At 37.4% G+C, this 144,179-nt stretch overlaps 7 protein-coding genes, 3 long non-coding RNA genes and 1 pseudogene across 39 annotated transcripts; 7 read left to right on the top strand and 4 right to left on the bottom strand.

The window, feature by feature from the left end:
• The first annotated feature begins 48,812 nt into the window (after positions 1-48,812).
• LOC147499259 (autophagy-related protein 18g-like) lies at positions 48,813-56,315 on the top strand. Of its 2 annotated transcripts, none has more exons than XM_086561089.1 (9): positions 48,813-49,188; positions 50,457-50,908; positions 51,234-51,677; positions 52,542-52,787; positions 52,872-53,690; positions 53,782-53,957; positions 54,682-54,815; positions 54,978-55,565; positions 55,771-56,315. In XM_086561089.1, exons 2-9 carry the CDS (start codon positions 50,861-50,863, stop codon positions 55,773-55,775), a joined length of 2,460 nt encoding a protein of 819 aa, XP_086417215.1. In that variant the 5' UTR covers positions 48,813-49,188; positions 50,457-50,860; the 3' UTR covers positions 55,776-56,315. The 2 variants fall into 2 exon arrangements, with proteins under 2 accessions (XP_086417215.1, XP_086417214.1); XM_086561088.1 differs by lacking the exon at positions 48,813-49,188 and having other exon boundaries at positions 50,488-50,908; positions 54,978-55,208; positions 55,473-55,565.
• Positions 56,316-57,978: 1,663 nt separating this feature from the next.
• Positions 57,979-60,073, top strand: LOC147499258 (histidine-containing phosphotransfer protein 1-like). Of its 4 annotated transcripts, none has more exons than XM_086561085.1 (6): positions 57,979-58,739; positions 58,847-58,977; positions 59,087-59,155; positions 59,274-59,345; positions 59,486-59,558; positions 59,642-60,073. In XM_086561085.1, the coding sequence occupies exons 1-6, from the start codon at positions 58,680-58,682 to the stop codon at positions 59,693-59,695; spliced, it is 459 nt and encodes a 152-aa protein (XP_086417211.1). In that variant the 5' UTR covers positions 57,979-58,679; the 3' UTR covers positions 59,696-60,073. The 4 variants fall into 4 exon arrangements, with proteins under 4 accessions (XP_086417211.1, XP_086417210.1, XP_086417213.1 ...); XM_086561084.1 differs by having other exon boundaries at positions 59,480-59,558; XM_086561087.1 differs by lacking the exon at positions 59,274-59,345.
• A 696-nt stretch (positions 60,074-60,769) lies between these two features.
• On the bottom strand, positions 60,770-74,014 carry LOC147499257 (nucleoside hydrolase 3-like). 3 transcript variants are annotated; one of them, XM_086561081.1, is made up of 12 exons: positions 73,700-74,014; positions 67,871-68,050; positions 67,414-67,527; positions 65,893-66,225; positions 65,590-65,766; positions 65,186-65,470; positions 64,708-64,830; positions 64,274-64,471; positions 63,543-63,796; positions 62,531-62,735; positions 61,906-62,211; positions 60,770-61,476 (listed from the first exon to the last, which is right to left on the bottom strand). In XM_086561081.1, exons 1-12 carry the CDS (start codon positions 73,874-73,876, stop codon positions 61,159-61,161), a joined length of 2,670 nt encoding a protein of 889 aa, XP_086417207.1. In that variant the 5' UTR covers positions 73,877-74,014; the 3' UTR covers positions 60,770-61,158. The 3 variants fall into 3 exon arrangements, with proteins under 3 accessions (XP_086417207.1, XP_086417208.1, XP_086417209.1); XM_086561082.1 differs by having other exon boundaries at positions 67,414-67,524; XM_086561083.1 differs by lacking the exon at positions 73,700-74,014 and having other exon boundaries at positions 67,414-67,498; positions 67,871-67,985.
• Positions 74,015-90,817: 16,803 nt separating this feature from the next.
• Positions 90,818-93,046, top strand: LOC147499256 (uncharacterized). Its single transcript, XR_015194554.1, has 4 exons — positions 90,818-90,916; positions 91,964-92,034; positions 92,611-92,750; positions 92,847-93,046. It is a non-coding gene; the product is annotated as an uncharacterized LOC147499256 (long non-coding RNA).
• Positions 93,047-95,594: 2,548 nt separating this feature from the next.
• Positions 95,595-98,540, top strand: LOC147499255 (uncharacterized). Its single transcript, XR_015194448.1, has 2 exons — positions 95,595-97,139; positions 98,237-98,540. It is a non-coding gene; the product is annotated as an uncharacterized LOC147499255 (long non-coding RNA).
• Positions 98,541-100,210: 1,670 nt separating this feature from the next.
• Positions 100,211-101,910, bottom strand: LOC147499254 (glutamine synthetase cytosolic isozyme 2 pseudogene; annotated as a pseudogene). The gene has a single exon (XR_015195763.1). The product of XR_015195763.1 is annotated as a glutamine synthetase cytosolic isozyme 2 pseudogene (transcript).
• A 4,288-nt stretch (positions 101,911-106,198) lies between these two features.
• LOC147499253 (uncharacterized) lies at positions 106,199-106,836 on the bottom strand. Its single transcript, XR_015195764.1, has 2 exons — positions 106,660-106,836; positions 106,199-106,551 (listed from the first exon to the last, which is right to left on the bottom strand). It is a non-coding gene; the product is annotated as an uncharacterized LOC147499253 (long non-coding RNA).
• Positions 106,837-109,881: 3,045 nt separating this feature from the next.
• LOC147499252 (uncharacterized) lies at positions 109,882-111,703 on the top strand. Its single transcript, XM_086561080.1, has one exon. The coding sequence runs from the start codon at positions 110,172-110,174 to the stop codon at positions 111,363-111,365; it is 1,194 nt and encodes a 397-aa protein (XP_086417206.1). The 5' UTR covers positions 109,882-110,171; the 3' UTR covers positions 111,366-111,703.
• A 2,297-nt stretch (positions 111,704-114,000) lies between these two features.
• On the top strand, positions 114,001-116,267 carry LOC147499251 (uncharacterized). The gene has a single exon (XM_086561079.1). The coding sequence runs from the start codon at positions 114,167-114,169 to the stop codon at positions 116,057-116,059; it is 1,893 nt and encodes a 630-aa protein (XP_086417205.1). The 5' UTR covers positions 114,001-114,166; the 3' UTR covers positions 116,060-116,267.
• Positions 116,268-117,001: 734 nt separating this feature from the next.
• LOC147499250 (transducin family protein / WD-40 repeat family protein) lies at positions 117,002-125,131 on the bottom strand. Of its 4 annotated transcripts, none has more exons than XM_086561078.1 (9): positions 124,891-125,131; positions 124,295-124,781; positions 124,082-124,201; positions 123,593-123,670; positions 120,824-120,901; positions 119,245-119,430; positions 118,972-119,132; positions 118,524-118,584; positions 117,002-117,465 (listed from the first exon to the last, which is right to left on the bottom strand). In XM_086561078.1, exons 2-9 carry the CDS (start codon positions 124,754-124,756, stop codon positions 117,283-117,285), a joined length of 1,329 nt encoding a protein of 442 aa, XP_086417204.1. In that variant the 5' UTR covers positions 124,757-124,781; positions 124,891-125,131; the 3' UTR covers positions 117,002-117,282. The 4 variants fall into 4 exon arrangements, with proteins under 4 accessions (XP_086417204.1, XP_086417201.1, XP_086417202.1 ...); XM_086561075.1 differs by having other exon boundaries at positions 118,972-119,130; positions 119,234-119,430; positions 124,891-125,130; XM_086561076.1 differs by having other exon boundaries at positions 119,239-119,430; positions 124,891-125,130.
• A 962-nt stretch (positions 125,132-126,093) lies between these two features.
• On the top strand, positions 126,094-139,540 carry LOC147499249 (pentatricopeptide repeat-containing protein At2g30780-like). Of its 20 annotated transcripts, none has more exons than XM_086561070.1 (5): positions 126,094-126,589; positions 126,673-127,914; positions 134,808-134,917; positions 137,394-137,601; positions 137,730-138,231. In XM_086561070.1, exons 1-2 carry the CDS (start codon positions 126,152-126,154, stop codon positions 127,795-127,797), a joined length of 1,563 nt encoding a protein of 520 aa, XP_086417196.1. In that variant the 5' UTR covers positions 126,094-126,151; the 3' UTR covers positions 127,798-127,914; positions 134,808-134,917; positions 137,394-137,601; positions 137,730-138,231. The 20 variants fall into 20 exon arrangements, with proteins under 20 accessions (XP_086417196.1, XP_086417193.1, XP_086417188.1 ...); XM_086561067.1 differs by having other exon boundaries at positions 137,150-137,601; XM_086561062.1 differs by having other exon boundaries at positions 135,157-137,601.
• The last annotated feature ends 4,639 nt before the right edge of the window (positions 139,541-144,179 follow it).

The following is a 144,179-nucleotide window of genomic DNA, read 5'->3' as shown; positions in this document are numbered from 1 at the left end:
ATCCAACATTTAGTTTTCTGATTCATACAAAGTCAAAGACAAAGTTGTAATGGGAAATGGCCAAGGTCTGCAAATTCTTAATATAGGTTTTTCTTTACTATTCCCTAAGAATTCAAATGCCTGTTTTAATATGAAAAATATTCTTCAGATCATGTTCCCAAAATGACACATAATCTCTTGTCTGTTCACAAGTTTGTGACTGACAACAACTGTTCACTTATTTTTTATTCATGTGGTTTTACTGTGAAGGACAATGTCACCCAGAGGGCTCTTTTCATAGGTCAAACTGAAAATGGTCTCTACCCATTCATATTTATTCATTCCACATCATCTACATTATCTACTCCTTCAGCTTTTCTGAGTTAGAAAACAACCTTCTCAACCTGGCATCAAAGATTGGGACATCCATATACTCAAGTGCTTCATCATGTTCTTAATCACAATAAATTGATTATCAAACACTCTGACAACTCAAGTTCTTTTTGTAATGACGGTCAACTTGGCAAGAGTCATAAAATACCTTTTCATGCTTTTGTTTGTAAATCAAAGGATCTTTTACATATTTTGTACATTGATTTGTGGGGACCTTCTCATGTTGTGTTTACCAATGGATATAGATATTTAATTTTGCCATAATTGTTGATGATTTTACAAGGTTTTGTTGGATTTATCCATTGCATTGTAAATCTAAATTTTATGATATCTTATTTGTTTCTTTTAAAGTCTTTGTGGAAAAACAACTTACTTTTTTCAATCAACTGTGTTAGGACAGATTGTGGAGGGGAATTTGTTAGTCATAAGTTTTAGTCTCTTCTTACAAATTCAGGAATTCAACATCAATATTCTTGTGTATATACCCCTTAACAGAATGGGGTTACAGAGAGAAAACATATGCATCTTCTAGAAATGACAAGGACTCTTTTTGCTCAATCTCATGTTCCAAAACAATATTGGTTGGATCTAATTCAAACATCTACCTACTTAATCAATATATTACCATCTCCCTCTCTTAATAATGTTTGTCATTGACAAAAGATGTTTCATCATGATCCTAACTACTCTTTTCTAAAAACATATGGTTGTAGTTGTTTTCCTTGGCTTAGGCCTTATTCACAACATAAATTAGACATGAGAAGTAAACATTGTGTTTTTATAGGGTATTCTCTTGATCATAAATGATACAAATGTCTTGATCATATTACAAATCATATTTTTGTATCTAGACATGTTGTTTTTAATGAGTGTGAGTTTCCTTTCAACACTAAAGTTTTTCTTTTTTCTCTTTGACAACTCTCAATCTAATTTCAGTTGTTCTTCTGACATGTTTCAATTCTTTCAAAAATCTCTTACTCATACTCATAACATTTCTTCAGTTTCCACTTCGATCAGTTCCTATCTCAGTTATTACTCAACCATCTTCAGCTCATACATCAAATTCTGTTAGTCCTACGTACTCCTTCCGTTGAATTTCAAAATTCTGTTAGTCCTATTTCTTCAGTTGAAATTCAAAATTATGACAGTCCTATTCCAGTAGTTGACATTCAAAATTCAGTTTCTAGTACTCATGATATGAAAACTAGATAAAAAAGTGGCATATTCAAACCAAAAGTTTTCATCACTACAAAACATCCTATACCTATTGCTTTATCTACTTCACTTCAAAATTTACCTCCTATTGCTACTACATATAAACAAGCAGTGAAAGATCCAAATTGGAGAGATGCCATGTCAACTGAATTTAATGCTCTTACTAAAACAAAGACATGGATTTTAGTTCCACCAAGTGCTTCTCATAATGTGTTGGATAATAAATGGGTTTTTAGATTAAAGCAAAAGGCTAATGGTAAGATAGACAAGTTTAAGGCAAGATTAGTTGCTAAAGGTATACACCATCAAAAAAAAAATTGCTAAAGGTTTCAATTAGCAGTCAGGGGTTGATTTTACAGAAACATTTAGTCCTGTTGCTAAGCCAACCACAATTAGAATGGTTTTTTCTATATATAGCAGTTCAAAGAGATTGGGATGTGAGGCAACTTGATGTTAGTAATGCTTTTCTACATGGTCACCTAAAGGAGGCAATTTACATGTCACAGCCTATGGGATTTGTTGAATTGATACAGAGAAGCCAAACTATGTTTGCAAATTTACAAAGATCTCTTTATGGCCTAAAACAAGCCCTCGTGCTTGGTATAAAGAATTAGTCAAAGTTCTTCTTTCTCTTGGGTTTGTCACAACACAAGTTGACCCCTCCTTGTTTGTTAGATGTGAGCAGTCAAGCCTTACTTACATCCTTGTATATGTTGATGACATCCTTCTTATAAGCAGTTCAACATCCTACTGCAAAATTCTTATTTCTCAGCTGAGTAAAGCATTTGCAATGAAAGATTCAGGTTTTATTCATTATTTCTTAGGCATGGAAGCTAAAAGAAATTCACAGGGATTGTTCTTATCTCAGACCAAGTATACCTATGACTTGTTAGAAAGAGCTAAAATGAAGGATGCAAAGTCATATATGTTCTACTCCCTGTTCTACAACAATTAAATTGGGTCCTTATTCTAGTGATTTTCTTGAAGATCAAACAGAGTACATATCTCTTGTGGGAGCATTGCAGTATTTGACATGGACTAGACCAGATATATCATTTTCAGTCAATCAAGTCTGTCAATATATGTACAAACCTACTGTACTTCATTTTGCAGTTGTTAAGAGAATTCTGAGATATCTCAAGAGTACATACACTTGACAAGGGCATTTATCTCACTAAAGGATCACAACTTCTTACTACCTATTCTAATGCAGATTGGGCTGGTTCCCCTGCTGATAGAAGGTCTACTAATGGCTTATGTGTTTACTTTGGATCAAATTTAATCTCTTGGTGTGCAAAGAAGTAGTCTACAGTATAAATGTCAAGCACAGAGAGTGAATATAGGAGTCTTGCTTATACTATTGTAGAGATTTATTGGACATGTATTTTTCTCAAAGATCTTAAAGTTTGTCTGTTACAATCACCATTGCTATGGTATGACAACATAAGTGTTATATCTTTGTCTAGTAATCCCATATTTCATGCTAGGACTAAGCATGTGGAAGTGGATTATCATTACGTCACGGAATTGGTCACAAATCAGCTTTTGGTCATCAAATATGTCTGGACTCAGGATCAAATAGCTAATGTTTTCACTAAAGGTCTTTCAAGATAGAGATTTGAAGACTTAATCTCCAAGCTTTCAATTCAAACATCTCCTTTCAGCTTGAGGGAGGATAATGAGAGTAAGAGTTCAAGCACAAAGAGTTCATGAAAGACAACGTACACTGTTAGTTATAACATGAATGTGACAACTCAGCAACATTAGTGTAAAGGCGTGTTTTTCCTTTACATACAAGTGAGGAAGAGGAAGGGTTTGGATTTAGGAAAGATCGAGTTCCCTATGAAGCAAGCTGCCTACGTATCTTCTCTTGATTCTGGGGGGAGAGAAGAATCAGGTCTCATGTAGTTCATGCAGGTGGTATTTATAGGCACAAGAGAGTGTTGATCTTCGAGACACATGTACTCTCTTGTACATATTGTTTCGGCAGTAAACTGCTTCAACACAACGAGAGCAATGGTAAAGAACACACTAAGAAGCAGAGGAATTTGATGTTGGGGAGATGAAACCAGAACCAAATAATGGCTGCCATTACCAAGATCTATTCTATTCTAGGGATCAAGTTTCCCGTAGTTCCTTATGAAAAATAGTTTGATATTTATAGAGGTAGAGTAGAGAGTCCTTGTAGCTCAAGTAATCTTGTATCTTGAGTAATTGTGATAGAGTATAAGCGTTGGCGATAACTATCTCTTTGATAAGAAATGAATACGGACATAAATCAGCGTATATTGGTGGCAAGCCATGTGACTAAGGTTGACCTTAGACACATGAGTTAATGGGCCTTTGTACATTGATCCATGATATTGCGAATTGGGCTTTAGCCCGTTGGTAAACGAATAAAATAGAGGCCCTTACTAATGGGCGTTTACCCGCGTATGTGGGGTCGAACACGCCCCTCTTTGTCATGCGAACAAAGTTCACATGGCAAAGAAGAGAAGAAAAAGCAAGGAAAAATGGCATACGAAAATAGTAAAGCGAAATGTATAATAAAGTGTCGCGTGTGAGCGTAAGCGATAGGAAAATGGATAATCGGAAAAAATTAAGTGAATTATCGGAAGCGAAATAATGTCAAATTAACGGTATGCGGACGCAATGACGTAGTTAAATAAAAAATGGCCGAAAATGCAGAGATAAAATAAAAGATGCACATAAATAAAACTTCAAAAGAAATTGAGTGTCGAACACTGTACCGAACGCATTTCGTAACAAGGCGAAAGTGATGTTGATGACGCGTACCAGCGGAATAGCAATACTAGGATTAGACCGTTGAAAACTGTGGAGAAAAATCCACGAATTATCCGACGGAACGGACATAAATCGGTAATGCTGTGAGCGAAATAATTGGAATTCGAAAATGTAAAATGTACAAGAGTCAAAAATTTGTTCGAAATATGAATCACGAGTAAGCGTGATAAGTGAGCATAAGGAAATATAAAAAAGTGTACATCATATAAAACTAGGATGCTAAAATAAATCGGATTGGATAAAGGTTAGTTATCCACCTTAAGTCGGGTTTATATAGTAGACTTACAAAAGGACTTAGACACTAGACCATAAGTTTCGGAAAAAGAAACTATAAAAGCAGATGGTTAATCTTGTACCCCACGTTACCACAAACCTCGAGAGAGAGATATGTGTGATCGAGGTAGCGATGTTAACCGAGAAGAAAAAGACAAGCAAACCATAGTGAGAGTGATCGATCGTCCGTCTTTATGGCGTTGTCGGGTGTCGAAGGCGAAAAAAGGTTAATCTTGTGTTTATCCACCTATACGCTCCTATGGTTCCAGGTAACTCCTCTCCTCATCGTCTTCATCTATTCTTACTATCGCACCAGTAAAAAGGTGATCGGAGTGACCACGAAAAAAAACCCGCGTATCGGCAAAAACTCAACTTTATTCTTGGGATCTTTGGAAAAAAAACGTTTTGCATCTTGCACGAAAGCGGCAAGATGTGAGAGGCGTGCACATACAAGGTCCTCAAAGGAACCAGCGGCAAACATGCGAGAGAAAAAAAAAAAAATGACAATGGCTCATGTTTCAAAGCCCGATATCAAGAAATATGATTGATTGCAATGCTAGTTAATAAAGGGCACCGTACTGCTCTTTACTAATATGGCGGGTGCATCGAAATATGAAATAACAAACAAGATCACGGTGCAACACCAGAAAGGAAGGGAACCTTTTGTGTTACATTAATCGGCCCGATGAACCGGTTTTGAGCTTTCGACCCGATTTTTGACCTATTTGACCCGGTTTTATTTGCTTTTTTTCAGGTAGAAACTACCCAGTACTATCACGAGGCGAAAAACACTCTAGAAGAAAACTTCGATGGCGATCGCGAGACTTGGTGAGGTGGAAAGAAGGTGGCGGATCTGACTATCCGGAACCGGCGTCGATCGTTTTTTAAGGAAATCTGAGAAAATACTAGGACTTCGAGAAATTTGAGATGGATGAAGTGTGCAATTTGAAGCGAAAGTCGAAGAAGATGAAGTAGTAATGGCTTACACACAATTAAATTGCAAAAGTGCAATTCCGTTGAGCAAAGAAATAAGTATAATTATGCGGAGTGGTGGCAAATTGCGCGGGACAATTGCCAATATCGTTCGGTTAATCTTACGAGCGCACCATTTACAAAATGAATTTAATGAAGGTTCGGGGCTCAAGAAATCTTTTGCGTTAATCTGACCGAAAGCCATCTTGCGAAAAGGGTACATAAAATTTGAAGTTGAATTCAATGATTCAAGCGAAGTTTTAAAGGGTTTCAAAAGTATACACGGATGGGATAGATTTAAATGCTTGCGAGGAAGTGGAATCCGGCCGAGTTTAAAGTGCGAACAAATTTCGAGGTAAGCCAAAACATAAGTATTGAAAATAGTACTATGAGTAAAGCTGTGGACTAACACGAGTTATTTTGTGTCTAATGAGGAAAAGCGAAAGTACAACTACCGGATATTGAATTGGACAAAGAAGTAGAAAACAACCTTCATTTCTTCTTTCATGAATGCTCTGACGAAAGATTGGTAGATCTGAGCTACTTTGTGATATCGTTGATTTCCGACATTATGGGGGTATCGAACAACAGCCCGATAGGTCCAAAGAGACACATAGCAAAATGGCGAAGAAGAGTAAGAGTCTAAGAAATGCAATATTCGGCAGCGACAGCGATAGTGAAAAAGAAGATGGAACGGAGTTAACACAGCGAGAACTAGTGCTGAGTTTGCCAAGCAAAAAAAGTGAATTGTACAAAAGAAGATGTGTCACAAGAAAACGGGCGAACGGAGACCAAGAGAGATAACCAACGTTACAATATATGATGCCTCGAGGGACGAAACTACAATGCACCAAACATCCCAGACGAAATATAATACATACACAACATCAAGAGGAAAAGGTATGTGCCGTAGAAAACATAGATATGTAAAAGTGTGGTGAAATGTAATATCTGGATTACGGTTTGGTATATCTGAGGAAAAAGAATGAAGCGATTGATACTTACAAAAGATAGTGCGGAGGAGAACACAAAGTCGGTGAAGGTGAAAGAAAATAAGCGGCAAAGCAAAATCACGGAGCAAATAATCCAACAACCAGCGGCAAGTGGCGTCGGGTAATACTACTCATGGAGGAAAACCACGAGAATCTGTTAATGGTAAGTTGGCGTTGATTTTTACTATTGCGTTAGGGCGATAAAAAGAAATTTGTGTCCAACACTAATCCGATGAAATTGGTAGATGAAGCGAGAGATGTTCAAGTTTGGAAGGCGAAGTGAAGGGATCGCCCCGGGATTACGCCAATGGAAGGGCTCGAAAAATATCAAAATGTGTGACGAATCTGAGGAGAACATCGGAGAATATATAGCCGAGGCGATTGTCAATGATTTTTGATAGTATAAAACAGGTATGATAGTATTTTTTTTATTAGTTATTGCAAACTTGTGTTTAAGTCCCGAAAGATTGATGAAATCGGATATTTTTCGCCCTTGAGGTTAAAAGCGGCGGTGAAATGCAGACCCAAAGAAATTCATGAAAAAAGTCGCGAAGAAAAATATCGTTCGAATGAAGTCAATGCCTTAGAAGAAATAGAAAGTGAAGATACTCAACCAAAATTGGAAGGGGCAAACAAAGCGTTAAAGCGGAACCATTAGAGAGTTAAAAGCGAAAACAAAAAATTTAACCAAAGCCCGGATGAGGAAGAAGCGGAGGAGAGATCGTCTGAAGAATTTGGGAAAGCACGTGAGGCAATTGAGGAACACAAACACTTAAAAGCAGATGTGATAGAATTGAAGTCACTTTCGTGGCGACCAAAGATCAGGAACTTAAGCGTGCAAAAAGAGGTAGAAAAATAACAAGCGAATGATGATTTAAGCGGCGGCTCGGCCAAGATCGCGTGCAAATGGCACCTTGTGAATCGTCCGTAAGACAATGACGCCGAGACTTTAATAGAAGCGGGCGATGAACTAGAGCGTGAGAAGATGAATTACAAAGATTTATGCGAGTTGTATATGCGAAAGGTTAAGAAGAAACCATTGGATTTTCCCAAACTAACGATCATGTGATTGCGGTATGTAATACAGTAGAGCTAAAAATTCTTTTATGAAAATAAAAAATAAAGTATGTGTTGGCTATTGAATATCATTGTGATGTCGGATAACATACGTATAAAACTTAGTGTTGTTGATTCTGAATGTAAAAGAGCGAGGCAGCCCCATATAGAGAAAAAAAACCTCCCAATATAGAACCATTGGAGAAAATTATTGAAAGGCAAAGGGGACATGATTGTCTCAATGAACCTAGCTATTCATGTGTTAAATTATTTGTACCGAGCGTGAATCAAGGCGACAACTGTTGGAGTTATCCACGGGTTCAAAAGTCGTCACCCGTAATGGGACCAAACTAAAACACAATGCTATTGCCTTAGTAGTGGAATCGGCCGCGGATATTGTATTGTGGGAGTATTGCAATAATTGTTCGAGCAAGAATAACTATCTTATTTACTTGGATTTCCGTCAAGTAGGCATGAATGCGACTTACTTTGACCGAAAAAGGCATAATATGGATGACCTTTACGGAATGAGCGTTAATGAATGACATTGTTGAGCGTAAGAGTCTGGGCGAATAGAGTAATGTAAAAGCGACAACCAAACTAAAAGAATGGAAGTTGAATGTCTTTATTGATGGATAAAATAGAGCGAACTACATAGATGGATAGATTTGTTATTGATGGAGTAATGTAAAAATGCAAAAAATTTCCTAACGGTAAAACTTGCGCGGTGGTAAGCATTCCATGGCTTCTCTATCATTCTTTCGAAATAGTACGGAGGAAATATGACCCCTTAGATCTTTGGGCGATCTATGATGTAGGGTCCTTGCCAATTTTCTCAAACTTTCTGATTCTACAAGCTTTGGGTTTCTCTGAGAGAACCCGGTCTTGATAACAAAAGACTTAGGACGGATCTTCTTGTCGTAGTTCCGTTTCATGTCAACTTGATCTTGAATAAAGTCATTGTAGTCCCTCGAGCGAACCTCATCAATAAGAGCTTTTGGTGAGCCAAAGTAGTGTCATTGGAACTGTTTCAACCGTGGCGGACCCGAGATGTCTTGGAAATCAGTTATGTAGGTAAAAGGCTGCCACCACCATATGCAAAGGTTAAAAGGTGATAATGCGGTTGAATATTTTGGCGTTGTCTATAAGCCCACAAGGCGGTGGCAACTCCTTGACCAATTTCCTTTGGCCCGATCAAAGCGCCTCTTTAGGTTGGCCAAAATCACCTTATTGGTGGCCGCCCGGCCTGCCCATTAACTTGCGGATGATAAGGTCGCGGAGAAGTTATCTTTGTATCTTCAAATTAGCGCGAAGCCCGGCGAATTTCTTGACATCAAATTGTTTACCATTATCGATACAAGTGTGCGAGGGATACCAAAGCGACAAACAATATTTCTCCATAAAAACATTTTGATGTTGGAAGCATGGATTTGGACCAAAGGCTTTGCTTCTACCCATTTGGTAAAAAAAATGTCGGTTGCCCAAGAAGGAATCGTATACTACACGGAGCTTTAGGTAAAGGACCAACAATGTCTAAGCCCCATTTGGCAAATGGCCACGGGCTTAGCATGGGATCAACTTCGATAACAGGTAGTTTACTCATATTATCGTGCTTTTGGCATGGCTCACACCTCTCGGATAGGTGTTTTGCATCCTTTTGCATCTCGGCCACCAATAATACGTGTCATAGCCTTATGAGCTAAACTTAAGCCCTTGGGTGGCTTCCGCGATAAGCCGGAGTGAATCTCTTCCAAAACTTGAAGTCCTTCCTGTTTTGAGAGGCATCATAACATAGGGTTTAAGTCCGAGCCTTTCGCGATATAAGTGCAAACTTCCGTCGATGACGGATATCACCAAAACTTCCATGCATCGCGTTTGATTCTTTTCGGTGAGTTTTGGTTAAGGCGGGAGCGAAGAAACTTGCAAGTAGTCTATATAAGGTAGGCGCCAATCTTGCGTCGGAGATTATCAGCAGCTCGATAGTATCATATCGGGAACTTCGGGACTATCATCTGCTTCATGTACCAACTCACTATCTGTTTTGAGAGGGAATTTCGGAGGAACAAATGGATCTACAAATTCTAATGGAAGATCCAAAGTATGGTCATGTTGTGAATTTTCCATCTCCCTTTTCCGCTTCCAGGAGTCATGATTGGTGCGATTATCGTGGGGTGGTATTTATTTATTTAAGGCGTACAAACAAAACAAGTAATTGCTTTCGTGTACATACAAGTCATGCAATTCTTTTTCGGTAAAGTCAATGCTTGGCTCTTTCTAGAACTCCACAGTGATGTGTCTTGACTCTTCGCTTCTAACGGCGGATAGATAAGCCAATGAATCAGCATGGCGTATGTCATTTTGAGTCTTTGAGTGATAGAGATGCTATCAAATTGTCGAGCAAGGCTATGTATCAAACCAAGATAAGCCGCCATACGGTCATCTCTTGCTTCAAAAGACCATAAACTGATTGGCTACAAAGGCGAGAATCCGTGTATAAGCTGGAGCTTTTCGCCCCAGTTTCAAAAGTTGTTCTCAAAGCCACAAGCGGCAGCCTCATACTCGGCCGTTATTTGAAGCGGCGAAGCCAAGTCGCCGCAGATTTCTCAATCTTCCCTCCGCCGGGTTTAACAAAAGCGCATCTAATTCGGACCAGATTTATTATGGGAGCCATCGAATAAACAATCCATAAGTCAATTGGATTAGGAATTGCGTTTGCAAGTTGGTCTTAAATTAAGCCCCGGTTATTGGTGGCAGAATGTCTTCCATAGATTCTTCTTGGCATAAGAAATCGTCAATAGGAGAATCATCAATCGGGAAAATCAGCTATCAAAAAGCTAGAGCATGTCCTTTTTCAGTGATCGACTTTCAAAGACAATGCTATATGCACTAAGATAACTTTCCCATTCGGCTAATCTGCTTGATTCTTGTGCATTCTGAAAGATCTTGCGTAAAGGGATACTCGATTATAAACTCGACCAACCTCCACGGAAGTATGATTTTAACCGGACGGCGGCATGAACCAATGCAAGTGCCATTTTTCCATCTTTGAATAACGAGACTTCGGCTCCGGTTAGCGTCTTCTTGATAAAAAGGGCGGATCTACCATCATCGACGAAAAAAACAGCACTAATAGCTTGAGTTGTAGCTACTAGGTACATGCCAATCGGTTGACCCGTTGAAGGACTTGTCAATATAGGAGGGTGACCAAGTATTTCTTCATTTGTTGCAATGTCATCTCACAATCAATGTTCCAAGTTGCAGCCCCTTTAAAGTGCGGAAGAAGGGATGACAACGATGAATATTTAGAAATAAATCTATGAAGAGCGGCAAGCCGACCCGGTAAGCCGTTGAATTTCCTTCTTATTTTTTGGTGATGGCATATCAATAGCGGCGCGTATCGATCGGGGATTAGCCTCGATACCTCTACAGTCATGAGGTATCGAGAAATTTTCGGAGAAAGAGGCCAAAAGAACATTTGGCGGGATTGAGTCTCATGTTATACTTGTTAAGCCTATCAAAAACAAGTTGAAGATCGGAAAGATGATCACCCGGTAAGCCGATTTAACGACTATATCATCAATATAAGCCTCCATTATTATCCCCGGATCGGAAAAATTGTATTGACAAGCTTTTGGTAGGTTGCACCGGCATTTTCGGACCAAAAGGCATAACGATATAGCAGAAAATGCAATTCGGTAATGAAAGCGGTGAACTCTTGGTCATCAACATTCAAAGAGATCACGGTAGTACCACGAAGAAGCATCCATGAAAGATAGGCGTTGGAATCGAAGTGGCATCCACTAGTTCGGAAATTCGTGGCAATGGATACGGATGAATCGGACAAAGGCTGCGTTAAGGTTTGTAAAATCAATACAAATTCTGATTTGTCCGTTCTTTTTGGCAATCTGCGACGACATTAGCAAGCCATTTCGGGTAAGTAACTTCGTCGGATAAAGTTAACCGCAAGTAGCTTATCAATCTCCTCTTTAACTTTGAGCTTCCGATCGGGTGCCATTCTTCTTGGTTTTGGCGGAACGGAAACTTGGATCAATGTCAAGTTTATGACAGGCAATGAAGGGTCTATTCGGCATTTCCTCGATTTTCAAAAGCGAAGATACGCTTATTTCATTTGTAAAGGGAAACCAACTCTTGTTGTTCATTTCGAAAGTTCGGCGGAAATAAAAGTGGTTTCTTCCGCTGAATCTCCTACTTGCACTTCAAAAGTCGATCCTTTGTCGGTGCCCTTACCCGCATGAGCCTCAATATTATAGATGGAGGGCCGCCCGCTTGGTAGCTGTAACTTAGGCGGGGCACTTGCAAGGATCGTATTACCTCGAACTTGAGATTTTTATAGTCATCCATTGCTTTGTCATGACGGGGAATGGGCGGATACCAGTCACTACTGAACCTTGCAAATATGCCGAGAGAATGGGAACTTGACACTTGATGAAATGTGGAGACTACAGCCCCCATGGAATGTATCAATCTCTACCCAAAATTGCGTTATAGTGGGATCGACAGATCCATCAATAAAAATCGAGCTCAACTTCTTTGTTCATTAATTTGATTGGTAAGGTAATTCTTCCAACCCGCTGAAGATGTTGTCGATCAAAACCGATGATAGGATTGTCTTGATGATGATCACACCCTCGCGAAGTTGCATCGAGAATAACATCCATCCGAAAAATGGAAGTGGCCCTGTGTCGATCATTACCCGTTGAACACGAGAAGCACCTATAGACCACGAAATTATAAGCTGCGTCGTAGTGAGGGGTGATATACACCACGGAGATCATCATCGATGAATCGGAGGGCTCTTCTTGAAGTTTGGTGCGGATTCCTTTGACAAAATCGACTTTGTTGATACGGTTAAACTCACCAACATAACTAACTTTCAAGCGCTTTTGATTCTTACTCGACTTTTGGAAAGAGACTCAACATGAGAATGGGAAACATTAATGACATGCTCATAAGTTACAGCAAGCTGCTGTTGAGAGTTTTAATAAGATATTCATTTAAAAGTCCTTTCTCCACTAATTTCTGAATCCGACCCGGGAGAGCGACAAAGTTCGTCTCATGGCCATAGTCATTATGGAATTTACACCACAAAGCTTTGTCCCTTGTCGCTTTGGTATCTTCTTGAAAGTGGATAAAGGGGGAAAGAAGATTCCCACTTTTCAACTTCTCATATATAGCGTAGTACTTGGCATTGGCGGGGTCGGTTTTAGCTCGGGTAAAGTTTTTCCATCACGATTGAAATTGACTTGCTTCTGCCTGTCATTCTTTCCATCGTTATGTTGTTGATCTGACTGTCCTTGCTTTGGCTTAAAATTTTTGCTCTCAGAAAAATCTTTACTCCGAATATCTTTGTCCCTTGCTGCTTTCGCCGATAGGTTCTTCTCGATACGGATGTGTTGTTCAGCCCTAACATATAGATCGTATCGAGTTTTAGGGACATCTTTAATTAGAGAGTGGTAAAGATCCCTTACAATGAAGTTTGAACTTCTGTCTCTTTCATAATATAATGCTTCTTTAAAGGCGAAAAGAAGCATCCCATCAGAAACTTCTGGAACATCTGCTGTTGCCTTTCGGAACCTAGTAACAAAAGTACGTAACTTCTCGTCACGTTGTTGCTTGATGTTCAGAAGTGAGTCGACATCCTTTGGCGTCTTGCAATTATGGCGGAAACGATTAACAAACTGATTTTCTAGTTCATTGAATTGGTGAATTGATCTTGAAGGCAACTCACTAAACCAGCGTAATGCTTCTCCCTTTAGAGTCGATGGAAAAAGCTTACATATGAGCGGATCATCTCCACCCCATAACACCAACTTATTTTTGAGCGATAGAACACATGCAAGCCGGGATCTCCTCCGACTTATCATAAAGTTCAAAATCGGGTTGTTTGAAGTCGGGATGGTGGTAAGCTTCTTGAATGTCGACCGAAAACTTATCAAGTATGCCATCATTGACTGTCAAGTTTTTCGTTCTTACATCCCTTGACTCTCTATCGTTAAGTTCTTTTGCAATCAACTCTTTCATTTGTTGTTACATTAGAGTTAAAGTATTGGCTCGAACAACTAGGCGCCCCGGTCGTGCCCATGTGGAGGCGGATACCTTCCATTATCTCTTATTGGGTTAGAGATCTTTGGCGGTACCCACGATCAGCTCCGACCGGTGATTGTCTTTGTCTATCCCTGTAACCAGCCTGTCTAGGCCGGTAGTCACCCTTGGCCGGGTGGTCGGAATAATTATACCACTTCTCCATGTTTTGTTGCTCTTGTCTGGGATGCCCGCCTTCCCAGTCGTGTCGGACATATCTCGGATGGCGGTCTTCCCTAAAATTGCTTCTCAGAGGTAAATCTTCCCTTTGAGATCGGACATGTCCAGGGTAGTAGTTATCCCTGCCAATCCGATTCTCCCGTAAGTAACGGGTAATAGGGTGATTACTCTAGGGCGTGCACTGGTTGATTGTGCTTGAGAAATATGCGCGTTTGAGGGCGGCGAAGTGGATCGTCAAGGCGGTCCCATACACTGGAATGGCCTGCGTCCTTTGTGGAAATTCGCCTTGATGTTGTTGAATTTGCAACATCGTCCCACCGCCTTTGCCTCTTTGCCGGCTTCCTTATCAAATTCCTATTTAAATTTTTGACTCGTCGTAACTCCCATTTCAACCGTATTAGGGGTGAATTGGTTGTTACTATCACCTTTTCCGCTAGTTGGCGTGAGAGTGATGTCCCGTCCATATCCATGTCAACCGGAAGGATCGACATGGACGGACGGCGGACCGCATGGAGGATTCTTGACTTGTCGATTTTCTTGTTGCAAATTTTGTTAGGGTTGGTGCCGGCGGTTGTACGGCCTTTTCGCGATGGCGGGAGGCGGTGGCGGTTCTACCGCTTCTTCTGATCGGATGTTGAAATTGATCCTACCACTAGGATCAACTTTGATTGATTCAATGGTTCTTGCATCCGATTTGAATTCGAGGGTTCGCGAGTATTATTAGTAGGAGGAATATGTCGACTATTTGGTCTGCTTCTTGTGCTTACCATCTTGATTGTTTCCACGTGATAATGAATTCTCTATTCCCCACGAGGGCGAGCCAATTATGTTTTGCGGTATGAAAAACTGCTTCAACCACAACGAGAGCAATGGTAAAGAACACACTAAAAACAGAGGAATTTGATGTTGGGGGAGATGAAACTGAACCAAATAATGGTTTCCTACGTACCCAAGATCTATTCTCTAGGGATCAAGTTTCCATGTAGTTCCTTATGAAAAATAGTTTGATATTTATAGAGGTAGAGTAGAGAGTCCTTGTAGCTCAAGTAATCTTGTATCTTGAGTAATTGTGATAGAGTATAACTGTCAACTAATAACTATCTCTTTGATAAGAAATGAATCTGAACATAAATCAACGTATATTGGTGGCAAGCCATGTGGCTAAGGTTCAGCCTTAGACACATGAGTTAATGGGCCTGTACATTGATCCATGATATTGCGAATTGGGCTTTAGCCCTGTTGATTAAACGAATAAAATAGAGGCCCTTACTAATGGACGTTTGCCACGTATGTGGGGGTCGAAACACATATGTAGGGTGGAGATTATGAATGTGTATTAGGTTGGTTTTGGTAGGAATTATGTGATGATTGGGAGTGGGTGCAGTAGCTCATATTTCACGGTGATTGGAAGTACAGGTAAGGCTTTGATGATGATTACATCTGGATTAGGGATGGTGTCTTTATTCGAAGTGTTCTCCTTTAGGTCGTTCGTCCGTCTTGAGGTATTCTTGAGCAAGCTGAAGTGTACCACCTACATGAAGTGAGCTGCTTAGGACTCGATCTTGGAGGTCGATGATACGAGTTTGTTATGATCTCTGCTTATGCTTATTTCATGCTTAATATTCCTTAATGAGAATATTACTCCCTTACACAACCCCCTCTCAGTAGATTGTGTTGTACATTGAAGTGATCTGCTGAGAGAAAACGGCAGTGCGTGTTTAGCATGAGCGGAAGGGCGAGCTAGTGTGAACGGATTCGACTGGCACACCATAGAGCTCGAGTCGTACTATATGACTTCTTGTCAGGAAATTAAAAATGGCATGTGGCTTGCACGTGATAGAATCATAGCAGTTGATAAAGAAACGTGTTGCCGCATTTTTCGAATTCTTGAAAAAATAGGTCCTTGAGACACGTGTGTGGGCTAGGGCGTAGGCTGTAATCATAACTCCTTGGTAACTGAACGGGCGGTTGCACAAAATCAAATTTTGGACAACTGAAAAAGTTATTTCCTGTTTTCTTCTTCAGCAAAACGGCAAGCTAGGGTTTCTCAGGTGAGTGTTTCTGCTGCCGCTACTTTTCCATTTCCAGTTTTCTTTCTTCTTGTTCACGTGAAATGTGTCTATTAAGTAGGTCGGTGTTAGGTTTTGTTGTTTAAGCTTGGGTGTTTGATAAGAAGAAAATGTAAAAATGTTTGACTCTAACGATACTCGATCTGAAGAGGTTCGAGAGGTCTCTTTAAGTTGTGGTGAGTATGAGGAAGATAAGGAAGAGTTAGTGAGTCCTGACAGTCAGTCTGAACATGGTGAAGTTAAAGTTAGGGAGGATGAAGGTAGTATACGATCTGGCTCTGTTGGTGCTGTGGCTAGCACGTCAGGTCGTAATGAGGGGTCGTCTTCAAGTGGGTTGCCCCCTAGGACGGTGGATCGGCTCGCTGCGAGTGTGTTCCCCGAACTTAGGGCAGCTTACGGGATAGATGTACCCGACCTGGAGATATACGAACCAGGGCCGCATGAAAATGTGCGGAGTGAGGAATATAACCCTCCAAACGATGGGATTATAATCTGTGAAGGTCAACTGAGAGCGCATATGCAAATACCGTTCTTGAAGCTGGTTTGTGATTTTTAGTTGAATGTTGTTTGTTGGTAACACTTGGCGGCTGTTCAAGGTGTTCGACCTACTGAATGCGAGTGGTGAATACCACATAGGGGTATCTGACATTACTGAGCACTTCGTTGTAAGGCGATCTGGTAATTTCAATTTTAGCTTGCAAACTATGGTGAAGCGTTCCAGTGTGCTGGATGGTGTAAGCAACGAGGCTTGGAAAAAGAGGTCGTTGCAAACTAGGATTTGCAATATCTCCGAGTGGGTGGGAGCGTTTTGCTCATGTTGCTTTAATGGGTGGTCTATTGTTATTTTAGTTGACCCGTATTTTTATTTTGTTTGCAGATTTCTTTGTAAAGACACGAACGAATCGGCAAGAGATAGAGAGGTTTGCGCGGTTGACTTCGAAAGCACGTAAAAAGCGAAGCGAAAAGCTGAAGTAGCTCATTTCTTTGTAGAAAAGGGGGGGTCCAGCAATCAGAGAGAAAAGAATAGTTCAAAAGGACCGGGATCAAGGTCAAGCTAGGGGAGGAGTGATGGAGAAATAGACAAGCGACTTGGTAACCCGGGAGGATAGGAACCGAGGTCGTGGTAATTCTAGACGACCGTCCGGATGTGTTGGTGCCTCAGGGGCTGGTGGGTCGGGTTGGCGACCTGAAAGGGGGTCGATGGACGCGCCTGTAGAGCTGGAGAGGGTGGTTTTCAACCCTCGTGAGCGAAGTAGTTTGATGAAGAGGAAAGCAGACGCGTCCGAGCAAGACGCTGCAAAGGCTGCCAAAGCTGCAAAGTATGCACTTGGGGACAGCTCCAGTACGGGGGCGGTTCTGGTGGTGGTCGAGTTGGCGGTACAGCCACTCGCAATACTCGGTCAAGGCCGGAACAAGTTTTAGACCTGGCAACTTTTGGGGCTAGACCGAGCTTGTCCCCTCTGTTGCAAGAGCCTAGCCCGCTGTCGAAGGTGAAGGGTCCAAGTAAGGCTAGTGGGAAGTCGCCTGTTACTGCTGATGACTTGGAGTCGTATCTAGTGTACTTGGATGACCAGGGGATGCAGCGAACTGTAAGGCGAACTGATTGCAGCTTCAGGTCGAGTAAGGTATCGACTTGTTTACTTGAACATATAGTTCTGGATGGCAACCGTAAGGAGCTGGATGCTAAGGGGCTGGCTGATAACCTGAGGCGGATGGAGATCGCACAATATCTGGTACGTGAAATTGTCCAAGTTTGGTTTACTTGTTCGCTTATGCAAATTGTTTGCGGCTGATTGTTAATATATGTGATTGCAGCTTGTGAGTGGATTTTAGAAGCTGAAGGAGATTGCACAGTTTGCTGAGTTAGATAGAGAGACTATGGTGAAGTTGACAGATGATAAGCTGAAGAATGTTCAGGACGCCGCTGGTATGGAATGTGAGGAGCTTGAGGAGCTGAAGAAGACGCATCAAGCTCTTAGTTTGGCGAAACTACTGAAGGATACTGAGGCGAATGAACTAAAGTTGAAACTACAGGCTACTGAAGAGAATGTTCATGCGGCTACTATGGAAATTGGTAGGTTGAATGAGTACGCCCTGCACTGCAAAGGGGTTGCTCAGGATGCTACGAAAGCTTATGACGTTCTAGATGCTGAATTTGTTGATCTGGAGGCCGCTTACAATGCCTTGAAAGAGGAGCATGAATGCGGGGCTCTTTGTACCTTAGTGGTACAGGTACAGGGAGGTGCGAGTGATGTTCCTACTTCTACAGTCGTTGCCCAAGAGGTTGTTACACCTCGAACTAAAGCTGATGTGTCTGATGTACTTGTGAGTCTAGATGTGGATGGTATGTCCATTATGGTCGAGGGGAGGGATGCTGAAGTTGAAGACTCAGCTGGTGGCTTGGAGATTTGGTTGTCCTTCCAAGAGCTGGCGAGTTATGAGATTATTTTGTTGATTTTAAAGTTTGTAAGTTGTGATACAATAGAGCTGGTTTCCCAGGGTAACCTGGGCAGTTCGTTTTTCTTGTTTCTGTTATTTGACATGTTGAACGACTTGGTACCCCATATTGGTCTGGGGTGCCAATATGACGATGAATGGTGGTTAGTCGAGCTGGATTTCATGAGTAGACTCAGCAGCTCAGCTATAATGCGAACTGTGGTATGGGTTTGTCCTACCAGTTCAACTTTTGCTTATATGCTATGTTTGCCACTTGTGTCTCTACGTTGCGTACCTCTTGCATGGTTGAATGTATGAGTGACAATGTTGTTATATTTGTGTAGTTGCGTAGACGATTACTTGTAAAAGTAGGTGAGTTTAAGTAACATGTGGTCTTGAATGAACGTCCTATCTTTAATTGGTCATTTAGCATTGTAGGTCGCATGTAGCGAGAGTTGGTGACTCGTGAAGAACTGCGGAGATAGTAGGACGTATGCCTAGATCTACGTTCTGGAAAGCTGAAGCATTTCTGCACATGCGTGACACGTGTAAGCAAATGAACGGTTAGAGATGTGCAATGATGGCTGCCAGGTGGTCTGACATTTGGCGTCTTGATGTAATTATGACATGCCTAGGGAAGATACGTTATTTGAGAATAAGTAGAACTGTTCCTAGAATACCAAAGGCATTTGCTTGTCTTGCTGCTGCATCTCTTCTTCTCCAAACCATTGTGCGCCATTTTCTTCGCTGCTTACCCAGGTGTGTTTGTTTCCATTTTCAGCTATATCTTTTGATCGGGAAACTGTGGTTTGGTTGCTAACTCGCTTAATGTCAGTTTTGCTTGTAGATTTCACTATGGTCAGGTGCCGTAAATACACTAGGGGGGAGGGGAGCTTGAGGGAAACCTCCCCTATTATAATGGAGGAAATGGAGTTTCACCCGCATGTGCATGGTGATCAAGGTAAGAGAAAGGCTGTTGCTACAGAAGTTAAGGGGAAGAAGCGACCCAGGAGTTCAGGTCGCTCGACTGGTAGCATTATATTTAGGTCTCATCGGCAGATGGATGAGACCGATCGGGCTGCTGAGGAATGTAGCGACCCGGGTCGAGGCCACCACGTCGCTAGTGAGAGTTCGCCTCAGCATCTCGGGGATGTGGGGAGTGAATTTTACTATATGGGGAAGACTGGGAAGAAACGTGTTGTGAAACGTTCTGACTGCAGTCTCCACTCAGCACCTATAGCAACCAGTCTTCTGAAAGGGATTGTGTTGGATGGTGATAAGGCTGAGGTTGAGGACGAAGATATGGAGACGCTTTTGGGGACCATGGACATGGCTACTTGCTTGGTGAGCTTTTCATGCATTATGTTTCTTTTTCTGTTACTTGTGCAATTTTAACTTTAGTATTGTACTTGCAGTTTCTTGCAGGGTATGATAAATTGAACGCGTTGGAAAGTGGATATCGATGTTAACCAGCGTCGAGCTGGGATGTATGCGAGCTACGTGGGGAGTTGACAAGAAGAAAATGGAGGTGATGACCAAGAAGTATCGAGATGCTGCTGACGAAAACGTTGTGCTAGTTAACGCTATGACTGATCTGCAGGGGAAGCTAGCTAAAGTGACTGAGTATGCCAAACAATGTCAGGGGGTGGCACGCAAAGCGCAGGATGCGTATACCATGGCCTGTGCCCAATATGCCGAACTGGATGAGAAATATCACCAACTGAAAAAGGCGAGTGATGGCGGGGAGCAGGGTCCAGGTATGCGTGTGGTGTTGAGATATGCCAGGCACTCCCTCGACTAGTGCTGCCCTGAAAGATAAGCATGTTGTGGTTAATGCTTGATGGTGAATTCTACTATTGTCTTTGTCAGTTGTTGAAAATTTGTGAGTATTTTGTCTGTTCTCCTCTCTTATATGAGAGTTAACAATAGAGCTGTGTTTTCAGGCTTGCCTGAGCAGTTCGCCATTTTGATATAGAGAACTGGTTTCCACGAAAGTGGCAGTTCGATGTCTTGTTAAATTGTAAGAAGTACCGATCTGGATTTCCTGGGTAGACCCAGCAGATCGATGGAACTATAGTTTCTTAGCGTTGGCCGAGTATTTCTATTGAATGTGTATCGAATGCATGTTTCTACTTGAATGCTTGTAGCTAGTACCCTGTTTATAATGCGTATGGTGTGAAATGGCTAAGGCGCCTGAGACTTAGCTTAAAGAAGCGTTTCGCTCGTAATTATTGCTCTCTTTTGTGGGCATTGCGTTATGGCGTAAGGCTCGCTGAGAGCATTCTCGTTGATCTGACCCTAAAATTAAGGGTTTTCAACTAGGTGGATTGGGAAGGCACTAGAGTGGTGTGCGCGAAGAGCGTCTTTGCTCCACGAGAGCGTAGTAGCTTAAGAAAGCCTATCCATTTCATCGGAGGCGTTCTCGAAGTCGATCCTAGAAATATAAGTCCTCTACTAGCGAGACTCGGAGAGACTGTGGAGCCTGTAAGCTCAAGAGAGCATTCTGCTCACGAAAAGCGTGTTGGCCTATGAAAGCACATTGCTCACTGAGAGCGTTCTCGCTGAGTTGATCCTAGAAGTATAGGTCCTCGACTAGTGAGACTCGGAGAGGCTGTGGAGCCTGTAAGCTCAAGAGAGTGGGTCTGCTCACGGAGAGCGTGTTGGCTTATGTAAGCGCATTGCTCACTGAGAGCGTTCTCGCTGAGTCGATCCTAGAAGTATAGGTCCTCGACTAGCGAGACTCGAAGAGGTTGTGGAGCCTGTAAGCTCAAGAGAGCGGTCTGCTCATAGAGAGCGTGTTGGCTTATGAAAGCGTATTACTTACTAAGAGCGTTCTCGCTGAGTCGATCCTAGAAGTATAGGCCCTCGACTAGCGAGACTCAGAGAGGTTGTGGCGCCTGTAAGCTCAAGAGAGCGGTCTGCTCACGGAGAGCGTGTTGGCTTAAGAAAGTGTATTGCTCACTGAGAGCGTTGAAACTTCAGAAAGTGTTGATAGTGCAAGTGTACTGGTCGTGCTTGCGATGCGAATTGCGTGACTTGTCGTCGCAAGTAAATGGAGTAGATTGTAATAATAAACGTAAGTAAATTAACCTTGAATTTACAACAAAAGAAAACATGGAATATACAACGATGTAATTTTATTGATAAAACTTCTTCAACAAGTAAGTGTTCCAAGGGCATGGCAATAATTTCCCCTCTTGGATTTTGATCCAGTACGCTCCATTGCTTACAACGTGTTCCACTATGTATGGGCCTTCCCATGTTAGTGCTAGTTTGGAGTCATCTTGAGTCTTTTTCAGAACTAGATCGCCGTGTTGAAAAGATCGAGGATGCACTCACTTGTTGTAGGACTTCTTCAGAATTTGTTGATAAGATGCTACTCTGATGGCGGCTAGGTCGCGCCGTTCTTCTAGCAAATCGACCTCCCGTGCTAGGACGGAGTCGTTGCATCTAGACTTCGACAAGTTCTGACCGAGTAGTAGTGACTATCAGTTCGGTGGGAATAACGGCTTCTGTGTCATAACACAAGGAGAATGGAGATTCGCCTGTACTTGAGCGAGATGTGGTGCGATGAGCCCACAAAATGTTATCTAACTAATTTGGCCATTGGCTTTTGTTCTTTTCAATCTTTTTCTTCAAATTTTCTAAGATTGCTTTGTTGCTGGCTTCAACTTGACCATTACTCTGGGCGTACTGGGGAGTGGAAAATGCATGATTTTTTGACTATTTTGCCCTTGAACTGGGAGCCGTTGTCCATCACCAGTGTGTGTGGTAAACCAAATATGGTGATGATGTGAGTCCAGATAAAGTTTCTGACATGTGACTCTTTGACATGTGCTAGTGGAATAGCTTCGACCCACTTAGTAAAATAATTGGTTGCAGCTAAGACGAAGCGGAAACCGGTACTTTTCTGTGGGATGAATGGTCCCATGATGTCCATGCCCCACATGTGAAATGGCCAAAGGCTCATGATGTTAATTAACTCACGAGCTAGTTGTATGATGTTATGGCCAAAGGTCTGGCATTTTACGCACTTGGTACATATGCTTTGGCGTCGATCTGCATGCGAGGCCAAAAGTATCCCTGGGAGATCACTTTGTGAGCCAAAGAGCGACCTCCCACATGGTTTCCACACTCTCCCTCATGAACTTCAGCAAAAATCAACTGGCCTTGTTCTAGGCTTATGCACCTCAAGTGAGGGCCGCCAGCGGACTTTTTAAACAACTTGTTATTGAGCATGCAGTAACGGCGCGCCTAATATGGGATTTGCCTGGCCTTAGTAAGCTCTTCTGGGAGCGTTCCGTGTTAGATGTACTCAATGATGGGCTGCATCCATGTTTGACTCATCTGATTTTCAGAGAGTGGGCACAGGTCACTGATTTCTAATACATGGTCCACTTGGTAAGCAGGTCGGTCAACTACCACAATAAGTAATTGTCTAGGGGAGCAGTTCGGTGTTTGAGTAGCCAAATAAGCTAAACTGTTTGTGTGACGGTTCTCGTCACGCAAGAAGTGGTGTATAGTGGCTTTCTTGAAAGAAAGAAGTAGCTGATTAACGACTTGAAGGTGTTTAGAGAGGTTACCTTCGTGGGTAGTGTACTCTTTTGCAATCTGGCGAACAACTAGTTGCGAGTCACTAAAGACTTGGATTTTCTTTACACCGAGTTGCAGCGCCATGCAAAGCCCCATAATTAATGCATCGTACTCCGCTTTGTTGTTTGAGGTTGCGAAGTCGATGTGAACAGATTTTTCAACCATGGTTCCATCTGGGGACACTAAGACGACTCCGATTCCACTTCCTCCAGGGTTACTAGAACAATCGACAAAGAGAGATCATACTAACTTGGTAGTTTCCTTTGTGGGTGCGATCTTTGTTTCTGGTTCCCAATTTAGGTCATCGACAGGGAAATCTGCTAGAAAATCTGCTACGACCTGACCTTTCTGAGAAGTGCGAGGGACGAACTCCATGTGGTGTTCTCCGAGTTCTTCGGCCCATACTACCATGCGAGTTGTCTTGTTTTCCTTGTGAAGAATTTTCTTCAAAGGAAGGTCGGTGAGTGACCAGCCCCTTTTGTGTGTGTAGATGAGATGAATGATGTAGATAGATGATGGTCGTTGAACAAAATAGAAGCGTATCAAAACCTAATTATCCCTCAATAAGTAAAGGATGAGTAAGGTATCGTTCCACTTTTAAGTGTATGTTATGTGAAGGACAGGACTGGAAAGGGGGTTTAAGGGATTAAAAACTATGATTATAGAGATTTAGATTCTAATGCTAAACTAAACTAAATTAACTAAACTATTGGGAATTTATAAGAGAGGGAATTCAAGAGATTATAATCCACCAATACTTTTAATCTATGACCTTCTGCTTCATGGTTGTTCTTACAAGTAGACTACAATTAGGCAATCGAGCAAGTGCCGATGCCCTCTTGGACAAAACATCGTTAACAATTAACTCTACTTAAGGTTGTTCCTATGTTTATGCTATTAATATCTTCTTTCCTTTTATGAAAGCTCGGGCAGCCATTCAATGTATTACCAAGAGCAACATCAAGGAGTACTTCCTAATAGGGCGGCCATTCAATGAATCACCACTTAAGGCAAACATAAAGAATACTTCCCCTAGGCAGCCACTCCCTGAGCTACCCCTTCTAAGGCAACACAAAGAATACTTCCCTAACTCTAAAGAACTATACTACTAGAAGAAAAGTAAAGAACACTAGCATGATATTAATATTGCAAAACATAAACCCTATTCTATACTTCCATCCCCTGGTGTGGGCAATGGAACTAATAACTAAAAACATAAAGAACTAACCTGATTGAAGAACACCATGAACCAGAAGAATCATTAAACCTTAAGCACTGGCTTCATCTCCTCCCTTGAAGAAGAAGATTAGCCTTCCATAAAGAAAAAAGAACACGAAGAACGAGAAAAAGAAGAGTCAAAGAACATAAGACTAGAAAGACTAATTTATTAAGACTCAGCTAGTTAAAACCGATCTTTTATTATTAATCTCTCTCTGCCTCAAGTTCTGGAGACAAGAATATAAGTGAATTGGTCCCATACATGAGGCACTTAGGTCCTCTATTTATAGGGGTTACAATGAGCTCTAGAAGCATTCCAAACCGTCATTTGTTTCCTAATACAAATAGACTTCTTCCAGAGTCCAACTTCATCTCCAAAACTGAAAAGGAATTGGCTACAAGAAATGATTCATGCGTGCCCTGACGCACTATTCATGCATCCAGACTTGATCAATGCATCGGATGATTTCGATCCATCGGCCCCAAACGCATGGGGTCGGGTCGTCTGACGCATGATAGTCGATCTCAAACGCAGAGAGACTCTATTTTTCCACTTTCGGGTCTATTTTTCTTTCCTATTTTTTTGCGGGTTTTGGTCCAAGAAACGAATCCTTTTGCCTTGGGCTTCCAAATAGGCTTTAAAATAGGTCCAAGTCGCATCTTTAATAGCTTCAATTCCTTGACCTTCTCCATGATTGTCCACGGGCTTCCCATGTGATCCTTAATGCTCGAATTGCTCGCTTTTACCCCTTTTTTTCTCTAATATTCTACAAAACTCTCTCTTTTGTAGTAGAATCTTAAAACATAACTTACAAACACTATTAGTCCACTAAGATGGCTAAACAAAAGGCATAATCGAGGGTTAAATTGCACTTTTTGAGCACTTATCACAACTCCCAACTAGCCTTTTGCTAGTCTCTTAGCAAATAAGATAAAAATAGATAAGTAATCAAAATCACATCCTAAAAAATAAAATCCTAACTCACTTTCGCAGGCATCACGATTGCATTTATCATATGCAACAAGGCTTTAAACCTTTAAGTTCCCCAAAAAGGACGAGTTATAGTCTCGTGAGGGTTTTCAGGTGATATACCCATAAAATCAATCAATAGCATGTTCAAGAATGATGGCATTTTTCAGAGAGGGAAATTCCTTACCCACTTAGTGCTTACTCCAATAGACGGTCTCCATTGTTGACTACATTGCTACAAAGACTCATAGATTATGATGGGAGATAGTAAAAATTGACAAAATTCTCAATCAAGGTTTATGTGTGTACTTAGTCAATCTCTTATACTCTCCTATCCAAGAAACGGAATCCCTAGTTTACCATAGGTAGATAATCTCGACTTTCAATCCTTATCGGTCATACTCTCAGAAAAGAATCTCTCAGAAGATGGTCTACTATTTTACCTCATGTATGTGGGGAAAAGAATAATGCATACGAACATCCCACATACTACCTTGAAAAACAGACTTCTGAATAAAAGTAGTCTCATGGAAAGAATGTCAATCACATATGAAGTGTCGGGTCCTTCACTTAGCATCCTCTCACCTATTCTAGACTTCGTACCATACTATAGTGATAAGTCATGGGTTGTAACTTGGCTTGGGTATTGGTTTATGAAGGAAAGGTAAAAAGGATTCTAAGGTTGTTTCTGAAAAGCACTAAGGGTTTTGCTTATTTCTTTGGAAGATTTCTTCAAATTCTGTATTGCAGAGAAAATTCTTCCTTTGTCTTAGCTTTTCCATCCATTATGTTCAACTTTTTTTTTTTTTAGTTAAAGCTCAGTAGTATATCCTTGATTAGTACTGGATATGCTTGTTTTTCACTAGCTTCTTTCACTTTGAACAGAATGATGGACTTCATTGTATCTTTCTGATATTTCCTTGTAATCTTCCTTTTGTGGTCTTTCTTCCTCTTTGTGCCCCTCGTATTCTCAGAAACATATGGGTATGGCTAATAAAGATTTTGGCTATACTCCTTGTCTGGAGTTGGGTGACGGGTAAAGGGTTTTATGAAAGAAAATGGCTTATTGTAAGGCTCAAAAGGGTTTAACATGATGGTCCTACTAGGTGGGATAAAGGCTGAATGGGTTCACTACTTGACTTATCAGTATGATACTCTGTTTCGAATAGACTACAAGACCTAATGGCTATCTCCCCAGTTGATGTCACTTCGTGATTAACCAAATCAATGAATAATGAGACTATATTACAACGACATAAAGAACTGAAAGATGTTGAGTCACTAAGACTCGGATTTTTCGTAAGAACTCTCCAAAGAATGGGTATAAAGCTCAAGTCTCACGGGCTAAGTCTAAAAATTCTACTTCTAGTTTACTAGGGGTTTAAATCTCTCTTCTAGCAAAAGTACACAAAACTGACCAAGTACTATGGTAGTGCCTTGATAAAGAATTCTATCAATAAGAACTATGTCCGAGCATAATAAATAGTCTAAGCGGTAATGAAATCAATAATATTAACTATCTATCAAACTCAACACTAAGCAGTATAGAATATATATCCTAAACTCATCATTAAAATTCATTTTTCTCATGCTACTGATATAGAAACCAAAAATATTTTTGTTTTTTTGAAAACTAATTTTCGAAATTCATTTCTCAAGTACACCCTCCCCCTACTTATGCATGCATTGACCTCAATGTATAAAGAAGTAAATGAAATGGATGAGAAAAAAGTAGGATATTACTATTGATGCCGAATATCAAAATTAGTTCAAGAAACAAATTTTTAGGTCCTTTTACGTCAGATCCCCAAGACATAATGTGAGTCTTTTAAAGTCAGATCCTTAAGGCTTTTGAGTCATTTATAGTCAGATCCTCAAGACTAGTACTCCCACCCACTAGGTTCCACTTTGTAGAAATTCTTCTGATCTCTCTCAGCATGTGATTAACAAAAGTATACCTTGTACCAACAATTTTCTCTTAATGGCTGTAACCCAGGACAAGTTTCATAATGGCAATTCTTACAGAAACCTAGCTTACGCACTCTCCTCTTATGTGCAAATGGACTTTTACTGAACCCTACACGAGCCATAGAAAAAATCTTCCTTTGAAGGTCAACAGGGAGTAAATCCTATAAACTAACAGGTGGGGAATACTTAGGTTTCCATCTCAAAACTGATCTTTCGACAACATGCTTACTTCAGTAGGCATCTTATTTCGATCTACTAGAATTCCTTGCAGCAGTATCCCTTCCTTTACCATGAAGTGACACTTTTCCCAGTTCAGAACTAAGTTGGTATCGCAACAACGTTTAAGGACTAAGGAGAGATGGTGTAGGCAATCCTTAAAAGATGGTCCAAAAACTGAAAAATCGTCCATAAAAACTTCCATGTATTTTCCACCATGTCATGTAAAGTCAAAAATACTCATCATGCATCATTTGAAAAGTGGTCGATGCATTACATAGACAAAAGGCATCTGACGGTAGGCTTAATGTTCGAAACGGACATGTGAATGTGGTCTTCTCTTGGTCCTCGGGGTGAATATGGATTTGAAAATATCCCGAAGTAACCATCAAGAAAGCAAGTAAGCTTGTCCAACTAATCTTTCTAACATCCGATCAATGAATGGCAATGGAAAATGGTCTTTCCTTGATCTTATTCAACTTCCTATAATCGATGCAAACTCTCCATCCGGTCACGAATCCCGGTTGGAATCAACTCATTATTCTCATTCTCGATCACCGTGGTTCGGGACTTCTTTGGCACAACTTGACTTGGACTAACCCATTGACTATCGAAATAGGGTAGATAATGCCGTCAAGGAGTTTGACGACCTCTTCTCTAAACTTCCTTCATTTTCGGATTAAGCCTCCTCGTGGTTGCTTAGAAGTCTTGGAATCCTCTTCCGGATGAATCCTATGTTGAACTATCATAGGGCTGATCCCCTTGATATCATTAATTGTCCAACCTATAGCTGACTTGTGTTCCTTTAAAAGTGCTACTAACCTAGATTCCTGCTCCGTAGTCAAATCTGATGCAATGACTACTGGGTAGGTTCCCAAATCTCCCAAGAAAACATACTTGAGTGTAGATGGTAAAGGCTTCAATTCTAGCTTAGGTGGCTCCTTCTTAAGCTCTTTAGGTGGTCCATCAAGCATAGGCGATTCAAGCTTTTCTTTGAACTTGATGTCATCCATGACAGGTGATGAATCCAAAATCGCATTGATTGACTCAACACTAAGTTCTTCACAATCTGAAATCATCGAGCTTTCAATAACTTCGTCCGCCAGGATATGAATGAGTCGATAATCTGTCGTGCTAACGCCTTCAATCATGCATACCTCGTTCACAGCACATACCTCCTGTGTTTGTTGTAACATATGGAAAACATTGGTCTCGACTTTCATATTACCAAAGGATAACATTATATTACCGTTTCGACAGTTGATGAGTGCATTTACAGTGGCCAAGAATGGTCTGCCTAGAATGATTGGTATCTGCCTACCGTGATGTAGGTTACGTGGTCGAAAGTACTATGAAATCAACCGGATAATAGAAATCTTCGATCTTGACTATGGCGTCTTCAATGATTCCTCTAGGTATCTTCATCGATCTATCGCTTAACCGTAAAGTAACATCGGTCGGTTTTAGATCCTTCAAGCCCAACTTCTTGTAGGCGAAATATGGTAGAAGATTCACACCGGCACCCAAATCTAATAAAGCTTGTTCCTCCAAAGAATCTCCGATTCCGCATGTAATAGTTGGACTTCGGGGATCTTTCAGTTTCACAACCGATAGATTTTGTAGGTACGATGAACATCGTTGAGCGATAAAAGCTTCTTTCGGAATGTTGGTCTTCTTCTTCACTAGATCTTTCTGGAACTTAGCATACGAGGGAACTTGCTTGATGGCGGTCAGAAATGGGATATTAATCTGTAAATTCTGAAATACATCGCAAATCTCCTTGTACTGGTCATCTTTTCTGGTATTCACTAGTTTCGAAGGAAACGGTGCTGGCGGATTCTTCAATATCGGTTCTCTTCGTTCGGCTTTAGTTGGTTTGGTAACAAATAGTGGAGTGACTGGTGGAGTCACTCGTGATGGCTTCTTCTTACTTACTTCCACGAGTTCCTTCAACTTCTTTGCAATGGTTTCTTGATGGGTGGCACAACACTAGATATATCCGGAATGTTAGAGCTGGGTGGGATGGTGGGGACATAAGTTACCTTAGGCTCGCAAAAATCTTTTCCCGGGTTCATAGACGATCCTATTATCAACTTTCTTGCGACCGACTCGGAGTGGTGACAGTAATTAACTTGGGCATTCGGTAGTAATCTCCGGGTTATCCCTGCGGGACACCTCTTCCTTTCGGATTTGGCTCGGGCCGGCTTGGTAATGCTCCTTTTGATCTCTGTCAAGGCGCGGCAATGATTTGCCCTATCGGCCTTGAATGACACTAAAGTTATTCTCCAACTTCGGGTTCTTTGATTTGTCCGTTTATTTCATTGACAATGGTGGTGATAGCATCTTCGGATGTGGGTAACCGCTTTGCTTTCGGACCGAGGCGTAGGGGCAATATATCCACTCATAAGATCCGGTACTAACTCTATGTTTGTGTTGGCTTGGTATTCTTTGGATGGTATGACTATTGATTTACGTATGGTTGCTAAGCGGTTTTGGGAACCGATCTTGGTTATTCAGAACCGGATTGGACCCGATTTGAAATCCCGGAGGAAAATTCCTCCGATTTGTATTTTGTGGCTTCCAATAATTACGTCCCCGATTGAATCGGGTTATTTCTTCCTAAAGAGTTGATACTACATGCCTCTGCATTAGTATCCGTGATAGTCTGAACACTCTTGATTGGTGTGGCCTTCATCGAACATAACTCACAAATGGTATAACAAGGCTTGGATGGTGAGGTTTAGCTTGGAAATTGTTTGGTTTGGAGGATTCATGGAGAACCGATCAAACTTCTTGTTCAAATTTTCAAGTCCTGTTGATAGGCTTGCCATAATTGATAGCATTGCTTGACGGGTCTTCTTGAATTTGGTTGCCAAATTTCTTTGGCACCCCTCCACTCTATCTACGCCCTCGTTGCTAGTACTCCATTGTTGAGTGTCTTGACTAAATTCTTGAGAAAGTTGTAGGCTTCCTCTCCATCCAATGATGTAAACTTACCTTGATACATTGAATCATCATCAGCTTGTTCATAGTAGAAAGTCCTCGAAAGAAAAAATGAGCCGGTGTGCTCTTTATCATAACCATGATGTGGACATGAGACTAGCAGATTATTGAATTTCTCCCATCTTTGATGATATTCTTCAATCACCTTCCCTTTGAAATTGCCATGGCTTGAAACTGCATGGCATGGCATCCGCATCTTCCGGGGTGGGTAGAACTTGTTCATAAACTTTGTTCTCAACTTCTCCCGGTTGTTGATTGAATTGATCGTTTGTCGGCGGATTAACCATTAGGATGCTTTACCTTCGAGGGAGAGTGGAAAAAATTAACTTGATACTCTCATCCCCGATATTACGGTTCTTGAAAGTTCAAGACTAAAAGAAATTTGTTCATGTGAACATAAGGTTGAACATTATCTAAACCATTGAACTTTGGAAGCATAGAAGATTCGATGCTCTAAGTTCAAACCGATTAGCTTCGTCTGCGGAAAAACAATCTTTTGGGTGGGTCTCCAATGATTGGCGAATAGAAATCGCCGCCTTCTTTCTTCCCTCTGTTGTGCTTGCATGGGTGGGATAGCCCGGGGATTATTGGTGTCCAAAACACCTCCATCATTCGCGTCGCGACCATTGTATTAATCTCGTCTAGTATTCTTGTGAGTCGGTTGTTAAACCTTGTCCACTATTGTGTTCTTACCGGACGATGATATGGACGACGGGGCATACACTAGAAAATGCTATGCGAAAATGACGAAAAACTATCCTACAATGCTTGAATAATATGCAACTATTCTAAATTATACTAAAATATAAAACTACTTTCCTTATTTGGGTTGGGCTTTGCGACTAGTATCTGCCCGTTGTCTAAAGTTGTCTCTTCTAAGGTTATGGTGAATCACTTGGATTGCTTAAGTACCACTGCCCACAGACGATAGTCCGTTTGTCAAGATTCAGACAAGAAACACTAGAGTTTGATGTTTCGCTGTGTTGGCTTACAACTTCAATTGTTGAAAAGGTCCTAAATGCAATTATACTAGAAAGCAATAAAACTAAACTATGATGCAACTATACTAAGAAAGCAATAAAAATAATGAAGATTCGACTAACCTGGATGGTAGATCTTGTCTTTGAGATGTCCTTCAAGCTTTTTTCTTTCTTAAAAGGATGGATGATGCGGCTAAAATTACCTCAAGATCTAAAATTCTAATCTTGAAAGAAAACGTTAAACATAAACAACTTTCCCCGGCAGCGGCGCCATTTGACCAGCCTCTTTTTGTGTGTGTAGATGAGATGAATGATGTAGATAGATGATAGTCGTTGAACAAAATGAAGCGTATCAAAACCTAATTATCCCTCAATAAGTAAAGGATTAGTAGGGTATCGTTCCACTTTTAAGTGTATGTTATGTGAAGGACGACAAGATTTGGAAAGGGGTTTAAGGGATTAAAACTATGATTATAGAGATTTAGATTCTAATGCTAAACTAAACTAAATTAACTAAACTATTGGGAATTTATAAGAGAGGGAATTCAAGAGATTAGAATCCACCAATACTTTTAATCTATGACCTTCTACTTTATGGTTGTTCTTTTAAGTAGACTACAATTAGGCAATCGAGCAAGTGTCGATGCCCTCTTGAACAAAACATCGTTAACAATTAACTCTACTTAAGGTTGTTCCTATGTTTATGCTATTAATATCTTCTTTCCTTTTATGTAAGCTCGGGCAGCCATTCAATGTATTACCAAGAGCAACATCAAGGAGTACTTCCTAATAGGCTGCCCATTCAATGAATCACCACTTAAGGCAAACACAAAGAATACTTTCCCTAAAGTGACCACTCCCCGAGCTACCCCTTTTAAGGCAACACAAAGAATACTTCCCTAACTCTAAAGAACTATACTACTAGAAGAAAAGTAAAGAACACTAGCATGATATTAATATTACAAAACATAAACCCTATTCTATACTTCCATCCCTTGGTGTGGGCAATGGAACTAATAACTAAAAACATAAAGAACTAACCTGATTGAAGAACACCATGAACCAGAAGAATCATTAAACCTTAAACACTGGCTTCATCTCCTCCCTTGAAAGAGAAGATTAGCCTTCCATAAAGAAGGAAGAACACAAAGAACGAGAAGAAGAAGAGTCGAAAAACATAAGACTAGAAAGACTAATTTATTAAGACTCGGCTAGTTAAAACCGATCTTTTATTATTAATCTCTCTCTGCCTCAAGTTCTGGAGATAAGAATATAAGTGAATTGGTCCCATACATGAGGCACTTAGGTCCTCTATTTATAGGGGTTACAATGAGCTCTAGAAACATTCCAAACCGTCATTTGTTTCCTAATACAAATAGACTTCTTCCAGAGTCCAACTTCATCTCCAAAACTGAAAAGGAATTGGCTACAGTGTCGATTCATGCGTCTGGACGCACTATTCATGTATCCCAGACTTGATCAATGCGTCTGGACGCTCGATCCATGCGTCCCAAACGCATGGGTCGTGTCTGGACGCACGATAGTCGCGTCTCAAACGCGAGACTCTATTTTTCCACCTTTGGTCTATTTTTCTTTCCTCTTTTGCTGGTTTTGGTCCAAAAAACAAATCCTTTTGCCTTGGGCTTCCAAATAGGCTTTAAAATAGGTCCAAGTCGCATCTTTAATAGCTTCAATTCTTTGGCCTTCTCCATGATTGTCCACGGGCTTTCTATGTGATCCTTAATGCTCCGAATTGCTCCGTTTTACCCCTTTTTCTCTAATATTCCACAAAACTCTCTCTCTCACCTGTAAAATCTTAAAACATAACTTATAAACACTATTAGTCCACTAAGATGGCTAAACAAGAGGCATAATCGAGGGTTAAATTGTACTTTTTGAGCACTTATCAGTGAGTACTTTGATTGGATATGCTTGAAAGTAGGACCTGAATTTTCTTGTCGAGTATAACAATGCGAGTACTGCTCTTTCAATGTACGAATAATTCTTTTCAGCTGGAGTGAGCGTCTTACTTGTAAAATAGATCGGTTTCTCTGAGTTGTTTTCCTCTTTGAAAAGAACCGAGCTAATGGCAAAGTCCGATATTGCTAAATATAGCCCCAACATTTCGCCATCCTTAGGCTTGGCCAGGACAGGGGGGTGTAGTTAGGTACCTCTTTGAGGGTGGAGAACGCTTGGTGGCATTAATCGTTCCACAAGAACTACTCACCCTTTTTAAGAAGTTGCAAGAAAGGTCGGCATTTGTTTGATGCCCTTGATATGAATCGGTTAAATGCTGCGACCATTCCTGACAACTTCTGGATTTGCTTCTTTGTTTGGGGATCGGGCATGTCCAAGAACGCTCGGATTTGGTCTGGATTAGCTTCGATCCCTCTTTGTGATACTTGGTATCCAAGGAACTTCCCGAAGGACGCTCCAAAGAAGCACTTCTCGGGATTAAGCTTCATTCGAGTTCGGCGCAACCTGGAGAACGCTTTCTCGAGATGAGTGAGGTGGTCTTCCGCTTTCTTGCTTTTGATGACCTTGTCATCGATGTAGACTTCCATGGTGTCACCTAACATGTCCTAGAAGATGTCAGTGACAAGACGCTGATAAGTTGCGCCAGCATTCTTAAGGCCGAAGGGGAGAACGTTGTAACAATAGATTCCTTGTTTTATGATGAATGATGTTTTTTCTTGATCTTCTTCAGTGAGTGGGATTTGGTTGTATCCACTATACGCACCCATGAAAGAGAGGAGCTCATGGCCACATGTCTGGTCCACGAGTCGGTCGATGCGAGGTAGGGGGAAGCTATCCTTTGGCGTTTCCTGATTGACGTTGGTGAAGTCGACGCAAAGGCGAACCGTGTCATTCTTTTTTGGAACTGCAACGATATATGTTGGCAATCCAGTCTGGATAGTCTACTTTTTTTATGAAACCGACTTGCTTAAGTTTGTCGACCTCATCATTGATGGCTTTCTGGAATCGCAGGGATAGTCGGTAAGGTCGTTGACGAACTGGTCTAGCATTAGGGTTCACATTTAGTCTATGGCACGCAACATTAGGATCTATTCCTGGCACATCGACATACGACCAAGCGAAAACATCTTTATTCATGGCCAAAAAGTTTACAAGCTAGGCTTTGAGTGTGGGGTTAAGGTTAGCCCCTACATATACGAACTTAGGATCATCTTCAGTTCCTAGGTTCACTCGCTCTCTGTCTTCATGCTGGGATGTTATCTTTGACGCTGATGCTTCCTCAGTTGGAATAATCTCTGGATATACTTTGTCAATCTGAGGGAGAGTGGAACTGGCAGCATGGTCTGGAGCGATCTCTGTGAAGCGACGAAAATAGGGGCTGGGGTGGCCTCTGTGGTCATGACAACAGGGGCTGGAGTTAGCTTTGGAATTGGTACTGGTTGTGCGAAACATGATGGTGCGACCTCTGGGGTGCTGACTGGTGGAGCAACAACAACTGATGCGACCTCTGGGGTCCTGACTGGTGGAGCAACAATGGTTTGATTGACTTCTGGGGTTGGAACAGACAAATGGACCTTCTTGCTGGAGCACCCAGCGTGCTGTGTTGATGCCTTGGCTCGACCTTGGCGACCAGGTCTTTGGCCATTGTGTAGTTGGTGGGCTCGTTCCTTATGTGGGTATGTAGGTCGGCAGTTTTGTTCGCTGAGAGGATTTGATTACAATGATAAGCTTCGAGCTGGTTGCTTCGAAGCTCCATCATGCCTCTTGGGCCTGGAAGCGGAGAACTTGATGCAACGTGGAAGGTATAGCTTGCATTTGATAAATCCAACGCCGTCCTAGAATAGCATTGTAGGACGACTTGATGTCTAGAACGCTGAAGCGTGTATTGAAGCTGACTTTGTCTTCTCTAGATCCCACCAAACTGGGAGTATGATGTCACCGATTGGGTCGGCCCTGGAGCCATTGAACCCGTAAAGAGGAGCAATCGAATCTATAAAGACTGATTTGGGTAAGTTCATCTCTTGGATGGTGTGGTAAAACAAAATGTCGCACAAACTCCCAGGGTCTATTAGGACGCGCTTGACTGTCTAGTCGCTAATCTTGACATGGACGACAAGTGCATCGTTGTGAGGGAGGCAGACCTTGTTGAGTTCGGCCTCTGTGAAAGTGATATCCCCTGCGTGGCGACCTGAACTGCGGGGGAGTATGCTGCCTGCGAAGAAAAATGATAAACTTCTTGAAGGGTGCCAACACGCCTTCATTTCTCTTTGGAAGATGTCACGGAATCATTTGGGAAAGTGATCATATGAATAGTTCTGGAGTTGTCGCGATCTGACGAGTGTTGTCGGTGTTCATGGCGAGAACGGTCACGGTCTCTAGGACATCCTCTGCTGCGGGACCAAGCTTGAACATTGTGGTGGTCATGGCGAGGTGGGGATCTACTGCGCACTCTACAAGCTATGAGCTTATGGTGTAAATCGTCGTCGGAAATGTTGGTGTACTGTTTGATATGCCCTGCTTCGATGAGATCTTTGAGGTAGTGCTTTAGCCCCCAGCATGCATCGGTCTCGTGACACTTGGCTCGGTGAAACGCGTAGTACGGTTTGTCAGGTCGGTCCACTGGTTGCCGCACATCAGGTCGGAAATATAAAGCTCGCTTGATCTTTTCCAAGATATAACTGGGAGAGCGTGTCATGACAACGAACTCTCGGTCGTTGTTCATTCTGTTTCCCGGCTTCCATTCTTGCTATCGGGGACGCTTTTTGGAAGTTGGAGGGTCATCTGATATTGTTACGACCTCTTCTTCTTCTGGTAGGCCTTGGTGTTTCAGGCCTTCCTGCAGCTTTATATACTTGTCGACTTGAGCGTACAACTCAGATAAAGTCTCGGGGCATTCTTTCATCAGCGATCTGGCGAAGTGCCGCAGGTTGTTGCGACACGACAGCGTTGGTTGAGAGATGCTTTGTCGCGGCCAATTTCTAAACAATAACAAAGTGAATATTTGAAATATAAATATCTCAAACATCACTAGGTTCACTTGTTTAAAAACCCAGACTATGACGGGATGGATACAACACATACAAAACCCTAAAAGCCATACCATAAAAATATCAACTTAAACTGCATGATCCCCATAATTATCCGCCATCACTTTATTAAGATATCATCCGTCCAAAACAAAACATCAACCAAACTCTAAGAATAAAATTCCTCCCTACCATGTTCTCATGTCATGCTAAAAAAAATGTAAACTACGTTATTACATCTTTTCAATAAGAATCGGACCTAATAAAAGAACTAACGGACTGCTCCAGGCAAGAATCCAAATCACACTCCGCGGTTCCACTGCCTTCCACCTATGTTCCCAAGAACACACCCACGTTGCCAAAACAAAGCAAACATGGGTCAGCAAAATGGAATTTGCTGGTATGAGTAGACTGACCACATACTAGCTCGGCCCAAGCCCAACAAAACCCAAAACCTCACTATTCATCTTCTTCTTCACAGCGTCTCTCCTCCACCACCACCACCACCAGCCATCTAACACCACTATTACACCCAGCGGTTTGGTTCCTTTTGAAAACCACTACCCAATTATACCACCAAATTGTGATTCCCAATCCTATGCTAGGTCACCTCTTCCAGCGCCTCCACCACCACTGCAGAACTCGCCGGACTACCACTCACCTCCCAACCTAACCGAAATTGACCTAAACTAAAACCCTTACTACTTTAGTTAAAACAAAAACCAAATTATCGATTCACCAATTCCTCCCTCAACCTGGATCGATACTTCGACCTCCATTAACGCCTCTTCCAAAGCTTCCCCTCACACTCTCCAACACCCAATCAATCCTTAATAATCAACATCAAATCCACAGTATAACATCACAGCAAATTCAACCAAAACAATCACATTCACACAAAACAAAACAGTGCGAGTTGGTTCTTTTGGCGAAAACGCGAAAGCACGTAGCCAATTCATAAGTCGACCACTGTTTTTACAGCAGCCATCATCGATTCAATACCCTCGTTTTAAGTTTTTCGGAGACAGACAATTATTCAAAGTTGTATACGTAGTTAATACTAAATAGTATACAATCTAAATCAGACTCATACAACAGTATATGAACAGTAAAAATCATATTAGTTCCATCCTCATGCAATCTACAGTAAACAACGAGAACTTTATCAAAACATAATATATCTACTCACCTGTAGCACGCTCCGACTATCAACTAGATAACAGAAAAATCTTCCTTTTCTTCTTTCAGTAAAACCCTTTTTTTCTCTATAAAAGTTTTCTGTGTTTTTCCCCTAGAAACTCTACGTGAGAATCCCCTTTTTTTTAGTTTTTAAAACCTCTCCGAAAAACAAGGAGGAAACTTATCTATTTACCTATGGGGCTTTTATCCTTAATTGATAGTTATCATATCTTTGTTTTATCTATTATTATTATTATTATTATTATTATTATTATTATTATTATTATACTAGGCCGGAAAATAAAATAAAAAGACGGGGTGTTATAATATACACACCTTAAAAGGATCTTGTTCCGAGATTCAAGGTAGAGTGTCAAAGAAAAGCTCAGGATGTATCTGCCTTATCTTATCTTCAAGTTCCCAAGTCACATCATTTTCCCTTTCACTCCACTGCGCTTTTACCAAGTTTACAATCCTCCTCCTAGGGTGTTTCACATCCCTATCTACTATCGTGATAGGCCTCACTGTAAAAGTTACATCATCGTTCAACTCTAGCTCTGCTGGCTGAACAACCTCTGTAGGATCTTTCACACATTTCCGTAGCATAGACACGTGGAAGACATCATGAATCATCACTAAGTTAGGCGGCAAAGCAAGACAGTACGCCAAACTACCAACGGAGGCTACTATCTCATTGGTCCAATATATCGTGGACTCAACTTTCCTTTCATGCCAAACCTCATAACTCTTCTCATAGGGGAAACCTTCAAAAATACAAAATCGCCTACAGAAAACTCAACCCGTTTCCTCTTCAAATCTGCATAACTTTTCTACCTACTCTGTGCTGTCTTAAACCTTTCTCTAATGACTTTAATCTGTTCAGATGTCTCTCTCACTATCTTAGGCCCAAGAAATACTTGGTCTCCCACATCTGCCCAACAAGCAGATGATCGACATGGACGCCCATACAAAGCCTCAAAGGGTGCCATATCGATGCTCGACTGGAAACTGTTATTATATACAAACTCTACCAAAGGTAAATGCTCCTCCCATCCTCCACCAAAATCCATTACACAAGACCGTAACATATCTTCTAATATCTGATTCACCCTCTCTATCTGAGGATGATAAGCAGTACTCATCGCCAAGCTAGTACCCATAGCACGCTGAAAACTCTTCCAAAACTCGGAAGTGAACAAAGGATCTTGATCTGAAACAATACTCATTGGAATACCATGTAACCTGACCACTTCCCGAATGTACAAGGAAACTAACTTATCTGTATTTCTACGCACGTCAATAGGAATGAAATGAGCAAACTTCGTTAAACGATCAATAATAACCCAAATAGATTCATTACCTCTCCGAGACTTAGGCAAGCCATCAATGAAATCCATAGAAATGTGCTCCCATTTCCATATCGGTATCTCTAATGGCTGCAATAATCCAGAAGGCCTCTCGATGTTCTCGCTTTAACGGCCGACAAGTTAAACACGAGAAATATATTCTCCTACATCTCTTTTCATTCCTTCCCACCAAAAGGTCCTCTTCAAGTCTTGGTACATCTTCGTTCCTCCAGGATGAATTGTAAACCGAGAACGATGAGCTTCATATAATATCTCCTTCTTTAACTCTGCATCATCTGGTACACACAATCTCTCATGAAATCTCAATCCTCCCTCATAATCAACTGCCCAATCAGACGGACAATCATCTAAAATATCAATGACCAGATCATCTAACCGACTCAAAAGAAATCAATCTCTGTGCTGCATGGCAATCACTCTACTGCAAATCACCGGCCTAACCTCCAAACTGCATATATACCCCTCATCTGTATCTAGTGTAGTCCGGACGTCATAAGCTGCTATAGTCTCTAAACTCTTCCACTCTTGCACCATAAGAGTGGTCAAAACACCAAGCAATCGACTAAGTGCATCCACAACTACATTGCCCTTGCCTGGGTGATACTGAATCTCGAAGTCATAACTACTTATGAACTCCATCCATCTCTGCTATCTCATATTCAACTCTTTCTATGAATAAAGATACTTCAAACTCTTGTGATCTGTGTAAAGCTCGAATTTCTCACCATATAAATAATGTCTCCACACCTTCAAAGCAAAAACCACCGCCGCTAACTCCGTGTCATGAGTAGGATAACGCCTTCTCGTGTATCTTCAACCGCCGTGGAAGCATATGATACCACCTTACGGTCTTGCATTAACACACAACCCAAACCGGTTCCACTAGCATCCGTAAAACCACTAGTTTTCCTCTAGTCGGGATTACTAGAATTGAGCGTGTAGTCAACCTCTATTTCAATTCTAAGAAAGCCTTCTCACAATCATTAGTCCACATAAACTTTACATCCTTCCTAGTTAACTTCGTGAGCGGAGCTGCAATAAGCGAGAATTTCTCAATAAATCTTCGAAAATATCCAGCTAACCCCAAGAAACTCCTAATCTCTGTAACAGTGGTTGGTTGTTTCCATTCTTTCACTACAACAATCTTCTCAGGGTCTACAGCAATCCCTTCATTAGATACCACATGTCCCAAGAAACGAATTTCTTCCTCCCAAAAATGGCACTTGCTAAACTTAGCATACAACTTCTGTTATCTAAACATGTGCATCACTATCTTCAAATGCATCTTATGTTCTTCTGTGTTTTGTGAATACACTAAAATGTCATCAATGAAAACAATCACAAATTTATCCAAATAGGACCTGAAAATATGATTCATCAGGTCCATAAAGAACGCAGGTGCATTTGTCAACCCAAAAGGCATCACAGAAAACTCATACAAACCATACTGAGTTCTAAATGCCGTCAAAGGAATACTCTTCTCTTCAACTCCCATCTGATAATAACCAGTCCTTAAATCAAACTTTGACAATATCTTAGCCCATTTCAACTGGTCCAACAGATCATCAATCCTAGGAAGCGGATACTTATTTTTTATAGTCACCTGGTTCAAATCCCTCAAGTCAATACACATCCCTCGAGTACCATCCTTCTTTGAAACAAAAATAGCGGTAGCACCCCATGGTGAGTTTTTCGGTCATATGAACCCTGGTCATACACACCTTAAAAGATTCAAACCCATATACTCAAAAGATATGGTTAAGCCAAAAAAAAAATCACTAAAACTTAAACTCTTACCCTTTCTTGAGTAATTCCTCGACTTGCACTTTCATTTCGTCCAAAAGCTTAGGCCAACCGGTAAGCCGACTTTGAAACAGTGCAGATCCCCGGTAACAAGTCTATACGAAACTCCACCTCCCTCTTGGGTGGCAACCCTGGAATCTCCTGAAAAACATCTTCGAAGTCTCTCACTACTTCCACATCACTGATATCCCTTGTAGGTATCTCTATAGAGCACAATAAACTAGACATCACCGAGTCCTCCTGACTAACACAGGTGTGAATCAACCTCGGCATACCAAGTGTATTCACTATAACTTCCCTCCTCACACAATCCAAAGTAACATGATAACGTGTCAACCAGTCCATACCAAGTATGAAATGGAAACCCTCAAACCCTAAAACGATCAAGTCTACCACAAAGACACGATCTAAGAAATATAACTTAAAACCTTTGCACTCGTCATATAAGGTAACAGAACCTCCTAACGGTGTCTCAACACACAAAGGCTTAAGTAAAGGTGTAGTTTTAAAATGTTCTTTCTCAACATACTGACGAGATATAAAGGAATGTGAAGCACCCGAATCAAACAAAACTCTAAATAAAAACTGAGATGAACTAAAGGTACCTTCAACATTCCCATGTCCTGGCATAGCTGCATATGCTCTAGCACGAGTGGCTGGTGTTGGTGCTCTGTTCTGCTGATTACCCTGCTTGGTAGGGCAATAACGAGATAAATGACCCACCTGCTTACACTCCCAGCAAGCCCTTTCAACAGGAACTATGGCTCTAAGCGCTGGTGCTAGTGCAGGTAAAAGTAATGCTGCTGGTCGGTACGGAAGAGCGGGAGCTCGACACCGGTTCGGGACCCGCCGCCATCGATTCCCCTGAGGTCTATAGCCTCCAGTCTGCCCCGGTGGCCTATAACCGCCCTGCTGTGCAAATCCTCCCTGGGGTTAAAATACACCCTGCTGATGAAATCCTCCCTGAAACCCCTGGGATGGTGGTCTCTAAAACTGACCCCTCTGAGCAATATCATAAGGCCTAAACCTATTCAGCTGCCTGCTCTCAAAAGGCCTAGGACCAACAACTGGTATCTCACCAAACTTCCTCTTCCCCCTCGACTCTCTTAAGGCCACATTTTGTTCCTCATATCTCAATGCCAAATCCAACACATGATCAAAGGTGTCCCCTTCAAAAGGAATCAACTTGCTGGACAAGTAACTCTCTAACCCACGTATGAACTTTTGGTTTTTCTTCTTGTCAGTATCCACAAGATAGGGAGCAAACCTCGATAACTCATTAAACTTGGTCACATACCCAGTCACAGACTTCCCATCTTGAGTCAACTCAGAGAACTATTGAGCCAACTGCTCTTTTATTGCCTCAGGAATGAACTTACTCTCAAATCTAACCTTCAAGTCCTCCTAAGTCAAAGTTCTAGTGTCCAAACTAGGGGTGAGAGCTCGCCACCAAAACCTAGTAGCGTCATCAAGTTGGTGAGCTGCCAACTCCTGCTTCTGAACCTCAGTAAGCTGCATACGCTCAAATACATTTTCACAACTTTGAATCCAAGACTCCGCTGCGATTGCATTCCCAACACCAGTAAATCGCTACCCACCAAGAGTACCAAACTCCTTATTGCGCTTAGCAAAAGGATCTCCCTAAACAAGATGGTTATTCTACATAACCTGCAACAACTGATTCAACTGTCCTCCTGACATTTGTATTGGAGTGTTCACTGCAGGTCCAGTAGTATTACCATTACGTGTCTCAACCATGATCTACAGTTCAAACAAAACTCCTGTTAATATTCACATATACCCAAAACTCTCAACACTATAACCCATATTCCACATCCGAGGATCACTTAGACTTTCTAAATTTAAGCTAACCTAGCCTCTGATACCAAAAATGTCACAGCCCGAATTTCTAAACAATAATAAAGTGAATATTTGAAATATAAATATCTCAAACATCACTAGGTTCACTTGTTTAAAAACCCAGACTATGACGGGGTGGATACAACACATACAAAACCCTAAAAGCCATATCATAAAAGAATCAACTTAAATTGCACGATCCCCATAATTATCCGCCATCACTTTATTAAGATATCATCCGTCCAAAACAAAACATCAACCAAACTCTAAGAATAAAATTCCTCCCTACCATGTTCTCATGTCATGCTAAAAAAAATGTAAACTACGTTATTACATCTTTTCAATAAGAATTAGACCTAATAAAAGAACTAACGGACTGCTCCATGCAAGAATCCAAATCACACGCCACAGTTCCACTGCCTTCCACCTATGTTCTCAATAACACACCCACGTTGCTAAAATAAAGCAAACATGGGTCAGCAAAATGGAATTTGTTGGTATGAGTAGACTAACCACATACTAGCTTGGCCCAAGCCCAACAAAACCCAAAACCTCACTGTTCATCTTCTTCCTCACAGTGCCTCTCCTCCACCACCGGCCATCTAACACCACTATTACACCCAGTGGTTTGGTTCCTTTTGAAAACCCCTACCCAATGATACCACCAAATCGCGATTCCCAATCCTATGCTAGGTCACCTCTTCCAGCACCTCCACCACCACTGCAGAGCTCGCCGGACTACCACTCACCTCCCAACCTAATTGAAATTGACCTAAACTAAAACCTCGACTACTTTAGTTAAAACAAAAACCAAATTATCGATTCACCAATTCCTCCCTCAACCTAGATCGATACTTCGACCTCCATTAACGCCTCTTCCAAAGCTTCCCCTCACACTCTCCAACACCCAATAAATCCTTAATAATCAACATCAAATCCACAGTATAACATCACAACAAATTCAACCAAAACATTCACATTCACACAAAACAAAACAGTGCGAGTTGGTTCTTTTGGTGAAAACGCAAAAGCGCGTAGCCAATACATAAGTCGACCACTGTTTTTATAGCAGCCATCATCGATTTAATACCCTCGTTTTAAGTTTTCAAGACAAACGGTTATTCAAAGTTGTATACGTAGTTAACACTAAATAGTATACAGTCTAAATCAGACTCATACAACATTATATGAACAGTAAAAATCATATTGGTTCCATCCTCATGCAATCTACAGTAAACAACGAGAACTTTATCAAAACATAATATATCTACTCACCTGTAGCACGCTCCGACTATCAGCTAGATAACATAAAAATCTTCCTTTTCTTCTTTCAATAAAACCCTTTTTTTCTGTATAAAAGTTTTCTGTGTTTTTCCCCCATAAACTCTACGTGAGAATCCCATTTTTTTTAGTTTTAAAAACCTCTCCGAAAAACAAGGAGGAAACTTATCTATTTATCTACGGGGCTTTTATCCTTAAATGATAGTTATCATATCTTTGTTTTATATATTATTATTATTATTATTATTATTATTATTATTATTATTATTATTATACTAGGAAAATAAAATAAAAAGACGGGGTGTTATAATGCTAGAGTAGCGAATGACTCTTTTAGACCTGTTTCCATGCACAGTAGTTCGGCTTTGAACCGACTTAGAAATTCACGAATTGTTTCGTCTTCGCCCAGTGAAAGCTGGAACAACGAATCAAGATCAGCTTTCTTACGCCTGTTATGGACGTATTGACTAGCAAATGAATCGGTGAGCTGCTTGAAGGTCTTTACCAAGTTTGGCTCGAGTGAGAAAAACCAATCGAGTACGCCATCTTTGAGACTGGCGGGAAACAAACGACAGTGGAGGTGATAGAACTCTAGTGAACTGTAGAGTGCAAAGCTTTGAATGTAGCGAGTCACGTGCTGACCAGGGCACGTGCTACCATCGTACATTGGAAACGTGGCTGAACGAAATCTTGAAGAGAGGGTTTACTAAGTACTTCGGTAGTGAATGGCAATGCGCAATACGTCTTGAGCATTTTCCGAACGATCTGGGTTGCGTCTTTTCTTACTGCACTTTGGCCGATCCTTTGCGACAGTTTGTTAATTTGTTGATTAACTTCGTTAATGCCATTCTAAGCAACATTCCCAGCTGGTTGTTGTTGTGCGTGAAGAGCAGCATTTTCCTGCCAGAGCAAGGAAATGCTCTCATTCGTTAAACCCAGCTAGTTTGCGAGGCTTTGAACTTGAGCTTCAAGGCTTGCCATGCTTCGTGGGCTTGAGATTTTTGGTTTTCGGTTTTTGATTTGTGTGAAAGTGGTTTCTCAAGTAATCAAGACCACAGACGGCGCCAATGTAAAGGCGCATGTTTTTCCTTTACATACAAGTGAGGAAGAGGAAGGGGTTTGGATTTAGGAAAGACCGAGTTCGCTATGGAGCGAGCTGCCTACGTATCTTCTCTTGATTCTGGGGGGAGAGAAGAATCAGGTCTCACGTAGTTCATGCAGGTGGTATTTATAAGCACAAGAAAGTGTTGATCTTCGAGACACGTGTACTCTATTGTACATATGTAGGGTGGAGATTATGAATGTGTGTTAGGTTGGTTTTGGTAGGAATTGTGTGATGATTGGGAGTGGGTGCAGTAGCTCATATTTCATGGTGATTGGAAGTACAGGTAAGGCTTTGATGATGATTACATATGGATTAGGGATGGTGTCTTTATTCGAAGTGTTCTCCTTTAGGCCGTTCGTCCGTCTTGAGGTATTCTTGAGCGAGCTGAAGTGTACTACCTACATGAAGCGAGTTGCTTAGACTCGATCTTGGAGGTCGATGATACGACTTCGTTATGATCTCTGCTTATGCTTAATGCCAATTAGTTAGGTGTAATAAACTTTGTAACTGTATAGTGTATAATACAAATAGAGAATAAGTGTAATAAAGATTCATTCAATTCAATAAGACTTTTTTATTTTTGAGTCAGTGTAATTTTTGTTCTTCATTTTGTTTTCAAAGTGATGGTGCTTATCATTGTTTGTCTCATATAGTTTTGGTTTCTTGATAGATGTGAAGATGATTTCTTGTGTTTCGGATTTTCCTAGTTGGTGCCAATGGATCAAATTAAACGAGTGCTGAAAAAACTTGGAGAAGAAATCAATGAGTACCAAAGTCTCCATACTATACAGACGTACTTGAATCTTATGACAGCGTTTTCAGGAAGATTTAGTAGAATAACCAAAATTATTTCTTCTGATATGTATGGATTCTCATTCCTTCTTTTTACATTTTCTTCTGAAGTTGCCATTACGTTAAGAACCTTGCACATCGAATCAATTATTTTAGCCTGAACTGTATAGAGTTGTTAACAGTAGGGAGTCCTAGACTCCTAGTCGTATTAAGCCGTTAGCCCATTAGGCCATTACGGTAGTGAAACTTTAATATGAGGTTTCTATATATATTCTGTAGAACTCTAAGTGGAATGAATGCAAATTGTTGTTCCTGAAAAAGGTCTATTTTAGAATTGGATTAATCATCATCAATTCTTCAATTCAACAAGACGACTACAACATTGAAATTGCTGTTAGGCTTGTAGATTCTAATCCAATAAATTATCTGGTTCTTAGTCCAATCCTAAATCCTAATGCAAAGTTGAAGCCCGACTCTAAAGGATTGAGCAAAGGGCCACTTAGACACCTCACATAATCGGTTATAAAAAAAAAAATCCTATCAACAAGTTGAGAAAACCAAATACCATATTTCGAGCTAGTGCAATTGTGCAATCACGTATATCCTGAATTCATGCAGAATTACAGATATAAAGATTATTCTTTGTTCAAGATGCTACTTCTAATCAACTTTTTTAAAAAATATTTCGAATGGATATATATGGCTTAAAGGCTGATGTAGAGACGTAAAGATGAACAATTTGCGAGAATGTTTTTCATAGACAACTTGTAGTGGATCCGTGTTAAAGCAAGGTTATCACGCAAATGTTTATAAAATGATGATGATGCATTGTCAATCTAAAAACCCACATGTACAATGGTTGGATACAAGCCAACTGCATGGGTGATGGGTCAACTTATCTACACATTCCTTTGAAGTACAAATTACTTGACTTGGAGTTTGTTAGCGGTTAGGCGCACATAAGTCCAACCACACGACACCAAGCAAGCAAATAGCGTCTTTTAAGTGACATGGATCTTCTCATTTGCGTATTTCTGTTACCCACGACATTAACCCTGTTACCCGTTCACTGTTTTTAAGGTCTTTTTCAGTTTTCTATATCTTTTCTGTTTCTTTCTCTTCTAAAAAAGAAACATAGAGGGTTAGTTGTTGGTCTCTTGATAGACTAATATCAGTCCACATTTGCATGCTTAGATTTGGTACACCTGGTTTTTTTTATCTATTGTAACCAGTGTTTAGAAAACCGGACCGGATTGTAAATTTTCGGTTCGGTTCAGTTAAAACTTGAGTTTATGGTTGGACCCTCAGTCTAAGCTTAAACCGTGGTTGAACCGGTTCAGTTCTAAACCGGATCATCATTATATAATTTTTTTTTTTTTTTTTTTTTTTTTTTTGATAATGGGGAGTTGAACCTAAATAAACAAGATAATCCAAACTCCAAACCAACATACTTGTATTTCTTGTATAAGAAATTTTATTTTGATATATAATACTAATTAATATTGAATTAAAACATGTATTTATTCATTTTATTATTGTAATTATTAAAAAATTTGCTAAATAAACATAAATCGGTCCGACCGAGTCGAACCATAGTTGAACCCTTTTAACAAAAAATCGGTTCAATTACCGGTTCGGTTTTCAAAACATTGATTGTAACCCTTTCTGGGGGGATCAGCTAACTCTACCATTTTTCTCATACCAAATACCGCACAATCTTGTTCGCTAGCAAAATATAACTCATTATTAGTCAACAAATCAGCTAAAATATAAAATTGTATTAACAGTCTAGTTTCTTTATTCAACAAGTGTATCAAATAAAATCAATAAAAATCGGTAAAACATTTGGGTGATGATATCAGAATTTTGGGACTCGAATCCCACCAGCATTAAAGAGTTACTAATCTCATTTAAAATAAACTTACTAATAAAAAAAAATACATATATATTTTTATAAAATTATATAAGTGATTGCTTATTTTTTGTCCAAGGTACCAATTTTCGTCAGCACTGGAGACTTAAAAAACCAAGGTGGTCGTACCAGCCCATACTCGATCTGACCTCTACTACGCAAGTAGCTGAGATGGGCGGACCTTGATCGCCCGAAATTATTGAAGCAAAAAATAAAGGATCAAAATTGAGCACAGCACTCCCAGTTCCAGCGAAAAAAACAATGAAAGAGCACAGCACTCCCTAATGACTGCATTAAGTAGTTAATCAATTAGAAAACTGATGGTGAAGTCCAAACATACAAACTTAATTTGAGATTTTCAAATCTGGTACTTTCCCAGTGTTCCATCAACTTTTCATTAGTCGAATTACAATCAAGAATTTGATTGATCCACTACAACCACAAGAACAATTTAAATCCATATATTGTTGATTGAGACTCAATGATTCTCCTAAATTCAATTCCATTTAACTAATAATGTGAAACATCAAACTTTACATTCTTATAAAATTTCACTGTAGAATTATATCAATGATGCCATCGTACATTCTTATTCTGAAATGATGAGTATGATGTTGCCATAGTGACATTTTTTTGTAGAGTGAAAAATGGAGTGGTCCAATCTCAAACCATCAAATGATTTGGTATAATATGACATCGTACATGTCATATTTCAAAGATAATGTGTACCGTGGAATTCGACACAAAATATATGTTCAAGGTTTGTGGATATGTATGTATATCTGTATTCATTAAAAAGCTTATATAAAATTATACATGAATAATACCTGATTTTTAAGAGAACCACTCAACAAAAAGCGTAGACAACAACATATACCGATATACGTCTTTCCTACTTCAACGCAATTATTCACACACAATGTTTTAAAATTTTAAAATACATCTTACGTCATCATTCAGTTACTCCAGCTAAATCTCAACCGTTAGATTTAATTAATTTACCTGATCCCAAATTTAATTAATGATTAATTAACACACTAATTAAAAAAAATTATTATTATTTTACTTGCAGTCCAAACAACAAAGCAAAGTTTTTAAAGAAGCAAAAATTAGGAAGAGGAAAAAAAATCTTTCAAGTCAAACACAAAAAAAAAAAATCAAAGCTATCAACTTTGATTACTGGATGTTATTTCTGATTAAAGGAGGTGGGAGATGGTTGTTGTTAGTGGTGGTGGTGGTGGGTGAAAGTAGTAGTGGTGGGTGAAAGAATAAGAAAAAAAAAAAAAAAAATGAAGAAGGGGAAGAGTGGAAGAAGTAGTAATGGGGTGTTGCCAAATTCATTAAGGATCATTTCATCTTGTTTGAAAACTGTTTCTTCAAACGCTAGTTCTGTTGCTTCTACTGTTCGTTCTGCTGGGGCATCAGTGGCATCTTCAATTTCTAATGATCAGGAGCAGAAAGACCAGGTTGGTTGATTTTACAACTCGGGGTTCTGTAAATTTTGTATCTTTTGGACTAGTTTTGTGTTTTTGGTGAAATTTTGATGTGGGGCATGAGTTATTTTCAGTTGTTTGTTATTTTTAGAAGTTGAAATTAAATTTGTAGGTGTAATTGATTTGATACTTATGGAAGTTAGACATATAGTGAACCAGCAGTAACAGAAATATATTGAGGTTCAAATTCTAGTTGGGAAGACAATTGTTTTCCTCTTGTGCTTGTTGGTGATATGGTGTGAAGAAGCTCATTTTACAGGCATTTTATTGATTGAGAAGAAAAGAAAAGGAGAAATGAATTGGGAAAAACTGTGTTACTTAGTGCTGTGGCAGTACCATGGCTATCATTAAATGGAAATATTATAGAAGGGATCTCTATTGCAATGTTTGATAAGTGTGGAAACCATTGATAATTTGATATTGTAGGCTAGCAAATATTTTTTTTATCAGCAAAACAATAGATTATATTATATTAGTAGTTATTGTGATGTAGTGTGAGAGATTCACACTACAAGTGACTAGCTAGGAAACAATCTCCTAAAGATAGAATCATAGAAAAGATTAGCTAAAACCATTTTTGACTCAATGGGCATTCTTTGAGGATATTATTTTTAGTCATAAAAAGCTTTTGATTGATATAAATAATCAAACAAAATTGGCTTGATAAAAAGTATGGAATTTATTGGCTTCTACTGTTTTTAGGGGATCAACCACTCTACATTTTTTCATAGCAATTACGTACTACGACAATGCATTAGTCAACTGACTAAGAGAATGTGCTGCAGACGAGATAACCGTGGGCAAAACTCTCTTTGCAATAAATAGCCATGTGTCAGGAAACACCAATATGCCATGAATCGTGCATTATATTTGTCTACTGGTTTATTAAGTTCACAGGAAGCGTTGTAAATATGTTTCCTGTAATTCCTATATCCTATATTCTTGCATTATATTTGCTTTGATTGGACAGAGCTTCCAGTTTGACATGATTTTTATTAGGATACATGAGTATTATATGCTCCTTGAACACACTTATCAAATATAAGACTCTGCAGTTTATGCATATTATCTTACTATTTGATAGGCGTGTTAGATCTTTTTTTCTGAGTTTTCTGATTTTAGAAATTTTCCTTATAGCAATCGATACAGACAGCTTTAACATTGTTTGTTAATCTACTGTCTTAGGTTTTAGTTTTATCAGATTTGAGAGTCTATGTTTTAATCTGTTTCTGATCTAATAGGTCCTATGGGCTGGTTTTGACAAGCTAGAGCTTGGTCCATCTACTTCAAAAGTGTACTTTTACTTGGTTACTCCAACGGATTTCAAGTACTTGATGTTGAGGATGCCTCTACTGTCAGTGAATTGGTTTCAAAGAGGGATGGCCCTGTCACATTCTTGCAGGTGCAACCCATTCCTGTAAAATCTGACGGCTATGAAGGATATAGAGCATCACAACCTCTACTCGTGATTGTAGCCGGGGATGAAGTCAACAGCTCCAATGGAGGCCAATCAGGTGGTGTAATCAGGGATAATAATATTGATCCTCAGCCAGGAAACTGTGTCTCATCGCCTACGGCTGTTCGGTTTTACTCTCTGAGATCTCATAGTTATGTCCATGTTCTGAGATTTCGGTCAGCTGTGTATATGGTTAGATCCAGCACTCGAATAGTAGCTGTGGGCCTTGCTGCACAAGTAAGCACTAGCCTTTTTAAGATACAATTATAGTTCAATAACTAAACTATTTAATGTGCTTAATTGTTCATTAAAAGGAATCTAGGATACATGGTGCACAATCACGAATTTTAGGACCTTTGTGTTCTTTCAAGTTTCAACACGTCAGACTAATGTGATTGGACATCTCCACTTGATGAAATGGCTTCTGGTGATGGGTTGACTGAGTAAATCCTCCACCTGCAGATGGATTTGATGTATATAATTCTATGGTCGTTGTATGTCCATTTCTTTGCTGCCGCTAACAGAGCTCTGACTATTGTTGTATTCTTTTGTTGTGTTGCAGATACACTGCTTCGATGCTCTTACTCTGGAAAGTAAATTCAGTGTTCTGACCTTTCCGATTCCTCAGGTTGCAGGACAAGGGATGGATGGGGTTAATATTGGTTATGGTCCAATGGGTGTGGGTCCCAGATGGTTAGCTTATGCATCAAATAATCCCCTTTTGTCAACCATGGGCCGCTTAAGTCCACAAAACCTTACCCCTTCTCCCGGTGTTAGTCCGTCAACTTCTCCTGGCAGCGGGAGCTTGGTGGCTCGTTATGCAATGGAGTCTAGTAAGCAGTTAGCTGCTGGCATAATCAATCTGGGTGACATGGGATACAAGAAACTTTCCAAGTACTGTCAAGAGCTTTTACCTGATGGTTCAAACTCCTCCCCAGTATCATCAAATCCAAGTTCGAAGTTTAGTAGGATTGGTTCAGCCTCAGAAACAGATAATGCAGGGATGGTTAGTACTCTATTCAAAGTCTTTAACTTTATTGGCTTTAAATATGGAATATCTGTAGTAAAAGAAAGTCTATGAGAGTAAAAGGCATAGGTGTTGTTCAACGTATGATAACACCAAGCACTTTATATCTGCCAGACTTTCACATTTTTGTTTTTTGAGAATTTGCAAAGCATTTTTTAAAGTTTCAGAATATCTTTCTGCGAACAGTTATCTTCAATTTAATTTAAATCTTCAAAATAATTATGAACTTGTGATGTTACAAACTATATGGAAAATATATGCCAGGGTTGGTGAATCTTTAGCAGGACATGCGTGGGTGTACTCGTCCAAGCTTTGGCTAAGAAAGCTAAACGGGCGGCAAGAAGTACAACAGGTTAACTCAATATAATATCACAAAGAAGATCCAAAAATGACAAGCTAATGTATTTTAGAATCCTCTGCTATAAATGGTTAGAAGGGTACAATGGCACTACTTTGTGGGAACAGATTTGGAGTTGAGTGACATTATTATCATGATTATGGCCTTTTCGTGCGTGTCTTATTAACATTTTGTTTAACAAAATTATAATAATAAATGGACATTTTGTTTCAGATGGTATTTGGTGTTGTCATGAGGGAGAGGTTGTTTTCGTTTCCAAGGGAGAGTGGTTGTTAGCGGGTTTGGGTTGTTTTTTTTCGTTTTAAAATACAAAAATTATTTCCATGGAGACCACCTGTTCATACATATTTGATTGGTTTAATATGGCTGTACATATGTATGTAGGATTGTGTCATGTGTACTGAATTCTGTCTGGAGCCTTTGCTGAAAACCGTTAATGTGATAGCTTCTTATGAGGGTTCAGCGTTCTTAATGCTTGATTGCAGGTGGTTATTAAGGATTTTGTTTCCAGAGCTGTTATTTCACAATTTAGAGCTCACACTAGTCCAATTTCTGCACTATGTTTTGACCCAAGTGGGACACTCCTGGTTACTGCCTCTGTACATGGTAACAATATCAATATATTCCGGATTATGCCATCTTGCGTACAGCATGGATCCGGCACTCCAAATTATGATTGGAGTTCTTCTCATGTTCATCTCTATAGACTTTATCGTGGAATAACAACAGCTGTAAGTTCTGGCTTCCAATTGACCTGATTTTGGTTTATCAAATAAGATATCCATTTCGCTCATATTTATTAATTTGCGTCACAGGTCATACAAGATATCTGTTTTAGTCATTACAGTCAGTGGATATCTGTTGTTTCAGCCAAGGGGACATGCCATATTTACATATTATCGCCCTTTGGTGGAGATACTAGTATTCAAATGCAGAATACGCAATCTGATGTCCCTACCCTTTTACCTGGTCTTTCTGTACCATGGTGGTCCACATCGTCATGGATGTTAAGTCAGCAGTCTTGTCTACCCCCACCACCTGTTACGCTATCTGTGGTCAGCAGGATAAAGAATGGAAACTCGGGGTGGCTCAATTCCGTGAGCAATGCCGCAGCTTATACAACCGGAAAAACTTCTACACCATCTGGTGCTCTTGCTGCTGCCTTCCACAGTTGTGTATCTCAAATTCCGCAGTCAGTTCCTTCTAAGGCCAATGTCCTGGAACACTTGCTGGTTTATACTCCATGTGGTCATTTAGTTCAACATGAACTTCTGCTATCATTGGGAGTAGAGACAAGTTATAGTGTCTCTAGAACTGGTTCAAGTTCATTTGTGCAAGCACAAGATGAGGAATCCAGAGTAAAAGTTGAACCTGTTCAATGGTGGTATGTTTGTCGACAATCAGATTGGCCAGAAAGGGAGGAATGCATATCCTGGAGTGCTCATGATAAATCAGAAACTGCAGATATGGTGATGGATAGTTCTGATTGTGAAGATAATGATATAAATTCAATAGAGTTGAAGAATAGTCTAGAGGTCAAAGAAGTAAAATCCTATGAAAGACCACACTGGTATCTCTCAAATGCGGAGGTGCAGATAAGCTCTGGGAGGGTACCCATATGGCAGAAATCTAAGGTAGTAAATTTGGATCTAAGTTTTGAGCAGCCTGTGTGTAGGTTGCTTCAGTTTGATGATTCCTTAACCATTTTTTTGCCCTCTTTGGTAGATTTCTTTTCATGTGTTGGTTTATCCGAGGGCTAGTGAAAGGATGTTTACTAACGGCTACACTGGTGGGGAGTTTGAAATTGAAAAGGTCCCTGTTCATGAGGTGGAAGTTAAGCGGAAGGATTTGTTACCTGTTTTTGATCATTTCCATAGCATCAAATCAGATTGGGATGATAGGTAATTTAATTTTACAACCTACGTGGTGCTTATGGTTTTAGGTTCATCTGGATTGAGAGAACATCACCAGTAGCTTTTGGTGTTCTTTTGTGAGTTTTGGGGCTTTAGAACTTGTAAAACCTAATTCATAAGACAAAAAATGGTATCTAATCGGTTGTCAATTCGGATTGGATGCTTCCGCGTAGATGTGATCATTTTTGTCAGCACTACTATAACTTTGTCTCTGTTAATCAGGACACTGGATTCATTGGACTTAGGTACGCTAGAGAACCTATTAAGTTCAGATTGAACTATTTGTTAGTTCTGGTTAGATTAAAAAATAATAATAAATAAATAAATTGTTAGCGATTATGTATACCATCTCATTGTGTATATCTGTTCAAATTAACCTGTACTTTTTCTCCCTTTTTAAGTCCCTTCAGGTATGATGTATAATGTGATTTCAGTGTAAAATAATCAGAGTCCAAAAATCACATGGGACTTACCTATTGTTCTGGTTAATCCAAGTTCTATATAGATTGAATATTTGATACAAGATAATCTCCAAACATCTGTAGAGAAACCGTTAAAAGAACTCTCTTCCACTTCTCAGTAATTTCTAATCTACGTAAATTAAGTGTCTTTAACTTGTCATGGCTTATTTTTCGTTTTTCTTTGTGCAATAAGCATTTCTTTACCCATTACATGTACATGTATGAGGATGCTATTTGTTGACAATATGCAGGGTCTTTGTTGGAGGACGATATCCCAGCACATTTCCTTATGGGCCTAATCGGAGTAGAGATAAATTTAAAGAAGAGACCTCCAGTTACCACTCAAGGCCTGCATCCTTTGGCTCGGTTGAAGGCTCAGATGCAGGTGAGAACAACATTTTAATTGAAGATGATGTTTAACACATCATGACCTATCATTCAATATTCTTGCATCAGTTTTCTAGATTCTAACTTCTGAATTTGTTTTTCTCCACCAACTTTGTTTACGTACTCGACTCTTCTGTTTTGTTTTTTGCTTTTCCATTAGGATCATCAAGAACAAGTGAGTGTCTACTTGATCTGGATCAGCTTACTCCTGTCAATTGTGATCCACGCACAAATGAGACCTTGAGTGTGGTTAGTTCCAGAAACAGAGAAAGTATTGTGATATCATCACCTTCAGTAGGTCCATGTGCTTGTGATAGAGATCGTGTATCATCTCTCTTGGATCATTCTGACAGGGATAAATCTCAAGTAGGGACTAGCTGTATTTCTGAAGGTACATCCTCTGTAGAGAGTAAGATAGTTTCTTCTGTAGAACCTACTGCTCAGAAAGCTTTATTCTCGAACACTAGTGGGATCAGTGAAGTCTCAAATGGAAGTTCTGGTTGTCCCTCTTCAAGTCTGAACGAAGTGATAGAGGTCCTTGAGCATGTGGATTCGCATGACCCATTAGATTTTGGGCAGTATTTTCAGGAGGGTTACTGTAAAGTCTTGGAGCTTGATCGATGTGGTGATTTGACGACAGTCGTTGGTGATGCAGATAGCAGCAGTAGCCACTGCGAAAAGGAGAAACCTGAGGAGGATGAAGAAAGTGATGACATGTTTGGAGGTGTGTTTGCCTTTTCTGAAGAAGGTAAGAATCTTGAAACTGTTCATATAATATAGGCTACATTTGTTGCCACAAAGACGAACTTTGCAAATATCTGTTGTTCCTTTGTCTTGCATGAAAGTAAATAGCCAAGTGTATGGTTATGTCTTACACAATATTACTGTTTGCAAACTTAGTACTGGCATTCCCTACTTGTGTTATGATCTCAATTACCATTTCGCTTGTGCAGGTTGATCTGTACCTTCGAATTCCACTATTATCAAGGAAAACTGATTTCATGATTCCAACTAACCATTGACACTCAAAAATCTTTTTTAAGGAATGATCTCATGCCTTCTTTGGAATAAATGTATTGGTTGAGCTTTGTATCTGTCAAATGGAGATATCGAGCTATCCACCTAAAAGACCAACTGCATGTGAAGACTCGTCATGCTGTGGTGAATCATGCTGTGTAAAGACTGAATTGTGGGAGGAGTGATGAAGAAAGAAAGCAAGCATCTCCCCTCGTTTCACTTGTTTCTTTTGTACATGTTGTAGATGGATGGAAATTTGAAGTTATATGGGGAAAGCCATAGGAGAAGTTTGAACTCTTGGTAGAGGTATGGTTTGAGTTTGCTTTCTCTTCTCACAAACTTCCTATCAAGTTTCTGCTTTGTATAGATGATGTTCAGTGTGAATTCCTCTGCTTGTTTAACAAACATTTATTTTTGAAAAATTTGAAAGAAAAAAAATTGAATGAAAAAGAATGATAAGAAAGCTCCTTTTGCTTCACAACTACGTTTGTCTGACTGGTTCGGTAGATAATCTCTATATCCTGCTGTGCTAACTTAATAAAAATTGTGGTACTGTACTGATACATGCAAAATCCATTTCATTAGAAACTATGTGCTTCAATATCTGTAAGCTCAAATGTGTGTGTGTGTGCACGCATGTGGAGGGGGGGTGGGGGTTGTATTCAAAATGGACCCTTTGGAAGTGGAACAATCTATGATTCTACGGGATATTGTCCGTTAAAGCATGTGCAACCTCTGTTTAGTTTACCAATCTCTTAATTTACATAAATCCCGAAAATCCTGCATTCTTTTAGTTTCGTAGTGCAGCCAAACGAGTTCGTTACATTGCATGCTTTCGACAGAACTTACGAAAAAAATGATAAAAATCAGAAATGTACATATAAAACCTGTATACATGATCAGATTCTGTTCATCATCCACAAATGACAAAAGATGACTAATCAGAATCACATTTTGCAAAAGCAATGGCATATCTTAAAGTTATTGATTTGGGGAATCGAACACTCTGGTCCTCTACTTATTGGTTGCTTTGGTCTTAAATGTTTAATCCATTTGACAAATTCGTATTTCCAAAAATTATGGGCCGAAACCAAGTACAATAACTTGCAGTCCTCCAAAGCAAAGGGTGTAGTTTAATTTTGCATTTGCATGTACTACCTAGGATTGTAACTTGGTGAAGAGTCTGAAATCTGAATCTGATGTCGAAGTTCTTAAAAATTGCATTGACGTGAATTAGAAACCAAAAGAACCGTGTACCAGATTCGGTAAGAAATCTGTATGTATCGTTGCTATGATGACAAACGATCACTTTTAATGTGATATGTAGTGAAGTAGGTACTTAGTCGTTAAGATCATCTTAGCACCTGTCAATCTGTCATTGATGCAAAGAAGCCTAGCTTGCTCTTTTTTTTCTTGTGTTTAATGTGTGAGTGTTCATCATCTCTGCTTGACATACAACTTTTTTTTGATACATGCACTTAACTGAAATGTGGTTGGTTAGCATAAGATTCTTGTGAAACACTTGATTTGGTTAATTTAAATTTTAAATCAACTGTATGAATAAATTTTTCACTTCTAATTTCAACAAAATGTCAAACTTCTTCTAAACGACAAACCTGATTTATTTACAGTGAGTTTTTTTGAAGGCAGTGAGCATGAACTTATTACAGGAACGCTCAACATTCTAGGACACCATTAACATAGAGTCATAGACATATGACAAACTCAAGTTCCCTAGCCGGAGACCCGGAGTCATGGACTATGATGATATGATCACACCACGTACTTTATTTTTTATGTTGGCAAGTCAGTATATGTTTTTTATTTTTGGTGAGTCAGTTTATGTAATGCACAACATCTTCTAGCTTTAAGCTTAAGTGAAAGACAAAAGAAACCACTCATATTCAATTATTCATCTATGTTACTCATTGTATAAAAATGGTAAACAGAATTTTCCTGCATGTGGTGAGACAAAAAGAATGATTTACTGTCTATTCTTTTACACCGTATTGATGACCATAAAAAGCCAAGAAGTACGGTCTACAGGTTTCTTCCAATAGGAAAGAGGAGACAATGAAGATCATGTATTGAGTGATTCCATGTCCATGTGTCACTAGGACTTACGTGTGTCAAACCAAATAACCAATAGAACAACAAAAACAACAAAAAACTACAGCTATGGCGCATGCTATGATATGATTAGATTCTTCTTTAACTTAGAATTGATTTGAAAATAGGTGAAGTGATAATGCAAAGAGTAGATGTTGGAGTGGGTCAAGAAGAGAAAGTGGTAAATCTTCCCTTTAGAAAGCAACCTTTTTTATAATACAATAATCCCACCTTCATTCATTGTACTATTCTTCATTCATTGTACTATTGTAGTGATTAAGTGAAGACCAAGTTGTCATATTGAGAGTGAAAGAAGGAAGTATAACATGATCTTAGCTTATTTCTATGTCATCACTTGTGTTGATAAGGTAAAATAAGACAAAAACCAGTCATGGCTTGTTAAAAAAAACTACAAAGAGAAAGAGACAGATATTACTGATGAAGAGTACTCACTGATGAATATGATGGAAAGGTGAGAGTACATCATCAGATCGAATTTGAGAATTTTTTAAGTTGGTCTTTGTTTGCAGATACCCAATAATTAATGGAGGGGGAGGAACTGAGAACACAGAGTCATATATATTTCACCAAGTATACTATTGTCTTTAATTAATCCACCTTTAAGGTTTTTGTAAGATCTGCTTATCAAGAATCTTGTAAAGTGGTATAAGACAAACAAGCAGAGCAAAAAACTAAAAGAGGAGGAGAACAAGAATAAGAAAGCAAGCAAGAAAGAATGGATGTGAATCAGCTACAGAGACAGCTTGTTGATTATACAGCATCTTTAGTTAATGAGGTTAGTATAATTATATTACCACATAAGAGGTATGTTTTGTTTATAGAAGTTGGTTTTGGTGATGGCTTATGCTTCTTGTTTGTGTTTTTGGTGTTGGTGATGAGAAGGGATTTCTTGATGATCAGTTCAATCAGCTTCAGCAACTGCAGGATGAGAGCAACCCAGATTTTGTTTTTGAAGTTGTGTCCGTCTACTTCGAAGATACAGAGAGGCTTCTCAATGAGTTGGGCCAAGCTTTGTGAGAACTCTAGCTCAATTCTTGTCTTTTTTCTTTGTGTTACTTGTATATATGTGATGAAGTACTTATAACTTTGAAGGAATTGAATAGAATTCGTTGCATGCAACAGTGATCAACAATCTGCAGATTTCAAGAAGATTGATGCTCATGTCCACCAGCTGAAAGGCAGCAGCTCTAGGTGTTGTACATTTTTTTAGTTCTTTCTCTTTAATATTTGTGAATCTTATATTACCACAGAAAACTTGGTTTGATATATACTCCATCTGTACTACTTTTCTACATCTGGATTTCTTTAGCATAGGCGCACATAGAGTTAAAAATGTCTGCATGGCCTTCCGTAATTGCTGTGAAGAACAGAATGCTGAAGGGTGAGTTTTGTTCAAAACCTCAGATCAAATATGGTTTTTGCTTTAGTTTTTCTTCATCTAATCCACTGTGTTAAACTCTTAATTTTTTGTTTAATACCATGATAAGGTTATATTGATCCAAAGACTGTACTAAGGTGCAGGTGTCTGAGATGTCTACAACAAGTAAGACATGAATACACAGTTGTGAAGAACAAGCTTGAAACTCTATTTGGAGTGAGTAGACAAAATTCTTTTGTTACGGGACATTAGAAAATAAACTTCAGTCAATCTTATTTTGTTTTTGTTAATAACTGTAGTTGCAGCAACAGATTTTGGCAGCTGGTGGATCAATTCCCATTTGGAGTGAGTGAAAATAAGTAAGCATATCTGCTGCGACAACAAAAAGAAGTACAATGGGGGCGCAATAGGCTTAAAAGAAAGCTTTTCTTAGCTGAGAAAGTAAGCAACGTCACTAGCTAAAGTTTCTTTATGTCTGTTCAGCATAACCTTGTATCAGATAGTGTGGGCTACAGAGTAAGAGAGAGTGAATAGAATTTGGCCTAGAATTTCAACTCTTTTGCCACCATATCAGTTTTCTAGTTAAGAGTTGAATAGACACATACTGGCTCTAGTTTGTGTAGTGAATTTTCATCATTTTACCTTACAGAAAATGTAAAGTTCTGCTAATGGATTTCGGTGTTTGGTGGGTGTGAAAAGCAAGGATAGCTATATGTTTTTTTTAGCATGGATCTCTACTGACTACTGTGCTACAGCCTACAGCTCATTATGCAAATAAACAACATAGTTGTAAAAAGAAAAATCAGCAAGAATCAACCCGAATACAAATTATCATATACTGCATTTAGACATTGGAGCTTCTCACGCTGAACATGCAGGACAGAATTTGTGCTCTGCACAATCCTTGGCTATTGACAAATATTTTAAGTGTAATTAAAAAATTATTACATATTTGAATCTTTGTTAAATAGATATTACAAACAAATGTTTATCACTTAGAAAGTGATTGTGGAATGGAAAGGAGCTCCTTGAGACGGCCGAATAGGCGATGATATCAATTTGGTTCCAGAACTCAAACCTAAAAACTGGAAAGGAATTCTTGAAACCGTTGATGACCTACATAACACCTCTGCAAAGCCACTACTTACCATTATATTCCAGAACTCGAACCTAGAAACTGGAAAAAAAAAATCTTTCTTTCTTTGCTCTATAAACGCTAATACTGTTTCACTTGTATTCCAGGACTAGAAGTTACAAATAATAACGGCTGTGTTTGGTTCATGGAATTCATAAGGATTCCATGAAAAACTAGATTGAAATAGAGTGTTAAAGAAAAGGGACAATACTTTTCTTGCCATCAAACATGCGATCTGTTTATCTGAAAAGGAAGTTGCATTCTATACTTTTCATAAGCTTGAAGAGTAGGCTTTTTCCATGAACCAAACACATATTACATGTAAACGAAGGAACTAAAATCACAAATAGTTTTGATAATCATCTAATATCCTAGTCTCTCTATTTAGTATGAGAAATACTAAATTGGCCACACTGGCGTTGGAAAAAACATTGCTACTTTTTACTATTATAAGACCAAAAAGACAAAACAACCTACAATGTGTCAATGTCCATTATAAAATCAGCTAAAAAGAGAGGTAAGCAAATTCATCTGTGATCTATTTCTTTCTCTTTCTTGTGATTATGTGAGAACTACTTATTCTTCCAAACAGGAACTAAAACCATCGCTGGTAAAGGGAACCAGCAATGGAAGTGAAGAATGTTGTATAAAAAGAATGAATTTCTGTATTTCAAAAATGTTTTAGTCTGTGGTCTCACTCTTGCTATTAGTTTCAGTTGGCGGCATACTCCATATTCTTTTCTGCTCATCAAAGCTTCCAATGACAGCAGATTGCACTTTGCTACCAAATAGCTCAGCAAAATGACCATAATAAGCCATGGGGTTCACACTTTCGATTATTTTGACAGCTCTTCCATGTTGCTCATCAATGAAAATCTGTCCATCGGTCATTATATTACCCGTTGCCAAGACAGTTAATGGCTTTACTTGGCTGCTCGGCTTTAGCTCATAGTCACCTCCCAACATCACCGCGCCAAGTATTTCTCCTAAAAATATATCCTGAAATAGAAAAGTAAAAGTTGAATCGTCAGATACTGCACATCAGCACTTGAAAATCTAAACCCCTAACTCGCTTCCAAAAACAGGAAACGGGGAACCACCAGGTGATAAAGCTTCATAGGAAAAACCTTGGCCGCATTGGATGATCAGATCATCTACCTGTCCCATTGTTCAGTGCAGTGAAATCTTGCACGCACTCCACAAAATTGAGTGTCGTATAATGTGAGGTTCAGTGAGTAGTAGGGTCAAATTTCTAAATAAATCATTTAGTTGAGACCCATTTGGGGGATTTGAACCCCTTGAAGGGACCAGGAACTGAATTCCAATGGGTAGACTACTAGTCTACTACCTTAACCTTAGGTCTAATACTAGGTGTACTTTATTCGTTCCATTTTGTTTTGGCAAATTTACCGAAAGACATTACATTACCATGTGATGGTATCTATGGTGCTTCTTTTGTAATCTGTATAGCCTTGACAGCAATTGGCGTGCAAACATGGCTTCCGGTGTCTTTCCTTTGAATTTTAAGCTTTCAATCATCTGTGGGAAGGAGCTAGTTTTACGCTGGATACTTAATGGAATCAGCGTAATATCAAGTCCTGATTCCAACACAGTCTTTGCAGCAAGAGGATCAAGAAACATGTTGAGTTCAGCATATTTATTTGAAGGAACAGTGAAAACATTTCCTTCGTCCTTGTCATCATTATTAATGTGTCCTCCGACTACATACACATGCTGCAAAAAAAACAACAACATCAACAACAATGACAACAATGATATTTTAAGAACACGCAACATCCAGAAAATACAGTAATTTATATATTACATTTCAAATAGAACTTTAATCCACTATCTACATTATTCTAAATAGTAGTTAAGGAGGCTACCTGACATTATCAAAAAACAGATTGTGCACTGGTTCATGCGTAAACAATCTTCTTTTGTTGTTTTCAGATGCTTTAACTACGGTTTCCCTTTAAAATTTTGGTTTGTACAATTTGAAGCAACATTCCCTAGTATTGATCCATTTTAAAATACAAGGAAATCAACCTACCTCAATCACTGAGCTCACGTTCTTCTCTGAAAGAATAATCTGAGCTAAATTACTCAGAGGTCCATTAGTCAAAATAGAAATCTTGGACCCTGGAAGCGTTGAATTTGTAATGGATTGCCAAACCTCCAATGCTAATGGTTGTCTTAGCTCAGGATGATCAGTATCTCTGGGAGCTCCAAATTTGACAGAATTTTCTGCTGTATACCTGCGACACAACTCCATTATGCACCAAGTCATAATTCAATGACATGAAACAGACATCGAACTCGTCTTTAGATCAGAGGAAATCTGATGATAATGTATACCAAATCTAAAATGTAACACTATGCTAGAAAGGGTAAATGCTTTATAATAGATTCTGACTTCACGAATTATATCTATAAATGGAGTAACGGACCATGTGTGTGCAAAAAAGAACTGTTTTTTTCCGTTTATGGTAAACTGAGACAGTGTGGCGCACTTTGGCTGGTTAGTATATAGGCTTACTTTGAGAAGAAATTGAAAATGGTGTGTTTGTTTGTGTGTGTGTGTGTGTGTGTGTGTGTCTGCTGTGCATGTGTCAGAAAAGCAAAACAGGGTAAAAAAAAAAGTTGAAAAATTATTAAAATGCTTCAATCTCTATCAGAAAACAAGTTGAATCTTAAAAAGAGATATTTAAAGTGAAAGATCAATCTATTATCTTCTGGAAGATCGGCATACATGATGCCCATAAGTAGTGTTTGGCCTCTTAAGCCAAACAATGCATATCTTTGCTCTCAGCTGATTCTACTTTCACAATCCAGAATTTGATCGGCAACGTTGAAAATTTCTTAGATTCTTGGAAGAAAAAATGAAATTTGTCCTATCTAATTATGTTTAGGAACTTTGCTAAGATGCTACTCCCTCATTAGGAGCGTAAAGCCTAGCATTAAATTATATAAATCCTAGAACTAGTCCCACTCATTGCCAATTGGTTTTGAGTAGGATGCTCCAAAGTGTAATAAACTTAAAGCTTAATTTGTGACTACTCTACCTTCTAGGACTTCGTGGCAAATTACGAGCGTAACCATAAAGTGTATCAGAGTCCAGAGATCCACCGCTACCATGTGGAATAGCTCTGATGTATTTGCAGTCTCCAGCAGCAGGGGAAGATGGATCTGGCTGACCCATTGCAAATACCTGTCCTCGGCCAACTGGGATATCATCGCGACCCATCATATGCAAGATATCATATACGATGTCTATTGTTGCAGAATCAGCCCAGCCAGTACCACTTACTAATATTCCCTGCAAAAACAAGGAAGGGGGAATGGCAAAAACCAATACTGTTTAAGTTCAAACAATAGTGAACAGTTGCAAATGGAAAAAAATTAAAATTATTTAGTTTTCAAATTTACATATAAGAAAACTATGTTGTGATAGGAATGTATAACATCTTATTTACACTATAACTACAGCAACAAATTATTGGTCCCCGATTTGCCATGCGTCCTCGATTTAGAAAGAAGAATCAAACATCCCATCCAAACCTTAAACTTCAAAATATAGGATACTATGTTCAACAATCAAGTAATAGCCATCCAGCAGTTATAACTAAATATTGTAATCCAACAGAATAAATGAGACGTCGTGATCTGATGTCTGGGTTAGTGGGCTATGAACCATCCAAGAGTTTAGCCTTCTATTACAGGTTCTTATAAACTAGGTATGTATTACGATACACATTCAAATGTCCAAAGCAGAATTGAGGATGAATAACCTTACCTTGACGTTGATTACTTCCACAGGTACTTTAAGCAGGTAGATCAAAGCAAGAAAGTCTCCAGCACTCATATCCATGTCAAAAACAACAGGCTTCCCCAATTTCTTTTTAACAAAATCTGGCTTGTATGTCACTTCTTTGTAGAATGGAAATTGTGTGGTGAAATTAAACCTCCCAGTTCGATGAGGAGAGTTCAAAACCTGCAGTTTACAACAGATGGTATAACCAATTTCTTATATCTTTTTACTATGTAAAAATGAAGATGATGTGTTTAACACTGCAACTTCCTAGGAGATAGAATATCCTTTGTAGATAGGCTTAGAGTACTTCTAATAATTTGCTTTCCACACAATGTACTAGCTCTCATTGATAGTGTAGGGAAAATGCATATTTCAACGACAATGGACCTAATATCTATAGCCAAGTAAGTGCTTACATCCAAGAAACTTATATAAAATTCTCTGTCAAGTCCGCTGTGGACATCCTGATTTGGTTTTGCTTTTGTGGCAACGAGAACACGCACTCCTTCTGGACCAGTTATCTCCTTTGTGTAGCCATCCTGTTAGTATTATCAAAAACTTAACTAGTGAGTTTATCTTATAAGGTAAGATTTTCTGACATCCCATGGAATATATACAACAATCACTTTCTCAAATGGAAACTATATTTCATATAAACCTAAAGCATCAAAAGAAAAAATAAAACAAAACCAGATATTTTCCCTTTTTCCATTTTGGTATCTAAAGCACTAAAAATCCTTATGTATACATAAGCAAAAATAAGATGTGTGGTGGCTGTCTCAATTTTCAAATATAACTAAAGATAAGTTTTGAGGAAGAAGTATACGTGAAAAAGAAATAAAGAAAAAGATGAGAAAATAGCTTATGAGTTCCAACACCAAAAGAACCAACTACCTCACATCTCCCTTTTCCATTTTCCACAAGGCAAAATGGATCCCTGAGTCCCATCTGCACATGTCCACTATGTACACAAGCTTTCGTCAAATTAAACTTTGGAGTTTCTAGGCCATCAAAGAGTGGATTCGAGCCATCAAATATACCATAAGGCTTATTGGAAGTAACAACAGTTATATTCATATATTCCATCTCTGCAAATTCATTTTCCCCATTGGCTTTGTGCAAGTTGCGCATAATTGAGGATGCTACACCTGATGTAAATGAGTCCCACATGAAGTAGCTCTGCAAGAAGTTGCTTTATTGTTATTAACTCATTGTTCAACACCTAGTTGCCTGGGTTGTAAGCAACAACCTCTGTATTTAGAAAGGATTAAGTTTACGAAAAAAAAATACATCTTTACCGTATAGAATTGGTTATTAAACCATGTGTCCCTGGCCATTTTTAATGACTTAAAGCAGTATTCTGCCTCATATGTATCCTGTCTCCTCTCGAATACCGTAAAGAATTCTTTGGTTATGAGAATGGTGTTTGTCGCATCTAGGGGAATAAGGGTGATTGGAATGCCAGAATGTAATACCTACAACATTGGAGAAAATCAGTACATATAGTATGCATGAATCTCATCAGACCAAATAAAGAGTACTGAAATAAAAAGCAACTATTAAAAGGACCAAGGTGACTTAACTAAGAGAGAAATGATTACCTGGTAGGCAGCAAAAGGATCTCCGAAAAAATTAAACTCTGCGTATGGGTTGCTAGTGTAGCCTGTAAACAAATTACCATGGTCACCACACTGTACAGGCTTGCAAGAACTATCACCCTTAGGGCAACAACCGGTTGGGTTTTTCGACCTTACTCCACCACCCATAACATAAATGTGCTCAATATTTTTCTTCAAGTGGGGGTTATTCATAAGAAAGATGGCAAAATTTGTATGTGCTCCAATAACAAATACAGTTGTGGGACCCTTAGATATTGTATCAATCATTACTTGCTGTATTGTAGGTTGTCGAAGAGGAGTGTATTGCCTGTTCCCCTGTTTACAATGAGCAAATGCATAAACTAGAGATAACACTTTTACGAGATAAAGTAAAAGGTGATGATGAAATACGAATGTATCATAAAGAAAAGAATCTAGTGAGGTTGGGATCTATAGATCAACCATAAAGTAGTCTGTGACATGTGTGGTTCCAACCTGATGACCATAACAAGATAAGAGAGCACCAGTGGTCTCATCAGAAAAGAATAGTGCTTATAGGAGACACAATAGATCTTTCTAATCTATAAAAGCAAATAAAATATATTGTAGTGTGTTAAAACCACAATATTATACTTTTTTTTTTATTGGCAAGCCTGTTTTAAATGAGATCAGTAACTCTTTGATATTGGCGGGGTTCGACCCCCAGACCTCTGGTATCATCACCCGAAGGTTTTACCGACTTTGCTAGTCGGCACCTGCGACAATATTATACTTAACTAAGTCTAGCACAAAAGATAACTGTGTGCTAAATAGATCAGGATTGCAAAACAGATGAGCTAACCTATCCATCCTATTAGAGAGATGACGCATAAAACCAAACTTTTTGAATTAGCAATCACAGGCATTCTCTCCACAAGTTTCAAATGAGGGGAAAGCCAGAAAGGTCAATTCATTTTTTGATTTGAGAATTTCAGCCTGACCACGGTTAAGACACGCTCAATACAATTGTCAAATAAAAACTTGGATAAAAACCAAGATGTTAGATTTTCCTCCTCGAAGTACCATTACCACTTTGGCATGCTACATTACCACTTATCCTACTCGCATAACTTTTAAATTTGACATCTGACTCTTCTGTGTCAAAACTTCCTGTAGTATTAAGTTCGACACCACTTATTAAGAAATGTGTATTAACTAAGTTTTTGAGAATTTGTGTAATTTTGATTTGTACGGGGAAAAAACACATAAGTTGTGGAATACCCTTTTTTAAAGTGTATTGATGACCTAACAAGATATATCAACATTAACATTATAATTTTGATGAGAAAATACCATTCGTTAGGCAAGTTTACTCACTCCTAATATGCCTACCGAGTATCTGATAACTCAAACTATGCCAACAGTAGTATGTCATAGCAAATGTGGGAGATCAGCACCAAACTGTTTTTCAACTGAAAATATACCTTGAAATTCATTTTACAATGTGCACGCATCAATAGTATATCATGTTGAAGAATTCAATACCTGAGGAAGGAAGCTTCTTCTAAACCCATAATTTGTATCAATATCCAATAACCCTCCAGGTCCCACGGGAATAGCTTGCCTGTACCTACAACCACCCACTGTTGAAATGCCCTGCTAAAATGATGAAGTTACAAAAAGTACCAGCAAGAAGAGCAACAAAATGAAAAGATGAAAAGATACCTATGCAACAAGATATTGCATATTTAGGCTCTCTTTTTTTCATTGGTAAAACTTGTATGAAAATTTTAGAATGTAACACAGTATTCTTTCAAACACTAAGATTTAAGTATGGCCGTTGTCGAGAACGAAGAGAAGGCATTGACATATGCTCAGGGTAATTAGTTGAACCAAAGAAAAGATAACAATGTGGTAAATAATGACGTGTGTTACAAGCAATCAATCTTAGAGATTTGTATAACAATTTAAGGCTATGGGAATCATAGGTACTCAGACGCACCTGTTCAATTATGGGAAGGTATCCACCAACATTCGGGAGTATGGTACCATTTGGTAATATTCCACCTTCACCTCCAACTCCAACTGCAATGTCATTGCGACCCATCATGTAGAGAATGTCATATACTTGATTTACAGCATGCCCGGCATTAGTCCAAGCGTTAGTGTTGACAGTAACTGCCTGCAGCAAAGTAATGAATGGTGACTTGACATACTTTGCTAAACGTATTGAAAGAGTGAAATGTAAAAGCAAGGAAAATAAACAAAAATTAAGGAACAAAGGGGACAAGAGCTGCATTCTGTCCAAGTTATAGATATTACTGTTGGAGTAACAATCTGTTATGGTATGTAGTATATTTAGCAAGTATACTGTAATCTTAGCAAGTGTATCGTAATCTTTTCCTAGATATGTAGATCTCCTATAATCATTCCTATAATAATGGGAGATCTTCTGTATTCATAGAATTCTTCTTGTATATATACCCCCTTGATATATCAATAAAGATCATCAGAATTATTCATTCAAACATCTATGACATAGTATTAAGAGCCAACTCCAATTTCCTTTCCACTACTCCATTACTATAGGAATCGGAGCCTTTTTTTGTGTTTGGTTTCTTTTTCTAGTCATATAATACAATTTGTTACATTATATCAGATTGTATTTATTACCCCCTTCTTACTTATCGTTGTTTTCTATTGATCAAGTTCATTGTTTGTGTTCTATATCATAATAACCGAATTAAATTCCAATAATGACTCCGCTGTTGTCGTGCATTCCAATAATGATTCCGTTGTTATGCCTACTCTTTATATGAAAGAAATGTCCTCACTAATAACTCCAGAACGACTTGATGGTACTAATTACATCGAGTGGTCCTTGAATGCGCAGAACAAGATCAGAGGCAGAAAGCATTGGGGATTTATTTCTGGTACTAAGGTTGCTCCAACATACCTAAATTCTGAGGAAAATGAAGCTTGGGAGGACGAGAACTGTCTGGTCAAGTCTTGGCTTCTTGATGCAATGACCAAGGACATCAGGTCAATTTTCCTTCGCTTGTCTACAGCCAAGGAAATCTAGGAAACTGCCAAACAAACTTACTCTGTCAACCAAAATGCATCAAAGGGTTATCGCCTTATCGGTTATATTGTGAGGTAATTTCTGTCCACCAAAATGGAGGTTCTGTTATTCCTTATTTTGGAAAACTACAAAAATTATGGCAGGAATTTAACGCTATTGAAGATTACATTATGAAGTATGCCAATGACATTAAGAAATATACCACAAAGGTTAATTCTCAGCGTGTGTATGTTTTCTTGGCCAGTCTTGATTCTCATTTGGATGGGGTTTGTGGTCATGTTCTTGCTATTAAACCACTTCCAGACATACAGTTTGTTTATGTCATGGTTTGTGCTGAGGCGAATCGTCAGGATGCCATGCTTGGTGGGACATCTAATGAAGTGACTGCTATGGTGGCTCGTAAACCATTTGCTCGTCCTGAGTCAAAGAAAGGTGTTCGTAAGTGTACCCATTGTAATGGTGATAACCATGTAGTTGATATCTGCTTTAAACTCCATGGCTATCCAGATTGGCATCCAAAGGGTAAGATGGTGTCTCCCATGTTTTCTAACTCTAAGGCAGAGGGTTCAAGTTCGAAGAGTCACTTAGTCACTGCTGCCGAATTTGTTGCCCAGTATAGTATGTCTAACTCTGCTCTTAGTCTTACTGTTTTTATTAGAAATAGTTATTGGATAATTGACATGGGTGCTACTGATCATATGACTTGTGATCGCTATAAATTTAGTCATTCTCCTCTAGTTGTTCAAAATTAGTCATTACTAATGCTAATGGTGTGTCATCTCCAATTGTTGGTGTTGGCACTGTACTTCTGTCCCCTACTTTATCTATCTATGATGTTTTATTTGTCCTATCACTAAACTGTAATCTTCTCTCTGTTAGCCGGTTAACCAAGTCTAATAATTGTGTTGCCTTGTTTTTTCCTACTCACTGTATTTTTCAAAACATCCATACCAAGGAGAGGATTTGCAGTGGTAAATAAAGTGGAGAATTGTACTATCTGGAGGATGGTTTTCAACAGTCCAATCGAGGAGTACTAGCTCATGTTATGAGTGACGACCAGGTTAAAAATAATAAATGAGAGATTTGGCTATAGCATAGACAACTAGGACATCCCTCATATGGCTATCTTAAGAGATTATTTTCATCATTATTTAATGGTTGTAGTCTTTCTGGTTTTTTTTGTGAAACTTGTGTAATGGCGAAAATCCATCATACTGTTTTCTATTCGAGTGATAATAAAGTTGATGCTCTTTTTTCTTTAGTTCATTCAGATGTTTGGGGTCCTACCCAACGTCCTACACATAACGGAATGAAAAGGTTCATTACATTTGTCGATGATTGCACCCGGATGACCTAGGTATACTTTCCGAGACATAAAAGTGATGTATGTACAGTTTTTCCCTTTTTCTATAAGATGGTGCTCACACAGTTTGGCATCTCTGTAAAAGTTGTTTGCTCTGATAATGGGGGTGAGTATTTCAAGAAAGAATTGACTGGATTTATGCATTCGGCTGGTATTCTACATCAAACATCTTGCTCTTATTCACCTCAACAGAATGGGGTTGCAGAACGAAAAATAGACACCTTTTGGAGGTCACTCGGTCTCTATTAATTGGTAGTCATGTCCCATCTCACTTATGGGGCGAAACTTTGAACTCTGTTGGTTACTTGATTAATCGTACACCTTCTAGTGTTGTACAATTTCGGAGACCCTTAGATGTGCTTTCTGACCATTGTACGTTTCCTCCCATTGTTCATTTAGCACCTCATATCTTTGGGTGTGTGGTATATGTTCACTTACATACACAACAACGCACCAAACTTGACCCACATGCGTTGAAGTGTGTATTTGTTGGGTATGGCTCAACTCAGAAGGGTTATAAGTGTTATCATCCATCTTCTAAAAAGTTTTATGTCTCCATGGATGTCATTTACCATGAACACGAACTTTTTTATACAATAGAGATCACTGATTCTTCACTTCAGGGGGAGAATATAAATGAAATGCAGAATCAGGATGATATAATGATCTTTGATTAATCGAGACCACGATCACCGAATGATAAAAATTCAATAGAAGAAGTCGATGCAACCTCCCCTGAGTGCTTAGGTAAAGGATGTGAAGATCAAGCCCATGATAGTACATTATCTCCTACAACGGATCCACTGATCCAATCTTCTCCAAAGGACCCATTAGAGGTATCGTTTAACTCTATTATTGATGATTCTAATATTCATAATGTTGTTGACTCTAATATACATGATGTTGTTAATATATCTAGTCTTGATTTTGAACTAGTTCAATATCATCTTCCACCTCGATCTAACCGTGGTCAGCCACCAATTAAATATGAACCTGATCCTAAAGCTAACGTAAATATCCCATAAGCAACCATGTGTCATCTCACAAGTTGTCCAAGTCATATGCATCTTATGTATTCCAATTATCATCTGTCTCTATTCCTAGTAAAATGTCGAAAGCTTTAGCAGATTCTAGATGTACCAAAGCTATGGCAAAAAAAATGGCAGCACTGAAAAAGAATACCACTTGGAAACTTGTAATCTTATCAAAGGAAAATAAGACCGTAGGGTGCAAATGGGTACGGTCAAGCTCAAAGCAGATAGGACTATTGAGAGATACAAAGTTTGGCTAGTTGCAAAAGGGTATACACAATCTTATGGTGTAGATTATTAAGAAACTTTTGCACCAGTTACCAAACTCAATACTGTGAGAGTAATTTTGTCATTAGCAGCTAATAAAGATTGGTCTCTTCTTCAGTTTGATGTAGAAAATATTTTCTTGTATGGAGATCTTACTGAAGAAGTATATATGGATCATCCCCCAGGTATACCAAAATATTTTGATACAACAATAGTTTGTAAACTAAAAAAGGCATTGTATGGGTTGAAATAGTCCCCAAGAGCTTGGTTTGGCAGGTTCACTAAGTCTATGAAGAAGTTCAACTACGAACAAAGCAACTCAGATCACACTTTGTTTTTAAAATACAGAAGAGGTAAAATCACTAGTTTGATTATCTATATTGATGATATGATGGTGACAAATGATCATCATGAGGAGATTTCCAGTTTACAACAGTATTTGGCTTCTGAGTTTGAAATGAAACAGCTCGGAGACCTTAAAAATTTCTTTGGGATTGAGGTAGCCCGATCAAAACATGGTATTTTCTTATCCCAGCAGAAATATATTCTTGATTTATTATCTGAGACGGGAATGCTCAGATGTAAGCAAGTTGATACTCCCATTGAGCAGAACCACAAATTGTTTTTGTGTTTGAATGCAACTCCAACCGATAAGGGGAGATACCAGAGGCATGTAGGAAAATTGGTCTATTTATCTCATACCAGGCCAGATATTGCGTATGCATTTAGTGTCGTGAGTCAATTCATATATGACTTACGTAAACCTCACATGGATGTTGTAGAGTGCATATTGAGATATTTAAAATCTGCTCTAGATAAAGGCTTATTGTTCTTGAATCATGATCACCTAAAAGTATAATGTACACTAACGCTGATTGGGCAGGTTCAGCCGACAACAGAAAGTCTACCTTAAGATACTTCACCTTTGTAGGTGGAAACCTTGTGACTTGGAGGAGTTAAAAACAGCCAGTAGTATCAAGATCAAGTGCTGAAGCTAAATGGCATATAGGGTACGTGAGTTGTTGTGGTTGAGAAATTTGTTGAAGGACTTGGGTTTTAAACCAAAAGAGGAAATAAATCTATATTGTGACAATACGTCAGCTATAGAGATAGCTCATAATCCTATTCAACATGATCGGACAAAGCATGTAGAGATTGATAGACATTTTATCAAAGAAAAACTTGAAGTTGGAATTATTATTTTTCCATTTATAAAGTCTGAAGACCAACTAACAGATGTCCTTACTAAAGCAGTGGCTAGCAAGGTGTTTATTGACTCTTTTGTCAAGTTGGGCATGTGCGATATCCACACACCAACTTGAAGGGGGGGGTGGGGGAGTAACAATCTGTTACGGTATGTAGTATATTTAGCAAGTATATTGTAATCTTAGCAAGTGTATCGTAATCTTTTCCTAGATATGTTGATCTCCTATAATCTCCTAGAGCTCTGATACCATGTCATAGATGTTTGAATGAATATTTATGATGATCTTTATTGATATATTAAGGGGGTATATATACAAGAAGAATTCTATGAATATAGAAGATCTCCCATTATCATAGGAATGATTATAGGAGACCTACATATCTAGGAAAAGATTACGATACACTTGCTAAGATTACAATATACTTGCTAAATATACTACATACCATAACAAATTGTTACTCCAACAATTACCATTTACAATCATGTGAGTACACAACTATGTTTGTTTGCTCATACACGAATCCATAAAGTCGAAACCTCTTGAAGATCAAAAGAAACAAAATTCATTCATGTGAACACCCACCCACCCGCAAGCACACATTGAAACATTGAATTGAATCAAACTGGTCGATAACAACTAAGACTACATTTAGAATAAACGATATAAGTTCTTTAGTGCATTACTATGAAAAAAAAATTATAGAAATCATCGAAAACTCTTCTAAACAAACTTATAGTGAGTAATCACAAATACCATTTTCTTATTACCTCCTTAAAATATCTCAAATGCTAACAAAACACTCCACAACAAGTCTACTGACAGTGAAAAACTTTCCAACAAAAAAAATAATAAAAAACGTTACTGGGGGTAGAAACAAAACCTGTAAATCAATTTCTGATCTGTTCAACTTCAAGAGATACAAAAGAGCAAACAAGTCATCAGTATCAACATCTGTGTCCAAAAGAATTCGACGAGGCAGAGCATTTACAGAGCAAAGCTCATTTCCAATCAATCCAAGCAAAACAAGTAACCAAATAACACACTTACTGTTCCACATTCTTTTACTCAAAGACTCGAACTAAAAAAAGAATACCACTTTCTTCTGAATCAAAACTAGTTCAAAAACACAAACTACTCATTCATTACTCATCACCAATAACACCAAGTGCAAAATGCAACTAAACTTATACAGACACGTAAAACACACCCACACACAACGAGAGAAAGATGAGAAAAGAGGTTGAAGGAAAGTGATCAAGAAATGAATAGAATGATGGAGAACAAGTCCGGTGAAAGTGGATCTTTAAGGAAAGACAAAAACTCAAGAATGAGTAGAGTACTGGAAGTTTTTAAAAAAACATGCTGTGGCAAAGTTTTGTCTTTATTTTTATATTATTATTATTATAGTATAATATATTTGGGTGATTGGGTCATTGGAGGCAGTGATGAGAGGAGCAAGAACTCTTTTTTAATTTTTACTACTCAGAAGATCCTTATTGAGCTTGGTGAAGATAGAAATTGTACTGACATACAGTTTGGAAAAGTTGACACTCTTTCGTGGCATTCACAATGAATTTTCTCTCTCACTGGAGATTTGGTGTAGACTTGCCGACTTGTATAGTAAAAAGTACTACTTAAAAATGCATTTTGTCCTTTATTAGTATATATATCATACTCTGAATCTCTACCAAGATGATTACTAATTTACTACAGGGTGATTTTGTTTATCAGGAATCGGAACTTAGGAGTGGAATTAACTGGAATCTTTGGTGGACCAACTCACTTTTAGTTTATTTGGAGACGTAGAATCCAATAGAATTCTCTTTAGACTCCAATTCGTTTTATTAAGTCTTTGTTTTTTATTTGCTAATCCAAAATGTGGAAATAACTATAAAATTGGTTTTTATTTCTAATCCGAAAATATATAAATGGCTACAAAACACATTAATTGAAGTAGGAATTGAATTCCAATGATTTCTAAAAGTTTGCCAAATACACATTTTGTAAGTTAGAATCAAATTATATTCTAATAGATTCCATTCCAATGGTTTCCTATTCCATTTTATTCCTAATTAGTTTCCAACACTCATAAAGTAGTTCTACATACCCCTCTATAACTCATTTGGGACTCCATCTCCTAAATTGCATCAAATCATATTTTCTCTTTCCAAAATTCAAAATTCAAAATGCAAATATAGAAACAAATTAGTTATTATATAGCTAATACAAAAAATAGTACCACATAAATAAATAAATGACTTACCTATATTTCCACAAACAAATAAAGAAATAATAAACTTTAGCACCCAAAAAATATTGAATCGGACGGGCCAAGTGCAAAACAAATCATCATATTTTTTACATTTATATACACTATACATGTTAACCATTTGTTCAAGTTAATAGATAGAAAATCATTCTAAATTAATATAAACTAAAATAAAGTGAAAAAAAAGTATAATTTTGTGAAAAAAAGTAAAAGAAAAAAAAATAGAGGATTGAGAATGCAAAAGGTGAATTTTTTGGGGCACCAATTTTTTTTTGTTTGTGGAAATATAATTAAATTTTTTGTTATTATTTTGGGTTTTAGTTATTTAATTGGATAAATTATTAGTTTTTTATTTGTTTCTATTTTTGTTTTTTAATTTTTGGAAAGAGAAATACAATTTAAATGCCACGTGAGATATGGAGTCCATAGAGAGTTATTAAAGGAGTCAAAATAGATTTTTTGTTTACTATAATGGAATAGATACTTAATTGGTTCATTCCTTATTTCATCATCTTCTATAAGATGAACTTTCCAAATGTACCACTTCTATTTTATGAGTATTTGTTGTGATGGAAACACTATGGAAAGGAAAGAAAAATAAGAGTGGTCCACTTTTTTCATAGTTTTGAAGGTGTTTGTTTACCCATGGAAAATAAATAAGTTTTTCTATAAAAAAAAAAAATCATAGAAATAGAAAAAAAAATTACGTCCTTAGTTAACCTCTGAAAATTTTGTGGAAATGAAAGAAAATAGATAGCTAAAGACTTACTACTAATGAAATATAATAGATAGCTAAGGACTTACTACTAGCACACCCAACAATGATTATTCATTTTTTTAGTTTTTTTTTTTTTTTCTCCAATTTACTAAACACATACCATTTAAAATTATTTCATTTTCATTCTATTTTATAGAACACCCATTTTATTTTCTTTCCTTTTCATAATCTAAAATTCAACAAACACATCCTATAATAAAACACTTGCCAAATGTAACACTAAAGACGTTAAGTGCTTCTCTCCATTTAGTTATTGGACACAATTATACGTTGAAAATAATCGTGACACCCACTTTAATGTATTTCGTGTGCAGCATTATGAATTTATGTTTTTGGCCTCAATCATTGTCATATTTCTATGGTCAAAGTTAGTGTATGTATACTTGTCAAACAAGCCAAAAAAGCCTTAGGCGAGAGTTTTCTTTGCCATCTATAATCACAAAAAAAAAAAATCACTATATATTCAATGGTTATCAAATTGGGAAATAAATAAAAAAATCAAATAATAATAGTAAAAAAAATCAAATTTCACAAAAACGTGAGTATTAAATGATGAATTGATGATTAACCATTTAGAACTCAAAAGTGAAGACAAATTAAACCCAAGTGAGAGAGAAAATTTTTAATGAGAGAAGTGTAATGACAACTAAGAAAATTTCGAGAGCACGTTTTATTCTTCCAATGAAACAATTTGATTAAAAGCACACTCCTACAAAAACTGAAAGATTGAGCCATTGATTAATATTTGGTCAACATTAATTCACTCCCGAAATTTAGTGCGTGGATAGAAAACTCATTTGTAAACAAATTGAGATTTTTTCCATAAATTAGGAAAAATCTAAATTTTTCCATCTTTCAAACAAATAAGGCGTCTTTGATTCAATGGTCAGATTGAGTGATTTGGTCAACGGTTGGAGATCCATACTGAAATCTTTCCATCTTTCTATGTGGTCCACAACTCCACATTCCAATCAGTTTGGAAAAGAGCACATGCTTCAAGTCGGCGTCTAATGTTTTTGTGGAAAAATAACTCAGTGACAAGATTCACAAGAAAGTTTAAAAAGTAGAATTAGAGAAGTTGTTAGAACGTGGAGCAGTCAAGTCAGACATCAGTAGAATGGGAGTTGTTAGAACAATTTAAGCTAAGACTTGAATACCATGCCAGATTGCCCAGTTTATACATTCCATAAATTTTATTCCAAGTGTATCAAACGCGCTTCTTTAGAAAACTAGAGTATTTCGATCAATCTTACTAATTTACTTACTGAAAAATCCTGCCAATATTTGGATACTTTGGAGTTTGGACAACCACAAACATAATAAAAATAAAAGCCAAAAAGAAAAACGGGGGGAATGGGACACAAAGCCATCATCATCATTAAATGGAACAGCTGACTGGACATGAGGACACTTGGAATAAAGGATCTCTTCATTTATGCTCTTCTTGTGAGGTGGGGATGTTACGCTGAGTAGACCTGGACGGAATGCAACCTATTGATCCATCTTGTAGGGGCCATCAAAAGAGTGGGGGGATTGATAGTTTGATACCATTAACGGCCATTTCATGAAAGCAATGATGCCTTATCTTAAGCTTCTAACTATAATCTAGAACAATAATCTAATAATCTATGAATATTCAGCATAAATAGGGACCACCATACTGATTTGTGTTCCCTTAACCATTGAATGAGGATGATCACTATGGATTATAAAACCCCCATGTCAACTTTCTATTGTGGAGGACCAAACTTCGTAAAATGAGATGTGTAAAAAAAATAAAAATACAACTAAAAAATATTGCTAGTAAGTACTAGTATAAGAAGATTTCTGACCAGATTTGATCTGTGGTCTTTTAATTATGAAAAGCTATTTAACTTTCTACTGCTAAGTACTGACCAACATATTTTAACTTTCCAGCCTTGACCAAAAAAAGAAAATCCGACAAAAATTTACTCCCAAATGAAAAGTGTTTTCACGTACAATTTCGCCCAATCCGGAATAAAGGACTTGCTTTAGGGAGTTTCACACTTTCACTCGTGTAGATGTATAGTCATCTAAATCCTATGGCCGGCTGGTAGCCGTGGTATCTCTAGAGTACAGCATATCACATTTTAACACTTTAATTAACACGATTTGCCCTGCCTTTTTTTTTTTTTTTTCTTTTAGTTTTTCATGGATTAAATTTACTACGAGAAGCTGTTAAGATTAGCTCTTAAGTCAAAGTTTCTACGCGCGTGTTAGAAACTTAGAATATTTGTGTCATTGTGTGGATGGACAGGTTTGAGTGTGAACTGACATTGAGATAGAAGGTAATAAAGCCGTTCCAAGTTTGAGTAGGTTATGCCGTTATGATAATGGTAATCTTATTAGAAGGTCTTTGTTTTGAATTGTTGTTTGTAATGAATTGTTTATGCTGGGAGAGAATGTGCAACTTCGGAAATAAGAGTTCTAATTAGATCTTAGCTTTGATCTGGCTTCCAAGTTTACAATTGGACAAACGGAGTTTACCAATGCCATGAGAAATGCAAGCTATGAATTTGCAACTTGGTTGTTATATTCTAACTGACATAGTGACAGTAAACGAACTTTCACAATTATGCAGCAGTAAAACAGATTCTGCACATCAAACCCATGAATGACGTTCAACTGGAAAACATGTTTACTTTGGCGCTAACAGTGTTCAAATGAATTCCTACAGCAAAATCAACACTAGGAACTCATATACGTTCCTAGATTCATAAAGAAAAAGATCCCAAGTACTTTACTAGTGCATAGCAACAAAACCAAATAAAGCAAGGATGCAAAATAATCAGCTACAGAAGCAGCAGATATAATCTAAGAACCTGCATTGCTTTAACCAGAACTGTTGCAATTCTCCCATGGTGATTCTAATTAGGGAGGAATCGTCTGCAGGTAATGCAAACAGAGAAGCACTGTAGTGGGTAAAAACACGGATCTGACAACAAGCTTCAACGCTGAATTATATGCGCTAGTTCAAAGAGCAGGTGTTGACGTGTTGTACTAAGGAAAGGCTGGTATAATCTTTGGCTTGAAGCTAATAAAATCTGCAGCTATATCAGCTTTTGCTTCAGGGAAGGTTCGATCCCTTTGGATCTTCAGGCCTGTTGGAAGGGAATGCCGGCCGAAAGAGTTTTATTACCCATTGAAAACTCATGTAGAAGCCAACTTCTCAACTAATTTAGCTGCAAGGACAACTAGGTTGGGAAGTCACTTTTGAAGGAAAGTCTCAATGAGTCTCAATGACTCCACAAATGGGCAGCACCACACACTCTGTTGGATGTGAATAAAGAAATCAATGAAGAGATAAGGACAGCGGTAACATGGAACAACCAAGGCGCAGATTAGGCTGTCCTTAAGAAAAGATTTCTCTCCTTCAATGGAGCAGAAAGGCAGCAGTGACGTTTTCCTCACAGGATACAATGGTTTAGCAGACTGACTTGCACTCGAGTAGGCTGCTCTCTAGAAGCGGTAGTATAACTCTCTCTGACGGCTATAGTAAGAAGAGAAGAAGAAGATGGTAGGACGTGAGTTTTGTTTCTCTGATGGGTTTTATGAGTTCTGTTGGAGTGAGATACCTCTATGGACGCACGGTCCTGTTTATATAGAGGTTAGGTCAATCACAGCAGTCGGTCTAGGCAATTGGTCCTAAACAAATAAGGAATTTATTAAGAACCAACAACGTAATAGAACTTGGGTTTCAAAAACTTCTAGAGAATAGGGTTCTTGGAGAATAAAAATAAAAAAGAAAAACAAGTTTAGGCAATTGTAAGTATTTTACCCATAACCACACCGGGTTGAAGTCCAAGTCGAATATAGTTTGAACTGGAACGATAAAATGCTTCGACGTAAAAATCGTTTGCATAGTTTTAACGTTTTGTTGTTGGGGTTTTAAACTCCGTTAGTTGTTGGGGTTTTGCTTTTCTTGTTTGTCGCCGGCTTTTAGAGGCGTTGCCCAAATAAAATGGCTTTGGTTGAGTCCTCCCTCCCTAACACAAAAGCATTTGTACCTATGTTTGGTTCGATTTTGGTGGTTGAACTCTTGTGCTTATGACTTTGTATTGCTTGGTTTGATGTTGGATTGGGTGGAAATTTGTCAGTGAATTCTAGGTACGCTACGGTAAGGAATTCCTCAGTATACTTCACTTAGGCCCTAGCTTGTTTTGTTTAGTGGTGGATAACTAATGTGGGACATTTATTTGGACCGGTTTAATATGCACTAAAGTGGAGATAACACTCTTTGTTCATCTTCTCCACTTTGCACAATGACATTGACTTTAAACCGTTGACTATATAAAACTTTTTTGTATACGTTTGAGCGTTGACTTTGTACTTTGAAATACAATATATTTAAGAGATTCCAACAATCCCCATTATTTCAAAATACTAATAGTCCCCACTATTTTGGAATAGAATATTACAAAAGAAATGGGTTAATGAAATGCGTATTTGATCGTTTTAAACAATTGTGAGAATATAGAAAAGAAAAACAATGCCTAAGATCCGGTGCTTTACGGGTTTGAACCGGTCATTTGGGAAACATGTATTATAATCGCATTGAAAGTAGTGATTAAAAAAATCTTTGAACCAACATTCCCTTGTAGTAAAATAGATCACATAGAACACCCACAATTTAAGGATTGTATTTCTTTCATTTATATGCTTATGGATTGTGTATGTTAGGTATAAATATATGTTTTATTTTAGAGCTTGCCTGACGATTTGCATGTTTGTTTGTTTAGTGTTGAAGAAGATTGTTCTTTGCTTGTGGTTTTGCGTGTTATATGAATGCTTTCAGTTGAGATAAGGTTATTTGCATTTTCATTTGTTAATACTCATGACTTTTTGATTTTGAAACCGACCAATGTTTTCTACATTCCGTAGGTGAATATCCATCAAGAATTCCTCATATACTTCACTTGCTAGTGGTGGATAACTAATGTGGGACTACATTGCGGTTAAAATACACTATCTCAAATTATAAAATGGATGGATTATGGATTGCTAGAGAATAGAAAAACAATGCCTAAGAAAACGGGCTGCAGTAAAATAACATTTCATTACTCATTGCAATTCAATTCAAGTTATACAAAGTATACAAAAAATCTACTAACCATAGGGTGGGGCGTCTCACAAACAAGGCGATAGCATACTAGAAGCGACTAGGTGACTTGTTTTTCCTTTTGAATCTACTTCATGGGATCTCCAATCACATAGGTGGGGTTTACATTCGTAGGTGGATATCCATCAAGTGTACATTGCCCTCTATCTTATAAAAAAGTCCCATCCCCAATTCGATATTTCAACCATCTGCCTCCTCTGCTAAAGCGGTTTGACTTGTTTTCCTTTTGAAGGATGGGATCCAAATTTAACTCTAACCTCATCAAAATCTAGAGCCTTGCCTCAACTCCAAATTCTAACCTCACAAAATCTAGAGCCACAACTTTATGCTTTATAGCTGTAGTCTCGGCGTTTATGTCCGCTTTTCCCATTATACAATTTGCTTTTTGTCTTTGCTATTGTGGCACGAGTCACAATGCATAGATACCAATTTGGAGGCGGTTTTGTACCAATAGGAATATCGGCAAGAGGTTTCTAAGTCACTTTCGACCCTCAAGACTTGCTTTATCTAAAGCAATAAGCTCGGACTCCATGGTTGAACGAGCTATCAAGGTCTGCTTAGAAGATTTCCAAGTGACTGCACCTCCACCAAGGGTGAATATATAACCACTAGTGGACTTGATATCATGAGAATCAGATATCCAGTTTGCATCACAATAACCCTCTATCGCAGGTGGAGTTTGTCTAAAATGTATGTCGTACTTCATTGTTCCTCTCAAGTACTTAGTTAGTCTCTCTAACGCACTCCAATGTTCCTTGCTAGGACAATGAGTGCATCTACTTAACCTGCTAACTGCATAAGCAATGTCAAGTCTAATGCAATTCATCAAGTACATGAGACTACCAAAATTTGGGCATATTTAGACTCAAGGACACTATGTTGATTATTTTTCTTAAGTTCATTATTTGCCTCATAAGGTGTCAACACAGACTTACTATCATAATAGTGAAACTTCTTCAAAAACTTCTCAATATAATGCTCTTGTGAAAGTATATAGTGATAAGCACCCAAAACTGTAATATAAACCTTGTAGAGACATTATATATTGGTTAATTATGTGTGTAATAAATGCAAATTAATTGTATTTTCATACTTTTGCAGGTTTCGACACATAAACGATGAAATTTCAACAAAATCGACATTTTAGCATGGAAACAAGGTGAATATGCTAATTGGAAACAAAGCCTTTTTATCAAGTCCAAAAGAAGCCCATTGGAAGCTTAAATCAAGCCCATGAAGCCTGGTCAAAATAGTCAATTCCGGGTCAACCCTGGTCAAGTCTTGCAGAAAAGTCAACAAAACTTTAGAAAATCATATCTGCTTTTGACTCCGAACTCCGTTTTGGACGTGTGACCTGTCAAAACGATCAACATGACAAGTTCTACACAATGGTTTATAGGTTATATCAATTTACTGGACTAGGTGATCATAAATGCATATAAGGTTATTACTGTACCTTAATGGAAATATGAGGTGTGCCGTTCAAAGTAGGCAATAGAACTCTCTACAAAATGGTTTACCTGTGAACACCCAGTTTAGTGCAGGATCAAAAAAAAGAAGGAAGGATCTACATGTTTAAAATAAAAGAAGAAAATGAAAGATTATTACCAGGTAAGTCGCACCATCAGGGGAAAGAGCAATGTCCCAAACTTTCAAGCCACACACCAGCCATGTAGCGGGGGAGGCAAAAGCGTGAGGACCCCCAGGAGGGAGCTAGGCGACTTACATATTCTTGTACCCAAAAAAATAAGTATACACATTATCAGTTAACAAAATTTAATTGCTTAATTTATTAACAAGAGTTATTAAAAGAAATGAGACAATTAAATTTTGTTATTAAAACTAGTATACTGCTAAGCAGTGAGCGGAAAGGGAGAGTGAGAGGGAGAAATGGAGAGGGAGAGGGAGGAATGGAGATTGAGAGTGCATGGAGAGGGAGAGGGATGAAGAGAAGAGAAGAAATGAGGACATATAAACAGAAACCAACCAAACACATTTTTTCCCGGCCCGAGCGTTTGTTTGACGACTGAGAAAATGCAAATAGAGGCTTTGTAGCATTAGTCAGAAATAATAAGAAGGTTTTTAATAGAAATAAGGTAACTTGTTATTTTGAGAGGAAAAAAACATTATAACTCCTGCAAAACAATATCATAGCAAACGTAAGTAAATAAAATTCAAATAACTATAACTATAACTATAACAAGTTGAAAAATATTATTAATATTTTGAGCCTATTTTTACCTTGGAAAAAGATACACTTTCGTTTTTTTCCTTTTCTTCATTGCTCCTTACTTTATAGTCTCTGTCTCTTTCTTTCTACAAATCTAAACTATTATAAAGATCGCAACCTCAGCTACAATCCCGCAATAGTGAAATAGTGGCGTACTCTAGGTTTTGGATTTATTATTAGATAGATATGATCGAGATAGAATACTACCTTTTTTTTTTGGTTTTTTGGCTGCATAGATCTTCAGAGAAACGGAAAAAAGAATATTTAAATAGATGAGTCGGGGGTACTTTTGTCATTTGCAATGGGATGTGTTTGTTTTGAAGGAAAAAATAGGTGGTCCACCTTTTACTTATATTACTAGAATAACTACATAGCAGTGGGGGCATGAGCGTAGCAAGGGAGGAGATGAAAGGAGGAAGATGACGAGAGAAGGCTGGAAGAAAGGAAAAATAGAGAGGGGAGCGGGGGGAGGAGAGAGATACAAACAGCCAGTAACCAAGTGACAATTTGTGCCCCTTTTGTGAACCCAACTCAAGAGTTTGCATATGCTCACGGATTAGTATTTTAATAGATTCATATATGTCCTTCACCTATGTTTCTCATGGCCTCATGGGTTTCTACCTACATATGAGATGTGACTTTTAAACTAACAAATAAACCATTAATACATACCATTAGTGCAAGACTAAAAAGGTGTTTTAAACATAAAACAGTGATATCCATCATCAGTTCATTATTTGTATTGTTGATTAAGGTATGCACACACTGTGAAGCTATAAAGAAGATAACTACATTAGCTGGTTGGATTCGATAGGTTTGGGCTAGTATTGTGCACTACATGGAAGATATTGCAGAAGGTAGTGGCTGCTAATGATGAAGTTAAGAAAAAAGTTAAACACTTACCTTCAAGATGCAGATTTTAAGCAATAGAAGGAAACTACCCCACAATTGTTTTGGGAATGCCTAGTTACTAGAGCTCTTTTGGATTGCTTGTAGAATGTGTATCATCTCAGGGCATTAGAATACATCCTTAACATGATAAATGCAGCTATGGCAAGGTGCACTCTAGTAAAATATTTGTTGGATTTCATTGGTTCTAAATATAATAGAAGCTAGAGACTTATGCTATTTTGAATAGAAGACGTGCAGACAAATGAGGCGAAGAAAGAAGTACTTAATGGAATAACATTACTGGCCTATTGACTATTCTCGGTGAAATTGTTTCAATCCCAAACAACCAAAAACTTACACTTTGCGGAGAATCAAGTTGAATAGGATGCCACTGTTTTATTCTCTGAGGAAATTCGTCAAACAAATGGCGATGATATTTTTTTCGGAAGGATTGAAGTAAAAAAAAATGACAGTCTAAATTTATGTAAATTTAAGTATCTTCACTGTTTATGTGCCACTAGACAGATTCTGCACTTTTATCCCATCAAATCCAAATAATGTATATAACTTTGACACCTCCAAATTAACATTGTGCAAACAAAATTAATTGAGCAATAAAACGAGGGAGATCAACAACAGGTCTTCCTTTTCCTAGCTTCAAAAAGCTAAAAGTTTCATGTAGTTTACTAGTAGCCAAAGAATGCAAAACATCACTTAGAGTCACAATAGATAATCAAAGAGCTGCATTGCTTTACAAGTAATATTACAAATCTAGATCTTCTTCATATTAACTCAAACTATGGAGGAACCATCTGTAGGTAACGCATACAGAAGCATCATCTGTGAGGGATGCACAAGAAAACATAAAAGAGGAATATGAGTTAAGTGTGTCGTCAACATCCTAGACATTAATTAGATACAATAATAAAAACCAAAAGAGGACTCCAGACCCTGCCAGAAGATTCAATTTCAACGGTTCAGTTCTTTCTCCAATCATAAGAAAATTCCAATACCAAATCCCTATGGCATATATCTTAAGATCCTTAATAGTACGTCTTTCATAGAAAACTCATAAATCTTTACTACTTTAAAAATCCCACCTCCACCTATAGGCTACAGTACATAGTACTTAATAATTTTTTATGTGTGACTCTTGGTCACTTTTTTCTTTCCAAATTTGTCCCTATAGAAATTTACATATTATTATTTTGTCCTTCACCTAAATTTTGACAGTTTTAAATTTAAAAATACCAAACGAAATTTCAACATTTAAAAATTCCAAACAAAAATTTTAAACAGATAATTATATTGTGGGCCCACATGCAGGTCCCACACATGGCTGTGTTATTATTATTATTAAAATCTTTAAATTAAATCTTTAAAAAAAAAGGACATAATAGCCTAAAAATACAACGTATTTTGTTGTTTTTTACGTCAAATACAATTTTTTTTTTCTTGCCCAAAAATACATCGTACTTTCAATTTTTTCCAATCGATAAAATATGTTAAGTGAGATCGGACGGAATGCGAATTAGTAGTTAGAAAAGGTGATGTGAATTGCACCCCTTTCTCAATTTACTTGTATGACTAAAATACCCTCGACAATTAATCAAATTTTCAATATGTACCAGAATAGATATTCCCTCTCACGTAATGTCAAAATATAGTGTTTCATTATATATAATCAAACGTTATGATATTGTTTACACTAGTTAACAAAAATATAAATAAATATTTATCTCACTCTAAATCATAATCCAATCTTTTTTCCACAAATCTTTCAATTTTTTTTTTTGTTTCCATAAAAGAAAATGTATTAGGTGAGATCATGAGACTCAAAATATATTCTTCTATCCCTCTTATTTCTTTCCTTCCCCGTTTTCAGCTTTGGCATTGGAAAAAAAAACAAACTATCTCACAAAAGAAAATGTTCTAAAAAAAACTTACAAATTCTGATTTCATTGGCTATTTATTATCATCAATATTTTGGTTTGTAATAGACGAGATGCAATTTTTAATTGTGTTTATGTTAGCAAATTTTTAAGAGCTATAATGAGATTTAAGAGTTTTTCTTATCGATAGATATTAATGGACGAAGTGAATACATAAGACATAAGAAACGAATTTATTTGTGAGTTTTCATTTTTTGGAAAGATATAATAATGAAAGATTTGAAAAACATAAAAAAAGCGAAAGATTTGTAGATAAAAAAATGAAATGATTTGGAGAGAACGAAATAAATATTTAGTTAGATTTTAATTAACTAGAGTTAATCAATGGTTGAGAAGACAGTGGAGATGGGCTTAGAAGACTTTTTGCTCTTAAGCGCGTAGAAAATTAATTCACACATGAGAAGTTGCTTCTTTCTCCAACTCTTCGTATTCTTCATGTAAACAATTCATAAAATCGTTATCCAACACCTCCCCAACGTAAAGCTGTATCGGGTCTTCGACGTATTCCGCCAACATTGAATCCATCGGAAATGAGACATCCTTTTCATCCATTTTGAAACCCTAGCGAGTATAATCGTAAATCTAATTAAGAAAGAGTATTTGGCGAAGAAAAGAAGGAGATTGAGGACAGACTGATTGTGGGCCAGATACAAGCACAAAGGATAAAAGTGGAATTTGGGAAGTTAAAAAACGGCTAGTGAAACGGGTCAATGTCCTTGAGCCGTAATTAGATCAGGTCAAGACATTTAATCTGAAATGATTTAGTCGGCAAAAAAAGGGGTATCTGGCCCACAATTAGTCTGTCCTCAATCTCCTTTTACAAGCCAAGGATCACTAAAAACAGAGGTATGAGCACCATCCCCGATTGTCCAGATAGACCATTAATGCACCAGATCAAAACTTTTATTGACCCCTATCCAGAAGTAAGAAACATTGGATGGTAACTTTTGTTTTGTCCTAATACCTTTTTTCGCATAAGCAACATGAAAAGTTTTAAACTAGATGGAATTCTTATCCTTTAAAGCTCTCAAACTCTATTTGGACAACAGAGTTTTGTTCATATCAGAAAATTTCCTAAAACCTAGTCCCCCAAGGGACTTAGGCTTGCAAAGTTTATCCCACTCAACAGTGTGGATACTCGTAGATTCATCATGCCCATGCCAACAAAACTCCCTATACACTTTATTCATATTGCCACATACAGATACAGGGAGGGAATACAAGATCATGGCATAAAGGGGTGTAGCTTGAGCTACAGCTTGGATCAAAACTATTTTGCCATCTTGGGATCAAAACTATTTTGCCATCTTATTATGTACAATATCCACAAAGTAATCAAAATCAGCTTTCTTGCTATTAGTGAGTAAAATAGGTACCCCTAGGTACTTATCTTTATTAGAAAATTCTCTCATATTCTAGTATTTTCTCAAAACTTTCTTATGTTTAGCATGCACATTCCTACTAAAATAGATACTAGATTTATCAAAATTAATCTTTTGGCTAGAGGCCAAACAATACTCGTGCATAATACCTTTAAGAACATCTGCTTCACGTACTTAAAGAGGCTTTAGTGAAAAACATTAAATCATCAGCATATAATAAATGAGCAATGGGATGAGCATTCTTCCTAATTTTAATATCATGTATAGCATGATCATAGTCAACTTTATTAATCATGCGAGAGCTAGAGAGAGCTTCAGAAAAAAGAATAAAAATATAAGAAGATAATGAATCCCCTTGTCTCAATCCCCTTTGAGGGAAGAACTGTTCCAAGGGAGAGTCATTAAGGAGCACTTTGAAAGAAATAGAAGATAAACATTGATTAATAAAGGTTCTCCATTTTTCACAGAAACCAAGCTTTTCAAAAATATTATTTAGAAAAGATCACTCTACTCTATCATAAGCCTTAGCCATATCAAGTTTTAAAGCTACCCAACCTTCCTTTTTCTGATAAATGTTCTCCATGTTGTGAAACACTTCACTAGCAAGGCCTATATTATCCCCTATATTTCTGTATTTAACAAAAGCCCCTTGAAAAGGGGACACTATTTTATGAATATGACACTTTAATCTATTAGCTAAATGTTTTGAAATAATTCTATAAAGAAAATTGCAAAGACTGATGGGTCTAAATTTTGAAATATGTTTAGGAGAGGAAATTTTGGGAATTAAAGAAATAAAAGTTTCATTGAACTTGGGGTTTAAGACACCATTATAGAAAAAATCCTGGACACAGTCAATAATTGCTGGTTCAACCACATCCCAAGCAGTTTGGAAGAAAACCCCTTGGAACCCATCAGGTCCAGGGGCTTTAAGAGAGTCCACTTTTTTAACTACCAACCAGATATCCTCACTAAAAGGAATTTTAACAAGTATATCATTTTCAATATCAATAATACATGAAACAAAAATAAAATCTATATCAGCATTATTCATAGGCATATCAAATTTAAAAAGGTCTTGAAAGAAAGAGTTTATGTTCTTACCAATCTTGTCCCTACCGTTCTTGAAAGAAAGAGTTTAAGTTCTTATATGAAAAGATGAAGATGATGCAAGATGACATCATCATTAATTAGTTGGGCTTAAACTCTTTTATCTTTTGTTCTTTCTGGCCCACATAACTGATGTTAATAATAAGTTGGAGTAATGTTTAAGTGTAAGTTGGAGTGATGTTGATAATAAGTTGCCCACAAAAACGACAATAAATTTGGCCACTCACCAGCTGGAACCGCGTACTTGGAAATGGTACTGATACTGACAACATTCGCACTTGCTCTCCTCATAAGAGGACTGCAACCAAACATTACTCCAACTTAGATTGAGTGTTGTCGACCATTGATTTTGTGTGTTAAGATGATGACACGTGGCAGAAGAGGTAAAAATGAATAAGGGTAGTTTGGTAATTTTACTTGAGTAGGGGTAGTAGATGTCATTTAAGAAAAATATTTGTATGCGTTGGATTAAATGCGCAGGATGGTGCCAAGTGGCAATTTGATTGATTTTGGTTTTGGAAGAGTCAGTGGGTATTTTGGTAATTTTACATGGTGAGGGGTAGATTTGACATTGCACATGCACTAACCAAATGACATCCAGTCACAGAGGGCCGACTTGGTCATGCTGTGAAATTGGAGTGGAGGTCTAATAATGGAAGAACTAGGGGCGGAAGTCTAATTGGCAAAGTTGCTGAGGGAGGAAATCTAAAAAACTATATCTCTACACTATATGATAACCGGATCTTTAGGAGGAAAATTTCTCAACCGAACTATGTATTTGTAATCTCTCTATTTTATGATTTTATAACCACTTCCCTTAATTATTCTAATCAGCTCCCTCCTTTTTAAACAATTTACCAAAAACTCTCTCACTTTATTGAAATTAGAATTAGCTTCATATTATTTAAAATAATTTAGAAAACTTCATTCACGTCACTCAAATTATATTCAACCCCTCCTAATATTTTTATATTATTTTTTAGATTATAACTAGAATTCAAAAAATCATACTATTAGAGAGATGTTAGAGCGACAGGTTTAAAGATTTGAAAAAACACCAATGCATAGCACGGTTCGCATACTCGTATATATATAAAGCGGATACCAGATTTCCCAATTAGTTCCCGTATTCCCGGTTTTATGCCAAAGTTTTAAATGGGAAGGGTATCAGAAAGTTAGACAACCACTTATTTTTTGTTCTTCATTGAAAGGGTAAATTGGTCAACATGCTTCGCCATTAAACCCCTTAAATTACAACCGCGAAAAAACCGAAAGGCACATACTTTTCTTCTTATCTTATATATAAAGCGGATATTCCCGGTTTTATGCCAAAGTTTTAAATGGGAAGGGTACCAGAAAGTTAGACAACCACTTACTTTTTGTTCTTCATTGAAAGGGTAAATTGGTCAACATGCTTCGGCATTAAACCCCTTAAATTACAACCGCGACAAAACCGAAAGGCCGCACATCTATATATATATATATATATATATATATATATATATATATATATATATATAAGCTCGCGCACATTCTCTCTCCTCACCATATCGCTCTATTTTGCACTCCCAATAATATTAGTGGCTCCTAAAAAAGAGGATGTGCTAATAATTAGAAACACCTCTCCAGATTTGTTTAATTCTCTTTCTTCTATTCTCAAATTATAATCACCTCCCTAATACATAAAAGTTTCGGCCAATTTCAAACATATCGGAGAAATATTAGAAGTTTCACCGTTTTAAAACACAAAATAACAAAAGTGTTTTAGAAATAAAAAATTCTCCCAAAAACCACCATCGAAGGGTTTTTGACCCAACCCCGGAAGCGGCAGTGCCAAAGAGAGACGCCCAGCCCACCCGCCTCTTTGATAGTCGAGCGTGGGTGGAAAGAGTGTCGCAAAAGACCGACTCGCCTTGAGAAGCAGTTGGGTGGGCGTGCTTGCCCAGAAGCAATACTTAACACCATGGAAGCGTCAGGCAAAACAACAAATCTACCCGATATCTTCTTCCTTCCAGCGCCGGGTAGAATCGCTCACTTATTTCAACCACCCCACATTAGCGATCACCGGCCAAATAAATAATAGTAGAAGTGCTTACACGCCATGGTTTTCATCAAAATGGAGTGCGATTTGTCAGGGCGAGATGGCGAAGCTTGGAAAAGGCAGATAAGGTTCAGTCATGACTCTATTCCTAGTGGCAGAAAATAAGCACATCTTCTTAATGTCTATCTCCAACACAACATCATAGTAGTAACTAAACTATGAAAAATTACCTATCCCCAGTTCAAGAACTCTCCAAATCCCTCACATTCTTACAAATCTTTACCGCCCGGCATCATTCGACCCGGTACTCCCATCTTTCCAACCAAGTGGATCATAATAACAATCCAATATCCTTAACCTACATTAAAAAATTGATTCAAATCCATTCAACATTACACAAAAAATCATTTTCAATCTACTGAAAACGAATCTCCTCTTACCAATTCTTCATTGTATTGACATCAACTCCTTTATTTCTTAGCAACTCATAATATAAAGATAGACTTCTATCAAAAGCAATTAAGACAAGACACCTATGTAAAACATAAAAAGTAACATATAAGTTAACGGGACAAAAACAAGTTAAATATTGAAGTAAATTTAGGGTGTTAAGGTGAAGTTTACTTAGGGGTCGTTTGTTTTTCTGAGCCTATAAATCTTTGAATCTTTGAATCTTTGAATGGCTCATTCTCTGAATGCTAAATCTTTGATTCTTTGAATTCTAAAAACATGTTTGTTTTCTGTTAGAATAATAACCTGGCTCAAATTTGAATATAAATCATTAGGACAATTTTACTCATGCTATCTATTTTAAACACTAACTTGATTTTTTGTTAAACAAAATATATATTATATTTGAGGAGAAGAGATGGATTATCGAAAAAAATAAATGATAAATAAATTTATTTAAAATATGTTTTCACAAATATATTTTAACAGTTTATTTTCATATTTTGTTTATTTTCAGAATATATATATGTAATTCTATTTTTAACAAAGTGGATATCATTCACCCTAAAAAATGAAAAAACCCGTGACGCCAACATCAAATTTTGAAGAACTTATTTTGAAGCCATAAAAGTCAAGGTAGGAAAGTAGATGGGTTCTTAAGATTGGGTTCTTAAGAAAGGGCAAGAAGGGACTTTCTTGTTTCAAGTATTAGAATTCAAAGATTGAGGAAGAAATTTTGGTCTTTGAATCTTTGAATGCTAAAAGTACCACTGAATGCTTAAACTACTTAAAAAAAACAAACAAGTTTTGAGCCTTTGAATGCTTAAAACTTAAGTTTAAGAGGCTCTGAATGCTGAATTCAAAAAAAACAAACAACCCCTTAAATTGTGACTTTTTGCAGATAAGATGTTTGATGAAAGGCTGCAGAGAACATGAGTAAAGGCTTGGAAACCGTATTGAGGACGGTGGAAGGTAAGTTTTTTACTGTTTTCTTTGTTTTGTTTGCTGAATCAACTATCTCTACTTTTTTTTATGTAAGGTATATGATAATTTTTAGCTTGCTTGGAATTGATGCTAAAACCTTACTTCATTTCATTCCTTATTTGATTTTTTCGATTGAAATTTCTTTGTTATAAAAATTTATTCTCTACATGAAATTGGTTGTACATATTGATTTTTATTTTAATTAATAAATTTCATTATCTAATTTGCTTAATATAGAGATTGATCCAAATTTTCCGATGAACAACTCATTTTGAAATTATCTTATATAGGTGTGAATTATTTGTTAAGATTACCAGGAAGAAATGGGAAATATAGAAGTTGTTTTATATACTTAAATTGCTTTAATTATACTAATAGATCAAACTAAGCATACTTCGTCTTTGATAAAATGTGTGAAAGACATAGTAGTTTGTGATTTTTGTATATTTAGTAATGTCCACCTAAATGTGAACGTTTATCGAATTAGTTAAATTTCATATCGTTTATCATTCTCTTAATCTCTATCAACTAATTAGCCAATATGCTTAATTTGTTTGTTTGCAGTGGGAATTTCATTTGCTATTTCAGAATGGTGGTTGTTATTAGCTATGATTAATGCAAAAAATGTAGCTATGTGTGTTCTACGTACTTTATATTCTTCTCTCGCTCTAGCTCTCTACTCCTGCACAAACTGATAAGATTAAGTGAGATTAGCACCATTTTCTTTATTTTATCATTTATCTTATTTGTTTAATTGCTTTAGTAGTTTAATCAAACTGCTACTGTTGTTGGTGTTGCAGCTTCAGTGAACTTTTGATCAATTTAAATTGGATGGTACGATTTGAGTTTATTGGAGTTCTTGACTTGAGTTTACAAAAAAATGTTAGTATTCCACACATGATATAGAATTGTTTGTTCTTGATTAAATAAAGATATGTTGGTTTCTTTTTCGTTACAAATTTAGTATGTCATTGTTGGTTGTAAATTCTTGAGCGACACTTTAGTGCTGCCATTTTCATTGAATTTATGGCATGTTTTAATGTTATATACAGAAATACCAACCTAAAAGTCAATTTTTAAAAAAAGTAAGTGTAATGTTTGGGTTCTCACATTTCATGTCATGTAGGTCAAATATTGAAAATAATTTGGTGTGACATTTTGTGTGGTTCATTGGTTTAAGTATGACATTTTCAATTAGTTTTAGGAATTTTCATATTTCAATATTTTATTTCTTAGTTGATTTATGTTTTGGTTGTATTGAGTATTGGAGTGATGGGAAGGTGGAAAGTGGTGATAACTAATAAGGACTTGCCAAATCGATTTTGGGAAGGACGATCATTTGAAAATATGCATGGAGGTCAGTTGTTAATTAACCTTTCTACAAGAGGAAATAGGTGAGATAAATTATACCAAAGTTAAGATTTTTTTTTTTTTTTTTGGTTTATTATTATTATTATTATTATTTTATTCATATCAGATTTTGCTGCAGAGAAGGTGAGGGAGTATTCCAACAATAGTTATGTAGAAGACCATCAATAATCCCGAGATGAAACATTCGTATACCATTAGTGTCATTGAAGCTTGGAAAGCTTATGAATAAAATTCACTTTACTGTTGATCCTCATATCATATTTAGGAAACAGGTTTGTCGTTTGATTGTTATCATAGATTTTTTTCATATTGCTTTCATTAGAAAGTAAAAAGTCGTTTGTTGAATGTTGGTTCTTGCCCATTGGCATTGCTTTGTTGAGATTGTAATATGATTCTTTTATTTTAAAATATGGATCTATGAGAGAAAGGGTAAAATATGGAGGCGGCTTAATTTCATAACTATTTCTCTCAAATTGCTACAATTTGGCCAAGCGTATATCTTGGTTATTTTTGCAAGCACATTTTGATCATAGGCATTTGTCTTATACATCCGTACAAACATCATGCAATAAGACAATTTCCCATTTTCCTTGCCATAAGGCTACGTTTGGTTTGCGTAATTTGGACTCCTGGAAAGTGGATAGTTGTTAACCACCTAAACCGCCATGTTTATATTAGAAATTAGAGTATCATCGCCATGTTTATAGGAGTGAGAGGGAGTATTGTTACCATATCTTCTGGGTGTTTTAAGGAAAACTTCTTTTTTGAAAGATGGGAAGTTGATTTCCTCCAAAACAGCCCAAAAAAATCGCGATAAACCTCTACTCCTCCTACAAATGTGGTGTTTCTCCTATTATCTCTCCAATTCTCATGAATTTGGTTTCCTTGAACCAAACGAACATAGCCTAAATCTCTTCACGTATATGTAGTAAGTCTTCAGATTTCTTAACCATTTTCAGTATTGTACCCTCTAGGCCTCTATGTTTCTTACACAACGGTGTTTCGTTTTTGTATGAGTTAGCTAACATTACCTCTACTTAACAGCTAAAGCATGCATCTCCTTAGATTTTGCTATTTCTGTTGTCAATGCTGATATTATGTGTTTGTATGTGTGCTATACCATTGAATTGACTTAAGGACAAGAAGAACATGATGTTTCCACTATCATAAGCTTGGAAGGCTTATGAATAAAATTCACTTTACTATCGATCCTCATATCATATCTAGGAAACAGGTTTGTCATTTGATTGTTATCATAGATTTTTTTCATATTACTTTCATTAAAAATTAAAAAGTCGTCTGTTCAATGTTGGTTCCTACCCATTGTTATTGCTCTGTTGAGATTGTAATATGATTCTTTTATTTTAAAATATGGATCTATGAGAGAACAGGTAAAATATGGAAGTGGCTTAATTTCATAACCATCTCTCTCAAATTGCTACAGCTTGGCGCAAGTGTATATCTTGGTTATTTTTGCAAGCACATTTTGATCATAGGTATTTGTCTTACACATCCATACAGACATCATTCAATAAAACAATTTCCCATCTTTCTTGCCATAAGGCTACGTTTGGTTTGCGGAATTTGGACTCCTGGAAAGTGGATAGTTGTTAACCACCTAAACCGCCGTGTTTATATTAGAAATTAGAGTATCATTGCCATGTTTATAGGAGTGAGAGGGAGTATTTTCACCATATCTTCCGGGTGTTTTAAGGAAAACAACTTTTTTTTTTGAAAAATGGGAAGTTGATTTCCTCCAAAACAAGGCCCAAAAAAATCGCGATAAACCCCTACTCCTCCTACAAATGTGGTGTTTCTCCTATTATCTCTCCAATTCCCATGAATTTGGTTTCTTTTAACCAAACGAACATAGCCTAAATCTTTTCACGTATATGTAGTAGGTCTTCAGATTTCTTAATTAGTTGACGGAGATGCATGCTTTAACCATTTTCAGTATTGTACCCTCTAGGCCTCTATGTTTCTTACACAACGGTGTTTTGTTTTTGTATGAGTTAGCTAACCTTACCTCTACTTAACAGCTAAAGCATGCATCTCCTTAGATTTTGCTATTTCTGTTGTTAGTGTTGATATTATGTGTTTGTATGTGTACTATACCATTGAATTTACTTAAGGACTAGAAGAACACGGTGTTTCCGCTATGAACGGGTGGAGTTCTTGGTAATAGAAAAGACTATTCGTTAATAAGATTACAAATATCGATTTCATATACCAGTTTTTAAAAACTTATCATGATATATTTCTTATGCCATGGCTATACTTATCAAGAGTTGATGGCGGCTCAATAAAAGATATGCTAACTCTTTAGCATCCTGGAGGCACTGAACTTTTTTTTTACAATTAAATTTCATTTGTATCGTGCACAGGGGCGGATCCAGGACTTGCAATCAAGGTGGGATGCTACTAGAAATTGTCGCTACAAATTTTTCGCCCCTGATCGTGCACAAGTTGTGTTTTGGGATTTATGCATAACTTTTGAAGGATGAACTTTGAGATGCTTTTGCATGCATTATTCAGAGGAAGAAAAAATGCATGAATTCCATTTTTAGTTTAATTATTGATCATGGATTCCACTTATTTCAAAAGTTAAAATTATACATGTTTTGGTGATCAGAAAGTAGATTATAAAAATTTCAAAATGTGTGCCATGATTTTATAATCTAAATATACCATTATAATCAATTCCAACATCTAAGTTTGCTTCATGATCCATTTTTCTTATATGTGCAAGTCAAATAACAGTTAGCGGTGAATATTCTTAATGTAACTTCTTAAAGATTCTGATCCAAAATATTTCAGGTAAGCAGTCAACTGAATTTAGTGTCACTGCATGCCTGCAGTAGCATTGTGAGAAATGTTGGTTTTAACATTTCTTTGTCATCTGCTTCTAAATATGATGGAGAACCCATATGGGAACAACTCGAACATATCCCCGGCCCAACACCTAATGTTTTGTGTATTTACTGGGACTTGACTTTTTTGCTATGGGATCTACCAATGCGCACTTACTATGGTTTGTAGCAATTCTTTTGCCGTTAAATTTTTTTTAAACAGGTCTGTTGATCATCATATTTTCTGTTTTGTTTTGCTTTTATATTATTTCTACTTGATATACCCGTCTCTTCATGTCGGACCAATTCAGAATAATCATTCAAAAAGCTTCGACTATTATACATAGGTATAAGATATGTAGTGACATACTTTAATTTATTGTAGCTCATATTATTCTTTCTTAATACTTTGAGAATATTAATTGCACCTTTTGCAACATAGATGGCCAAGTCAGATTCCTACTACCAGTTGAATACCGAACTCAAGTTACTTACAATGTCGACAACTTTACTTTGTTATTAACTATTTCTTCCTTTAAGATGGATACATTGGGAATTCTCCAAAGGTTTCCATTACTCTCATATTGAGTTTCTCCACTGCATGTTTGGGGGGTTATATCTGGGTCACTTTCATTTAGTGGAATCATCACGTGCAAGTAATTTCCCTTACTTTTCTACTGTTTTAATTTGACTGTTTTGTTCATGTATGAAACTGAAATTTTACTAAAAGTTTCTCTCTGTAGTCTTTTTAAAGTTTGATTTGTAAAGAATATGAGCTTAATTTAGTTTTGTGAAAGGATACTAGCCTTATAGAGCTGGATTTCATTGCATACTGATATTTGAAGGGCTACATATCAACTCTCACTCCTACAGGTTAGTATTGATGTTCTTAGAGATTGTTTGTTTTTTAAATGTTTGAATAGTTTAATGAGTTTTGTTGAGTGTTGTGTTTGAAATGTTGAATAGCTAAATGGGTTTTGTCCCTTTATGTTAGAATTTTTTTGTGAAACCTCACGTGCTGGATCAAATAAGCAATATGGAAAGTCGTTACATACTGAATGCCTCTATTTAGATTACTTTTAGTTTTTTACTTGGATTGTTGGAATATGCAATTTCAGTATTCTTTGTGGAAGCTTGCATATTATACATGGATGAAACTAAAAGGGAATTCATGTTACCCTTGAATACAACCATTCCCATGGATAATATAGGAACCACACGTGCATAAAAGGTGGAATTATTGATGTTTCTATGTGATTGCATGAAAAAAAAATGCAATTGTTCTATAAACTACAAACAAACTTAAAAACTATATGAGAGTTCATAGTCAATTCAATAAATTTTTAAAAGCTTTTGCATGTTTTAATTAAAAACACAAATACATGGTCAATGTCCCTTGCTACTTACCAAATATTTAGACTAATCCTTTTTTTTTTTAGATCACCAAGTGAAGGACTTGGGTATCTATTACAACTCGGTCTTAATTTGCTTTAACATTTGTTTTAAGTTTACCAAGTCACGAGAAAAAACGCCAAAAACATCTAACTTGAATAAAAATCAATTATGTCTTCCCTATTTTCACTTTCGAAAAGTGAAAGCATTTGCCCTAAAGACTTTAAAATGTGTGGAAATAAAGTATTGTACTTACTCAAATATATTAACGGGTGTATCTTAGGTCGTGACTTCATTGCCACAAACTGGAGAAATGGAAGAGAAGGGAAAGAAGTCGTTAATTCACCAAGTCAATTCCATAGCACAACATCCTATTGTGCCTCCCCATCGAAGATATACTATGCCCCCTAATTTGGTATATATATGTGCCTCCTAATCAAAGATTTACTCTTTCTCCATCTGTTGTACTGGAGAAAGCAAGAATAGAGATTATTTCTTTTTGAGAACCATCTCTTTTGTAAACAAAATGCTAAATGTATCAAGTCTAAGAAAATCATGTGTATGTGGTTTGCTTGCAGGTACCAAGTTAAATTGCCAAAAAATTTCAACGACATGCTTGCAGTCATTGCTCCATGACACATTTATCTATAGGGTAATAGAATGGTGTGCAACCATCGTAAGTTGTTATAGGAGCTCCTAATCAATTTAAAGTTGGTGAGTAGTATGCATAGAGGGGAGAATGAGAGAAATGAGGAACTCAATCAGTGGGCTTGGAGTATTTATTTTATTTAATTTTTCTCTTTCGTTACTAGAATTAGTCCTAAGTGAAAAATTATGCAAAGTCTTCTTGAATATTTAATGAGTTGTCTTTTAGTTTTAGAAGTAATTTGTGTTATGTATAAATATGAAGTTATATATCTTAGTATGGTTGATCTATGAGAATTGTATTATTTTGATTTTCAGGTTCTGACAGGATTTAAAATTGGGGTTTTTAGATAAAACCCCCCAAAGTTTGGTACACTTTGTAAAGAACCCCCCATGATTTGAAAACTCACACTTAACCACCCACTCCGTCCCAATTCTGTTTCTCTCATATCCCTATTTTCGTTATTGACAACTCTACCCTTTGGGGCCTCTATAAATTCCACCCTAAATTCCCCAACTCCAAATTCCAAATCAAGTGAGAAATTTAGGGTTTACGCATAAGATGAGCAAAATGGGTGGTACCATACTATGTAGCATACCATTTTTTGGATAATACATACTATATAACATCCTGTTGAGCCCCATTATCACTTGGTTCTCACTAGAAGTTTTGGACTGCCAAAGTAAGGATGATACATATTATATATCATCCATTATTTGGAATGCTACATACCATATACCATCCTTTTGAGCACCATTATCACTTGGTTCTCACCATTCTTACTAGATCTGATAAAATGATATACCCATATTCTTGTAGGAGCAGTGATATATATATTCATGTATACTTCTCACAGTCCTTGATTGAATTTCAATAGCATAGAAGCCATGTTACCATGATAATTGCATCTCCATTGGGTACATTGTTTTATAGGGACACACATAGGGTAGCAGATTTGTTAACATCTTAGGAAGGAGTATTATTTGTAGCTATATCTAAACTAGAGAAAAGTTTAATATTGTTTGCTCCGTCAGTATTTTTTGCTTTTCTTCAACAAGACGCTTAAAATTTCATATTCTAATTATGAATTGTTTCCTTGGACTTGAATACCTTGGACTTTAATAGCTTCACAATTCTATGGGAAACAATATATATATATTATGTCCTTTCTGCGTCACAATTGTTGCAATATATATATTGAGTTTAATTAAAATTAATGCTTAAAATATCCGTTTTCTGGAAAACTTGAAAGAAATTATTTTGTAAAAAAAATGTTTGTAGTATTGAGTTCTTGGTTTGATATATTTTGATGGGGGTTTTATGTTAACGTTTGCTTCTACAGTTCTTCCCGCATTGATTAAGTTAAGTTTTATTTTGTTGATTCACTATTTTTTTTGGTTATAAGATTGCTATAACTTTATGGCTATACTATAATAATCTGGCCATGCAAAAAAAAAAATGTTTAACTATTTTCATATTTCTACTAAGTTGTAAGGCCAAGATTTATGCTCATGATCAATAGGAAGATTAGGTCAGTGCACAATAACTATACTACACCACTAACGTATGTCTTGATGTATTCTGCTTTGGAGGGAATCTTAACTACACATGGAAGGTTGAAGGGTAAAAAATTCTAGTAATATTACGTCTTCTGAAGTGCTGCATGAGTTGGTTTGTCCATCTTCATGAAATTAAATATGACCATATATGACATAAGATATGTGTTATTGAGTATTAATTTGCACAATTGTTTACTTCATATGTATTTTGTGCATCTTCAACAATTTTATAATATGCAGATTGCATTCTTTTAATGATTGTGAGATTTTTTCGGTCCCCGTTCGTTGAACGGGTCCAAAAATCTAGTATATATAATATAATAGATATAACATATTTGCCCATCATCTTCAGCACAAAGAAATATAGATGTCTTATAGAATTTCACACAACCATCTAACTAGAAATTGAACTACGTACAAATTAAGTTCTGATATAGGGAACAGTATTAATCTTGGAAACAATACTTAAATATGGCCAACAGTTCATACTAATGCCATGGTAAGACAACTTTAAGAGATGAATAGATCTGCTGGATTTCTAGAATGGCTTCCAAAGGATAGTGGTCTCAGCAATCATGGATGTAACCATATAAGGATCCATGTTGGATGCAGGTCGCCGATCTTCAAAATAACCTTTCCCAGCCTTCTCAGTGTCACGTCCAACACGAACTGAGGCCCCTCGGTTTCCAACTCCCCACAAGAATGTATTGAAATTAGCTGTTTCACATCGCCCAGTGAGGCGACGCTCATTTCCTTCACCATAAACAGCAATATGTTCATTGTGCCTCATACCAAGCTTTTCAATAGCCTTCTTAATTAACTCATAACCACCATCATTTCTCATCGAATTAGTACTGAAGTTGGTATGAGCCCCTGATCCATTCCAGTCTTCATGGATAGGCGCGGGGTCAAAAGACACAATGACTCCAGCAATTTCAGCGACTCGTTGTAAGATGTACCGCGCAACCCATAGTTCATCAGCTGCTGAGATGCCTACCACAGGGCCTACTTGGAATTCCCACTGGCTTGGGGCCACTTCACTATTGATTCCACAAATGCTAATTCCAGCATAAAGACAGGCCTTATAATGTGCATCGACAATGTCACGCCCAAAAACCCTGTCAGCGCCGATGCCACAATAATATGGTCCCTGAGGACCAGGGGAAACTCCAGCAGGCCAACCAACAGGCCATTTAATATCTTTCTGTAGAAGGGTATACTCTTGTTCAATACCAAACCAAGGTTCTTCAGCAGCAACATTAGGATCATTAAAAATCTTAACTGCGTTGTAACGTTTATTTGTAGGAATTGGTTCACCTGTAGGTGTATAAGTATCACACATGACAAGAATATTATTACCTCTCCTGAATGGATCTTTGAAGATTGCTTGTGGATACAAGAGGACTTCACTATCTTCACCGGTAGCTTGACCAGTACTTGAGCCGTCGAAGCTCCACTTGGGAAGCTTTTGAGGACCACTTACTGGTCCAGAAAGAGTCCTTGCTTTGCTTCTGAGGTCCATAGTACCCCCACCAATCCATATGTATTCAGCAATTACTTTCTCAGATGAACTGGAGAGATCCATATTGACAAGACTAGCAAGCAATGACTTGCCTGAAAACTTGAAGGATTGTTGAGAAACTTCACCCATTCTAACTTATAAATGTGGCTTGTTTCTCCTATGATGGAAATGGTGGTTATATAGCAGAGTAGGTTAGGAACACGACAAGGGGAAGAAATGTGTGATTCACAGAGCACACCTCATGCTATGTTGGGCTTACACGTATACTTGCATGCATGAAATGGAATCTTGTTTGTTACATTAGGCATCAGGAAGTCAGCAAGATAGGATTACTAATTAAACCGTTTCATAAACAAAAGATGGGCGGAGAAACAGCATATACTCCAGCTTCAGGGGAATATCTCGACTCAGTGTGGAGCGTGGAGCACTTCACTAGTGAAACTCAGAAGCTCGACATCAAGGATGATATCCGGCTTATAAATGTCGAAAAGGTAAGCACATAGGTGTGCATATGCAACACGAGGGTTGATTAATGAACCATAAAACTTTTAACAACTCTTTGATATGTATATCATACAGACCAATCTCGATGACCATGAATATTTTGACGTGTTTCAGACCTGCGTCTTGACGTGTTATAACCGATTTACATGGGATTTTCAAAAGTTTCAAAAACAAAGTAGGAGACAGGCATGTGCATTCTATATCTTATGCTAGCTCATAGCTCATTTCTTATTCAGAGATGCATGTGGTAGACTGCGGCTAAGACATTTTGACCCAATGCCTGGGTCTCTACAAGAGTGACGGAGTCTAGACATATTTGCTGCAGGAACTGGGACTGCTTCACAGACAGGCCGCAATTTTGAACTGTTCTTTTTGCTATACATCTTTGCAGTATTAAAAAGTTGGTAGCACGACACGCCCAGTAGCAATTACCTCTCCATTATTATTACAGGATGGTTAATATTGAAAAATCAGAAGTAATCCCTTTTACCAATGTCTTACGGTCTTACCATAGCACATCATCTTCAGTACTTCTGTTGCATCTACAGTCTAAAAAGTTGAAGGGTGAACTAGTGTTACCCCCACTAGATGAGCCAATTAGGATTTCCTCCTAGATGGGAAATTAGAGTCTCCTCCCTAAACACACAGTCAACTGGATTGTGTCAACTGGGTGTGACCGTTATTTCAAGTCAAACAACTGAAAATGACATAAATGCCCTCATTATTTCAAAAAAAAATGTTCAATTTTAATTAGGTGGGGGTATTTGTGTCATTTTCAATTGTTTGATTTGAAATTTAACGATCAAACCAAATTGACAATGTGTTTAGAGGGGAGACCCTAATTTCCCATCTAGTGGGGAAAAATCCTAATTGGCTCATCTAGTGGGGGTAATACTAGTTAACCCAAAGTTAAAAAACTGAAATAAGCTATAAAAGACCCGTTTCGTTCTACTGGAGTATCAGAGACGTTGACCCTACAAACTTGATGAAAAAGAAAACCCCTATAATGGTAAGCATTTTTAATCTACTTATCAGCATTCTAGACTTATTGTGTCTTTAGTAGGTTTCTGGTCAGAACACTGAAAAAAGTAAAGCAGCACTATGCTTTCTGAACTAGTGAACTGTACCTCCTATTCAAAAATTACAAGTACTCTTTGACAAAATTAAGAGAGATTAGGCCTATATCTCCCCTACTCTTAGGCAGTTTTGAAGCATTCTAAACATCTCAATACTGCACAAGTACTCTTTGACAAAATTAAGAGAGATTAGGCCTATATCTCCCCTACTCTTAGGCAGTTTTGGAGCATTCTAAACATCTCAATACTGCATATTTTTTCTTACTAGGTATCTTGTCAGTCGACATCACCTTCTCAATTTGCAGCTAATTTTTTTGCTAATCCTAGTATTACAGGATGTAACAAACTGTTCATCAGTTTATGTTGAATACTTGAAATCTTGAATATATGAATGCGCAGTGCAAGACATAAGATTTGGCATTAAGTGATATCCAACATACGAAATTCAATTGCTAAAAACCGACCAATAGTCAGATTTCCCCCTACCCAAAAATTGACTAAAGAACATGAGAGATGCACCTTTAACTAGGAGTGTTCATTTGGACCCGAAACCTGACATAAAAAATTGACGAAAAACCAACCCGCACCCGATAAACCACGAACCCGACCCTTACTTTTAACCTTAAACCGACTCCACAACCCGACCCCAAAACCCGATTGAAGCTCAATAATCGCACAGGCAATAGCATTTTCAATACAAAAGACTCTCAAAGTCTCCTCAGTCTCTTCAAGAGATTTGTCAAACACTCTAAACAAATTCGTCAAACACCCAACGAAATTTTAGGTGACAAAATAATAACAATGTCAAAACTGAACCTGAAGTTGAAGCTATTGAAGAACCCATTTCAAAGCCTTGGAATTTGAGACCAAGGAAACGATGGCGATGGCGAAATCGTTGAGGTCAAGAGGACAAAATACTAGCAAATGGAGTGAATTTGTATCTTAAATGATACTAGAAGTTTATCCTCTACTAAACTCTCAAAGTACCACCCAAAAACAAGAAATGAACAGAATAGACAGAACTCTCTTACTATTTCTTTGACATGATAAAACCAATACTAAAGTCCCTCAACAGTTGGCCTTGGCAACATGCTCAATCCCATCTTTCTTCTTGATGGCATAACTGTTGGAAGAACCCTTGGCAGCATTAATGAGCTCATAAGCCAAACACTTAACAATTGTCTTGATGTTCCTGAATGCACTCTCATGACTCATGACTCACGAGCACCAGTAGTAAGAAGATATATTGCCTGATTAACACGCCTCAGTGGAGAGAAATATCAACAGCTTGACGCTCACAACACCAGCAGAACCAATACGAGTGGCTTCTTATGATTAGCACGCCTCACAACACCAGCACAACCATTTTCCACGCATGTTAAGGTGTGAGTTCGAGCCACCATCTTCCCCCTCCTCTTGTTCTCTGGTTTTTTTGGGTTTTGAAGAATCGGGTTACCGAAAACCAAAATCGATAGAGTACCCGACCCAGTCGGTTATAGGGTAGGTTTCGGTAGTTGTTTCCCTCTTTCTACCCCAAACCCGAGACCGAACCGAAATTGTCGGTTAGATTTTCAGATTACCCGAACCTGACAAAAACACAAATTTTCGGTACGGGTAATCTGACCCAACCCGAATGAACATCCCTACCTTTAAAACACGAATGAACACAATTATATTTTGTTATGCCTACCCTTATTTCTCTCCTCTGTTATATTTTCTTTCAAATAAAACCATGAATCATTAGCCCACAAGGTGTAAGCCTTTTACAACCACCTACATAGTCCTACTTTATAGATGAGTTTCTGTTGTGAAACACCGAGACTAATGTTTAGATATGTAACAATGCAGATGAGAACACAAAGACACAGACTATCCTTACACTAACAATACAACAAAATTGCAGTCCTATTTGGAACTGTAAAGTTGGTCTGTAATTAGAAGAGTTCGTAAGGTGATGCTATGTTCCCTCGCATAATAAAGTAAATAAAGTACACATGTATAACAGACGAATGCCTATATAAATGACCACATTGCAGTGATTTTAACGTTATCATGTCAGACATCAAATAGCCAACTACACATCAAGAAGAAGAATTCAACTATGGGTTACACCAAAAAGGTAACTTGGTCTAGCTTCCATTTGGGTTCAGAGGCCCAAGTGACTCCCACTTTATGCAATTCCTTTTTTAAGAAAAACAAAACAACATAATTTCATAGGAAACCTCTGAAGTTTACACATCCTCTTCTAACTGCAAGAAGCGAAAACCATACACAATCACTTATTAACCTCATCCAAGATTTTAAAATAGGCAAACCCTTTTTTACAGTATGATCCCATTACCTATATAGTTCTTTCTTTCTTTTTTACATTCTCTCTTTGCAAATGCGCTGGGGTTAGGCAGACCCCTACCAGTTTATGAATCAATAAATTAAACTCAAGTGTACATAGTTCCATTGGTATCACTGCCTACAAGGTTCCTTAATTTCCTCAAATGAGAGAGGTAGAAAACACTTAGTTAGCATTTACCAACAAACAAACACCGTTCCACTCTAACCCGATTCTATACTCCAATATAGCCAACTGGTATCTAGTTGTATCACTCACTTCCTTTGAACAGATAATTGACTAACCTTTCATGAGCATAGTGTTGACCTATCACTGTACTGATTTAGAGTCAGCTGTCTAGAAATCTAATACCTACCGACCCCATAACAAGAGAAACAACAACCAGTCTTCGAGTGCTATAGAACTACAGTTCTTAATCTTATTTCTCTAGCTCTTATTATCTACAACATCTTCCTTCACTAACCAATTCTACACACTCTTTTCCATCTGTAGGTTGCATTTTTATGGCCTGGCTAGTAACATTAAGACAATACTCAGTACCAACTACAGCACTGTCAAACATTCAGCCCTTCCATTTTTCTTTGGAAAAGTAAAAGCTGTCAAAGGAATTGCATTCAAAATTGCCCGCTGAGTCAATATATCAACTCTCATTAAGAGAAGTAATCACTAATCATCAACAACCTTGTTTCCTCAAATTTCACTAATCCTTTCACACCACAACTGTATAACAAAGTAACACTAAAAGCCACATCTGTGACGTACTTGACGCACGAATTCTATACAAGTAAACCTACATTCGCAACAAAACTTTCATGAAGCTCCAATTAAAGGTTCCAAACAGAAATGACACCAATGTAGAGCATTCCAATCACTAATAACAGAACAATTTTCAAAGAAACAACATCAAATCATTCATATAATAAACTTCAATTTGCACTAATTTCATACTAAAAACAGCTGTCTAACCACAACTAGATTTCACCAATTTCTCAACACTTGCGTGTTAACTTCATAGATCTAGTCATTTTTACATACTCAAAAAAATTCACTAATCTCATAACAAACAGATCTATCAAACAACAACAACAACAACAACACAAAATTTTTCACCTCAAAGAAGCTTTCGATTAACCGATCTACCAACTTTCTCTCTACTCTGATCTTCAATAAACCCAGAATCTGACTCATCAAAATACCACCCAACTGTTTTCTGTGCTTCTAGTACAAATTTCGATATACCTAAAACACAAATTCAAACCATATCTAAATAAACACATTTCAAACAACTACTCAAATTAAAAAAAAAAAAAAAAAAGAAAGAGAGAGAGAGAGAGAGAGAAAATAGACCTTGTTTAACAGTTTGTTTGTTGTCGTGGATTTCATGTATAGTTTCAGATAGTTTCCAGTAAAGTGGACGACCCACGTAGAATGCAATGAAGACAAGTAGTAAAATTAGTGCTACTCGAAATGCTAGTTTTGCTGGTGATGAAGAAATCGCCATTTTTAGTCCAAAAAAAATGAGTCAAAGTCTCAAGTGTGAACTGAGTGTGTTTATATAGTGTCGGTTCTGATCCGTTGTGAAACGGCGCGCTCGTCTAGTTATCCCACGTGGATTAATGAGAGTCTGCCACATATGCTAAAAAATAATTAGTTCAATTGGTCCACTTCTCACAACTCACAACGGCCTCTTTGCCCATTGCGAAGAAAAAAACCAAAATTAAACTATTAAATAATGAGCATGTCTTCAGTGCGCAAGATATATGGTGCGCAGATAATGGGAAACAATATTTGGATCACTTTGTTATCTTTTTTACGATAATGGAATGGCAATACGCAATGGTGCCTTTGATATGAAGTCCAATGCAGATTTGATAAAGATATACACCTTGCCAAATTAAAACTCATTTATAGATTTAGCCTTAAATAATTTGAGTTTATTTAATTTCATAAACATTGCAATGGAAAACGGAATAGAATAGGCTGGCAATGGTGCTATGCCGGGTAAGACATGAAATCCAATGCATTCCCGTTATGGAATACACTACACTGTATACACCTTGCCAAATTTAAAAACTCATTTACACACTAATTTATATGCCCTAAGAGGTATCATGTTTGAGTTATCCCCATTTTAGTAAATTTTTGTTTGAGTCTATGGGAACCCCTAATTTATTTTGAGGAATTCAACATATATCCACATTCTATAGTTTCCAATGGAGAGAAATAAAAAAAAAATAGATTGTAATCTCGATTGTTATTTGGAGTGGCGTTTGAGTTTAATTTAAATAGAGACGTCACTCCAAGTGACGTCCGACAAACTTTAAATTCTCAAGTGATGCCCGAGCTTTTTAATAACTTGTATGCGGGTGGAGAATTCCCCACTTGCTCTATTAGCTTATTAATTACAGTATACAACCCCATTGGAATGAGTTTTTTTAATTTAGGAGTGTAAACTTTACAATTTATAAGGTTTACACCCCCATTAGAAATGCCCTAAGAGGTATCATGTTTGAGTTATCCCTCATTTTTACGATCTATTGGGAACCCCACGATTATTTTTACGATATTCTAGATTGGAGATGGGCAAGGGTGCCCACTCACCTAGCCCCCAATTTAAGGGCCACTTTTGCACCTAAGGACATCGACGGCCAAACTAGCAATACCTTGAATCCCGATCAAAAGTACGCATAAAGTCATAAGTTTTAAGTTTTATATTGTTACCATCGAAAAATTTGATACTCGTGTGAAAGTAGGGTACAATAACATTTGAGCATTCTCCTATCACAACCTTCATCAATCTTATTTCTTCTCTTCTCAAGCAGTCTCATCCTTGCTACCTTCTCCATAACAATAATTTTGCTCGGATCTACTTGAGTCATGAGAGTGCTTAGTTTTTCTTTAACATTTGTCATCATGACATGTTTGGAGTGCTTTCTTCTACAGTGTGTGTGTGTGTTATTGAATAAAAACTTCTAAAACATTAACGACACTGGATAACAACTATCATGTTCGAGTCTATTGAGAACTCCTATTTTTAATGAATTATTGTTTGATAGATGGACAGGGATGTTATAAGTACATATATTCATCCAGCACTCATCAACCAATCACAAGGCAACACATACGTGGAAGGCAAGTTATCAATATGTCTATGTACATATCCTACATCCTATACTTATATACTCTACCAAAGGAAGACATCTTACGCAACCAATCGGACTACATTGTATGTACATCTCCTCACTCAGAACATCCTAAGCAAAATCCAAAATGTTCTCCTTCTCCACCTGCATAATAGTATGACTCCATCCTCTACCATCTCTGCAGTAGAACACCTATGCCTCACCAACTACCATCATTACACTCTTCCACCAATTGCAACAACCAGGGACGAAACCAGAATTCAATATTTAGGGGTGCAAGAGTATATGCAACCTAGTGTTCCATCATACCCTCAACCATGACTCATCTCTTACTATCATCATTACTTATCAACTATAAAAAGCCAACCCTAGAACCACTCTGGTTTGATTCAAAATCCTACACTCTAACCGAATATGTAGGCATTTTCCACTTAAAAAAACAACCATTAACAAACACCCAAAACCTTCTCCAATTATCTACTTTTAGCATAATCATAATAATATTTGGTGTAATGTTAGAGTGAGTCCTAAATAGATTCATTTTAGTATTTATAGTGCCAACCCTCCAATTTAAAGTCAAGCCACACCAAATTCTCTAGCCATTGTTGGCTTGTTGCCATATAAAATAAATAGTGCGTGTGTGTTTTTTTCCATAAATGGCATGGTGGACTGGTGCCTAAAGGGAAAATGATATATTATCTTGATTTTGATCTAGAATTGAATACTATTTTTTTTCGATAAACATTTGTTTTTCTTTGATTGGTTTGTACAACCAAATATCAAGACCAAAATATACATGGAATATTAAAGAAGTCCACACAACAACAAAAACCAAAACAGCACCCATGTAATCTTGAATTGCATGACCACTTAAATCCACCAGCAAGCCCATATAGTACTTGTACCACCCAAAATTGAATGAATATCTGTGTACCAACCAAAATCTGAAGTAGAGATTTTACTATAAAATTTGTTATCAGAAAGAATTCAAAGAAGGGAGTCCGTCCCCAGCTTTAATGTTCTCTATCTTAAAATACTGGTGTCTATCTAAAAAATATATCTGAAAATATTGGTGGTGTACGTGCCCCTGTGCCTGAGCGGTACAGGTCCAAAGAAAAAGACCGTTGGCTGCCTCTCTTTACTGCTCCAGATACCAACAGGTCCATCAATATTCTTCATTTCTCCACACAACAACAAGACAAATAAACCCTGACATTATGTCCACCACTCAACAGACGTGGCATTCAAAAGACTTGGTGGCATAACAAATGTACGAAGTCATTGCCACTCAATCACATGACTTGGCATCCGAACCTCAGCTTCGGACAACCGTTTGCTTTCCAAACCTCAATAACACAAAACTAAAAGTAAAAAAATTGACCTGAGCTTGCTTTGTGTAGTTGCCGCACTAGCCAAGTAGCCATTACTCATTTTAGTCACTACAACTTGTTTGAGAAGCCAAAATAATGAAAAGTGAAGAAAAGAGACTTCTCCTCAAAGCAAAAAACCTCTGCTCTTCTCTCACTCTCAAGTCTCAAGTGTTCCACCCATTAAAGCTTATTGTTTCCAACCACAACAACTCACTCAACACGAGAAACCTGTAGGTCTTCTTCACGAAAAAGCTTCAAAAACCAGCTCATTCCTTCTTTTCTTCATTTCTCCCCACCCCTTTAAAACTCAACACACACTTTTCCTCAAAACTCAACAAAACAAGAGATGGGGAAGCATAAATATACTCTGTTTCTAATTTCTCTAATTTTCACTAGCTTATTCACAACGCCATTCGCTATACTAGACCCAATAGATTTTCTAGCATTACAATCTATTCGCAAGTCATTAGAAGATATGCCAGGTTCAAATTTCTTCTCAACATGGGATTTCACATCAGACCCATGTAAGTTCTCAGGTGTTTATTGTGATTCTAACAAAGTTATAGCATTAAATCTTGGTGATCCAAGAGCTGGTTCGCCTGGTTTATCAGGTCGTCTTCATCCTGCACTTGGTAAACTTTCTTCCTTAGCTGAATTCTCTATTGTTCCAGGTAGAATCATGGGTTCTTTACCACAAACTCTCCCACAGCTTAAAAATCTTCGTTTTCTTGCTATTAGTAAAAATTTTATTTCTGGGCCCATTCCATTTTCTTTATCTGAACTTACTAGTCTTAGAACACTTGATTTGAGCTATAACCAAATAACTGGTTCCATACCAAGTTCATTTGGTTCTTTACGTTCGTTAACTAATCTCATTCTTTGTCACAACCATCTTTCTGGTCCACTCCCATCATTCTTCTCTGAATCGTTGACACGTCTTGATCTTAAACATAATAATCTCTCTGGGCTACTTCCTCCTTTTTCTTTACCTTCTTCTCTTCAGTACCTTTCACTTTCTTCTAACAAATTCACTGGGTCAGTAACTCGTGTGTTGAGTCAGTTAACGCAGTTGAGTTATTTAGATTTGAGTTCGAACCTGTTTACGGGAAATATTCCAGGGAATTTATTTACCTTTCCTATTAATAATCTTCAATTGCAAAGAAATGTTTTCTCTGGAAATATTTTACCGTTGGATCAAGTTACAATCTCGACCGTTGATTTAAGTTATAATAGATTGACTGGTCAGATATCACCAATGCTGTCGGGTGTACAGAATCTTTTTCTTAATAATAATAAGTTTTCAGGGCAGGTACCAGGGAGATTTGTTGATAGTTTATTGTCTAGTAGTACACAAATTTTGTATTTGCAGCATAATTATCTCACTGGGATTCAGATTAATCCAACGGCTGAGATTCCTTTGAGTAGTTCTTTGTGCTTAATGTATAATTGTATGGTGCCACCTGTTCAGACTACTTGTCCCATTAAGGCTGGGTATCAGAAGACCAGGCCTACAAATCAGTGTATGGAATGGAAAGGGTAAGGAAATATTGGGAATGTATGGAAGAAGGAAGTCAAGAAATGAAGTGAAGAACTATATAATTTTGGATTTTTTTTTTGATGGGTATGGTTTTATATTATTCTTTTATTTATTTTGGTTAAATTTGTTGTGAGGTCATATTATTATGGTACACTACATTATGTGGAGAAAAATATACATAGAAATAAGTGGTTGGTTGTTTTATGTGTGAATAGATGTGGTAGAATTCTGCAGTTATAGATGTGTTTTCGTGTTAATTTTGTATTGTAGTTTCCTCTGAGTATGAGTGTATGTCATATTTATTTGGTTAATATGAGATTCTACAGACTTTTAGCATACAATGATCTCCCTGTGTATTTTTTTTTGGTTATTGTAGATACTTTCTTGGGACTCATAGTGTTACTTTATAGACACCATTTTAGATGAGATGAAATTGTCGAGTATTGGCAGTGCGAAAGAGAAATTTTGACATGTTTGCAATGATAATATTGGTACAAAACTACAAATTGTCCATGCTTCATGCTTGTATTTGCAGAAATGAATTTGATTAATACACTCACATTAGGCCCCTACCCGCTGGAATAAATTTCTAGGTCCTCCCGTGCTAAAATAAACTTCAAAAATTACTAGACAATCAAGGTTGGCAGTGTGTGTGTTTTTGCCTTAAAAAATTACTAGCCTTCAACTTTGATCGCAACACAAAATGAGGAAGTCGATCATTTCCCCAAAAATTGCAATGCAAAAAGCGTACATAGTTGATAATAGAATCATGATGAAATGAAGTCAAGTTAAAACCTGAGAACTAAATTGGAAATGGAAATCAATACCATATATAGAAACAAGAGGGTAGTGTTGAAGTGGTGGTTGCAAGGGATAATGGTTACTTTGTATGTGGGGTTTGATAATTGAAGCTCTTTTGTACCTTTTAACAAGTTGATTATTTTTGTTCACTGGGGCTTGTTCAATTACTTTAGTTAACCATGTATCATGTGCTCTTTTTTTGTTTTATTTTCTTTACCAAGTTTTTAATCCACTGCCGGATGGGTTAGAGTGTTAGACTAAACTTTACAAACTTTAAACCCCAAGTGATCGGAAAATCAGGAACTTATATTATTATGAAAGTACAGTTCAATTGGCATTGTATGTAGAGCTAAGAACAATATCAAATCCCAAACTTGCCTGAAAGCAATTCTCTAACATTGAGGCACATGCACCACTCAAGACTATAGTCTTTTTTTTTTCCGATAATTCACTCAAGACTATAGTCTTTTTTTTTCCGATAATTCACTCAAGACTATAGTCAACCATATCTTTTACTCATTTTTGGTCTAGACTCATGAGCGTCATGTTCTGGATATTTGGTAAGAGTACTCTTTTGGTAAATAAAGGTGGTCTTCTTAAATCTCAACTGCTCTCAAAGTCTCAAGTTTGAAAATACCACACTAACTACGTTAGCATTGTTACAGAAGATGATGGTAAGGGATTTCTTGGCTTAAAGGATAAGCAATGTTATCTAAAGTTCTAAACTAAATCATGGAAAGGTCAGTCATCGGTGGGATATCAATACCTCTAAAAGCACTCAATTAAAGGGATGCTCGATACACAACATGACATGAAGTCGTGAACTAAAGTCATAGAGAACGAATCCCAAACTGAAATAAATCATTGATCAACAAACCAACTCTTTTGATGAAGAATATGATACGTGCCAAGCAGGGCCGGCTATGGGACAAGGCCAACTAGGCGGTGGCCAACTAAAGCACCGCCCCAAAGCCTAAGCTTCATCCAATCCAGACCACAACTAGTAAGATTTTGTTGGTATGAGTCTGGTTAGTTTGTATTTGGTTACGCCCAAACTGCAATGACTCGAACCCACATACTTCCACCGAAACTGAATATACAACCACTACACCACTCAATTGCTTATGCTATAATTTCTGAAAATTATATATATCACAAGATATAAAATGGTGCATAAAAGAAAATAAAATATTATAAACTTTTTTATATTTAAGAGCTCGCCTAGGGCCTCCACAATCTTAGAGCCGGGCCTGGCGCCAAGCTAGGATCATAAGATGAATGGATGAATGAAAAATGTTTGGGTCTAATTTTGTGTTTTTATTCCCAAATTTATTTGGCTTTACACTACAGTCGCACTACACACTCATATTTGAAAATGAGTAGTACTATACGGACTTACATTTTTAGACCTATTATTGCACTCACTATTTGAATAACATTAGTTTGCATTGCAATGTATATGGACACGTATCTCTTTGTAAATCAATGATTATGACTTTTGACATATCAGTAAGTCCAAATAGTATGTCAAATAAGTGTATTGGTATAGCTGTCATGGAAATTTTGCCATATCACGATGGTTTTTCAATACAGAAAATGATCTTTGGGCGTTTCAAGTTTGGCAAGATCATCTTTAGCATTATTAGTTCCAATTCCAAATAATAGGAATCACTGAATGACAATCATATCTTTATCTCTCTATATCTTAAAAAAAAATCAAGACAAAAATTAATTTGTTTTGTTTTAGCTTCCGGATAAATTATGCACGGAAACTGGGTTGCCACTTTCTTAAATGTAACACTAGTCCCACTACACTGTTTCATTGAATAAATACACACAAATTCCCAAGTCCCACCTACTCACTTGGAAACCCTAAACCGTTTCAAGTTTAAAATTTGAAACACGCACTCAAAAACAAGTCTCTCTCTCTCACACACTTATCTTGAAACGTTTTCTCTACACCATTTAAAACCCTAAAAAAAAACCCTATCCTCAAACACAAAATGGCAAAGAAGAAACCTCAAAACCCAAACATGGAAGAAAACCAAGCAGATAAGTTAGCGAGTTTGAAATCATTAAACAATATTTTACTTAAAGAAACTGTTGAAAAAAGAGACCATGTTAAAAACCTTGAGTTAGAAATAGATGTTTTAAAGAAACAACTTATTGAAAGTGAGATTCAGAAGAGTGTAACTGTTGAGTTTGTTAATCAAGAAATGATGCAAGAGAATCAAGTTTTGAAGAGGGATTTTGTTAGGTTTAGAGAGGAAGTTGACAAGGAGAGTGAGGTGAAGACAAGTGAGGTTATGAGGTTGGAGAAGAGAGTTGAAGAAATGATGGGGGAGAAGGTTGAGGTGGAGATAAGATTTGAGGATTTGAGGAATGAGATGGAAGGTGTTTTGAAACAGAGGGGAGAGCTCGAAAGGGAGGTAGTTGAAGGAGGTTATAAGGTTAGGGAGTTGGAGGAGGAAGTTGAGCGTGGAAGAGTTGCATTGGATGGTGAGATTCGTGAGAAATTTGAGGTTGTGGAAAGATTGAATGTTCTGGCTAAGGAGATGAAAGGGTTGAAATCGCGAGTTTTTGAGTTGGTGGAGTGTAATGCGATTAATGAAGAGGAGATAGTTCAGTTGAGGAGTGAGTGTGGAGGGCTAATGGGTAAGAAGAAGGAATTAGAGAAGAAAGTGGAATGTGTTGTGAAAGAGAAGGTTTTGGTTGAGCATCAGTTGGACAAGGCTTTAGAGATTATTGATGAGTTGGATAGGGATAGTAAGGATATTGCGAGAGAGAAGGAAATAATTGAGGAAAATAGGGGTGTACTGGTTGTGGAGATGAGGGAGTTGAAGAAACAGGTACAACAGTTTGAAGCAATTGTGTTCAATCTAAAAAATCATGAAGGGCTTTTGCGTCGTGAAGTGGTTGTGTTTAAGGAGCGTAATGATGAGGCTGTGAAGAAACAAGAGCAAATGCAGTTGGAATTTGGGAAGTTGTTGGATGAGAAAAGTGAGATTGAGATGAGTTTTGAACTGTTAATAGAAGAGAAGAATTCGACCTTGAGAAATCTGGAGAAGACTCGGCTTGAGTTAGAGAATGGGAAGAGGAGGATAAATGAGTTAGTTTATGAGAATGATGACATTCAGGAGGTGAAGATTGGTCAGGAGCTCGAAATTCAAAAGCTACTAAAGCAGTTGAGTGGTCTCAAGGCTGTTGTTTCAAAACTCGAGGAGTCATGTGGTAACCAAGTTAAAGCAAATGCTGAACTCCAATCTGAAGCTGGAGGATACAAAGATGCGCTAGAAAGTGTTACTGCTGAAAGGGACAGCGTTAGAAAAGAGTTTGATATGTGGAAAAATGAGGAAGAAAGTTTGTCATTGGAACTCCTTGAATTGGAGAAAAGCAATGGAGAGAATCTGAAAGAGCTTGAACGTCTGAGGGTTGAGCAATGTAAGCTATCTGAAGAGAAGAAAGAGATGAAGAGTCGTATTGACTTGTTGATAGAGGACAAAGGGGAGTTACAGAGGAAATTAGTGAAGGCTGAAGGGAGTATTGAAGATGTTAAGGCGAAGCTGAAATCACATGAGATGTACATTGAGCAAGCTCTCTTGATGTTAAAGAGCACTGTTGAAATGTTAGAGAATGGTGATAAGGAAGACTCGACATTCAATGCTGAGAAGATAGATGAGTCAGTCAAGCCATTTGCGGAACAGCTGGAAGCGATCAAGAGGGCTTTTGAGAACAAAAAGGGGAAAGTGGAAGACATGAAAAGGGAGTTCCAGTGCCTGAATCTATCAATGGCTGGAGAAAAGAAGAGCAAGAAATTTTTGCAATGGCTCTCTTCTGGTACAACAATTCTGGCAGTGGCAGCTGTGGCTATGTCCTATGTTGGAAAAGGACGCTGATCGTCTAATCTCTTTCAAGACACTGCAACAGTTTTGTAGCAACTTTATGGGCATCAAAGTTTTCTTAGCTGAGAGATAAATGGTGCATTGTAGTTCTTTTTGAAGTACTTTTAGACACTTGTGTTAGTTCGATCTACTTTTGTTTCAACTAAGAAGATTAGCTTCTCTGCCTTTCATGCTGTGGAATCAAAATTTACATTTATCTTAACCTTTTTTAGTTTTGTTTAGTATTATGTTCGATTTCGAAAATCTCGATGGCCTCTTTTGTTCTGTCTATCTCTTGTTGTTCCATTACGAACATCAGTTGTAGACTTTAGACGAAAAGACTCTTGGCCTTAATGTGTCGAATGCCATCTGTAACCAAGTGCAGATTTTAGAATCACCCCTAATACCATAAAAAGTTGAGATGGTGGAATTCTGACATCGTCTCCTCTTATCAAGGATCCAGTATAAAGAATAATAAGGACAGTTACCGCACTACCCTATATTTGGATATCATTAGGAGGTTAGCATCTGAGTTCTGTGATTTAAGATCAAACTGTCCTTGAATCTGCCTTCTTTTATGATGAAGAATGCACTTCCATGGATGAAGAGAATCAGGTGATGAGTGGTGCGTATCATTATTCCTGAGTGCTCTGTTGTAAACTTGTCTATACTAACAAGTTGTCTATCTTTTACAAAATTACTACAAACGTTCACTGGAGGGGAACTTTGTTTGCTTCTTGATGGATTAGTTAAGGAATGTATATGGATATGGTTAGCACTTAGTTGTAGCAGTAAAAAACCACTTTAGGAACCAAAACTGATAGGAAGATATGACTCTCTTCCTTGGTTACAGTAGAAGCAAACGTAGACCTAGCATTCACACTAATGTGCGGTTATCAATACTTCGGGTAAACGACCCCGTAAATAAACATAAACAATACGATCTCATTCGTAACATAAGTGAATGGAAAGTATAATTTGAATTGTTTCTTCCAAACCCTGTATTGATGTATGATACAATGAGAAATTGTACAAATACAAAGACCGCTGGGTTCAACAAACCCCCAGTACATACCAAATAACTTTTTACAATTTGTGCAAGCATTATTTATCATTTCTTCTATTATACAATCAGCTTAGAATGCCATCACAAGAATAAGGCAGAGAGAGTAGTATAAGCATCAAGAGCATACCACTAATTTTGTTGCTCAAATAACAGCATATGCCGTTTGAGATGGTCAATTTTCATATTTCCTCCGAATTCTTTTTCGGCGGACTTTTTCCCCAGTTCCAGGAAATTCGCCTCTGGCAATGACCCCATCCCATGAACAGCTAACAAGCATTGGATTGAAAGGGTGCCAACTACAATCTCTCACAGTCTGCGAATGATGATCAAGGCGTGCAACTTGGTTTCCACTGACCTGCAAAATTAGCCAAAACAAGCATTATCAAAATTTCGTTTCACTTAAACGAGTAGAAAGTACTTTTGCAATGACCTATATTCAGGTTCTCAAGCTGTCCAACATAAAAGATTGCCCCGGAAAAATTAGCATTGAATGTTAAGTAAACACTACTGAATATCATAATGGGCACAAAAACACGTGGTCATCTGTATGCACACATAACGGAGAGGAGTGTGTTGTGAAGTGTATGCCTGCCGTTGGCAATGTTAGGAGTGTCTGTCGCTTGTTAGACCCACAGTCCTTTTGAGTTTTGAGTATAATATTGTGCCTCCTTCCAACAGCTTGGGGTATGGAGTAACTAGTTCTTGACATGGTATCACAGCAATAACCCTTCCAGACTGCGTGTTCAGGTCCCAAACTCCTTTGTTAGCGCTTAAGGGAGGGGGGAGAGGTGGAGAGAGTTTGGACCATGTGCCTCTTCGCAATGTGTATGTGTTGTAGTTCCTCTGACAGACACCGTTCTCAAATAGTTGAGGCTTCTATATTAACGTGGCTGATGAGGGCGGAAAAGCAAAAAGTCTTTATACTCTGAAGTAAGGTAGCAACTAGAAATCAGACGAAGAAACTTCATCTTGATATAAGCTGATGTGGTACCTTGCTAATTCTCTTACATATCAAAGATCCAAATTTTGCAGCCACATACAGTATAACAAAATTTTGGTGCAAAAGACTATCCTAATTGCGATCATGACGACTAAAAGGCAAGCAACGTATGAGACTATCCTAGAATAGGATTTGAAACATTCTTTCAGTCCCAAGAATATATGTTATGATCATTTACTTGATTGTATTCTTTCCCAGATAATTCCATGTTGAGAACCTACTTATTTTGAACACAGCTAATTTCCCCACTCCAAATGTATATATCATAGGGCAGAAGTTTGTGTCCACCACTTTCCTAAAACCCCACCAGGTAGGACCAAACTAGCAAGGGTAGTAAATGAAATCATAAAATACAAGGGTAGTATATGAAATCATAAAACTAAGGGTAGTATAAGCATGATAAATGTACATACCAAATCGTAAATATAAACGCAACCATCATTTGATCCGGTGTAGATATACTTCTGACCAGTGCTGCAGCAAGAAAAAGTGCATCAATAACATTAAATAAGGCTTGCAACTTGATACTTTTACATGGCTAGAAGTCAATCTAGTGAACTGATCCAAAATCTTGAAAAACTAAAGAAACCGGATGATCAAAATTGCACAAATTTTAAAATAGAATGAGCACACTCTGCAAGCAACACCAAGAACTAAGAGCCAGTTATCATGCATACAAGCTGTCTGACCTTCTGTCTTTCATGATACACAGAGATGTGGAAAATAAATTATTCAAATTTTTGCAAATTTTAAAATAAAATGAACACATTCTGAACTGAGAGCCAGTCGCCATGCTTACAAGCTGTCTGACTTTCTGACACAGACATATAAATGAAATAAAATGTATGGCAAAAGGTCTACCTATACGCCGGAGAGAAGTAACAACGTATGAGAGTACGCAAGACAGAGTGGCCTCTGTATGTGGATAAAGACTGATCACAAGGATGCTTCATATTTCTTGCCCTAGGTGGGTACTCCATCCATCTGTAATCCCATTCATAGTTTCTAAATTGCATACCACTGTCAATAGAGCAAAAGTATGTTAGCAAAGAAGATAAGATCAGCAAGCAAAGTATTATTTTTATCTTTTTATAATAAGTTTACTACTAGAAGATGCACATACCTACTACTACTACTACTACTACTACTACTAGCATTAGATGGCATTTTCCTGATGTCCCAAAGTTTGATGGTCTGATCTTTTCCATTTGATATAAAATAACGACCATCTCCACGACTATCAATAAATGTAATGCCTTCTAAATGCCCCATCAGGACCCCTGCTGGCTTTCCTTTTCCTATACAACGCCTGTCCCACACCTGAAAGTGACAGTAAGATTCTCAGTCCCTTAAGGAAATAAGGATCTAATGAACTTAACTTGCTTGGGAAAAACCACTTCACATAAATCAGTCATCTACACTGACCAGTGACATAAATCAATCAATTAGCATATACACGGTAACATAATATGGATCAAACACCTTCTACTTTTCTTATCAGTATAAAATGAGGCTCCAGTATTGATATGGCTCCTACAACATCCCATAAGGTGTTCATGTCTATGAGATGACATGAACGATTGACAAGTATATATATATATATATATTACTAAGTAAGTTCCTTCTATTAATTGCAATAAAGTATGTCGCTCCTAGGAGGGAACCTATCCAAATGGTGATCTAAAATACAGTCCCCTAGCCATGTGTGTATGAACAAAGACAACACTGAAAATATGAGAAACTATGTCTCAGTTCACCAATAATAACAACCTTATTACATCCCTATGTAACATGAACTCACCATATTTCAAAAACAATCCATGTCGGATATGTATCCACGTGTCCGTGTCTGCCACATATTGTATGTGATATACCTCAATTGTTTGACATTTCGCCATGTCGGACACGGACACACCTATCTGTGTCAATGTAATTTAGTTATATACAGGTCAATCCTCATAAGGACCAACTTTTACCCTTCCCCATTTCTATGTTCTTGTTTATTAGACATAACCATGCCTTTCGTTATCCAGGAATATTCTGCTCTAGTCAGTATATGTACGATTAATCCCTAATGAAGTAACAGTGTTCAATAAAAGCAGCGGAGCGACATGTTTCATACACTGTATGTGCTACTTATGTAGGGACCTTGCTCTCTGATCCAATGGCTTCATCCACAGCAAGGACTACTTGTGCAGGGACCTTGCTGTTTGATCCAATGTTTACTGTATATTCATCCAGCTCATTTAATTTTTTTTCAATGTGAGGAATAATATATGCTGCATCTATTCCTCAGTTTACTTTAGAATGGCTAGCTACAATCTTGTCAATATGTGATTTGTATCTAAGAGTACACAAAAGTGTGTGTCGAAATCTTCACATGTAAGGTTGTCATCATCATTTACTTTTGGTGTCGTGTCTGTGTGTAGAAGAGTGTTAAACTGTGGTCAAAGCTCTATTTGAGACAGACAATTAGATAACTTGCAAACAGATGTTTACAATAAAAATAAATCGAAGGTAAACACTATTTTTGTCGCAAAGAATGCAAATGATCGTAACAGTAGAAACACTCTTCTACAGATTATCTTTGCTTGAAAGTTAATGTGTAAACAAGACGGTAATAGGCTTTTTCACAGCTAGCACACCACATGGAGAGAACTGTAGAGTACTTCCTACTCTATAGCTTTAAACATGATGAGGTATTGTACATTACCTTGCAAAGATTATCATCACTTCCAGAATAAATGAGATGGCCAGTTTCATCAGCAAAGCACACTGTATTAACGTCAGACTGCAAAGAAAACAAAATTAATATTCAGCTACTTCTGCACAGCTATTTCAAAGATATCACTGATATGCACTTCATCTTTAAGAATGGAAAAACTCTTACAGAACACCAATCCACCATACTTTCAAGCACCATTGATTAAACGAAAGTAGTTGAGATCGAACCACCGAAAACAGGATCACGTTATATACAAAAAACCAGAATAACTTAATTTGTTGAGCATAGTTACAACTGACAAAAAATCCACCTAAGACAACCCCACAGTGAGATCATGTAAGGCAATGTAACACGAAATGGGCCATTGCAGTTTCTACAGTCTGCATGGCATCAGGACATCAGGTTTTATAAATCCTAAGTTTTCGGTTTTCCTTTTTTTATTTACTTCTACAAGGGTAGGTTCAGATTAGGACAGTATTTTCTTACCAGGCATATGGTATACAAAACTTGGGTAGGTCATGAAAATTTACATTTTGCTTCAAAAAAAAAATAATAAGGTATATGCACCAATTGTCCAGGTAAGACAAGAATTTAGGTCCTGGAATTAAATTTGCAAGGCAGCCAATGAAATATGAAAAGAACCATCACACAAGCAGATTGGAGGGTTCCACAAGTCAAGTGGACAACTTGGTATATGGAATCAAGAACAATATCACTGCAGTATAGTTGATTAATATAATCACCAACTAGAACCAACTTCACCCCTTTGATTTATCAAAGGATGCATGTCCATGACTTCTCTTCTTGCGATTTTAAATCCTTCAAACCCCACCAGACCTCACCTCACTGATGTCATAATTAACAGCAAAATTGAATTTAAAAATAATTTAATTAAAAAATTAGATTGGGTACCGAGTGGGCGCGCATTGCAGTGTAAGCTTATTCAAACAAGATCATAAACATATATTGAATCGTCACTACTTCCAGCTACAAGCTCTAAGCCCATCAGTTGAAAATTTCACAGAGAATATCCCAAAAGAGTATTCCCGTCTCCATCAGCAGAGAAGTCCAAACCATCGTGAATTTCCTGCATGTGGGAGGTCCAATGTTAAACACTACTTGTGTTTGGCAAAGAGAAACACTTCAGAATCTGCTCAAAAGGGCTCAAAGAAACAAATATGGATGCTCTGCGTGATGCACTTGAAAACAAACAACTTGGGTATCTGTGCGAGATAAATTTCAACATTTTTTATTTAAAGTAATCAGTATGCAGATGTAGTATTTGTATATTTTTATCATTATGTGAAGGTGATACTTGCTCTAATTCTAGCTCATGAATTTTTTTTTGTAAAGTTTGCAGGACATTATCAAGTAGTTGACACCTGTTAGCAGTGTTATTGTAGAAATCAGCTAAACAACTAATACTAACGTCATGGTCATGTACATTCATTTAGATACCTAAAAATTCAACAGTGTCTGTGTGCTGCGCTGTGACAGAAAATGGGAAAGGATGGTCTGCACTTAGGGGTGTTAAATAGTGTCACTTGTCAAAGATAACAATCCCAGGCTCAACACCCTATCCTGTTTGGACATAGAAGTCCTCAATATTTTAAGACTGAATCAGGTTACAAAAGCCACACAACAGTACGAACAACACCCAACACTTCAACATGATTCCATCACAGATGGGATGCATGTGAAATCAAATTTGTACTTCTATTCGGACTGGAAAAGCAAAATCAAGTTGATAGCTTCTATAAGAGCAGTTAACTTGACCTACTTGCATCCACGTCTCTCTCCAACACTTGCCCCGATTTGCAAGTCAAATTGCAGTCATCTCTCTTGCAACTCATCTTACCGAGAACCCTTATACAGAATATACTTATTCACTTTTCTGAACTGTTGGAGAGTTTAATTGAACCGTGTATGTGTTGGCATGATATTTTGGTCAAAGTAAAGCCTAAGCCAAATCAAATTAGTAGTTGACTTTTTGGGTACCATATTTGATACATTATACCTATGTTACATGGACACGCCGTATTTTGGAAAAACAATCTGTGTCGGATACATATCCTAGTGTCTGTGTCGTACACATACATATTGTATATGATTTATCTCATTTTTTTTATATTTTACCATGTCAGACACTTCGCATCCGTATCGGATACGGACACACCTATCCGTGTCAATGTAACTTATCATTATACGTGATAGATAGGTTGTATAAGATTTACTCAGCAAAATGGAACCTTTGAGCCCTACTCTCACACTGACACTTTGAATCTCCTCTTTTCATCGTTTCTTTTCTTTTCATCCTATGCATCAACGATGAGATTCACTTCACTCACAAGACTCCAAATGCATGATTTGGGTGTGACACATGTACACAGCTACATGTCTGTGTCTATATGGGTATATCTATGTTTGTGTGTGTAGAGAGAGAGATTATAAAAAGAAACAAATACGATTAACTTTAGATGTGCTCAGGAGACGGTTCTGTTTTTGAGAAGTTCGGTCTTCTATGGATCCAAAGCAATGCCAGTATATCAATTAGGGAAATAATGTTAATTATAATGGAAAATTTGACAGCAGTGAAGAAAGGGTAAGAAATTACTAATTGGAGTTCCATGTGCAAATTGACAGCGAGTTCCATGTTACTTCATAGTTGGTCCATTATATTCTTTCTACATCCAAAATGCAAGAATTAATTAATGAAAGTATTGCTCATCATAGATAATGAAGCAACAAAGTACATACAGTAACGTTGGCATGTGACTCTTTAGTGGCAGATCCAATATCAACAATATGGACAAATGGGGACATACTGGCATAAACCTGCAAATTAAACAACAAAGAGTGAATATTGTATATGCACAAGTCAGCAAAAGGATCAGCTTAACGTGGAAAAATAGTAATCATACAAAATCTAAAACTTAAGTTATTGGCAACCTAAAGCCTCGAAACAAGTAACATGTGGAGCTGATCAGATAGACCATCAGAATGGTAAAATGGTAAAATTGATTGAAAGGTGAGATATCAAAATCATCAGATAGACCGCAGACTCTCAGCCGCTTAAAAGATGAAAGGAAAGTTGAAGAAACGGATTGGGCTATGAATTATGATACAAGTAAGTTTTTGCACCAATAACAAGATAATAAGTAACACAAGGGAGTCCTGAAATCAACTATAAAAGCATCATGATATATTCATTAGTGTGAAACTGTGAAATAACTAACTGAAACTTACAAGATAACGTTGATCTGGGGACAGAGATGTATCCGTAACAGTCCACCGCAAGCTTTTTGCAAGAATATCCTTCTGAACTTTCCAGTCCTTCTCCACATTGTAAATCTTAATATGACTTCCCTATATATATAAAAAAAAGGGAGTGAGAATACATAGTTGATATTAAGTTGAATACAAAATGAATAACAGCAAGAATGAATTTAAATTGAGTACCTGTGAACCAGCAACAAGAAGTGAGCCATCAGCAGAGAACTGAGAAACATAAGCTCGAGTATTAAACCTATCAATCTCCCAAGGACCATAAACAGGCAAATACCTACTAACAACATGACGACAATCCGCAAAAGAAAACCTCCCTTTCCCGGAATAATTAAACTCTCGTCCTGCCAACATTCTAACAGTCGAAACAGATGGCGAAACCCTCTCGCCGGGTAAAACCCTTCTCAAATGCTCATCGGGCTTCGTCCCAAGTTTAGTTATTTGGTGAATGTCATTATCTATATAAACCCTCGTTTTGTTCGGCATTATATTAATTGAAGATGCCTCATCACATTGAAAAAATTCTTCTTTTTCCTCTTCTTCTACTCCAAGTCTACTCATTGCAAATCCCATCTCATAATTATCTTCTTCTTCACTGTCCGTTAATGGCATATGAAATGGAATTATATTAACCATCAACTCTCTTCATCATCTTTGTTTTCTGCATAATAATAATACAGTAAAGATTTGTTTTTTTTAAACAATAATAAAATTTACATATTCTAGATGATTACTAAAAATGGAAACCGAAGTTGGAGAAGAGTAGATACCTTTTTTTTCTTTTTGGGACTGCAGAAATAGAGAAAGAGAAAGAGAGGATGGGCCCCTCCGTATTGTTAAGACTTGGTAAAGCTGGCTTTTTGCGGCCAAGCCTGCTACACGAACGCAGTCTTTAGTTTACTGCCACGTTGACTTTGATTGTCATGGTAGTAAAGATATGAATATAGGAGAAAAATAAGGAGATAGAAGAATGGCAGTTCGTAGGATGTTTTGTTTTTTTTCTTGCTGAACTCCACATATTTCATTTGCTGTCAGTACTGATCAAGATTTTACCATTTTTAAGACTACTTACAACACACCAAGAATGCCGGTTGTCTAGACGAAATGTTTCACCTAATACATTTGTTGAGCTTTAGTCTATATCGCCTATCCCATTTTCTGTTGTAGAAATCTTACAAGGAGTGCAACTCTCAACCACCCGAATAGATGGACAATCGTCTATTACATGTAATACTTGCGAGTTTTCACAAGTGTAAAATTTCCCCAACTGAAGATAATATGGAACCAACGATTATAGAGGCACCAATCTTTTAAGGACTCAAACGGACAACTTACCCATTTCCAAGTACTACAACCAAGAGAGAGTATGATTTCACATCCAAGCGATCTACTTTCGTTGATAAAAAATGACAGCACTTTATATTCTGCAATGGAATCGACGAACGTGATTCCCAGCCCTATACTACTTGGAGTAAGTACAAGGAGGCAATATAAGCGATTGGGCAGTGACAGAATTGCAACACTTAAATTTCCTAGATTCAGCATTTCCTAGAGTAGACTAACATTTTCTCCAGTTAATTCCTAAACTACTAACACTAACCTCTTCACGCTAATTTGTATAATCTTATGATCATCGCATTTGCTTTCACTTCTTCCATACTTTCGAAAGGCAATCAAACCAAGATTTGATTGACGAAGATGAGAGTATAAACAAAATTGGATCTACTAATCAGCTTGTACCATATAGTTTACACTCATACCTTAACTGATGAATGAAGCCTTAAAAATACCTCAAACCATATATCTTCCGCTCGATATGGCACAACCAACTTACTCTTTTCATGACCAAAATTTTCCCTATTCCTAATTGTAGGTTTTTGGAGAGAACGAACGAGGCAAGATTTGTCCTAAATGTCGGTCAAATATGGGCTATTAACAAAGCCCACGGCCCACAATACTCAACATCTTCTTCTTCTTCTTCTTCACTGTGAAGAAAAAAACCTCCCTCTCAAAACAACTTAAAACCCAACAATGAGACGCGTACTAAAAATCACAGACGCGTCAGCGAAAGCAGAAAGTTTACGTCTTTATAAAAAACCAATCTTTCCAAGACCCAAAATCCTAATTCCACCACCACCACTATCTTCAACTTCCACATTGACCAAAAGTCAAGCACGTTTTTTTGATGCGTACCCAAAACTCATTAGCTTGTTTACAGAAAAGGAAACAAATGGACGTATTATACATAAAACAAATAGACAACGTTTTATACATAAAACGGAAGATGTGTTTTTGAGTAATGAAGTTGCACAGTTGTGTGATGAGTTGGTTAGCAATCAGTTTGATTCTAAGAAGGTTTTTGGTATTTTGGAAGATAAAGTTGTTTCTTTGATAAGGATTTATTCTAATGGTGCTGCTTTTGTTTCTCTGTTGGAAAAGCTTAAACCTTGGCCTCTTTTATTTATTAAGGTAATGGTGTCCTTATTTTATTTTTATAGAATTTATGCTATTTTTTTTTTTTTTTTATTTTTGTGAATTGGTATTGGTTGTAGGTTTTTAACTGGAGAAGGGAAAAATGTGAAGCTGGTTTGGGTATGGTATCGGAGGAATATGTTAAGGGAATAACAATTGCGGGTAGAACTAAGAATGTTGATCTTGCTGTTATTTTGTTTAAGGAAGCGTCGGATAAGGGAATTAAGACATCTTCAACTTATAATGCACTAATGGGAGCGTGTATGTATAATGATTTGCCTGATAAGTGTCAGTCGTTGTTTCGGGATTTAAAGAGGGAAATCACTTGTGGTCCAACTATAGTGACGTACAACATTCTGTTATCGGTTTTTGGACGATTAATGTTGGTGGATCATATGGAAGCAACTTTTAGAGATATTGAGAATTCGAATCTCACACCTAATTTGAATACATACAATTATATCATTTATGGGTATGTCACTGCATGGATGTGGGAGGACATGGAGAGGGTGTATAGAACAATGGAGGAAGGCCCTGTCAAGCCTGAAGTGAGCACTCACTTGCTAATGCTTCGAGGTTATTCACATTCGGGAAATTTGGAGAAGATGGAGAAGACTTACGAAATAGTTAAAGATCACATCAATGAGAATGAAGTGCCATTGATTAGAGTCATGATAAGTGCGTATTGTAAGAGTTCTGATAAGGATAGGGTTTCAAAGGTTGAGGCTCTGCTCAAACTTATTCCAGAAGGCGAGTACAGGGCTTGGTTAAATGTGATGTTAATAAAACTCTATGCGCAAGAGGATTTAGTAGATACCATGGAAAATTTTATTGGTCAGGCTTTTGAACACAACACTTCTGTGAACACAGTAGGTGTCATGCGTTTAATAATTGCGAGTTATTTCCGATGCGATACTGTGGAAAGGTTGACTAGTTTTGTCAACCGGGCTGAGTCCTCTGATTGGAGAATTTGTCGGTCCTTGTATCACTGTAAGATGGTTATGTATTCTTCAGCGAATCGCCTTGAGGAAATGGAAAATGTTCTAAAAGAGATGGAGAGATTCAACTTCGATCCTACGAAGAAAACATTCTTGATAATGTACAAAGCTTATTCACATTGGGGCCAAAGATCTAGAGTAATGAGATTACTAGGGACTATGTGCAAGCATGGGTTTCAAATTCCTTCAGATTACTTCTCTTCCTAACAAGCCCTTTTACACCACATACTGCTATCTTCCGGCTTCAATGATTTGGAGATGCTTTAAGTGAAGAATGACAAATGATTTCTGACATCGGGAACACAAGAGCTGAATTAACTGCTGGTAAACTCCTCACTTTCATGCTGTCTATAAATTGTACTATTGATGTATTGATTACTTTATTTGAATGGTAGAATAGAAATTCATGAAATTGCAAGTGAGATACAAGCCAATTGACTCTAAACCCCATTACGCTCCCTTAGTGTTTTTTTTTGTTCCCCAGTAAGGTGAAAATCGTACAACAAGAAAGAAGAAAAAAAAAACCTGAAAAACTACACGGTACGAGCTACCAATCAAGAGTCTATATACGTAATACCACTATGGAATACCCCACTATGGAACACCCCACACACACACACACACCCACACCCCACACACACACACACACACACACACTATTCAGTGTCTCCGCCACTCCACAGAATCCCATTATTCTAGCATCACACTCCATTGTTGCTGATATGGCACAGAGAAAGAGATGTACCCCACATGTTTTGCCCCCAAACCAACATGTGTTTCGAAGGTGAAGGCAGCGTACTATTCCCAGTACTTTTACTTCCAAATTTAATTATTCGTTAATTTATGGTTTTAAGCTGATGGTTGTCACTTCCAAAAGATGAGATTTGTATTTATTTGTTGGAAGTGGAACAAAGAAGAAAAAGGAAAATAGGACGAGTGCTTGACCTGTGAGAGGTGATATTGCTTAGAAAATTGGTTTCGTTGCGTTGTAAACTGTGAATTTAGCCGAAACACTCTGTGTGCCGCATCAACAGCACTAGTTTGTGGTAAATGGATATCGTAGGAGTGAGTGCGAAGATACCTGGTATACAAACTGTGTATAGGATGCCATGCATATATATTCTCCCCATCTATATAACTGCATGTATTAATATACCTACAAACAATGTCTAATTGTTTCTTACGATGGTTTTACACAATTTTTAACTTTTTCCCCTTTTTACTGAAGTCTTAGTTGTACATTAAGTTTACTAAGCAGGGAAAGCAAAAACATTAGTACACGGTTTGTAGAGTATTTTTCTTATTTTCCGGTTAAACTCTATGTTACATGGACACGCCGTATTTCTAAAGTAATCCGTGTTGGATACGTATGGATGTGTCCGTGTCGGACACACACGAACACATATTGTGTGTGATATTCCTCAGTTTTTTATATTTCGCCGTGTTAGACACTCTGTATCCGTGTCTGATATAGACACACGTGTCCGTGTCAATGTAACTTAGGTTAAACTTGATCATCCCTGGTTATGCAGAGTTATTGCTCAGTTATGCAACTGATGTCAATAGCCAACACCAATCTAAATATTTAATGAACTTCTTTTGCTGGAGGAACTACGCAAAATATATCATCATATGTAGCAGTAGGAAGCTTAAAGAATGCGATCAGGAAGGATGTATATTTCCCTCAGTTTAATCATAATGAGCAATGAGGATGACACTAGCTTTAGTGCAAGGTGGATAGATGTGTCTCCATGTACCATCACGATGCCAGATAGGTTGTGTGGGCGTGATTTTCAGGAAAGACATGATTGAGATGAGATGTCTGTGAGTTCACCATTATGAAAATATAAGTGTACCTTGAGTGTTTAATGATACATTATATGTTACATTGTATGTATCTGAAGGTTGATTTTGTTACTCGGCGGGTGTCTCTTGATTTGGCCATATATGTTGACACATCTTAAATGCACATCACTCAACTTGTCTATAAAAATTACAGTTTTTCATATATGTTGGCAAATATCCGAATTTTGAGCATATAAGGTGGTCAATCATTTCTTGAGGTACTCTTTGGACTTTCTCGAAGGTTGATCATGACTGTTAATGTACACACGACATTGTTAGTATTGATCGGTGCATATTCCAAGATCATCATAGGTTTTGGCGTGATCTCAAGATTTATATATGAGATCAATCAGTTATCTAGGTCCACCTAAAATGTTAACACATGTTGTGACTGGAAATAGATGAGCATATTATAATGCTGGAATGAGAAGTTGAGAGCATGCTGTTTTTAATCTCTTTTCAAGGTTGCACATCCTATTATCACCATGGACACTAACATATCCTAATTCATATTGAGGTGGCGAAAACTCGAGGCATATAAGTTTCCTTGTGTTTTCTTGTTTTTCATTCCACGTAGGTGAGACCTCTAATTGTAAGATGTATAGCTTATAAACGGAAAGCATAGATTTTCATGCACTCCAAGTGACACAAATCAAAATTTACCGAAGTTAAAGGATGGAATTAGAAAGGGGCGTTATCAGTGCTATAGTATCATCTATCCGCCTCTCTATTAAGGAAGAACATCCGTAGCTATACCTATAGTATCATCTGAGAAGGAAGTTGAGTGTCTAGGCACTACACCAAATGGGCCAAAATACAATAGTTGTAATCGGGCATAAACGACGGTTAATGGCCCTCGTAAGAAAACGTGTGCCAATAGCCATCATTGTCCAACTCAATAGCTGTCGTACTCTTAGATTAGAATTTGGAGCTTTGGCATGCTCATTCCCGCTCTGCTATTTCGCGAAAAATTACACTTCGCGCTAAATTTCAGCTGGCAAATAACCAAAAAAATTTGAGAACCCTAAAATATAGCTAGAGAGAGAATAATTTTTTTTTGCTAGAGAGAGAGAATATGCATTCGTCAATAATACTACTTTCGGCTCATTCTTAAACAGGGTGAGAGAGAAAATAGAAAGTGAGGGTCATTCATTGTTGTTTCCATCTCTTAGTTCAGGTCATTCTCGATATATTTCAGCATATTGTGGCATAAAGTACTAAAGTCTAAAATATCTGAGGCAATTCATTTGCCTTGAGCGCCCAAAGTGTTTCTCTCGAAGAAAAATAGTTTTTTAACTTGAAAAAAAAAGTTTTACCTAATTATCATAAAACTAGTTTTTGGGACCAAAAAGTGTGTTTTGGATGAAAAACTATATTTTTTTTAAATAGAGACCAAACGCATTTATTTTTTCAAAAAATATCTTTTCACTAATAAACACTTTTTAGCAATAAATAAATAGAGAGTGACTCTCAAGGACAAAACTGCCGAAAAAGTAACTCTCAAGGACACATTTTTTTTTCCGTAACTCACAAGGACCGGGTAGATGAAAGGTCAAGTATACCCTTGACACGAAATAAAAAACGGATTGGGTAGATGAAATATCAAGTAGTATACCCCTAACGAAATAATTAACGCTCGGCTCAAATGAAACGACCCGGTGTATTTAGTATGAACATTGAATGCTCATAGTTCTTTGGGTATGAACATTCAATGTTCATAGTCTTTTGGGTTTGATTGGGTATGAACATTCAATGTTCATAGTCTTTTGGGTTTGATTGGGTATGAACATTCAATGTTCATAGTCTTTTGGGTATGAACATTCAATGTTCAGAGTCCTTGGATATGAACATTGATTGGGTATGAACATTCAATGTCCATAGTCCTTGGATATGAACATTGATTGGGTATGAACAATCAATGTTCATAGTCTTTTGGGTATGAACATTGATTATGAACATTCGATGTTCATAGTCCTTTGGGTATGAACATTGATTGGGTATAAACATTGAATGTTAATAGTCCTTTTGGTATGAACATTCAATGTTCATATATCAATATATTGTATAAGGTACATTCACCTATTTGGGTATGAACAATCATTGTTCATACCACCAGCAGAAGGTATGAACACTCATTGTTCATAGTAAAATGACAGAAAGGGTAAAATCGGAAAATATTTATTTTAAATCCGGGTCATTTGTCTTTGAGGGTTATTTTCACGGAAGGGTATAATTGGCATTTAGAAAAAGTAAAAGGGCCAGGCCAACTTATTTTGTTTTTGAGGGTTCCTAATTTTGAAATAGTGGGTTCGTGAGTTACTTTTTCTCCAAAATTTGTCCTTGTGAGTTACTCACAAAAAACAGTGTCCTCTAGAGTCAACTTTTTCCCCAAATTGGTCCTTTGGACTATTTTCTTGATAAATAAATAGGATCCAAACACCCCCTTGAGCTATTTGGAGCAAGACTTGAGTTGTTCATAATCATAATCAATAATTGATGGTATTAATTGGAGACCTACTCCTCAACCTAAACCAACTATGGTTGAAACTCCGGATTGGCGTACTACATTACAACCTGATTCTTGTCATCGTATTGTTAACAAGATGTATGCTTCTCTATTGTTTTTAACTGTTTGCTATTCTGATCGTCTTGTTTTGTGAAATTTGAATGGTAGAAATGAGAAACAAGGAGTAAAGTTTTGAACTTGTGGAAGAATAAGTGTTGTATGAAGTTAGTTGAAGTATATAAGAAATGGGATTTAGTTAGAATAATTGAGTTTTATTGCTTGATCGTTATAGTTGAAATGATTGTGGGGTTTTTATTTTTTAGCTTATATATAATGATTGTGTTTAGTTTATAGGAAGCTTATTTACATTCCGAACTGCGATTGGAATTTAATTAAGTAGTAATTGGAGTTAAGCTTATTCTAGTGAGTTTTGTAGCATATATGGTTTGTGAGAATACTGTATGAATCCTTGAGGATAAACATATTGTTGAGGATAGTTTGTGCTTGTGTGTTTATATACTTGAAGCCTGCACAAGTTCATTCCTCCTCTACAATTTCGTGAAAAATTAGACTTGCACTAAATTTCTGCTGGGGCAAAATAGCAAATAACCGAAACTTTTGAGAGCCCCAAAACATAATAATAGACTAATTCATCACCCGAAACAGATAGCTGGGATAGTGAGAGAGAGAGAGAGAGAGAGAGAGAGGAACTTCTTGTTTTCAATTCTTGTTTCATTCTTAAACATCGACACAGCTTGGTTAAGGTAATCGTTTACTCTCTTGTGTCAACTCTTTTTGGTATCAATTCTACAGTTTTCAATTCTTCTTTTTATTTTTCGTATCAGTTCTCCGGATTTCTACGTTTAGCTCGGTCATCCAATTAACATGTACTTTACTTACGACGTTTTTTTATATTAATTTTTTGATTAGTTAGCAAAGCCATTAGATGCAGAAGGAATTCTGAGTGAAACCAATATATTGACTTAACTTCGAATGACTGGGATGCGTTAATTACACTGTTACTTAGACTTGATGCATTAATTTCACTGTTACTTATTTTTTTAGAATCGTCATTAACTGAAAACAGTTAGTATGTTAGAACATTTTAGCTGTAATAACTGATTTCTACTGATACAAACTTAGAAATGAAGAAGTCCTCTTTGGAAGCCCATGTATACTTCAAAGTAGGACCCTGTTTGTTGTTTGTGACCCGAGGAGTCAATGATACATTTTGATTCTGTACTTGTATAGTAACCAACTCACATTTATATCTTAAAATTGTATAGTTTAGGCTTTAGGACTTGGATATTTAGCTAGACTTGTGTGTCAGAAGTTAATACACGTGTCGACGTAAGTTAGTTTAATTAGTGCTAAGTTTTTTATTTTTATTGTAATTTTACGCCTGCATGTGATTCCAGTTAATGTAGTTGTTGGTTTCCTATTGATGATAATGCGTACTAATTTATTTAATATTCATGTTTATGTATCAAGGCAAGTTTGCCGAGGACAACGTATTACTTGGTTCCATAACTATAATACTAAGTTACATTGACACGGACACGTGTGTCCATCTCCGACACAAATACGGAGTGTCTGACACAGCGAAATATAAAAAACTAAGGTATATCACACACAATATGTGTCCGTGTGTGTCCGATACGGAAACATAGATACGTATCCGACACAGATTATTTTGAAATATGGTGTGTCCATGTAACATATCTATAATACCTAGTAATTAGTATATAGATTAAAACCAATTAGAGGGTGTTACTAAAAAATCCTTATAGAGGAAGATAATAGAACGACGACGACGACGATATCGTTTTTGAAGTATTAAAACTATTGATTGGGTAGGAATTTCAGGAGCACGTACACTTGGAGAATCTACCATCAAATTCTTACTAGGCAATAGTTATCTTTACTTTAGTTCTTCTTTTGTAGAGTAACACCCACTCTATATTTGGTTTCTTATATTGTTTCAACCCAATTTTTGGTTTGAAGAGTTGAGATGTTGAAGTCTCCATTGAATAGTGTCTGACATGTTTCTTTATAACATTGAGTTGAAGTGAATCAGGAACCTTTATAAGAGATAAGGGTTAGTTGTGGTGGTTGGTGAGTAGTAGTATATGTTTGATTGGTGTGTGGGTAGGACTAAAGGATAATTGTGTGGATGGTGTGGTGCTGATTTTTTGTTTTTGAAGGAATTGAAGTAATATACATACCTAGTGAATGGCATGTCAGAGAACTCAAGAAAGAATGGCCTGCAGTGGCTAGAAATATGGCCTGCAACGACATGTTAGAGGCTGGAACTGGCCTGGGGAACGGCCTGCAGCAGCCCAGCAGATGGCCTGTAGCAGCCTAGGACTTAGTTTATGCTAAATATGAAGGTTGGGTATATTTTGTACCATTCTAGAATTATCAATTGGAACCATACAAACTTTTGTAGCCTGTGCCATTATCAGTAGGACCTAGGACTTGGGTTATGTTTATCCAGAAGTAGCTTAAGTTCAGGTGGAACCCTGTATTATCATATCTGAAGTTGCAGAGCTACACTTCCATTGGGTTCAGTTCTTGCATTGCTTGCTTGTTTCAGTTCATATAGATGTAGACTCGATAATTAATTGTTCATCAAAGGCTCTGAGATTAGTTCTAAAGTTCCCTGCCTATACCGTATGGGACCTCAATGACCTTGAAACTCCTGTTAACTTGCAACATTGTGTTATAAGTGGTATTGAAGAAAAAATATGACTCTTTCAGGTGGTTTAAACCTGCTGTGGAGTCTTCATATACACTTCCTCTCATTGGAGAAGTTTGTCCCCTCACCGACACTTGAATTGATTTGTATATCTCATTGGTATTGAAGGGAAGAGGACACAAATGGAGATGCAGTCACAAGTGAATGCAATACTCACAATGTATGGAATTAATCAGGGAGCACAAACGCGAATCTCTGCGAACTCTCCATCTGATCAGGTATTTGGTTAGAATTAGTGTACCATTTTAACATATGGACTGAGGTTTCTGGAAGGGACTCTCTAGAGATACCAAATCAGAACCTGAAAATTCTTCCCATGGCCGGTGTGGCGAACTACCTACTATAGCTCTTAACCATGCGGTCGGTGCGACGACCTCCTATAGCTCTATTCGTTCAGTTCCATCCCCAATATAACCTCACTGTTGCACCTTGATAGCTTTCACATTACCGTTGACAGATGACAGGGGAACATAACCTCTTTTTGTTTTTTAAGTGCTCAGTAGCTTCAAGAAGATCGTCCTAAATAATGTCCCAGAAGGCCTGGTAAAGCTACCAGAGAAGCAATCAAGACCAGGGGCACTGTCACCATCTCAAAGACGGTTTCCTTAAGTTCTTCCAGAATCGATCCAACGTGGCCAAAAAGAGAATGTAGGATTTCCTCCTGACTTTATTGACCTACTGTCCTACTTTCACGAGTAAAGGCACAACTCTTTCTTATATAGGCTATTATAAGTTGGAGTGATCTCACCAATAAAGTACTACAAAAGAAAGAAAAGTCAATTAAGACAGGTTCCCTCATCTTGCATACTTGTTATATTTGTTTATATAGTTATAAAAGTCTAATTGCAAGCGACTATGAATTAGTTCCAAGAAAGCCACTTTCAGTCATGTCATCCTTTCATAGCCCCGTCTATCGACGTTAGAAAGAGGCCTTAGCATGAGTGTAAATCAGCCCTGAAATGCCATTCGTTGTTCCACCAGGACTCCTAATAGGTGATTGGGGCCGAATGATGGCCTTATCTTATGCCGAGATTGTGACACGAGTGACCAAGTCTATAACCAAGAACTCACGGACTCTTTCCTTTTCCAGACCCAGGCCCAGGCCACAAAGAATCAGCCAAGGTTCATCAGTCTGGCTTCGCGCATGCACTACTATGAATATCAGCCCTGCTTTCGCATGGCAGCTATTGCGTTTTGAAGCCCTATAGTTCACCGGGGCAGTTAGGAGAGGATAGGCGGCTAATTAAATTAACCCTTTCTCACGAAGAGCCCCCTTTTCATCAAGGTTGGAAGTGGTTCCCAACGTGAAGGGCTGCTGTTCCAAATGGTTGTGGTCTCACTCCAAGTGGTGAAGTCGTGAGTTCACGATTCATCCATAGTCCCACTGGCAAGACCTTGGTAATTGTTTATCCACAGTATGTATGTACTGGCCCCTATAAATCATGAAAGAAACTTAAAGATTACTTGGTGCAGGACTGGATGGTTGCCATACACCCAATCTTTGGGCAACCATCCACCCAATCTTTAGAAAATGGAATACCACTATTGGTTTGAGGAAAACACTAAATTGCCAGACCTTACCTTCGCCTTGACACCTGCCCAAACCTTCTTAGCGTAAGAACAGACAAATAAGGGTGCTTTCAGTTTTCATTGGCATGACCACAAAAACAACAAGACGAATGATCCAGTAATTTATTTTTGAACATCCTATCCTTACCGTCATTGGCATTGTTGTTTATGCTCTCTATTAGTGGTTCAAGCTTCAATTAATAGTCATTTGGTGTTGTTCCATATGATATTATTGATGCTTGTTTGAATGAAATTCATGGTTAATTGAGTAGAGCTAGAGGATGTTGGGATTAATGCTTGTTCCATTTAGAAGTAGGAGTTTGGGATTAGAAGTACTTACTTATCTGACAAACTTCATCGTAGATTTTTTTTCATAATTAGAAATTCACCAAGTAAAAATAGAACTGCTTGTAGTTGTCTTATGTCAGCGAGTCTTTTTCTTGTACTAGTGTAAGCTTGATTTTAAGAGTTTAAGAAAGTAGAGGTAAGTAGCTGGTGAGGGGTAGATTGTATGCCTAGTACATTGGATTTCTTTCTTTTTCTTTTATTGTTTGGGATGTTGCAACTAACTTAGTTTCTTTTGCTTTAATTCCCTCTTGCTTATATATGAAGCTGCCAAGTTTACTTAATCCTTGTTGAGTCTGCAAGAAATTACTAACTATAAATATATAATATTGCTATATATTGTTATACAACTCTTGATTTTACACATGAATCTACTAGTTGACATGTTTGTCGTATTAAGATTTTCTTACTACATATCTTGTTTGTCGTATTAAAAACTGTCGTTGTTTTTTAAATATTACAAATACCCCGGGCAGTTGTATTTCAAAAACTTTCGTCGTTATGGGCCGTTGTTTTTTTGACTGTTTTTTTTGTAGTGAGGCAGTCTCTGCATTCGCCTTTGAGAATCCCAAATGTGAACATAGCAGCTGGTCGGATAGGGGACTAACTGAAGGATTAATAATTTATAGCATAAAACTGATTCTTTAGCTAGGCAGTCAAATGTAAAAAATATTTGAAAGTTACAATATCGTGTTCCCAAAGTCCCATGTATATAACACAATAACAAAGTTTCCATCCAAGTTTTCCGCTGTTAGATGTATTTTGTTTCCTTACCTTTAGGATTGTAAACTGCACTTCAACTAAGCCTACCATTTAAGATCATTGGCCAGCTAGCTCAACTCCAAGAGCACGTTTCTCCAAGGTGGGGTGTGACATCATGGTAACAGATCTTACTCACTAGGTCTGCATCTGGATCAGAGTAACTAAGATGAAGACTTTAGATTTCTGTCAAATGAAAGCTCATCCTTGAAGACACAACCTGTTGAAGGTTTAGCATATATGTTTCTTTTGAAAAATTATTATTATTATTATTATTATTATTATTATTATTATTTTGATAATGAGGATTTTTCATTATTTGGTCAATAACATGTCCAACTGATTATTTTCTAGCAGAATTTGCTGTAAGGTATCTGCTGAATCCTGGGTGCCAGCTGCTAAGGGTTTAGACTTTAGAAAAAGGAAATACAGATATTGGAAAAGAGGAAAATCAATTCATAGAGGGGCACCATTCTCCCGGTTTTCTTAACATTATTTACTGTGTGCTTGCAAATTTTGTATCATGATGTATTAGGAAGATACCGAAGTATTATGTATCGGTCAATGTGTACATTATGCTCAATCTCAAGGAGGTATTCCTCTTTATTCATATCCCTAGGGAAAAAGGTTATTAGAGAGCTTCAAATAATGTTGCAAGTCTCTGAAAATGTGGCCACCATTTGTCGTAGTTGAGTTTTGCAGAGTCGCTCTCCCATTTGATTGTTTTAATCAATTATTTGTAATGTTACAAAATGTTTTGTGTCACATTAGATGGTAGCTTATAATATTTTATGTATTGTTGTATTTGTCAAATATTATTTTTGGGTATCCTCAGAATAAATTTTCTAATTTTTGGATTTGTGAAGAATGGTGGATGTCCAGTATAGGGGCTATATTGCTCAGTGTTTTGTCAATCTAGTCTAGTAAACGATTGCAATAATTTTTAATTAGGTCTATATGCGATTCCTGTAACCTAAGCCGCATTACATTAGTTAACAAAGCATACTATTAGGACTCTGTTGAGGCAATCGGACTAGAGAAGGCTAGTATGCAAAATTTGTTGCTGTCCATCGTCTTGTCTTGTAATATCATTCATCATTTTAAGAAATGTCTGTTTCCGTTATTATAAACGAAAGATATTTTTAGGACATATTGAAGAGAGTTCATTAGAAACATTGTGGAAGACAATGCTCAGAATTTCTTGGTGCTGCATCTAAGACTAATACCTTTCTGATTTTCCTTAATATTAAACATGCAAGTTTTCATAAACGTAATAGATGGAAATAGTTTCACGGATCAATTGCTGACGCTCAGAGTTGTATCAAAAAATTGTAGTCGTGAACTTCTCTTTTGGTCTAGTCCTTTGGATCGTAAATTTTGTTTTCATTTTCTATCTTTGGTCGGCAGGCATGATATATGGCCATAAAATTGCTTGAATGCTGAATTAGGTATGATTCCAATTACAGGTTAGATATCCTGACATCTTATAGGACCCTATCAAGGAGATTTCTTCAGCCAGCTAGAAAGAAGAAAAGCTATGCAGAATACTGACCACACGTAAATTGCAGGGAGCATTAGAGCTTATGAGAACTTAACGGCCCCTACTTGATGCCACTGATAGTAGTGACTCCCTGCTGCAACCACAACCCTACCAAAACATATTTGTTTCCTGTGAAATAACAACCACTGACACTTGATGAGCTTTGATTTGCAATGTATTGTAAGGAAAAGACATGAAGTTGGTTCAATCTTGTCCGCCAGGCGGCAAGGACAATGCCTTACGCCTAGGCGCTGTCTACACTTAAGTGATACATGTGTTTGTTGTCCTGCACTTACGTGGATCATCAGCAGTTTTTGGATGTACCTCTGTTTAAGGAATACTTGGTATGTAGTGTGTCCGTGCCAGAATCGGCATCCCTTTGTATCCGGCAACTAATGACTTGAGGGAAAAAGAAATGATGGTGGCTCTTCAAGTTCGGATAAATGATGAAGGGCGAATTATAGCAGTGTGTACACGGTCGTATACACTTGAGCTACATTGTCGTCACTCAACTAAAAGGAAATATTTTACATTTTTGTTGTAGATGATATATGGAGTTGTATATGTCAATTGAGAGTGATAGTGAGGAAGATTATTATCGAAAAAAAGATGGTGAGAATTTCAGATAGCCTTTATATACATCACATTGTCTGTGCATATTGCTAAACCTAGACAGCTGTTGTAACATTTTGCTTTCCCAACTAATAGAATCTACCATCCCTGTAAAAGAAAATCAAAGTGAATCCTTTGTGTTCATGATGTACGTAGTGTGTCGGATGACATATCGTGGTTTGTTGGATTGGTTTGTATCTATGTTGCATGGACGCGGACTGAAATTAATTAATATTTATAATTTTATATATAGACGAACATTAAAACTAAATTACTTCGGTTATATTTAAAAATAAAGGACGCGATCCTATTTATTTATTGCCAAAAAACGTTTAAGCAAAGGACACGGAAATTAATTAATATTTATAATTTTATTTTATATAAATTGAACATTAAAAACTAAATTAAATGTATCAACATTTATAAATTCAAAATTATTAAAGATAAATAGCCACAAAATTAAGTTTAATATTTCCTAAAATCAAACTATAAAAAAAATATGTCATAAGTCTTAATAAAACAAAAATGAAAAATTTTTTTTAATATTTTTTTTATTTAAATTTTTTTATTTTTAGGTGAAAAATCCACCCGCCCCTAATCAAACTTTTTAAAAATATGTCATAACCATTTTTATCAAAACCCGTGACCATATGACCCGCATTTTGCGTCTTTGACCGTCTTGTCTTGACCCGTGTTGACAGCGTCCGATGCGCATCTATGCTCAGCTCATGGGTTGGTGCGTCCGTGTTTTAGAGGTTTGTATGGTAGACGTCGATCTGCGCTAGAAGTTAGGGTCATGCCCTAGTGAAATACACTGAAAGTGTAGTATTCAGTTATTCACAATGGTTTTTCGTCGCAGTTTTGCAAATTGTAATGCCATTAAGCTTCTTAATCTCGTCACATAACAATTAGCACAAGTAGTTATCTCGCTTAGAACCTGTAAGGAATCATCAAAGAACAATGATATATTAGCTTAATGGGTGTCATATACTCGTATCACCCCAAACTGAGAGACGTGAAGCGGTACAGTTAAGTCCATGGCTACATTCCGGATTTCTGAGTATAACAAAGGATTAAACTCCTGATTAACACAAATAGGTTGCTAGTATCAGACAACTCATTGCTTCGGTGCTTCCTAATGTCAACAACTAGTCAACTATCATCATCCCCACTTCATCTCAGATATGTGTAAGACGTACAACTGAAGAATCACTACTCTAGGGAAGTTCTACATTTGCGACCAAGTTACCAATAATTTTAAGAAACAAAACTCGCCAACAACATCCTCTTTTTCAAGGCGAGACAAATTATACTCATGCCTGGCTGACTATACTTATGTTTAAAATACGTGCGTCGTAATTCATCTCCTCAGGCTGGAAGATGTGATCTTAATTCTCAAATAATTATGGTCTAAGCATATGCTTCCGCCACTTAAAATTAAAATCTCGTTGCGTGATCCATGGTTGTCTGTATTTTGACCCATACAGAGAACACTAAAGCCACAAATGTGGACATCATATTAAAAAATAACATTTGCACCAACGACAACAACCAAAGTTGATGCCTCACATGCCTCCATGAATTGATAAACTGTGTGGGTATTAAAAGAAAACGTGTTTCAACTTTAAACATACATGACATTAACCTACTTTTTATTTTGAGACACTCATATAATCATTCTTTTTTTTTATGCAGATTTAGTTGTGAAAATCTTGAAACAAGCCCCCCTTTTAAGGTGCATTCCATCACCTTAGAGGAGTCCCATGGTTTATGTACAAATCTATGTACTAAATAAAAGATATATAGTCTGGACCAAATCCACTAACAATAGTTTAATTTTGCAATCTTTTTAATGGAGATTGGGGTTCACTGAATACTGTGTTTGTAGGTAAGGTAAAACGTGGCACTGGCTTTTTTTTTGTTAAAGCAATGTTGGACACTTCACGAAGGAAAAGTATAATCATAAATTAATAATCTTACAAATAGTAAAGTTGGAGAGAATGGGACAATGGGTGCATAACGCATTAACGTTTTGCTAATCAATCGAGTTTACCATATATATATAGAACAGAATTACTTTAAATTATGATGTGTTGTATGATCCAAATATAGCACTCGTCCAATTTGACGTAGAGCTATCAAGCATGTATATAGCACTCGTCCAATTTGACGATACGTACATGCGAAGTTTATATCAAGGACATAGATACAGAAAGCTATTTTTAGTTGGTTCTCGTCTTCTCGACGTAATCTCTAAATACTGAACGTATGATCCAAATAATGAACAGAAGATACATGGAACCAAGACATACAATATTGGAATTAAGAGTATGGTACGTGCCGATCTCACGGTACAAGAGATAATGCATGTATCTTTGTCAAGTTATGGTGATTCATTTTCCATTGCTACAGATGATGTGACAAGTTGTAAACCAAGAACTGAGCTTCTATTAAATTTTCCATCATTTGAAATTGGTGGAGAATGAGTAATAATCACACGAACTTTCTTATAAATGAATGAAGGAATAGCCAAGGGTGGAATTTGAGAGTGGCTCGGGCTCCGCTGGGCTCGTAGTGTAAAATAACCGAGATATTTGGGTTCAACTCGCTAAAAGCTCGGTTCTGGCTCGTTCATATATTATATGAGTCCAGTTTGATATTTTTTCAAAACTCACTTAATAACGAGTCGAGCTTAAACATAGTGAAACTCAGCTTGATTAGCTCTAATTCTACATTGGGAATAGCTACCAAAAATTTCAATTAAATTCTAAGCAAATTTGACAAAAGTGGCAGTATTGACACCCCAGCTAATGGGATTGGCACCCATTTGACCAATTCCAAAATGAGTGTAAAAAAAAAACCGTTGACCCAACCCCGTTGACCCGTACAATTTCAAGACTCTAACTCTAATATTTTTGTATTTTGTTTATATTTTATTTTAACTTTTGTAGGAATTTGAGAGATATAAATACAAACTTATAAGTTCAACATCAATTTCACATATTCAAGTTTTAATATTGGGCAAATAGCAGGTGCCGACTAGCAAAGTCGGTAAAACCTTTGGGTGATGATACTAGAGGTCTGGGGCTCGAACCCCGCCAGCATCAAAGAGTTACTGATCTCATTTAAAAACAGGCTTGCCAACCAAAAAATATATATATATATATATATATATTGGACAAATATCAAAAGTTCAAATTCACCTTTCGAATTTTGAAGAAGATGAATCATTCATCCTTATATTAATTTCGAATTCTTTTAGTTTATATTTTATTGTTTTGTACCATAGATATGATCCTCGCTCCCATCTTCATTTTATCATGTTATGAAAAATAATCAATTTATAAATGGTAAATCACGAGAAAAAAATTTCAAATTTACATATATGGTTTTGGGTTCAAGTTTAAGTTTTTTTTATTTTTGTTTATTTTTTATTGATTGATTCCATTTTTTTCTATGTTGTGAATTTGAAATATATTACTTGCAGAATTATAGTTTTTTTTTTTTTGTGAAATTGGGTTAAAACGATAATTTCCACCCAACCCGGATGACCCGCCCAAAACCCGTCCTATAAGCTGACCCAATAAGCCGGGTGATAGTACTAAGACATGACACTTCAACCCGCCCCATTCCGCCCCGCCGGGGACCACTGGATTTGTATCCCCTAGACCCGTCCTGCCCCGCCCCATCACTATTTGACCCGCGGTTGACCCCGGCCCGCCCCGTATTACACCCCTAGTGACTCCCCTCCATTAATCATATAAATTGTTATACACTCATTTGTTTTTATACCCCCCTTCTAATTCCTATTAGAACCATAGTTCGGGATTTCGGAATTTTTGGAATTCCGACAAATCTAAAAACCGAAATTCATTAAATTTCGACCCTATCACATTTGGAATTTTGAATGGTTTTGGAATTTCAGATATTTCGACATTATATTTGGAATTCCAAATTTTTAAAAAACCAAAATATTGGGCGGAATTCCGAAGTTTTGTTTGGAATCACGAACACTGATTAGAACAAAAAAAAAAATACAAAATAAGAAAACTATGTCGCTAAACTCGTGGCATCTAAAACCTTGTCCATCACTCAATCTTGTAAACTTTGACGACAAGCGCACATAACAATTCAAATTTGTAAAAAAAAAAATAAATAAAAAATAAAAAATAAAAAAAATCACCCACGGTAAGAAGTTACCGCGAAAAGGTAATGCCTATAACAAGGAGTTGCTGCAATATGACAAATCCATAGAAGATTGTTGTCGTGGGTCCTTTTTTTTTTTTTTATAGCTACTATAAAAAAAATCAGTTGCCGCAAGATGGTTTAATTTGTTCACCAAAATAGAGTATTTATTTGTGTTAATTATCAAAACTCTTCTTCATTAATTTGATCACAAAATTTTCTTATAGCGGATGAAAAAAATTGTCGCGAGATAGCAAAACTATACTTCGATTGTACATTTTTTTTCCATGGCTTTGGTGTTGTTATCGAAGTGTATAAAGAAGCTCTAAATAATAAAATGAGGTATCTGTATGTTATGTGTGTTAAAAATTTGAAATGGAAAAAAAAAAAAAAAAAAAAAACAAAATCATCCGTGGCAACTCCCTACCATGGGATATGGGATCTCATGGCAACCCAATGCCGTGGATTAT

The sequence above is a fragment of the Coptis chinensis genome, chromosome 5 (assembly GCF_015680905.1).
Source record: "Coptis chinensis isolate HL-2020 chromosome 5, ASM1568090v1, whole genome shotgun sequence".
NCBI classification, from domain to species: Eukaryota; Viridiplantae; Streptophyta; class Magnoliopsida; order Ranunculales; family Ranunculaceae; genus Coptis; species Coptis chinensis.
The sequence above is the reverse complement of the archived record's forward strand: the minus strand, read 5'-3'. Positions and strand labels throughout refer to the sequence as shown.

Bases quoted from the DNA above. Each gene is read 5' to 3' on its own strand.
- LOC147499252 (XM_086561080.1), top strand. From the start codon at position 110,172: ATGGGGAAGCATAAATATACTCTGTTTCTAATTTCTCTAATTTTCACT.
- LOC147499258 (XM_086561084.1), top strand. From the start codon at position 58,680: ATGGATGTGAATCAGCTACAGAGACAGCTTGTTGATTATACAGCATCT. The intron at 58,740-58,846 runs GTTAGTATAATT...GGTGATGAGAAG, and splicing joins CAGCATCTTTAGTTAATGAG to GGATTTCTTGATGATCAGTT. The intron at 59,559-59,641 runs GTGAGTAGACAA...TAATAACTGTAG, and splicing joins AGCTTGAAACTCTATTTGGA to TTGCAGCAACAGATTTTGGC.
- LOC147499249 (XM_086561074.1), top strand. From the start codon at position 126,152: ATGAGACGCGTACTAAAAATCACAGACGCGTCAGCGAAAGCAGAAAGT. The intron at 126,590-126,672 runs GTAATGGTGTCC...TATTGGTTGTAG, and splicing joins GGCCTCTTTTATTTATTAAG to GTTTTTAACTGGAGAAGGGA.
- LOC147499250 (XM_086561075.1), bottom strand. From the start codon at position 124,756: ATGGTTAATATAATTCCATTTCATATGCCATTAACGGACAGTGAAGAA. The intron at 123,671-124,081 runs GTAAGTTTCAGT...TTTAATTTGCAG, and splicing joins CCCCAGATCAACGTTATCTT to GTTTATGCCAGTATGTCCCC. The intron at 118,585-118,971 runs GTAGACCTTTTG...TTCTTGCTGCAG, and splicing joins TACTTCTCTCCGGCGTATAG to CACTGGTCAGAAGTATATCT.
- LOC147499259 (XM_086561089.1), top strand. From the start codon at position 50,861: ATGGTTAGATCCAGCACTCGAATAGTAGCTGTGGGCCTTGCTGCACAA. The intron at 50,909-51,233 runs GTAAGCACTAGC...GTTGTGTTGCAG, and splicing joins CTGTGGGCCTTGCTGCACAA to ATACACTGCTTCGATGCTCT. The intron at 52,788-52,871 runs GTAAGTTCTGGC...TTTGCGTCACAG, and splicing joins ATCGTGGAATAACAACAGCT to GTCATACAAGATATCTGTTT.
- LOC147499251 (XM_086561079.1), top strand. From the start codon at position 114,167: ATGGCAAAGAAGAAACCTCAAAACCCAAACATGGAAGAAAACCAAGCA.
- LOC147499257 (XM_086561081.1), bottom strand. From the start codon at position 73,876: ATGTGGAACAGTAAGTGTGTTATTTGGTTACTTGTTTTGCTTGGATTG. The intron at 66,226-67,413 runs GTATTGAATTCT...CATTGTAAACAG, and splicing joins GAAGAAGCTTCCTTCCTCAG to GGGAACAGGCAATACACTCC. The intron at 64,831-65,185 runs GTAGTTGGTTCT...TAATACTAACAG, and splicing joins ATGGAAAAGGGAGATGTGAG to GATGGCTACACAAAGGAGAT.